This window comes from Macaca nemestrina, chromosome 15, assembly GCF_043159975.1.
Source record: "Macaca nemestrina isolate mMacNem1 chromosome 15, mMacNem.hap1, whole genome shotgun sequence".
Lineage (NCBI taxonomy): Eukaryota > Metazoa > Chordata > Mammalia > Primates > Cercopithecidae > Macaca > Macaca nemestrina.
Genome location: NC_092139.1, coordinates 85,820,732 through 85,938,117, shown reverse-complemented (window position 1 = coordinate 85,938,117; position 117,386 = coordinate 85,820,732). Strand labels below are relative to the sequence as shown.

Sequence of the window (117,386 nt, the reverse complement as noted above, 5' to 3'; positions counted from 1 at the left end):
CATGAAAATTAAAGGCATTCAATTTCACATCAAAAGACACTATTGGCCAAGCATGGTGGTTCACTCCTGTAGTCCCAGCACTTTTGGAGGCCGAGGTGGAAGGATCACTTGAGCCCAGGAGTTCAAGACCAGCCTAGGCAACATAGTAAAACCCTGCCTCCATTCTTTCTAGAAAAATTTTTTTTAAAAACCACACTATCAGGCCAGGCACTGTGGATCATGTCTGTAATCCCAGCATTTCGGGAGGCTGACACAAGAGGATTGCTGGAGGCCAGGAGTTCAAGACCAGTTTGGACAACATAGCAAGACCCCATCTCTACAAGTTTTTTTTTTAAAAAGGTAGCTGAGCATGGTGGTGCCTGTCTGTAGTCCTAGCTACTCAGGAGGCTGAGGTAGGAGAATTGCTTGAGCCCAGGAGTTTGAGGTTACAGTGAGCTATGATTGCACTACTGCACTCTAGCCTGGGTGACAGAGCAAGACCCTATCTCTTTAAAAAAAAAAAAAAAAAAAGACACAACGACAGAATAAAAAGGCAATCCACAGAATGGGAGAAAATATTTGCAAATCATATATCTGACAAGAGATTAATAGAACTATAGAGAACTCCTAAAACTCAATGAGAAAAAAAGTTCAAAAATGGGCAAGGGGCCGGGCACTGTGGCTTAAGCCTGTAATCCCAGCACTTTGGGAGGCTGAGGCAGGCGCATCACCTGAGGATAGGAGTTCAAGACCAGCCTGGCCAACATGGTGAAACCACGTCTCTACTAAAAATATAAAAATTAGCCAGGTGTGGTGGCATGCACCTGTAATCCCAGCTACCTGGGAGACTGAGGCTAAATTGTTTGAATCGGGAGGCGGAGGTTGCAGTGAGCCAAGATTACGCCACTGCACTCCAGCCAGGGTAACAGAGTGAGACTGTTACAAAAAAAAAAAAAAAGGCAAGGACTTGAATAGACATACCAATGGCCAAAAAGCACATAAAAAGATGCTCAGCATCACTGACCATTAGGGAAATACAAGTCAAAACCACAGTGAGATACCACCTCACACCCATTAGGATGGCTACTATTAAAAAAAAAAAAAAGTGTGGTAAGGATGTAGAAAAATCGGAACCTTGGCTGGGTGCGGTAGCTCACATATGTAATCTCAGCACTTCGGGAGGCCAAGGCGGGCGGATCACCTGAGGTGAGGAGTTCGAGATCAGCCTGGTCAACATGGCGAAACCCCATCTTTACTAAAAATGCAAAAAAAAAAAAATTAGCTGGGCACGGTAGCACACGCCTGTAGTCCCAGCTTGGCAGGCTGAGGCAGGAGAATCGCTTGAACCCAGGAGATGGTGATTGCAGTGAGCCAAGATCATGCCACTGCACTCCAGCCTGGGCGACAGTCAGACTCCGACTCCAAAAAAAAAAAAAGAAAAGTTGGAATCCTTGTGCATTACTGGGAAAATATAATGTTACAGCAGCCATGGAAAGCAGTATGGTACTTCCTAAAAAAATTAAAAATTGAGTCCTCATATGATCCAGCAGTTCCACTTCTGGGTGTACATCTAAAAACAAGCACAATCTTGAAGAGATATTTGTACTCCCGTGTTCATAGCAGCATTATTCACAATAGTAAAACATGACGGTAACCCAAGCGTCCATCAAAAGATGGATAAGGAAAATGTGGCATACATATAATGGAACATTAATTCAGCCATGAAAAAAACATTTGATACATGCTATAACATGGATGAACCTTGAGGATTATGCTCAGTGAAATCAGCCAGTTACAAAAAGACAAACACTATGATTCCAATTCTGTGAGGTACTTAAGAATAGTTAAAATCACAGAAAAAGGGCCGGGCGCAGTGGCTCAAGCCTGTAATCCCAGCACTTTGGGAGGCCGAGACGGGCAGATCACGAGGTCAGGAGATCGACACCATCCTGGCTAACATGGTGAAACCCCGTCTCTACTAAAAAATACAAAAAACTAGCCCGGCGAGGTGGGCGAGGTGGCGGGTGCCTGTAGTCCCAGCTACTCGGGAGGCTGAGGCAGGAGAATGGCGTGAACCCGGGAGGCGGAGCTTGCAGTGAGCCGAGATCTGGCCACTGCACTCCAGCCTGGGCGACAGAGCGAGACTCCGTCTCAAAAAAAAAAAAAAAAAAAAAAATCACAGAAAAGGTAGAATGGTGGTTGCCAGGGGTTGGGGGAGGAGGGGAACAGGGAATTACAGTTTAATGGGTAGAGTTCAGTTTTGCAATGAAGAGTTCTGGAGATGGACGGATGGTGGTGATGTTGTCCGATGGTATGAATGTCCTCAATACCACTGAGCCATACAGTTAGAAATGATGAAGGTAGTAAAGTTTATGTGTGTCTTACCACAATTTTTTTTTTTTTTTTTGAATGGGAGTTTCGCTTTTCTTGCCCAGGCTGGAGTGCAGTGGTGCGATCTCGGCTACTACAACCTCCACCTCCCGGATTCAAGCGATTCTCCTTCCTCAGCCTCCCGAGTAGCTAGGATTACAGGCATGTGCCACCACACCTGGCTAATTTTGTATTTTTAGTAGAGATGGGGTTTCACCATGTTGATCAGGCTGGGCTCGAACTCCTGACGTCAGATGATCCACCCGCCTAGGCCTCCCAAAGTGCTAGGATTATAGGCATGAGCCACGGTGCCTGGCCACCACAATTTTTAAAAAAGGGAAAAAAGTGAACCACACGCAGGAAGACAACCTAACTTCTTATTCCAATGAAATGTTTCCCTGGTTTACCTGCAGTAAGGTGGTTAAAAAAAAAATCCTTTCTGAGGTTGTGATCCAAGCCACTGGGGAAAATGGCTCTATTCATACACTGGGCCTGTACTGTGACAGGCTGAATTGTGTCCCCTACAGTTCCTATGTTGAAGTCCTACCCATACGACCCTCCCACTCCCCCCAACCCCATACCTCAGAATGTGACTGTATTTGGAGGTATTTGGACGTAGCATTGTTAAGGAGATAATTAAGTTATAATGAGGTCATTAGGTGGGCCCTATTCCAGTATAACTAGTGTCTATAAAAAATTAGGACACAGACTGTGGGACAACCATGTGAGGGAAAAGGTGGCCATCTGCAAGCTAAGGAGAAAGGCTCAGAAAACAAGCCTGCTGGTACCTTGATCTTAGGAGTTCTAGCCCCCAGAATTGTGAGAAAATAAATTTCTGTTGTTTAAGCCACCCAGTCTATGGTACTTTGTAATGGCAGCCTGAGCAGACTAATACATTCACCATTCTAGACTACGCACTTGAGATAGAGTCCGCTGCCCCTGCCAGGCCTCACATCCTCGAGGACCACGGCATCTTTATTGACTAGTATGTCCCTGGCCTGCTCCACACTCTTCTACCTCCCCCTAACCCCAGCTGAACACACAAAGGTGTGTTTCTTTCCCATCAGGAAGGCCCTGCTTCTCTGCTCACCTTTCCAGCTGGCAACTTCCTTTCCCACCACTCCTCTGTTACTTTGACTCCTGTTGGTGGTATTTTCACTATACCCTCGGGATTTTTTACATTTTTTTTTTCCCCATTTGAGGGCAGCGGTTGAGGTCTGTCATCTTCTTCCCATTACCTGGTGAAGGGCAGCCTCTGTCACCCCCATCCATCTCAGGTGAATTAACTTTTTTTTTTTTTTTTTTTGAGACGGAGTCTCACTCTGTCCCCCAGGCTGGGGTGCAGTTGCATGATCTCGGCTCACTGCAAGCTCCACCTCCCAGGTTCACACCATTCTCCTGCCTCAGCCTCCCGAGTAGCCGGGACTACAGGCGCGTGCCACCATGCCCGGCTAATTTTTTTGTATTTTCAGTAGAGATGGGGTTTCACTCTGTTAGTCAGGATGGTCTCAATCTCCTGACCTCGTGTTGTGATCCACCCGCCTTGGCCTCCCAAAGTGCTGGGATTACAGGCGTGAGTCACTGAGCCCAGCCTGGTGAATTAATTTTAATTCTGGCTGGGTGTGGTGGCTGACACCTATAATCCCAGGGCTTTGGGAGGCCAAGGGAGGCAGATCACTTGAGGTCAGGAGTTCGAGACCAGCCTGGCCAACATGGCAAAATTCTGTCTCCTAAAAATACAAAAATTAGCCACCCGTGGTGGCGCACGCTTGTAATCTCAGATATTCGGGAGGCTGATGCAGTAGAATCGCTTGAACCAGAGAGACAGAGTTTGTAGTGAGCCGAGATTGTGTCACTGCACTTCAGTCTGGGCAACAGAGTGAGATTGTCTCAAAAAAAAAAAATTAAAAATTAAAAAAAAAATTCTAACACAAGACAAAGGAGCATTTTGATTCAACCAGTATTTATTAACAGCATGCCTGATTCTGCGAAAAGCAGACTTGAACCCTGGTCATTCCTACTCTCAGGGGCAGCACATTAAGGATAGCAGCCTGCAAGTCTATTTCTTAAACTCCACTTGTGTGTACACCTTGGTGACGTCACTGTACTTGCCTTCAGGGGGCTGGTAGTTAGGGATCGGTGGTGTGTAACATGGCCCTTCCCTCTCAAAGGGGAACAGGTTGGGATCCCGCTTGATGGCCTCAGCATGGAGCTTCGGGGACTCGAGTCGCAGTTCCTCAAGAGCTTTCTGCTGGGCTTCTAGCATGGCCCTGATGGTGTCCCTCTCCATCTTATGCTCTTGCTGCTTGTACAAGGACCACTTCTTCAGAAGCAGAGCTCTCCTCTCAGTCTCCTCAAAGGTGAGCTCCACCTGAGGCCGCTGTCTGCAAAGAAGCTAAGGGTTACCAACCTCACTGGCATGGAAGTCTGTGACTGCAACTGACGCAAGTATTCCCATTGCCAGACACAGACAGGACTTAGGAGATAAAACAAGTTTGGGACAAATTAAGAAATGGAATATTGAATGTGGCTGCAGCTGCAACTGATGCTGGGAACCAAGGTCATTTGCTTTCTGTCAGAAGAACAGATGGTCTGAGGAGACTGGTAGGACTTCCTCTGCCCAGGCAAATACTCCCTTGGATGAGAGGTGACTTTAACACCCGCCCCTTTATAGATGGTGCACACTGCTTACAAAATGGCAGCAGGAACTGTTAACCCTGCACACAGTAGAATCCCAGCAAATACCAACTAAAGGTATCTGCATGATAAAACAAGAGACCAAGTGTTTTCTACTGTTAGGATGAGGCGAGGGCTTCAGACTCCAGGCCCAAAGGATCAGAAACAGCCAAGACTCCTCATGCATGACAGCAAAAACATGAACTCCAGAGCAGTGCTTAAGCATCTGGATTATTAGATATCTTAAGTTCTTTCCCACCCAGAGCCATTCGAGAGTACCACCCAAGGATGCTTTCTCCTGCTCCCAAAAGAAGCAAGGACTCATTAGGGCCAAGTCAGCTCAAGCCTACTGACCAATTACTATCACAGGTGTGAACTACAGACACCACTACCTGAAGTTGATAGAACTCCTTTGTGCTGAGGACTTCATCCCTAGAGAAGGATCCTTACCTTGCTTTATCCAAGAACTTTAGAGGGGTAATAAAATCTTCAATAGGAATTAGCTCTTGACTAGCCTTTTCCAGTTTTCGGATCCTTCTTTTCAAGCGCTCCTTTGCTGCTTGGTCTTTTTTAGGATCTACCTTCTTCTTCTTTCGAAGAGGTTCTGATCTAATAGATAAAGCAAATATTAAACATTTTCCTCTTCAGTCTCATGAACCTACGGAGAGACAAAATGGTAAGTACCCCAAATTGACCTCTCCACTGGGGGAAGAAGCTGTGCATAACTGACTCGTGAGCTCAGTGTGGTGAGGAGGTACTCCACCCCAGAGTACTTGTGAGAACTGTGTGGGTGCCATCAATTACAAGAAACAGTACAAAAGCAGCTGGGCGTAGTGGCTCACGCCTGTAATCCCAGCACTTTGGGAGGCAAAGGTGGGCAGACTGCCCAATGTCAGGAGTTCGAGACCAGCCTAGCCAACATGGCGAAACCCTGTCCCTACTAAAAATACAAAAATGAGCCAGGTGTGGTGGTGCGCACCTATAATCCTAGCTTCTCAGGAAGCTGAGGCAGGAGAATCACTTGAGCCTGGGAGGCAGAGGTTGCAGTGGGACAAGATTGTGCCACTGCACTCCAGCTTGGGTAACAGAGCGAGACTCTGTCTCAAAAAAAAAAGTACAAAAGCAACAAGGGGCATCAGAGTATAAAATCAGGGGAAGTGTTCCTCTTTACTGCTGGGATTCAGGTGTGCCTTGGGATTACATTCAAAAGTGAAAATACCAAACTGTTGGATTAGGAGCTCATTACTATTAAAATTGATTTGTGGGCCAGGTGTGGGCTGGCCTGTAATCCCAGCACTTTGGGAGGCTGAGGTGGGTGGATCACCTGAGGTCAGGAGTTCGAGACCAGCCTGACCAACATGGTAAAACCCCATCTCTACTAGAAATACAAAAATTAGCCGGGCGTGGTGATTGGCACCTGTAATCCCAGCTAGTTGGGAGGCTGAGGCAGGAGAATGGCATGAACCCAGGAGGCGGAGGTTACAGTGATCCAAGGTCACACCACTGCACTCTAGCCTGGGTGACACAGTGAGACTCCATCTCAAAAAAAAAAAAAAAAAAGGAAGAATCAAATCCTTTACCATCAAGATTGACTGAATCAAGATTGACTAGAAAGAGTCAAGAGTGCCAGATGGAAATACCTTTAATACTTGCATCTTCCCCACACTCTCCAGGGCCTCAGAATGGGCAGGGAAGAGGAAGGCTCATGGAGAAAGAGAAACTTAAGCTGTGTCCTTTAAAACACACAAGAATCCCTTCCAGGAGAATACTTATTTAAACTGCTTAAATTTTAAAAATTACAAACAGCAACCTATGGTATGGAAAATATTGGAAAGACAGAACTGAGAAACTTTGTAGGCTGTTAATTTTGCAAACCACACATCCAGCAGTCTAGCTTTGTTCTCTACACATCGAATGACACCTATACCCCCAGAAGTCAGGACTGCGGTTGAGTTTTACCTCATGGGAATGAGTTCCCAGAAAGACAACAATGATGCTCGCTGGTGAGTATTTCTAATCTGCCTCTGCCAAGTTCCCAGAAGCCTGAAAGACACAAGAGTATGTATAAATACTGATTCTCGAGACCAGGCGCGGTGGCAAACGTCTGTAATCCCGGCACTTTGGGAGGCCGAGGCGGGTGGATGGCGAGGTCAGGAGTTCAAGACCAGCCTGGCCAACATGGTGAAACCCCGTCTCTACCAAAAATACAAAAATCAGCCGGGCGTGGTGGCGGGCGCCTGTAATCCCAGCTACTCGGGAGGCCGGGGCAGAACTGCTTGAACCTGGGAGGCAGAGGTTGCAGTGAGCCGAAATCGCGCCACTGCACTCCAGCCTAGGCGACAGTGAGAAACTCTTGTCTCAAATATCTCATTCTCTCCCACTTCACAGGAAAATAAAAAATTACAATGCTCCCGAACCCGGGGCACTTGTAACTACTTGATGTGACAGCAAGGTCAACGTGAGAGATTTTTCAAAATCTTTCGTTCACACCACAGAGGACTTGGGCAGGACCCCTGCTCGCCAGGGTGCTCAGATTTTCATGCATAAGAGTCATGATCAGATATGGCTCATCCCTGAGATATTCGTGGACTGGGAAGCGAGCAGGGAGCACAGGCGAGTCCCGGCGGACAGGCGCAAAGACCCCGCAGGCGCCCTGGGCACTCCGCTACCCGGTCGACGTCCACACTCACCCGCTCGTCGGGCGCAGGGTTAGCGAGACACCTCGCAGCACGTAGGCCGTCATGGCTACCCTCGCCGCTTCCGGGCGTGCGCCCCTCCGCAGTCCGACCCGCGGTGCCCCCTGCTGAGGTCCGGCAGACCAGCCGCCCAGCGCTCAGGCGTTCCGGCAGCAGGGGCTGGGACGCGCTTGTCCCCGCCCCCGACGCAGCCCCGCCTCGGGCGTCCGCTGCGCACACAAGAGCGCCTAGCGTTTCACGCGGCTGAGGGTCCTCCCTTCCGTCCCCGCCCTGGGCTGCGAGTGCGCCTCTGCAGCGGGCCCTGTCCCGCCAGCCAGGCCCTAGCCGGTTGGTCGGTCTGCGCCCTCGCGCGGGTCTCGACCCTGCAGTGCAACCGGAGCGGCCGAGGGGCGTCCCTCTGCTCCTCCGAGTCCAAATGTTCACGTCTAGGCAAACGGCCCCAATCTTCCAATAAACACGTCCGCCCCAGCCTCCCCGACCAGGGTTGGCTCGTTCCCCTCATTCGTTCGAGTCCGAAGCCAGGGTCACATTCCGGCGCCGGCGCGGAGGCTGGCGCTCGCAAGATGCCCAATAGCGCGTGTTGATGAATGACGGAAGCTAGTTAATAAGTCGGACTCAGACTGGCGAGGCAGAGCTGGTGACGGGCGGTCCACGCCACCTGGGCCCCGCCTGCCTCTGCGACCGGCCCGGGTTGCAACTCCAGGCCCCGCTCGCTGTCCGCCGTCCAGGCGAACCGCCCCTTCTGGGGCGCCCGCGCCCGGGCCCGACCCGAAGCCCCTGCCAGCCGAGGAGCCGGGGCGGCCCAGTCCGCGTGGGGAGCGGTTTCCCGCCGGGGCGATTTGGCAGGTGCGCGCCGTGACTTCCGGCGTTGCCCGGGAGCCGCCTGAGGAGGAGCGGCGCAGGGGATGCGGCTGTGGTGGCGGCGGCGGCGGCCGAGCGCGGGGGGCGGCTGTGGCGGCGGAGGGGGGCGCGGGCCGGCGATGGCGCGGCGGCCCTGAGGGCGCGGGGCGGGCGGCGGCCGGAGGGCGGGCGGCGCGGGAGGAAGCGGCGGCGGTGGCTCCATGGCCCGGGCGCGCTGAGGGATCCGGCTCTCGCCTCAGCCCGGCGGCGGCGGCGGCCGAACAATGAAGCTCCTGAAGCCGACCTGGGTCAACCACAATGGTGAGTGCGCGCAGGGGTCCCGGGAGGCCGAGCCCGCAGTCGGGTCGGGGTCTGTTGTCGAGTCGGGGCGCGCGCAAGTCCTGCCTGCCTCGCCCCTGACGCCCGGTACCCGGTGCCCAAGCCAAGAAGCCGGCGGGAGCGGACTTTGCCCTCAGCGCGGGGAGGCCGGTGAGCCCCAGCACGTGCTCCGGGTTGACCGCAGCGAAGGCCATCTTCGCCCCTGGCCCTTGCTCTGAGTCTTCCGCTGCCCACCTGTGGTCCCTGGAGGGGCCCCGGCCTGGCTCCCAGGAGCGGGCCTTGGTGCCGGCCAGTGCCTTCCACTGGTCTGCATCGCCCGGGAAGTACTCAGACAGTCCTGAAGGTGAAACCGGGACGAAATCCCCCTTGTGGCCTTTCAATGGCAGGGTGAAGATCTGAAATCTGCAAGAGGGACTGTTACTGCCCCTCTGGATCTGGTGACAGTGCCCCCAGTTGGGGAATTGTGGTCCCTGAATAGGAGGGCTTGGGGGCCCAGGGTCCCCGCCGAAGGATCCACGATTAATGCTGAGCTGGGACGTCAGGGTGAACTAGGGTTGGGCACAGGTGTGTTCTAGGAGAGGGGCTTCCTTAGCTCTGTGGCGGTGGCCTCTAAGCACACCCTTGGGGAACAGACTCATCCGCCCCGTATCTTGACCCTGATACAGAGAGGCTAGTGGTAATCAGTTTCGTCATAGTTCTGCCTTGTTGGCAGAATTGCTGCAAGAGTTGGTGTTTGCTACCCAGGGAGATGAAAAAAAGCGCACCCCCTCCCCCACCCCACTCTGCTGACAGCACTGTAGCACAGAAATCAACCCAGGGAGACTCCTGCAGCCCAGGGCCTGATTCTGGCCTGTCTCTGACTCTTGACAGGCAAGAGTCACCCTGATCAGGTCACCCTGATGCTGTCTTGTTCCTCATTTCTACTTTGCAATGCGACTAGAGGGTGCTACCGTTTTCTTTAAGAGCGAGAAGAATAGATACTTTAACATGTGGCTTTTTCGTTTTGAATTTGGTCCCAGAATGCTCTCTACTACCACAACTAAACTGAACTGATAATGTCTGTGTTCTCCTGCTACCTCTCTCCCTTTCCATCTTATGTGATGTCTTTCCCATTTTTCAGGGACTAGGTGAGGTCACGTGTTTCTTTTGAAACGGTTCATCCTGAGTTACCCCGGTAGATGTGCTGTATCACTGTCTGTGTGTTTTGCCTTGCATGGAAGGTGTTGGGGGGTACTTTCCATATGCCCCCAGGGTAGGGACTGCCTCAATCCCTTCTGTATGCCCTGCTGCATTGAGCAACCTCTTCCACATGATGGGTATGTGATAAATATTGGCTGAAACAGGTCAGAAAGGTGAGGTTTTCATAATTTATCAAGATGAAGTTAGGTTTACAGTGCATGAAAGCAGAAGTCTTGAGTTTCAGTTTCATTTCTCCTCTTGATCTCCAAGAGCGTTTCCTGATGTGTACTGTGCAGATCTTTCCCTGGAGAACTGGACAAATGTTGTAATTATGAATTATGATGCTTGTGATTAGGAAAGGAAAAATGTTATTATGAACTAGTTTACTGTGTGAAGCTCTGATGGAATTTTTATGTTAAAATGCTTTACCTAAATCAGTTTGTGTGAATAGCCTACCCTTCTCCAGCCTCTCCTCTACTGTCAGGTAACTTGTTCCTTTTTGATAAGCTCCTTTGTAGGCCAAAAGTTTTATTCTGTGTAAACATAAGTAAGTCAACATGCTTAAGTGATGAACTAGGTACAAATGAATAAGAGACTACACTCAGATCAGCAGCCAAGTGCATCAGCCTGGCGGAGCAAGCACAACAGTGGCCCTTGTTGCTGAGGGCCTCTCTACAGCCCTAGAACAGAGCATGATAATATCTGTTCTAACCACTTCACAGTATGCTCGTGATACTCAGTTGGGAGCGTAGATACAAAAACGCTCCCCAAACTGTAAAGTGCTTTAGAAATCTGAGATAATAAGTAATAATAAAAAGAGGTTGGGCATGGTGGCTCACACCTGTAATCCCAGCACTTTGGGAAGCTGAGGTGGGCGGATCAAGAGGTCAAGAGATTGAGACCACCCTGGCCAATATGGTGAAACCCCATCTCTACTAAAAATACGAAAATTAGCTGAGTGTGGTGGCGCGCACCTGTAGTCCCAGCTACTCGGGAGGCTGAGGCAGAAGAATTGCTTGAACCCGAGAGGTAGAGATTGCAGTAAGCTGAGATTGCGCCACTGCACTGCAGCCTGGCAGAGCGAGACTCCATCTCAAAGGAAAAAAAAAGATATGACGACTCTGGCAGGATGGGATTTAATTTCTTTTAAACTTGTTCTTTGTCAAATTTCCTTTCTTTTAAAATTTCACGGAATGTTCAGAAGGACTGTCAGAGGTAAATTACCACTGCCCTGGAAGAAATGATGCTGGTCTGAATCACTGCTGAGCAGGCCTTTAAAGACTATAGGAGTATTGGTGGCTGCTGGGAGCAGGGGCTGCTCAGCCAATAGCCTAAGGGGTGGGTAGTGGCCAATAAAATTGTGCTTGCTTTTGGAAAGCACATCATTGCACTTTCTGGCTTCCTCGTACTGTATTCATGTCTCCTATCTCATGAAGCATGAAAATAACTTTTTTTTTTTTTTAATAGAAATGGGATCTTGCACTGTTGCCCAGACTCAAATGCCTGGGCTCAAGGGATCTTCCTGTCTCAGCATCCTGAGTAGCTGGGACTACAGGCGTGAGCCACTGCACCCAGCATGAACATAGTTTTTCTGTTTTTCGAGAGTCTGAAGGGGGAAGTAGCAGAGAGCTCAACATTTTTCTCTGGTGTGGCAGAGAATCCATTCAAAGTAGAGAGGGCAGCTATGACAGGGAAAGAAGTATTTGTTGAAGTGTAGGTGTGCTATGGTCTTCATTTTCTTGGCTGATAATAGAGAAACCTCTAAGGGAGGGTTTCCCAACTTCAGCAGGTTAACGTTTTGGGCCATAAGATTGTGTGATTGTCATCTGTGTTATGGAATGTTTCTAGTATCCTTGGCCTCTACCCACCAGGTGCCAGTAGCACTTCACAACCACCACCTAGTTGTATCAACCAAAAATATCTCCAGTCATTGCCAATGTCCATTGGTAGCCAAAATCACCCCCAGTTGAGAAGCACTTGTCTAAGGTTATCAATAAGTTTATCTTGAAGTTGTCACATTGCAGTGAAATGAGCCTTGAATGTAGAATCAGACTGGGTTCAAAACTGCATCATTTACTAGCTGTAAATTTTTGGACTTATAACTCTACTTCTGGGCCTTGGTAAAATAAAACTGACCTCTTCCATTTTATCCTGTGACCAAATATAAAAGATTGTTAAATTGAGATATATAATAATAGCTATCATTTATATAGGAGTTATGTGTGTCAGGTGTTGTTCATACATACACATTTTACTTTGTGTTCTTGGATATAGTATTCTCTATATATTTTATTTTAGAATTGACCAAAATAAGCCTCATTTCTAAGTTAGATTAAGGTCAGAAAGTGAAAACAACTAGGTTTCTGGTTTTAAAGCTTGTAGAAATATGGAGTTTGTATGTTTAGAAAATCTCACTGAGATTCATGACTCTTCCCAACTCTGGGCCTTTGCTCCTGAGTTTTTTCTGGAATTCATGCTTGGGCAGACAGCTCTCATGCTCAGCTCTTTGGTGAAGCCCACTCTAACCAAGAGGGCCAGGACTGAAAGAACTCTTGTCCACCTTTGACCTCTGGTTCACACTTTGATGGCAGTGTTATGAAAAGGGATTTGGGAAATTTTCAAGAACAGGATAATTTCCCAGTAATCACATGACCTTATGGTGTGTGTTTTCTCCTGTCCTGCGACTGGATTATTTTTACCCCTACCTTGTGTCATTCTGAAAAGGATTTGAAGCTGTCCTACTGAGACCTCAGCATGAAAATTAAATAATTCAGCTTGAAGGGAAAATGTAGGCAGAATCGTATAATGATAAAGTCAGGAGTGGGTGGGTAAGATCCAGCCTGCTGCTGGAGGGCACTGCAGACCTATGTCTGATAATTGTCAGGGAAAGGATCCTAATGGTGAGGTTATATGATTGCAGTGGTTGAGAGATAAACTTGGCAGTTGCTCTAAATCAGTGATTCTACAAGGCAATGTCTAGAGACATTTGTGGTTGTCACAACAGGGTTGGGCAGGGTAAGTGTTGCTGGCATCAAGTGGGTAGAGGAGAAATCTACTGTTAAACATCCTATAGCATGCAGGACAGCCCACACATGGAGAACTGTCTAGCCCCAAATATCAATAGTGCTAAGGGTGAGAAACCCTGCTCTGAATAAGTTATTTGCCTTTTGGTGTATTTGTCTTATAGTTACGACTAGACTGTAAGTTTCTTGAGGACAAGAATTTTGTCTTCTGTTTTTGGAATCAGATATCCTGCTCTGGAGTCTCTGTGCCCTGCTGCTTACTAGATATGTGACGAAAAGTTTTTCCATCTCTTTTCCTAATCTGTTCATGAAGTCAATAATTCTTGCCCCACCTGCTCCATATGATAGCTCAGAAAATGCAGATTCTCTCAGCAATTTCTCTCCTGACCTTTGCCTGAAGACAGTAGGCTGATTTAGGAAAATAACCAGAGTACATCTGAAGAGTCAGAAGAAAACTGGGTGAGATTTTGCTGTGGATTTTTCACTAATTTATGCAACAAACATTGAACCTAGAAGGTAAGAGTTCTGGGGGGTCCAGGGGTAAATAAGGCTCTCTCTGAATGGAAAGCTGTGTGGAAGATAGATGAGAGATTGACATACAAACCATATTCTAGAATGCAGGGCAGGGGAAACAGGAGCTAGAGGAATAAGCATGATAGCCCAAGGAGGAAGGGCACTTCTCCAGCAGAGTCGGGTTTGTGGATGTGTCCTTGGACTGAACCCTGACGTGACTAGAATTGTGATGGCAGAGAAGGTGCTACAGCACATGAGACCATCAGGAGAAAAGGCCCAGAGGGTGAAAGCATTTAGGAAAAGACATAGAACATGTTAGGAGGGAGGCTAAACAGGGCAAGAGGGAGAATGGGGCTGGGAGGCAGAGCCTTGCCAGCAGCTTGAACTTCCTTCTTGGGGTTAGGGGAGGAGAGCATTGAGGCTTCTGAGGAAGCTGGATAAAACACCCAACCTGTGTCTTAGGAAGGCCCTGAAGGAGTTAGGAGTTTCCAGCCTTGGTGAGATGCTCAGGGAGACAGGGAGGTCACAGGTGATGGAGGTGAGAAATAGAGAGGCACTAAAGACAGGGTAAAGGTAGAATTAATGGGACTTGGCCATATAGGCAGGTGACTGTAGATTTGGGCCACTCTGAGTTTACTTATTTATTTATTTTATTTATTTATTTTAAGACAGTCTAGCTCTGTCACCCAGGCTGGAGTGCAGTGGCATGATCTCGGCTCACTGCAACTTCCGCCTCCCGGTTCGAGTGTTTCTCCTATCTCAGCCTCCCAAGTAGCTGGGATTACAGGCACATGCCACCACGCCTGGCTAATTTTTGTATTTTTAGTATTTGGTATTTAGTATTTTTGTATTTTTAATACATATTTTTGCCATGTTGGTCTGGCAGGTCTCGAACTCCTGACCTCAGGTGATCCACCTGCCTTGGCCTCCCGAAGTACTAGTATTACAGGTATGAGCCACCGCGCCCAGCCACTCTCTGAATTTTTTTCTTTAATACGCTGGAGAAAGAGTATGGATGAAGGCTAGGAAATGGGATTTTCTTAAACATTTGTTTTACTCTAAGAAGTGGTTGAAAAGCTATTTTCATTTCATGAGCAGAATCATAGTTACACAGCTGGGAGGGACTTCTGGGGAGGTTCTGGCCTTGACCACTGAAGCCAAGTAGGAGACCTGCTGCCACTGTGCTGATCTTGGGTCCTACTGGTGACCAGGAAGAGGATGCTCTGTGTCTGGCTTGACCCCTCCCTTTCCCCAGAGGTTGCCAGCATGTTCTGTTCATCCGGGGTGTTTGCCTAGGGACTGCAGAGGTATCTAGCACATGAACCAGAGGTATGGAATGGGCCCTGGGGACCAAAAATTTATGCAAAGTACATTTTATCATCCTGCCAGAGTCAGCAACAACACCTGGAAGTGAGTGGGATTGTGAACAGTGTGCATATTGTCAAACAGCACAAAAGGAGAGTTGCAAATATTGTAGGATTGCCTGCCTTGTTCCTTGTTAGCAGAACCCCAATTTTTTTGGTCTGCCTTCTGCAGGCCAAGCTGCTGATAGCCCTAAGCTGGTGTGTGGGTAAGTACTAAAGATTTGTTGAGGAACAGCTATGTAATGCCATTTCGGCCCTTGAGACTGGGAGGGGACGTCTGCTGGAACCTCCTAGGTAATTAGATAAGAGGAGATGCTTGAAAGACCAGTCTCTTCTGCTGGACTTTACTAGGTCTGTGTGTAAAAGCCAGCTTTTGACCGTGAGGATGGGGCCAACACTGATTACAGGAGAGGAAGACAGAGGGACATGTCTCTTTAAGTTGCTAAATTAATGCACCCTGAAGCTGACCTATCTCAGGACTTGTTATATATGATAGAGAATTACCCTTGAAATTCTCTATGACTTGCAGCAGTACAGTTTGCAGATGGAAACAGGCTGAGTGAGATGAGGTGACCCCCCACCCCCAAGATTCCTCTAGAAGTGATGGAGATGTGTTGAGAGTCACACTTAGACTCCAACCCCAGCCCAGACTTACTCTTTCTAATTTGCTAAGCACTGGCCTCTGTGCTGAGACTGGCCACTCTGTCCTGGAGAACTTCAAGCCCATTTCCTCCTCAGAAGGACAGCTTTCAGAAACCATGTGGTACAACATGGGACCAGGAGTCTGGTCCCTGGAGCTTGTCCTCTGACTGCTTCTGTAGCCATTCTGAGTGCCTTGGGGCTTCTAACCTGGTAGGTTTCTCCTGAAGTGTGCCTGGTGAGCCTTCTCTGGCATTTGGTTTTCAAGAGTTCTCTGGTTGTGGGGTATCGAGAATGTTTTCAGTGAGAAGCCCAAGGGAGAGGTCTGTGCCCCAGCCTTGGACTTTGGGTCTTCCCCATTGGCCTGATTGGTCCAACTAGGTCATGTGCCCTCTCTTGCATCAGTCATCGTTGCCTACTGGCTTACATAAGGGACACAGTGGATATCTGAATAAAAATGGAGTTGTATTAGATACCTCCCCAGGGGAACATACGCTCCTGGAAAACAGACTTTGTCTTTGCTCACGCCCTTTTCCCAGGGCCAGGAATGGTACTTGGTACACACCATAGTAGTCACTCAGTAAATGTTGAAGGAGTGCTGAGTGCTGGAAGTTGGTGATGGAAAGTGACTAATGGATGGGCAGCTAACAGTGTCTGTTGTCCTTGGCTGGTAGAGTTGATGTGCTGCACATAAACTTCTTGTTCATCCTGGCTGGCTCTTTCTGGTGGAATCTGCTGGCAATTCCAATGATGAGGGGAAACACTCTGCCCAAGCCTTACCCAAGGAGTTCATTTACATGATTCTGTCTTCTGGAGCTTTCCATTTTAGGAAAGGAAGTGGATGAAACAGATAGCAAATGGTTTTAAAACACTCCTGGCAAAAAGAAAACCCATTTAGATTAACATTTGTTGCACCTCAAAGCATTATCTGCCTCGATGCATTAAAAAACCTAGGGTAGGCCAATTCCCTGGGAGGCTACCCTGGCAAAAACCGTTGTGGTGACGACCAGACAGAAGGGACAGGTCCAGGGATAGACCTACATTGGAGCGAACTCCAGGTCTGCTTCATTCTCTAACAGAAGGTCTCACATAGAAAAGACACTTGATAAATTCACTACTGTTTTAAGAACTGAAAATGTATGTGCATGTGTGCGTGTGTGTGTGTGTGTGTGCACGCGCGTGTGTGTGTGTGTGTGTGTTTTCAGCTCTTAAAACAGCAGTGAACCAAGCAACATGCCAGGCTCTTGAGGAGCAGCCTGTTATGCATCCTGGCCAGTGAGACTGAGATGGGATCTGCTGGGGGTTTCCTGTGTAAGTGGAAAAGAGATGTGGGAGGGGAGCTTCCTGGTAAGACACAGCGGAATCACAAACAAGATCCTGTGAATTGGAGAAACAGCAGACTTAGAGATGAGGAATGATGAGGCAGAGGCCGGGGATAGACAGGTTTAAATGGGATGCTTTGGCAAAGCCTGAGTGAAAAGGTAGCATTTGAGCAAGGACCTTGTTGCACGAGTCAAATTCTGAGCTGGAGATTTTTGCATGCAGGATTATTGGAGAGGGCTCTTGGAATCCACACCAATGAAGGAGGGAGGGAAGCAGGACCAGACAGAGGGAGAAGGCAAGCTGTGATGTAAGCACAGAGAAAGCCACAGCCAGCCCTGCTGGGAGTTCTGGCGCTGGGGAAGCCCTTTAGAGTTGTCCTGGATTGGGGTGGGGGACCCAGGCCCTTTACTCCTGTGTCCACAGCCTGGATATAGGCTGTTTTGGGAAGGATACCTGACCTTGCCAAAGGAGTTCTTCCACTGAGGGCAGGTCTGACCTGGAGAAAGACTATGCAGGGAGCTGTTGGGGCTGCCAACACTCCACAGATAGCTGTGGGAATGTGCTTTAGTTCCTGGAGGGTAGGGACCTGGGCATGATACCACAGCATTCACTGCAGGCCTGATGGAGATGAGGAAGGTGCCATCTGAGGGAAGACCATTCCAGGCAGAAAGAAAAGCTGGAACTTACCTGGAGGGTTTGAGCAGTAGCATGGATGTCATTGTGGTTGGAGCAAGGCAACAGCTGTGAGAGAGGAGGCCAGAGAGAGAATACCAGACTGACTGGGAGAGCCTAGTAGGCTACTAGAAGGCCTTGATTCTCCCTGCAAGGGGAGTAGAGGATGACTGTGATCTGACGTGGGTTTTAGAGATCTTTCTGACTGCTACATGGAGACTAGATTCGTTGTGGGGGACCGGGGGAGAGAGGAGCCAGGAGACCAGTTATAACGCTAACTACTGGTAGTAATCCAAGCAAGAGATGGTCTGGATCAGGATGGTGATGGCTGTGATGGAGAGAAATGGTTGGAGCTGGTGGAGGAGACTGTGTGTGTGTGTATGTGTATGTAATACATTACATGTATATATGTGTTTATATTTATATGTGTGTTTTATATATATTATATATAATGTATATAACATGTTATATATTTTATATGTATTTTTATGTATATATATAAAAAACACATTCTTTTCAGGTATAATTTACATAATAAAATGTCCAGACCTTAAATGTATAATGTGTTGAATTTTGACAAATTAATGTACTTTGTAACCTGTTCCCTGATAAAGATAAGGAACATTTGCATCTCTCCAGAAAGTCTGAGTTATGGGTATGTTGGGAAGGTAGTGTCAAATATGGGGTATGAGATAAAAGAGAACAGGCCAGGCACGGTGGCTCACACCTGTAATCCCAGCACTTTGAGAGGCTGAGGCAGGCAGATCACTTGAGGTCAGGAGTTCGAGACCAGCCTGGCCAACATGGCAAAAACCCGTCTCTACTGAAAATACAAAAATTAGCCAGGTGTGGTGGTGTGTACCTGTAGTCCCAGCAACTCGGGAGGCTGAGGCAGGAGAATTGCTTGAAACCCAGAGCCGGAGGCTGCAGTGAGCCGAGGTCACATCACTGCACTCCAGCCTGGGTGACGGAGCAAGACTCCATCTCATACACACACGCACACATACACAAAAGAGATAAGAGAGAACAGAAGGATGAGTTCCAGTCTAAGGGCAGAGTTGCTGCCTACTGAGCTCAGTAAGACTGTGAAAGAAGTTAGGAAAAATTAGAAAATGCACAAAGGAAAACACATTGTTAAAACTTTTAATGTGGTCTTTCAGACCATTTGGAAAAAAACAACTGGGTGATTTTGTGATTTTAGAAGACACATTATACAACTGTCTGAATTTTTTTAAGACTTTAGCCAAATCCCCATCAGTCACCGTAGCAAATCCAGTGTCTTTGGTGTATAGCCTCCCTTACAGACCTTGCATTGTACAGATAACTGGCATAGCTAAAATGTTACTGTGCTTTTTTTTTTTTTTAATTGAGACGGAGTTTTGCTCTTGTTGCCCAGGCTGGAGTGCAATGGTGCGACCTCAGCTCACTGCAATCTCTGCCTCCAGGGTTTGAACAATTCTCCTGCCTCAGCCTTCCGATTAGCTGGGATTACAGGCACGAGCCACCACGCCCAACTAATTTTTTGTATTTTTAGTAGAAATGGGGTTTCACCATGTTGGCCAGGCTGGTCTTGAACTCCTGACCTCAGGTAATCCACCTGCCTTGGCCTCCCAAAGTGCTGGGATTACAGGCGTGAGCCACTGCGCCCAGCCTGCTGTGCATTTTTCACTTAAGTAGTAGTGTAGGTTTGTTGTCTTCTTAATTGTGGTTGTTGTTGAGCTGGCAGATTTTTTCCCCTGTGGAAATGTAGCTTTTAATTTTCTAGTGGAAGTAGGTGGAAGGGACTAGATTTATAGGAGTACATTTTGCAGATAACTTTTTGTTGTTAAATTTAAGGGATATAAGTGCAGTTTTGTTACATGGATATGTTGCTTAGTGGTGAAGTCTGGGCTTTTAGTGCAACCATGATATACATTGTACCCTTGCAGATAACTTTTTTTTAAGAGACAAGGTCTTTGTCACTCAGGATGGAGTGCAGTGGCATGACCTTAGTTCATGGCAGCCTTGAGCTCCTGGGCTCGAGTAGTCCTCCTGTGCAGATAGTTTTTAGGGAATACCTCTGTTCCGCAAAATGAGAGGGGAAAGAAGTATAAAGAAACAGAAATGCCTTTTACCAAAACTTTTTTTTTTCTTTTCTTTTTTTGTTTTTTTTGAGACAGTTTCTTTTTGTTGCTCAGGCTGGAGTGCAGTGACGTGATCACGGCTCACTGCAGCCTCAACCTCCTGGGCTCAATAGATCCTCCCGCCTCAACCTCCTGAGTAGCTGGGACTACAGGCTTGCACCACCACTCCTGGGTAATTTTTGTGTTTTGTTTTGAATTTGTTTGTTTTGTTTTGAATAGATGGGGTTCACCATCTCTACAAATTCTCTTGAATTCCTCAGAGCAAGTGATCTGCCTGCCTTGGCCTCCCAAAGTGCTGGGATTACAGGAGTGAGCCACTGTGCCCAGTCTCAAAACTTTGTTGATCATATGTTGGCAGATGCTTCAGGAGAAGTGATTAAGGTCTCCTACATGATATACCTGTGACATTTTTCCACTTTAGTTTGTGGTGTGTGTGCGCGCGCGCGCGCGCACGCACACACACACACACACACACACAATGGTTGTATGGTGCAACAGCTTCCTTCCTGTGCTGTTTTCAGTCTCTTAGGCATCTGACACCTATGAGATATCATTGTGTTGTGCTTACTAAAGAAGATAGGGATAGTTTTTGTGGTCGAAAGTGGTAGAGATAACAGCAGCAGATGACTCTGTGAACCAGCCAAGGGTGTGCTTCCCACCTGCAGGCAGTTGGTGAAATCTGAGTCCCTACAGCAGGAGATCAGGAGCCTGCCTTCCAAAGATTGTTACACAGGTGATACTGAAGGTGTGTTTGAATGCAGTGCTTCTGTCATGAGCTTTCTCTAGCCATTCAACAGCAACAAGTATTTATTGTTGTGCCTGTTATGTGCCAAGCCACAGCTCTGGGTCCTGAAGATGAATTAGTGAATAAAACAGACAAAACAGCCGATCTATTTCCTGGAGTTTACATTCTAGTGGGCAGAGTAGACAGATACAATAAAGGAAATTAGTATGTAAGAAATTCCCGAGGAAACAAGTAGATCAGGACTAAGGGGATTTGTTGTGCCGTGTTGGGGAAGTAATCCTTTAAATCAGAGTTGTTAGGGTAGACCTCAGTGTGAGGGTGACATTGAGCAAAGACCTGAAGGAGGCAAGGAAGAGTCAGTACAAGGCCCAAGATAGGAGTGCACCTGGTACAGTCCAAGAAAAGAGTAGGACCAGTGATGGTGGGGGTTAGTAGGAGATGAGGTCAGAAAAGTTGTGGGGATGGGGTGGCTATTGTGCAAGGATTGTTGGCCTCTCCTCTCAAGGTCTGGCCTTAACTGTGTTGGGGCAGACAGTGGGTAGAGAAGGTTTGGTGGAAAGATCAGACCGTTATAAGAGAAGATCAGGGTGAGGTGTCTAGAAGGCAGTCAGCCATAGGAGTTACTTGCATATAGGTCACATTAGTGTGTTTCGCTGATGAGTTTCTCCAGAGGGATTGCTGCTTATAGAGTGTGCATATTGTCACCTGCACGTGAAAAGAATCATTTTTATTATGACCTAACCTCTGGTGTTTGGATATTTATACTGCCTTATATGTTAGTACACATGTATATATCGTTTTTTTAAAAACAGGCCTTGTGTGTGTGTGTGTTTATTTCTTATCGAGATGATTATAGATTCACACCCAATTGTATGAAATACTGAGAAGGCACTTCTGGCCTTTGCCCGGTTTCTCCCAATGGTAACATTTTGCAAAACTGTAGTTGACATTGACATATGCTACCTATTTTTTAAAATTTATTTCCCCAGTTTTATTTGTACTTATTTGTACATGTGTATGTTTAATTCTATACAATTTTGTCACCTGTGCAGGTTCATGTATCTACCACTGCAGTCGAGGTGCTGAACAGTTCCAACAATTTTTATATTTTTTTTATTTTTTTGAGACGGAGTCTCGCTCTGTTGCCCAGGCTGGAGTGCAGTGGCGTGATCTTGGCTCACTGCAAGCTCTGCCTCCTGGGTTCATGCCATTCTCCTGCCTTAGCCTCCTGAGTAGCTGGGGCTACAGGTGCCTGCCACCACCATGCCCGGCTAATTTTTTTACGTATTTTTAGTAGAGACAGGGTTTCACCATGTTAGCCAGGATGGTGTTGATCTCCTGACCTCATGATCCGCCTGCCTCAGCCTCCCAAAGTGTTGGGATTACAGGCGTGAGCCACTGCACCCCGCCTACAATTTTTATAATTACACCCACCTCCCTCCTACACTCCTCCATTTTATTTATTTTTATTTTGGTTTTGTTTGGTTTTTATTAGCATTTTAAAAATTGTGGTCAAATACACACAATATAAAATTTACTATCTTGATCATTTTTAAGTATGTAATTCAGTACTGTCACAATTCACATTATTGTGCAACCAATCTCCGGAACATTTTCATCTTGCAAACCTTTATACTAGTTAAGCAACAACTCCCTGTTTTCCCCTCAACTCAGACCCTGGCAACCACCATTCTACTATGTGTTTCTATGAATTTGACTATTTGTAGATAGCTCATATAAGTGGAATCCTACAATATTTGTCTTTTTTCACTTACCATAGTGTCTTTGAGGTTCATCCACATTGTAGTGTGCATCAGAACTACTTTCCTTTTTAAGGCTAAATAATATTCCATTGTATGGATATACCACATTTTGTTCATCCGTTCATTGGTCAAGGGACACTTGGGTTGCTTCCACTTCTTTACTGTAGTGAATAGTGCTGCTATGAACATGGGTGTACAAATAGCTCTTCAAGACCCTTCTTTCTTTTGGTTATATACCCAGAAGTATAATTGCCAGATCACATGGTAATTGTATTTTTAACAAGGGTTATAATTTCTGTACACCCTCACCAACACTTCTTTCCTGAGGTTTTTTGTTAGTAACCATCTTTTTTTTTTTTTTTTTTTGAGACAGAGTCTCACTGTGTCGCCAGGCTGGAGTGCAGTGGTGGGATCTTGGCTCACTGCAACCTCCACCTCCCAGGTTCAAATGATTCTCCTGCCTCAGCCTCCTGAGTAGCTGGGACTACAGGCACACGCCACCGTGCCCAGCTAATTTTTTATTTTTAGTAGAGATGGGCTTTCACCATGTTGGCCAGGATGGTCTTGATCTCTTGACCTCTTGATCCGCCCACCTTAGCCTCCCAAAAGTGCTGAAATTACAAGCATGAGCCACTGCACCCAGCCATCAGTAGCCATCTTAATGGATGTGAGGTGATACGTAATTGGGGTTTTGACTTGCATTTTTCTACTGATTAGTGATGTTGACATCTTTTCATGTGCTTGTTGGTCATTTGTATATCTTTTTTTTTTTTTTTTTTTTTTTTTTTTGAGACGGAGTCTCGCTGTGTCGCCCAGGCTGGAGTGCAGTGGCCGGATCTCAGCTCACTGCAAGCTCTGCCTCCCGGGTTTTTACGCCATTCTCCTGCCTCAGCCTCCCGAGTAGCCAGGACTACAGGCGCCCGCCACCTCGCCCGGCTAGTTTTTTGTATTTTTTAGTAGAGACGGGGTTTCACCGTGTTAGCCAGGATGGTCTCGAACTCCTGACCTTGTGATCCGCCCGTCTCGGCCTCCCAAAGTGCTGGGATTACAGGCTTGAGCCACCGCGCCCGGCTGTATATCTTTTTTTTTTTTTTTTTCTCAAGATGGAGTCTCACACTGTCGCCCAGGCTGGAGTGCATTGGCACGATCTCAGCTCACTGCAACCTCTGCGCCCTGGGTTCAAGCGATTCTCCTGCTTCAGCCTCCAGAGTAGCTGGGACTACAGGCACCCACCACCATGCTCGGCAAATTTTTGTAGTTTTAGAAGAGACAGGGTTTCACCATGTTGGCCAGGCTGGTCTTGAATTCCTTACCTCAGGTGGTCCACCCGCCTCAGCCGATCCACCCGCCTCAGCCTCCCAAAGTTCTGGGATTACGGATGTGAGCCCTCGCACCCTGCCTCATTTATGTATTTTCTTTGGAGAAATGCCTGTTGAAGTTATTTGCCCAATTTTGAGTCATGTTGTTGAGAAGTTTTAGTTGTTGTTGAGTTTTAGGATTTCTCTATATATTCTGGACATTAATCCCTTATCAGATATGTAATTTGCAGATATTTCTCCGATTCTATGGGTTGCCTTTTTATTGTGTTGATATTTTCCTTTGATGCACAAAAGTTTTAAATTTTGATAAAGTTCAGTTTATTTTTCTTTTATTGCCTGTGCCTTTGGTCTCATATCTAAGAAATTATTGCCAAATCCATGGTCAGATGCAGTGGTGCACGCCTGTAATCCTAGCACTTTGGGACGTCAAGGTAGCAGATCGCTTGAGCTCAGGAGTTTGAGACCAGTCTGGGCAACATGGTGAAACCCCATCTCTACAAGAAATACAAAAATTAGCCAGGCATGGTGGTGCACTCAGTCCCCAACTACTCAGGGGACTGAGGTGGGAGGATTGCTTGAGCCTGGGAGGTCGAGGCTGCAGTAAGCCAAGATCATACCATTGCACTCCAGCCTGGGTGACAGAATGAGGTGCTGTCTCAAAAAAAAAAAGAAAGAAAGAAAAAAGAAAAAAATATTACTGCCAAATCCAATCTTGTGAAGCTTTTCCCCTGTGTTTCCTTCTAAGATATATATGCAGGTCTTTGATCCATTTTGGGTTAATTGTATATGGTACGAGATAGGGATCCAACTTCATTCTTTTGCATGTGCAGTTTTCACAGTACCATTTGTGAAGGAGACTGTTCTTTCCCCATTGAATGGTCTTGGCCCCTTGTCAAAATCATTTGACCATATACAGAAGGGCTTATTTCTGGGCTCTGTATTCTGTTTTTCTGGGTGTCTGTCTATGCCTGTACTTCACTGTTCTGATTACTGTAGCTTTGTAGTAAGTTTTGAAAGAAGGAATGTGAGATCCCCAACTTTGTACTTTTTGAAGATTCTTTTGACTGTTCAGGGTCCCTTAAGATTACATGTGAATTTTGGGATGGATTTTTTTTTTTTATTTCTGCAGAAAGTACCATTGGGATTTTCACAGGCATTGCATTAAACCTACAAATCACTTTTAGGAGTTTTGACTTTTTTTTTTTTTTTTTTTTTTTTTGAGACGGAGTTTCACTCGTTGCCCAGGCTGGAGTGCAATGGCACAAACTCAGCTCACTGCAACCTCTGCCTCCCAGGTTCAGGCAGTTCTCCTGCTTCAGCCTCCCAAGTCACTGGGATTACAAGCATGTGCCACCATGCCCGGCTAATTTTTGTATTTTTAGTAGAGATAGGGTTTCTCCATGTTGGTCAGGCTGGTCTCGAACTCCCGCCCTCATGTGATCCGCCCACCTCAGCCTCCCAAAGTGCTGGGATTACAGGCATGAGCCACTGCTCCCAGCCTAACATCTTAAAGTTATTAAATCTTCTAGTCCATGAGTACATACATACTGTTTTTTCACTTATTTGTGTCTTTGATTTCCTTCAGCAATGTTTTATAGTTTCAGTATACAAGTCTTTCGCCTCCTTGGCTAAGTTTATTCCTACAAATTTTATTCATTTTGATTCTGTTGTAAATTGAATTGTTTTCTTAATTTCCCTTTCAGATTGCTCATTGTTGGTGTATAGAAATGCAGATGACTTTTGTTTGTTGATTTTTTTATCTGCAACTTAGCTGAATTCATTTATTAGCACTAATAGTTTTTCTGCGGAATCTTTAGAGTTTTCTACATTTAAGATTATGTTGTTTGCGGCTGGGCGGGGTGGCTCAAGCCTGTAATTCCGGCACTTTTTAGCTAGGCATGGTGGCACACACCTATAGTCCCAGCTACTTGGGAGGCTGAGGCAGGAGAATCGCTTGAACTTGGGAGGCAGAGGTTGCAGTGAGCTAAGATTGTGCCGCTGCACTCCAGCCTGGGTGACAGAGTGAGAATTTGTCTCAAAATAAATGAATAAGTAAGTAAGTTTGTGTTGTTTGCACCCACCTTATATATTTTTTGTTTTGTTTTGTTTTTTTGAGACAGAGTCTTACTCTGTCACCCAGGCTGGAGTTCAGTGGTGCGCCATGTTGGCCAGGCTGTTCTCAAACTCCTGACCTCAAGTGATCTACCTGCCTCAGCCTCCCAAGTGCTGGAATTACAGGCGTGAACCACCGTGACCAGACCCACCTTATATTTTAGTATTGTTTTGTAACTGTTTCATTTAATAAATGTTTCAAACATTTTCTTATTTTTAATTCTATATTTGTCAACATTGGTTAAAACCAAGTTCTGCTGGGCGGTACAGGAAAAGTGTTCCCAGGAGCAACGTTCACTGGGCAAAGGCCTCAACTTTCCCAAGCTTCATTCCAAAAGGACGTATGCACATGTGTTCCAGTCAGCTCTACCCAGTGAACTATCAGAGCATAAAAGCCCAGAGACTTTCTGGAGCCAAGCCAAAGGTCTGCTGAGAGGGAAGGGCCAGCGCTCTCCATTGTGCCCTCTTTGCTTTGCCTCTGGCCACCTCTCTCTGCTCAGAGTTTAAGTTCCCATGTTTAGTCCTCTTCTAGGAATCTTTCCCCTGGTGTGAAGGAGGGTACGATTCTACCCAAGCATGCCCTGTCATAATCCCAGCTTCCTTAATGTATTCTTCCCTGCCAGATGGGAAGCATTCGTGCTGCTCTTGTCAAATCAGCAAACCCCCAGACAGTAGACAGTGACTGACTATATTGGCTCTGTATTAGGTGTGCAGGGACAACATTCTGATCTGGGGTTGATCTAAGGATAGGTGATTGCTTGGTGTCTCCAGAGTCTAGGGTGTGTTAATTTGTCTTTTCTTTCTGTCTCTATTACAAAGAAAGTCCAGACACTGGAGGTAGTTGGGAACTCATCTTTGTCGTCATCATGCTGTGCCGCAGGAAGAGTTTTCTAACTAGCTCGGCCAGAAGGTCCCTTTCCTCAGCTCCACCTCAAAGACCCCTTTAGAAGAGGTTCATTCCTGGCCGGGCGCGGTGGCTCACGCCTGTAATCCCAGCACTTTGAGAGGCCGAGGCGGCTGGATCATGAAGTCGGGAGATCGAGACCATCCTGGCTAACACGGTGAAACCCCGTCTCTACTAAAAATACAAAAATTAGCCGGGCCTGGTGGCAGGCACGTGTAGTCCCAGGTACTCAGGAGGCTGAGGCAGGAGAATGGTGTGAACCCGGGAGGCGGAGTTTGCAGTGAGCCAAGATCATGCCACTGCACTCTAGACTGGGTGACAGAGTGAAACTCTGCCTCGAAAAAAAATAAAAAAAAAAAGAAGAGGTTCATTCCCAATGATGGAATGTGAGTGACTGCTTTCCTTGGGACGGAAAGGTCTAGTGCTGTAAGGAGGTGGGGAGCCAGCACTGCGCTGGTGTCTGTGTAGGTCCCCTACCATATTTCATCTCATTTACTGCACAACGCTAAGAAAGGAAACATGGTGCCAACAAACCAGGCACACCTTCCACCAAGGTGTGTCCTCATCGTGTGAAATGGATGCATCTTAGAAGTAACGTGACACAGCATCTTAATCTGTCTCACAAGGTGCTTGTAATGGTGAATGTGTCCTCCACATTTTTGCAGATTAAGAAATGGGTGTGGCCAGGCGTGGTGGCTCACGCCTGTAATCCCAGCACTTTGGGAGGCCGAGGCAGGTGGCTCACCTGAGGTCAGGAGTTCAAAACCAGCCTGACCAACAACTACTAAAAATACAAAAATACAAAATACAAAAATTAGCCAGACGTGGTGGCGTGCGACTGTAGTCCTAGCTACTCGGGAGGCTGAGGCAGGAGAATTGCTTGAACCTGGGAGGCAGAGGTTGCGGTGAGCCAAGATCGCACCACTGCACTCCAGCCTAGGCAACAGAGCGAGACTCCATCTCAAAATAATAAAATAAAATAAAAAATAAAATCTCAAGGCTTTGCAGCTGGGTAAGTGGCAGGGCTGAAGATTCAGCCCATGATGTTTAATGCCAAAACCAAAACCTGTTGCCAGCCTCCATCCCTGCCTTCCCCTGGAGCCTGGAGGCCCCCACCCCCATTTTCCACACTGCTATTGTGGAGCCTGAATGTGAATATGACCTTGGAATTACCCTGCCTTAAAAGTACCATTAGAGAAATGTCTGAGCTCCTTACTGATGCTTGCTGAGCCCTGGCCATCTCTGTCTCCTCTTCTTTCTCATACCCTACCTGCACTCTGCTCTGCAGCAGCACATCAGCCTATTTCTTGATTCCATGCTGTGCATCCCCTCAGCCTGAAATCCCTCTCCCTCACCCGATCTTCTGGCTAACTCTTACTCAACCTTTGGGACCCAATTCAGTTATTATATTTACAGGAAGCCCGAGGCTGAATGAGTCAGGTGGCTTTCTACTTGTGAAGTGTCCATCAGCGGACATCTTACTAGGGGAGTTTGTATGATTATATATCTTTACTTTCTCATTGCTTAGCTTAATGCCTGGCACATAGTAGAAATCTGCAAACAGAGACTGAGTGAGAAAACATGCAGTCGATGCTGTGAGTGGGCATGATCTAAAGCGCACAGGCTCTAATTGGTACCTGTGCAGCTGAGCCTGGCTCAGCCTGTGTGTGCTCTTGGGTAGTCGGGGGAACTGTGACTTGCAGGTAAGGGTTTCTGATGTGCTTCTTGAGGGGACTCATATCATACAATGTCTCACAGACATGGAACTGAAAAGCACTCCAAGGGGAGGGGAATGTTCCGCCCTGATTGCCTGTCAAGACCAAGGCTGTCAGCTAGAATATTTTTTGTTAAAATGACAAATGCCCAGCTAAAGTTGGCTTAAGCAGAAAAGCAAATGAATTGGCATTTTGGGTTATCTCTTATATGACAAACCCCTAAATTTGCTGGCTTAAAACAATAACAGTTTTATTATTTGCTCATAGTTCTGCAGCTTGTCAGGACTCAGCAGGTCCAGCTCATCTTGGCTCTATGGAATCTGCTGGGATGGCTCGAATAGCTTGGGGATAGAACACCTCACCAGGCCTGTGTCTGTGGCCTTGATTCTCACTTGTCCGGGCTCTTTGATGCTCTACATGTGGCCAGTTTGGGCCTCTTCAAAACATAGTGGTCTCAGGGTACTTGGACTTCGCACATGGCAACTAGATTTCTCCAGAGAGCCAAAGTTGAACTGCTAGACTCTTTAGGCCTATACCTGGAACTGGAGCAACATTGCTTCTGTCATTTCCCTTTGGTTAAAACGGGTCCCAGGTGTTTCAGATAAGGGATACTCCACCTGTACTACATAATGACCAGTAAGAAGGAAAGTGTATTTTCTCTCAAGTTCATGCTTGATTTGACTGCACGGCTACGGCTCTCCACAGCAGGGTGCTGCCTGGGTCCCATGCTGGGCAGTGCCTTTTGGGCATCAGCATTTAATTTTCAACACTTGCATGGGAGCCCTGGCAGGACTTCACAGTTCTCAGGCAGCCACTGCCTGCCCACACACCCCTGACCCCAGTAGTTGCTGAGTGATTCTAGGGCTGGTGACTCTGGTACTGTATCCACATTGCCGCCTCTTGGGTGACAGAGACAGAACATGTTCAATTCCACACACCCCTGACCCCAGTACTTGCTAAGTGATTCTAGGGCTGGTGACTCTGGTACTGTATCCACATTGCCGCCTCTTGGGTGACAGAGACAGAACATGTTCAATTAAGAGACTCTTGGCAGCAGCCCATCTATATCAGCAATTGCTGATGCTTAGTTCATTGTCATGTATCTCCTTTGCCACCGAACAAATATTGCTGCGCTACCATGCACTGGGTACTACACCAGAGGGAGAAGATGTGATGAACTCAACAGCAACTGACATACTACTTGTAGCTCTTGTACCTTTGTCCTAGAAGCAGGGAGCTGGACAAATGCCCACCAGGCGTGAGTCCCTTCTATGGTCTGCTGGGTTTCAAGCTCCTACAGTGCTTTTGCCAGTCTGATCCACCCACCCAGCCAGCCAGCTAGCTTCATGGGATCCTAGTGCAAGCCTCAGAACTAATAGCCACAGTCCTTTCTCCTGGAGGAATTGAACAGCTAATTTAACATAGAATACAAACTGTGAAGGAAGTTCAGCCAGAGGAGATGCTGAGATGGCAGACTGTATGTGAACTTCACAGCACAAACAAAAGAGGGCTGTTTGGAAGCAGAAGTATGACAAGTGAAGAAATGCTCCTTGGTTGCAGCCAGCCCTGGTCCTGCTCAGCTGTCAGCCAGAAAAGACAAATAGTGCTCCTTCTGTCCAGGCTGCCAGTCAAGTGCAGATCTGCACAATAGGGAGATGTCTGGAGTTATAGCTGTGTGCCCTTTTCACTAAGTACCTGTGACTCAGAACTTTAATCATGAACAGCTCATAGCCTTTACAAACACACATCCCTGCAAGATGGCAGACAAATGCCCAGGCATCCTGTGGGCTCAGCCATTCTCAGTGATGGAATGCTTCCTCCCACTGTTGGACTTTCAGCAGTCTAATGTTTGGAGAATCTTCTAGCAGTTTAGACTTTAACTGAATCTGTTGAGTTTGATACTCTTCAATGAATAAAAGCCAATTTAGATATTGTATTTTTTTTTTCTTTGTTTCCAGGCAAGCCGATTTTTTCAGTTGATATTCACCCTGACGGGACCAAGTTCGCTACTGGAGGACAAGGTATGTTTATGGAATAATGAAAGGGAAAACTTAGCAGTCCTGGCACCTTGCTCTTCTCCTGCTGTCCATTTAACTGTAGAGGGAATACTTGCTATTTTTCAGTACAGATGCAATGCTGTTTAAAATGTATAGTTATAATGTGTTATCTAAATGGATAAAATCAAAATCCTTTTATGGCTTTAGTGTGCTCTCTGTAAATATTTTGGCAGCAGGTTTATCATTCTAATTTCTGTTTATTGGGTTAATATTAAAATAAGTTTGTATCCCCAAGCTTGTTGAGCATCGAGAGTGGCAGGTGGTGCAGTGGGCAAAGCCCAGCCCCAGAGGCAAGGGCTCTGTCAGTATTTTTCTTATCTGAAAAAAGGGAATGAGAGTGGTTTAAGCTTCTAAAGCAATCATGTAGTTATTAGGCCCATTTTCTCGTCAAAGGAATTCAGCTAGGTTAAGGAGAAAGTACACTGTGGGCAAGTAAGAAAGCCCACACCATTTGAAACTGTTATTGGTAGTATTGCCCTTCTGCTGCAGCCAGCATCTTTTGCAATGTTACATGGTTCTATTTGGAAAGACAGAGCTGTTCTTCATGCTAGGACACCAAGGTGTATATATAGTGACAGAATGTAGCATTCCACAGAGCCCAGCCCCCTGTCGTCTTCACCCCAGAACAGGGCCTCCCTCCAACCAGGCCTCCCCAGGCAGCACTTAGAGAGTGACTTTATGAGCTTTAGGTCCTCGGGCCAGGTGCTGCAGGGTGGGTTTCCAGCAGATGGTTCCACCCAGAGTCAAGGAGCTGGAAGGGAGTGTAGGGAAGCTGTGGGCAGGGAAGCCTTTCTCTCCTTCCATGCTGTGGACTGTACCCAAGAGGAGGTGCAGCACATGAGAGAGAACACATGGACTTAGCTGGAGGAATTAGAGGGTTTGCACCTGTACCCAGAAGACACACATTTTACCACGTTGGTCCAGCAGAAATGTTTGGAATTATTTTTACATATTGGCCAAGGGGCAGTTTCAAACATGCTTTATGGTAATTTTGGCATGTTCATTGGATTTGGCCCCATTATAATAGGAAATTAAGTGAGGGGCTAAACTTTGTTAGATATCAGTGATGGAAAGCTTAGAAATCATTACTAAGGCCGGGCATGGTGGCTCACACCTGTAATTTCAGCACTTTGGGAGGCCTAGGCAGGCAAATCATGTGAGGTCAGGAGTTCAAATCAGCTTGGCCAACATGGTGAAACCCCATCTCTACTAAAAATACAAAAATTAGCTGGGTGTCATGGTGTTCGCCTGTAATCCCAGCTACTCAGGAAGCTGAGGTAGGAGAATCACTTGAACCTGGGAGGCGGAGGTTGCAGTGAGCCGAGATCATGGCACTGCACTCCAGCCTGGGAGACAGAGCGAGACTCCATCTCAAAAAAAAAGAAAGAAAAGAAATCATTACTAAAAGGCATGGGTATATTTTTCAGCCAAGCAATACATCACCTCATGCACAGGAGCCCTAAATCCCCTCTTTTGGTTGGTCTCTCATCTGTAGGTAACTGCAAAGGGTAGATAACAAGATAATGAGCCCTTTTTCCTGTGTTCAGGGTGCATTTGGGTCTCAAAACAGTCAGCTCTGAAACAGCCTAAATTCCAGGCAGCCCCTGGAAGGCGAGCCCCACTGTGTGGGGCTGTGGTGTGCTTTTCTTTTTCCTTTTGGGGTGTACATAGAACGGAAAAGGTCTTGTGACATTGACTTTCCCTTCTCCTCATTTCACAGATGAGGAGTCAAGGAGTCAGAGTCTAGGTGCTGGGGGGGCATGAAGACCTTCTAGGGAACCCTGGTGGATCCGTGTTAGAGGCTAGACCAGAGCTCAGTTCCCTCCTGATTGCTAAAGTTCTTTTTGTAAAGTCAGGTTGACTTCTGCTGACTGCTAAGTCCTCTCTGTTTGGTCCCCATGAGTACTTATCATCTTTTCTGTAACTTAAATTAGTAATTTAAATTCAGTCTCCTTAGATCTAGTTAATTATTATTTATGGAAGCTAAGTGAGGACTTCTCATTTAATTGGACATTAAATATTAATATCAAATTTCTACTCCTTGCACATTCAGTAATTTCTGCTCCTTCATTCCAGGGCAGGATTCTGGGAAGGTTGTGATCTGGAATATGTCTCCAGTCCTCCAGGAGGATGACGAGAAGGATGAAAATATTCCCAAGATGCTTTGCCAGATGGACAATCACTTAGGTATTACAGAGTGGCCCTTTGCAGGCTTTGCGTGTTGGCAGAGTGCCCAAGGTTAGCACATGTGTTTGTAATTAGAAAGATAAGGCCCCGTGCGGCGGTAACTCCCCTCGGCCTGCTGTCTGAAGGCACAGATGTTGGCTGCACACCTGGGTGAGTTATTCGGCAGAAGACTCGGCCCGCCCACAGAACCATCTTTGGACAGTCTGCAGGTACCTCTGGTGATTTCCTGCTCATGAGTCGTTACTGCCTGATTCCATGGGGCTTTGGGGCCAGCGACCTGGACACAATAGGGTTCTAGGGAAGGGTGCGCAAGAGACAGTTTACCAAAACATCTCAGGTTGGCACTGTGTCACTCCGAGGCTCTCTGCCAGGACCCTTTTGGCCATCAGACAGTGTCATGGTTTCCTTTCCTGCTGTAGTGCCTTAGTTTCCCACCCCTGAGATGCTTAATGAACAGTCACTGACCTTTGGACATCAGCTCCTTCCTTTGCTCTGTGTGTTCTTGTCCTCTCAACATGCCTCTCAGCATCTTCAGACTTGGAGCATAAGTTACTCACAGGCCATGTGCGGGCTAAAACTTTGATAGCCATCTTTCAGGTCTCCCAAAGGCCAAGTTGTGAGTACTCTTGGAGGCTGTGGCCCATCAGAGGCCTGGGGGAATTTCTGCTGATCTTAGTTTATAAGCGCAGAGTCAATCAATCTGCAGTGCTGGCGAGTTTGGAAAATCCGAATGTGAAAGGGCTGGCTCTGACAGATGAGATGAAGTCAGAGTTTTATACCCTAACAGACTGCTCACCTGAAAATTCTAGAAAAAGCATCTGACCCTTTTTTAGCACATACTCTCTTTTTGAGAATAATCTCTACTCAGAAATACATCTCATCAATAGATGGCCCTTTTGAAATAATGAGATTTGGTTATCATTTTTTTATTTTCTTGGAAAGAAGCCTTCTATTGACTATATCATTCAGCACTAACGATTCTCAGAGAATGTATATTTTTCACCCTCCAGACTGTTCTGGTAATTTGTTTTTATAGCACAAGTAGGTTAGTACTTAAACTGAATTGTTTTTCTGGGGCTGTCACACAGTAGATGCCTTAAATAGATTAGATAGATTAGATTTTATAAACCCTTTACATCTTGCCAAACTCTACATGAAGCAAATGGGCATGACTATTGGATTTTCATCACCCTATTTTTTTTTTTTCTTCCCAGCATGTGTGAACTGTGTGCGGTGGTCAAACAGTGGGATGTATTTAGCTTCTGGGGGAGATGACAAACTGATTATGGTGTGGAAGCGGGCTACGTAAGCATCATTTTCCTTTCTTCACATTTTATTTTTAGAAGCTGCTTTGCTGGTCTTTATCAAAGTCACCTTTCCCCACCTTGTCACTGAAGTTCCCATAGCCCTGACCTCATAAGTAATAGGAAGTGCATGTAGGTCAGGAGCAGGTGGATCTTGACGAGGGATTCAGGAGACCTAGTCAACTGCCCCCTCACGGGACTGCAGGCTCTCACCTGAAAAGGAAAGGCTGATCTCTTCTAGTGCTGATGTGGGTGGAGCTTCATTGCTTTCGTTTTTTTTCAAATGAAATTTCACATGGAAGCCCAGTATACAAAATGGTTAAAAGTCGGGATGTTCTGGTTCTTGCCCAGGATCTGGGGCAGGGAATCCAGAGTCCAACCTCTTTGCCATTTCTTTATTCTCTGTTGGTCCCCACCTGGGGCAGCCTCTGCTCTACTCTCAAAAGAAGCTAACCATCACCTGGAAAACTATTGCTCCCAGGTCTCTGGGCCAGTCAGGCTGGGGAACCAGACCCTGCACCACTGCTCATCAAGAGTGGCCCTGTGGCTGTGGCTTCAAGAGCAGAGGCAGAGGCTGTCTCTTTAGCCTACTTGGCTGTCTCAGCACACTCTCTTTCTGTGGATTTGTGATGAGCTCTACAAGAGCAAAAGGTTGTTATCAAAGGCTCTGAGCATTGGTGTGTCAGCACTGCCTCCACCAGGCCCCAGGTGACTGATGCACCTCTGGCTCCTCTGGTGGGGGCTAGTACCTGTAGATCACATGGTTTCTCTGCCTCAGATGTCAAAGCCATTTGATTCATTGTGAGACGCTTAAAAATAAAATACTGTTGATTTTGCTTCTTTAAATAGCCAACATAAATAACATTTAGTATACAATTTAGAAAACTAAAAATACAAAAGAAAAAATATCCCTCATCACGCCACCTAAAGAAAGCTACAGTTAATATTTTGACATTTTGGGATGTCCTCCTGACCCATTTTCCATGCATAGATGCTATCCATGTCATGTGTTTTTTTTTCCTTTACATAAGTGATATCATATTGTATGTGATGTCCTGTGGCCTGCTTCTTTCTCTTATTGTGAACATTTTTCCATGCAAGATTTGTAATGGCTGTGTAGTATTTCATCAAGTGCATAGATCATAATTCACCTAATCAGCCCCTTTTATTCAGCAACCCAGTGCTTTCCAGTTCTTGTTTGTTTTTGCTTTGTTCTGTCTGCCCTGATAAGCTGGCTGCAGGGAGCATTTCTGGGCAGTGCCCAGAGCACTCCATGAGTGCCTTTTTGGCCCTTTTCTCACACAGGTACATCGGCCCCAGCACCGTGTTCGGCTCCAGTGGTAAGCTTGCCAATGTGGAGCAGTGGCGGTGTGTCTCCATCCTCCGGAGTCATTCAGGCGGTGAGTGGGACTGCCTGTTGGGGTGGGCGGGCCCCTGACACCTGGCTCAGATCAGCAGCACCACCATGTCCCCTGTGGGACTGTTTGGTCCTTAAAGCAGCCCTATGTCTGGGCTGTCCCTCCCCATCACAGTCAGTCACACCCTGCCTATCCCTTACGATCTGTGCAGTCACCGGCTCCACTACCTGTCTCCAGCTGCATTCAGTCTCCCCACTCTTGCCCTCATGGGGTATATGTTTATATCTTTAATGTAGAACTTCCCACGTTCTGCTGTTTGTCCTGCTGAACAGAATCAGTACCTTCATCAGCGGATCACTAAGTCCGTAAGCACACTTTGTTTATTCCCCAGAAATCAGCTCACAGATGCCCATTGAAAAGATCTCAACTTGAACTTGAGTATGTTTGCAGTGGTTTAAATAAACTTGGTATGGAAAAAAGCACATTTTATGAATTTAGACTGAGGGGGAAAGGTACCCATGCACGGTATACTCAGGTGTCAAGGATACCAGGTTGAGTGCAATTTAGACTTGACTCAGGAGACTGAGTCCATTTGGTCCAGGAATGGACCAAAGGGTTTTCCAGGCAGGGTGGTACAGCATAAGTGAGAAAGTCTTGGTGTGAATGGGGATTTGGAGGCATTTCACCATGGGTGGATCTTTATAGACAAGGCAGGGAGCAGCACAAAGTGAGGCTGGTCAGGTATGCCAGGGTTGGATCATGGAAAGCTTGTGCTCCCTGTTACTGAGGGAATCCCTTATCATGGAAGAGATAGGGAGCCACTAAAAGCTTTGAAGCATAACAGAGAGGTAATTGTGACAGCTCAGTGAAGTGGAGGTTCTTCCAGTGGTTCAGATGGACACTGTCAGGGCCTGAGCTAGGCCTGTGATAATTGAGGTAGAGAAGAGGAGATCGATTTGGGAATACTTAGGACTGGGCACAGAGAGGTATGAGATAGATTCCTGACTGGATGCCTAGATAGTCAGAGGTATGACCTCTGCTGAGACCTTAAGGGCAACAGGCTTATGGGGATGGATACCAGTTCAGAATGGGCTTGCCCCTGGCTTGAGGGGTAGGGGAAGAAATGTCAAGAAACCTTGGAATTGAGCCTGGAGATCTGGGCGAGGACAGGGCAGGAGTGAGAGGTGTGCGAGGTGGCATCACCTGTAATCCATTGGCAGTGTATGCTTAGCGGATTCTCTGTAGACAGTTTAAAGGAGAACAAACCCATCTTGGTGGCAGCCATAGATTGAGTCCACGTTTGTGAAAGTTGAAACGGTAGTGTTGTATTATTGTTTGATAATGAAATTGTGTAATTTGCCCTTATTTGTGTCACAGTACTAACAGTGAAGTCTAGTTGAACTTTTCTGGAACTTGGTGCACATGTCTATAAGGGTGCCCAAGCATGGGGTAGGCCTCAAGTGAGAACTACAAGGCCCTAGCCAGAGCCTTGCATTCTCTGTCTTACCCCACCCCCCAGTGGGGCTCCTTTACCAGACAGGTAGGGTTGACACTCATTACTCACTGGTCCTGGTAGCAGGTGTGGGCAGAACCATTCAAGAAGAAAAATCAATGACAAGCAGAAGTAAATGAATAAGAAAGAACTGGATCTTTTAAAAGCAAAGTGTGAGAAATATATACTTGGTATATTTAATTGGGGGTTGGGAAGAAAAAGCCTAGACAAAATTAGAGGTTAAAGATCTAGAAAAACATTTAACCCAGACAGAAAAAAATCATCAAACAGTACAATATAATGTTTGTACTATTAAGCTAAAAAAATACTAAAAAATCGTTTTCTAGGATTACCATAGGATTAGGAAAAACTGAACAGAATAATAACCAATGAAGAAATGGAAGGCTGTCTTCAGAAATGCTTCTTAGTCCTAAATTATTTGTAGATGCATTGTTTTGAGCTTTTAAGAAAAATTATACAGGCCGGGCACGGTGGCTCAAGCCTGTAATCCCAGCACTTTGGGAGGCCGAGACGGGCGGATCACGAGGTCAGGAGATCGAGACCATCCTGGCTAATACGGTGAAACCCCGTCTCTACTAAAAATACAAAAAACTGGCCGGGCGAGGTGGCGGGCGCCTGTGGTCCCAGCTACTCTTGAGGCTGAGGCAGGAGAATGGCGGGAACCCGGGAGGCGGAGCTTGCAGTGAGCTGAGGTCCGGCCACTGCACTCCAGCCCGGGCGACAGAGCGAGGCTCCGTCTCAAAAAAAAAAAAAAAAAAAAAAAGAAAAATTATACAGAACAATAGCAATATTTATAATTGAAAAGGAGATATAAGCCAGGATTATTATATCTGGAAAATACAAGAAAACCTAAGAACAATAATGTAACAAAAGCATAGAATAATATGAATAAAGATAGAAAAATCAGAAGTGATACTCGTAAATATAACATTTGAAAACAGTAATTTATTTATTTATTTATTTGAGACAGAATCCTGCTCTATTGCCCAGGCTGTAGTGCAGTGGTGTGATCTCAGCTCACTGAAACCTCCACCTCCGGGGTTCCAGCGATTCTCCTGCCTCAGCCTCCTGAGTAGCTGGGACTACAGCCGCATGCCACCACACCCGGCCAATTTTTTTTGTATTTTTAGTAGAGACAGGGTTTCACCATGTTAGTCAGGATGGTCTTGATCCCCTGACCTCATGATCTGCCTGTCCCGGCCTCCCACAGTGCTGGGATTACAGCTGTGAGCCGCTGCGCCCGGCCAGAAAACAGTAATTTATTATGATTAAATGTGACATAATATAAGTGTAGTACAAGATAATCTATTAATGTAACTTTACATACTAGGAAGTTAGATAGGAAAAGCTACAGTCATCTTAGGTATTTTAAAAGGAACCTTAGACAATTCAATATCAGTTCCTGTTAAAAATGCTTTTTTAAAAATGCCGGCCGGGCGCGGTGGCTCAAGCCTGTAATCCCAGCACTTTGGGAGGCCGAGACGGGCGGATCACGAGGTCAGGAGATCGAGACCATCCTGGCTAACACAATGAAACCCCGTCTCTACTAAAAATACAAAAAAATTAGCCGGGCGAGGTGGCGGGCGCCTGTAGTCCCAGCTACTCGGGAGGCTGAGGCAGGAGAATGGCGTAAACCCGGGAGGCGGAGCTTGCAGTGAGCCGAGATAGCGCCACTGCACTCCAGCCTGGGCGACAGAGCGAGACTCCGTCTCAAAAAAAAAAAAAAAAAAAAAAATGCCTATAGAAAGATATTTCTTTTCTTTTTTTGTTTTTGAGATTGTGTCTCACTATGTCACCCAGGCAGAATGCAGTGGTGCAATTACGGCTCACTGCAGCCTTGAACTCCTGGGCTTGGGTGATCCTCTTGCCTCAGCCTCCCGAGTAGCTAGGACTACAGATATGCATCACCATACCTGGCTAATTTTTTTTATTTTTTGTAGAGATGGGTTTCACTATGTTGCCCAGGCTGGTCTTGAGCTCTTGGGCTCAAGAGATCCTCCCACCTGCACCTTCCAAAGTGCTGGGATTACAGACGCAAGCCATCACACCTGGCCTAAAGCTGTTTCCTTAACATGGTAGAGTCCTTAGTCTTTTTCAAACCCGTGGCAAATATTACAGTTCACAGTTAAGCCTGGTTGTGGTTTATATCAAGAAAAGACAGTGATGGGTGTTGTCATTTAATTTCTTGCTCTGGAATTTCTGCAACACAGTTAAACAGAAACTGGAAAATAAGACAAAAAGGAAATGAAGGTGACATTATTTCACATTAAGAAAAACCATAGGATAATAAAGCTCCTGGAACAAATAAAGCACTGAAAAATACTTAGAACTAATGAGTCTTTATATTGGCCTCAGAACAATTTTAAATTATTTATCTTTTGCTACTAATAGCCAATTAGAATAACTCATAATAAAAAGAGAATTATACATAGTGGGATCAAAAGTTATAAATATCCAGGAATAAGTAATCTTACCAAGAAATGAATTAGATTTCTACAACTTAAATCACAAACGTTTTAAGATATAAACATTGAGAGACAGAAAACGGCTTCATAAATTCAAAAGCTAAATGAAATACATTTTTCCCCAAATTAATATTTACTTGTCCATATACCAAACATTTATTGAATGTATGCCATGTTCCAGGCACTGTTCTTCTCTCAAGGAGTTTTGTTCTTGTAAAAGAGACTGACGAGTGAGTAGTATAGGAGATTTGAAGATTAGCCCAGAGGGCAGAGTCCTGTAAGGAGCTGGAAGATGAGTGCTCAGTGAGGAGATGACATTTGAGGGAACACTGGACGGCGATGAGGGGACAGCCAGTGTGAAGGCCCTGGAGCATGGACATGTGCTTAGTGTGCCCAGTGAACCCCTGGGAGCTGGGCTGCGGAGGAGGGTGCGAGAGGGAGTGTGCCTTCGAGACCATGGTGAAGGCTCTTCTCTGAGCAAGAATAGGAAGGCTCAGCAGGGATCTGGGCAGAGGAGTTGAGACCTTTGGCAGCAGTGTGGATTCTACCATGCGGGGCTCAGGGCTGCACTGGGAAGACCAGTAAAGGAGCCGCTCCGAAAAACTAGGGAGAGACATGGTGGTTTGGACTTGGGGCATAACACGGAGGTGGTGAGAAGTGGTCAGAGGCGGATTTCCTGGTGCATTGAATATGGGATATGAGATAAGCAGAGGAGTCAGGATGGCTTCCCAGACTATGGTCCAGACAGAGGAAAGGATGCAGTGAATGTAACCTGAAGCAGGAAGTCTGCAGGTGGGACAGAAATGTTTGTTAAGGGAAGTGTTTTGGAGTTTGGTTTTGGACATGGTAAGTTTGCCAGTGTAAGGGGACATACTGTGTAGACATTTGGAAATATGAATCTTGGAAATATGAGGTTCTGGGTATGAGCAGAGTCCAAGGATGAGCCTAGGGATTGGAGAGCTGAAACCGGCAAAAGAAGCTAGGAGAGGCCAGTTAAGACAGTGAAAAGAAGCCAAGCATGGTGGTTCATGCCTGTAATCCCAGCACTTTAGGAAGCCGAGGCATGAGTGTCACTTGAGGCCAGTAGCTCAGCAGCCTGGGTGTCATAGTGAGACCCTGTCTCAACAACAGTAACAAAAGAGGCAGCGAAGAGAGTGTTTGAAGGAGAGGGGAACGGGCAGCATACTGCTTATTGCTGAGGGGCAAAGTGAAGACCAAGGATGGACTGCTAGGCTTGACAGCATGGAGGCTGCTGGGGGCCTAGGCAAGTGCAATATTCATGTGGTGTCATTGGGCCAGAGGTGTCATTGGAGGATATTCAAAAAACACTAGGGGAGGAGCTGAGCTTTGTCAGGTGTGTGGGAAGATGGAGGAGAAGAAAAGGGGGAGTGGTGGTGGGCTGTCAGCTGGAGGAGCGAGGTAAGGACCAGGTGGGTGGCAGGTGGTGAGAGGACAGCAGCATCAGTAGATCGGAGTTCCTGGTGGTGTGAAAGTGCTGTTGGAGCTGAGGGTGAGCTAGGAGCACGGGGCTGATGGCTGGCCTGTGGGAAGGTTGGAATTGAGACGGATTGCAGTGATTTGTCATGGAAGGCCTCTAGATATGACCATGGGGTGAAAGTAGTAGAAACCAAGGTCATCAGAAGGGAAGGAGGAATTTAAGGAACCAAGAGCCTGGGGTGTTAGAAGAATCATCCTCCTGGTCACTAAGAATGATGGTGAGAACAGTGGCCAGAAATGTAAATCCACAGGTGAGGGGAGGGGTCTCCTGTGTGTGTAGATGCACAACAAAAAGGAGGTGCTATATAGTCTGAAGACAGAAACTCCAAACTGGGAGTTTAGGAGAAAATTATGTCATGTGTGTGGATTTACTCAGCAGTGATTGTAAAGGACATCTGGAAGGATAAGAATGTTATGGATAAAAACATTCAAAGTTCCAGTGATAGAAACATCATGGGTTTGAGGGTAAACTCACAACACTGAAGGAGGCTACAGTGTACCTAAGAATTTGGTGTGATGTGAAAGGAGGCATCACTTATCAAAATGGATTCTTCCTCACATGGGGTGTAGTAACTATTAAACAGTGAGGAGAAATTAATTTCGATCCTCACCGAATACAGCACATACCAAAATAAATCCAGATATTAAAGAGAGAAACATTCTAAATAACTACACAAGGAAAAAATAGAATTGAATATTTACCAGACCTCTAGCAGAGAGAGTATTTTTCAAGGTTAACAAGGCAATAGAAGAAATCACAAAGGAGAATAACAGATTTTACTCCATAAAACTCCTACAGTATAAAAAGGTAAAGAGGTGAAATTTGCAGTTAATAGCTGCATTATATGTGTCTGTGGAGATTGCTAAGAAAATCCCTTCTCTTTTCTGGACTCCCACCTGACCACATATTCTCTGTTCTAGGATGTGGGCACTCCCCTGCTGTCCTGGTGTTTGCATGTCTGCCCCTTCAGGACTCTCAGTTCCTAGAGAAAGTTGTTGTTTTCTTCATTTTTGTAGGCACTGTGTTTATGTTGTTAGACCCACTGCCCAAAACACTTCCCAGTAAATAGCCACAATAAGTCAGCAAATCAGTCCAAAAAGACATTAGGTATGAGACAAATGCTTTCACTAATAATCTAATTCAAAATTTAAAATATAAAAATGTACTTAATAAATAAGTCGGAAGGGGAAAAAGTCATCATCCTCAATGCTAATTAAGGGAGTTTTGGAGCAAACAGTCTGCATATAGAAATATAAAACCACAGGGATCTTGGAAAAGCAGTCTGCAGTTTTATGAGAATCCAGACCTGTGAGGATGCTCAGATATTCTGCCCAGGATTCGCACTCTGGGGTATGCATCTCAGAGAAATAATCCAGAGTGTGGAGAGTGACACATACACACGGGCCCAAAAAACTGGAATCCAGTTAACCTTCAGTGTTATATTAGGTCAATTAATAGTAGTGAATGCTCTCAACCACATAGAATGCAGGGCAAAAAAGGAAAGAAGCTGTGAAGATCACATAGGCATTTAGACTACAAAATGTGAACCACAGCATGTGAGACAATGTGAAAAAAAAAAACCTGTTAAACTGTCACTAGATTTTTTTTAAACTAGAAAAAATACAATAGATACTTGGAATATTTTTGTTTAAACCTCTTGTACAAAGAAAGCACTTGATAGCTGTTACCTTGCTGCTATGTTTGTTTCTTCAACTCACCAATCATTCTTCTGTATACCTAGCACTGCACCAGGCGCTGAGGTTAGAGAAATAACTAAGACTGCGCCCTTCACCCCTGATGGCAGGATAGGCAAGGTTGGCACCATCGTCACAGCGGACCCTCATCGATGCCTTGGTGTGTGCCTGGCATGGTGTTGCAGCAGTTTATCACATTTAATCCTTACAATGACCCTATGAAGATAGGTTTTGGGGTTTTTTGTTTCATTGGTTTTTTTGTTTGTTTTTTGAGACAGGGTCTTACTCTGTTGCCCAGCCTGGAGTGCAATGGCGCAATCATGGCTCACTGCAGCCTTGACCTCCCTGGGCTCAAGTGATCCTCCCACCTCAACCTCCTGTGTAGCTGGGGATACAGGCATGTGCTACCATGCCCAGCCAATTTTTTGTAGAGATGCGGTTTTGCCGTGTTGCCTAGGCTGGTATTGTACTTCTGGGCTCAAGTGATCTGCCCACTTCAGCCTCCCAAAATACTGAAATTACAGGCGTGAGCCACTGCACCTGGTCTAGATTTTGTTTTTTGATCTGCACTTGACAAATGATAAAATAGAGTCACAAAGAAGTGAATGTGATTAATTCTGTTTGGAGGCTCCGTAGCGAATCAGGGTCTGGGAGATGAGACCCAGTCCATGAACCAGACAAGGGCCTCAAGATGACTTGTGTTCAGTTGTCAGCAGCCCTGGAGTTCTGACTGTGCCAGGCATTCTGCCATGTGCTTTACCCACCGTGTCTCATGCTCAGAAGGCTTTTGGAGGAAGGCCCTGTTATGATTGGGGAATCTAGTCAGCAGGGCTGAGGAGCATGCTCCAGGCCACAGACCCACGAAGTAGCAGGCTCTCATGCATGGGTGTGGTGCCATACGGTGCCCAAGCTCTGAACCATACCCTCAGTTGCTTCGTCTGTAAAAGGAGTGAGGCACTGGGGTCGGTTAGATGCTTTAAATTTATGACCAATTGAAAAATTTTGGGGGGAGTTTTTTCAGGTTGGTTAAAAAATACCAGAGTTGTTATGAGGTCCCAGGTCCCAGGGGCACTGGCCAAGCTAATAGACAAGGGCATTGCTGGGTAAAAGATCTCACCAGAACCCTCTGTCTTCTTTCAGATGTGATGGATGTAGCATGGTCTCCCCATGACGCCTGGCTAGCCTCGTGCAGCGTGGATAACACTGTCGTCATCTGGAATGCTGTAAAGTTCCCAGGTCTGGGGCCTCCTCTGACTGGTTAACAGCGAGCAGTACTTCTTGTCGGTTTCTGGAGCAAGGGTTGGGCTGTCTCCATAGTCTTGGTGGCAACAGATGTATGACAGTGGCCTAGGATTTATGTGTCTTGTCAGTTTTTCTTTATCAGTAACATTTGCTTAAGCTTTAAAAAGAGATTAATGCTTAAGAAAAATAGTAACTGAGTGCTAGCATGGCATGCCACAGATCATGAGGGTAGTGGATGGGCAGCTGTTGTTGGGGACCTTGGTGCTCCCAAACCTGCTATGTGCACCCCCACCACTGGGCTCTGGGCTCAGCTCAGTCACCATCTCCTCCGTGAAACCCTTGAGCAGATATGGGCTAACACAAACCCAGTTTTGCAAAAGATTGATTTTTCTAAAGTCACAACAGATGGCATAACCTGGCACAGTTATAACTAGTAAAATTCTTCTCATATTTCAGCTCTGTGTTTGAAGTATGCTTTCCTCATGGATCCAGGTCATTTTAACTCTTTGAAAGCCACCAGCATGTATGGAAACACTCGGTCTGGCTATGGAGAGGGCAACTTTAGAGACTGGAGTAGCATTTGGATTACAGATCTATATGGGGTACCATCGTACACACCTTTGTCTTTTTTTTTTTTTTTTTTTTTTTTTTTTTTTTTTTTTTGAGACGGAGTCTCACTCTGTAGCCCAGGCTGGAGTGCAGTGGCCGGATCTCAGCTCACTGCAAGCTCCGCCTCCCGGGTTCACGCCATTCTCCGGCCTCAGCCTCCCAAGTAGCTGGGACTACAGGCGCCTGCCACCTCGCCCGGCTAGTTTTTTGTATTTCTTAGTAGAGACGGGGTTTCACCGTGTTAGCCAGGATGGTCTCGATCTCCTGACCTCGTGATCCGCCCGTCTCGGCCTCCCAAAGTGCTGGGATTACAGGCTTGAGCCACCGCGCCCGGCCACACCTTTGTCTTTAGCCATAACTTACAAAAGACTGAGCCACTGTGTGGCCCTTTGAGCTGGTAGGCCTCCTTCTTATCAGGGAGCTACCAGGGAGGCTAACGTCAGAAGTGCTGGTGTCACAGCCCAGGAAGGGCAGCCATAGGCAGGGCCACTAGATACAGATAAGACCTGGATCAGAACTGGCCCCTTGGTGCCTGCCTCCTTGATGCAGTCATTTCTTTAATTGGCTTTTGCCTTGGTGGAGATCAAATAAGGAGGCCCTTCTGCTTCTGCCTGGTGTGGGGGCTGGCCAGGGCAGACTGCTGAGTCCGCTCTCTTGCGTATCCATCCTATAGCCCATGGATTGAGGTCACATTTTCCCCAGATGACACCTCTCCACATTCCTTTTTTCTTCACAGAAATTCTAGCTACTCTGAGAGGTCATTCTGGCTTGGTCAAAGGGTTGACATGGGACCCTGTTGGTAAATACATAGCCTCTCAAGCTGATGACCGCAGCCTAAAGGTGTGGAGGACGCTGGACTGGCAGTTGGAGACCAGCATCACCAAGCCTTTTGATGAGGTAAGTGGGGACAGCTCAGGGAGCTGAGCCCCAGCAACTGCCCCAGCCCCTTCCTGACTTCTGTGTGCAGAGAGGTAGCTGGCCATGGGCCAGGCCACCTGGGGAATGCATCGAGTCTGGGAGCCTGAGCGGATTCACCAAGGCTCTCTGGGGTGGGACTCTGGCCCTAAGAGTCAGATAATACAAAATCCTTCATTTCTGAGATGCTGTTTAATTTCCAACTTTGAAATGAAAGGGATTTATAGTTTTGTTGTTTTTTGTTTGTTTTGTTTTGGTGACGGAGTTTCGTTCTTGTTGCCCAGGCTAGAGTGCAGTGGCATGATCTTGGCTCACTGCAACCTCCGCCTCCCAAGTTCAAGCAATTCTCCTGCCTCAGCCTCCTGAGTAGCTGGTATTACAGGCACCCACCACCACACCCAGCTAATTTTTGTATTTTTAATAGAGACGGGGTTTCACCATGTTGGCCAGGCTGGTCTCGAACTCCTGACCTCAGGTGATCTACCTGTCTCAGCTTCCCAAAGTGCTGAGATTACAGGCATGAGCCACTGCACCCGGCCCAGATTTATAGGTTTAAAGTTGAAGTGAACCTTAGAGATGTCTCCACATCATTCTGTCACCCAGCTCACTCCCACAGACATGGATAAAACTGCTGCTTATAGTGTGGAATTTACTCTGAGCCTCCCGCAGTGCAGCTTGTTGGGGGCCAGGGCAGGATGGAGGAGACTCTTGTTCCATCCCCTGTGCTTGTTGATATGCACCCTGCAGTTCAGGGGCCTTTTTTCCTGGCTAGAGTTAGCAGTACATTTTGCACATTTGGAAGTCAGACTGCAGTAGCTTCTCTAGTATTTTACTCTTCCTTTATTTGAGTTCTGATTTCAAATGGAATGAAAGCTCAAGATCACCATTGTTCATTACACATTTATTAAGTGTCTGTTGTATAGAAGGCAGTAACTGGGCACAGGAAGATAAAAGTGGATTGAGATGGAGTCTCTCCTCTTGAAGCTTAAAGCCGCTTAGGAAAGACAGGCATTCCCATTAGTTGCATGATGATGGAGTGGTCCACAGTGCAGAAACAACCCAGGAGAGGTGAGTGCATCAGGGAAGACTTCACAGAGCGAGGGACACATGCGTGAAGGTTTGCAGGAAGAGCAGGCATTTGCCCACTGGTCAGGATGACTGCAAAAGTAAGGTGATAGTCATATGTTCACTTCTCCCCACACAACACCACCTCCTGGGCTAGATATATGACTACTGGTTTTTACCTTACTTAGTCTTGCCCTGAAGAGCTTTTGCTCCTTCTGGAGTTCCTCAGGGCTCTGACTGCCAGGCATTGGGGTCCCATGAGGTGGACTCCTAGGGACGGCTTTAGGAGTGTCATGAGTACCAGCAGGAGCTGGTAGTACTCTTCAGCCTCCACTGGGTGGGCCCATCATTCCGGGTAGGGGGTGGATCTATGGCCTAGGTTGGGAGCTGAAGTGGGTGATTTCACTACACTCAGGTCCTGGTTTGTCCTGTCCTGCTCTAGAGCTGTAAGATCATGATCTTAACCCTTAAGTGTTTAGAACTGCCCTGGGCCCACCTTGAGCTTCAGGGAGCTGGCTCTGGACCCATGTCATCTCATTTTGCAGGAGGAATAATGTAAAGGGATGTTCTGCCTCAGTCCCCAGTCCAGGTTGGGGGAACAGTGCCTTTCTACTGTTCCTTTTACAGTTTATAAGGATGTTACAAACCTCTTGTCCCTTGCAGGTGTCCTCACCACCCTTTGGGTGAGGCAACAGGCTCAAGAGAGTAGGTGGTGCCTTATGGTCATCAGCTACATTACAGACACAGGCTTCTGCCAGGCTCCTGGGTTAAAAAGAGCTTTTTCCCCACCAGAGTATATCTTGAGGATGCTGTGCAGATGCCATGCTGTGGGTTAACAGGTGCTACACAGAAGAATTGGGTCAGTGGCCAGAGAGATTTGGCCCACACAGAGGCTATGGTTCAAACAGGTAGCCTTCCTGCAGATCTCCTCAGGGCCTACACTTCTGTACTGTATTTCTTTGTTCAGCTCCTCTGGGGAAGTGTAGGATGCTGCAGTTTCCAAATTCATTTCACAGAGCCCTTTTTGGTTGGGCCATCTGGAGACACAGAAACTGTCAGTGTAGCCAGAAGCTTGGGGTGCATGCTCCACCATCACACATTTATAAATTGAAGTTTAACTTTATCCTTGAGGCCAGAGTTTTGGTCACAACGGTGACCATGAGCTCCTTTCAAGTGCAGATGCTTCTTTCAGTGTGGAGGAACGACCCATGTGTTGCGGCTCAGCTGGTCACCTGATGGGCATTACCTAGTGTCTGCCCATGCCATGAACAACTCAGGCCCCACTGCCCAGATCATCGAACGGGAGGGATGGAAGACCAACATGGACTTTGTTGGGCACCGGAAAGCTGTGACTGTCGTGGTGAGTGCCCAGGGAACTGAAGGAAGATGGGCTCCAAGATTCAGCAAATATTAATTCTTGGTTTATTTTGAATAGTTATACTTAAATATTTAAAAACTAATTTTACAAAATAGAGTATGTACTTGGTTGATTTATTGGCAAACTTTACATGGTGAACATCACCAAAGTCAGTCTTGGGTTAGGAACATTGTAGCTCCACATCAGCCTTTTACACACTCAGGTATGCTCAGGAGTGCCCAAGCACAGTGCCCCCCTCACCTGGCTCCAGTGATTACAGGTAGGATTCTGGTGCACCCACCAAGCACTGCACTTGTCCCCACACCTGGCAGCATCAACCACAGGTGCAAGGCCATGCCATAGATCACTGAGTTGGAAGCTGCTGTCAGTCCTTAGGCGTGAGAGTTGTCTGGCCACTCGTCTTATGCTTCTCTATGACTTTAATTAAATAGTGTCCTGAGAGAGCCCAAGGCAAGCCATTAAGTAGTTGCAAATAATCTGTGAGAACCAGGATTTTCTCAACACTGGGCAGCCAATAAAATAAACAGATTGATGGGCTAAGGTTGATATAAACTTAAGGATCATCTAAGACCCTGATGAAAATGGACTCATTTTTGCCTGTGTTTGAATAGATAATAAGTATCCGCCGGATGCGGTGGCTCACGCCTGTAATCTCAGCACTTTGCGGGGGCTGAGATGGGCAGATCACGAGGTCAGGAGTTCGAGACCAGCCTGACCAACATGGTGAAACCCCATCTCTACTAAAAATATAAAAATTAGCCGGGCATGGTGTCGTGCGCCTGTAATCCCAGCTACTCAGGAGGCCGAGGCAAGAGAATCACTTGAACCCAGCAGGCGGAAGTTGCAGTGAGCCAAGATTGTGCCACCGCACTCCAGCCTGGGCAGTAGAGCAAGACTCCATCTCAAAAAAAAAAAGATAATAAGTATCTATATATTGTACCTTAAAACACAAATTTTGTATAAATAAAATATTACATATTAAATTTTTTTGTTTTGGAGTCCATGTAGGGTTTTGTTTGAACCAGAGCTTTGTTGTTAAAGTCTTTGGAAATCACTGCTTCATGGTTAGTGCTCTACATGATTCTCCCATGCAGTCCTCACAACCACTTCATTAGTGGCTCTGGGAGATCACGCCACCTGCCTATGGCTCACAGAGCTCCCAAGGCCCTGCAGCCTCATTGGTGTTGGAAACAGTAAGCCCAGGGACATGCCTCTGAGTTCCATATTCTCCAGTCTCTGTGCACCCCGACCATTCCTGCCTACCCTCTGGAATTAAAACATCTCTAGGCTACCTGACATCAGACTTTCAAGAACCCTCCTTCCTCTGCCCTCAGTTGTCCTAGGTTGAGGATTCCCAGAGCGCCCATCCGCTTTATATCCAGGAAGGTGGCTGGGAGCTCAGTGAGTGCTTTCATCCTTTCCAAAAAGAAAGACAAGTTACTCTGGGGGTAGCTCCCTGGGCTAAGCAGCCAACCAGGCACCTTTGTGTGATATTGCCATGGCCACTGGCCCAGGGAGATCACAAATGACTCTCTGACTGAGCAGATCTCTGCTAGACGGTTATGACTGAACAACACATGCAGTGAGGCAAGAAGAAATTCAGGAATTCAGAGGTTCACACCCCTCCTGCCCATCCCCTTGGCCTCCCTTAGGAAATAGGGAGTGAGAAGGTCTTTGTTTCTGAAGCCCCCTTGCAGGCTCAGCTTTTCTGCAGGTCCTAGGGCTGGCCCTGCCAGGCCAGAGGGAATTGAGAAGGCTAGTTTCAATAGCTACCCATCCCCTCTACTTGGCATGCTTCAGAAATGGAGAGTTTGGTAGCGCTAGTTTCAAATCTGCACATTTCCCAGCTTACTCATTTGTTGCCTCTGCACATACTTTCTGACCTCCCTAAGCCTCCTTTCCATCATCAGCCAGATGCCTCATAGGTGGTCAGGAAGATGAAATGCATGCTCAGTGCCTGGACTCAGAGAATGTCTGTGGGAGACTCCTTTCAGCGGGCTGGGACTTGGGCACAGGGGACATGCCTCAAGCTTGATTAATTATTTTTAACATTTGTTATTTGGCTTTAGAAATTCAACCCAAAAATCTTCAAAAAGAAGCAGAAGAATGGGAGTTCTGCCAAGCCCAGCTGCCCGTACTGCTGCTGCGCTGTTGGCAGCAAGGACCGCTCGCTTTCTGTCTGGGTGAGCCTGCTACCCTGAGCTTTTGTTGCAGGACGGGAGGTGTAGGTTGGCAAAGTAGCGAGTGGAGGAAAGAGAGACCTGCTTTGGGTGATGCTCAGAGTGTACTTCTACTCTGCACCCGGGGTCAGCCCCTCCTTGGAAGCTCACAGGCTCTCCTGCTCTCCCAGAAGGAAGTGCTGAAGACTGGGTCTGTGCCCAGCCAGGAGAGGCCACCTTGACCCCCAGCTAGACCAACTCTCGTGTCCTGGCTCGGGCAGCACCCTCAGTGGTCAATGCCATGAGCAGCATCTTGGGCTTGCTTCCCAAAATCTTTATATGGCCGGGCACGGTGGTGCACACCTGTAATCCCAGTACTTTGGGAGGCCGAGGCAGGCGGATCGCGAGGTCGGGAGATCAAGACCATCCGGGCTAACATGGTGAAAATACAAAAAATTAGCCAGGCTTGGTGGCGGGCGCCTGTAGTCCCAGCTACTCAAGAGGCTGAGGCAGGAGAATGGCCTGAACCTGGGAGGCGGAGCTTGCAGTGAGCCGAGACCACGCCACTGCACTCCAGCCTGGGCGACAGAGCGAGACTCCATCTCAAAAAAAAAAAAAAGAAAAAAGAAAAATCTTTATATAAAGTGTATTCACCTGAAAGGTACAGCTTGGTGAGTTGTCATACATGTTTACACACCAGTGTCATCACTCCCTAGAGCACTCCTTTTTGTCCCTTTGTCCCTCCCCAGTCAAGACCTTCCTCACCACCAAAGCAACCACTCTAATGGCCTCTGTTATATTGATGAGTTTTGCCTGCCCTTGAACTTCATATAAATGCAATTGTGTGGTGCTTGCTTCTTTGTGTCTTCATTTCTTTTGCTTGGCACAGTGTTTTTGAGATTCGTGTATGTTGCTGCACTTAACAATATTTTATTCCTCATAATTTCGGTGTAGCATTCCACTGTATGAATACACTACAATTTGTTTATACAGTCTCCTGTTGATGGACATTAAGGTTGTTCCAGTTCTGAGATATTATGACTAAAGCTGATATGAACATTCTTGTATAAGTCTTTATGTGGACATATGTTTTCATTTATTTGTGAGTACATACCTATGAGTAGAATGCTAAAATTAAAGAAAAAAAAAAAAAAAGATAGTACCAGGTGTCAGCAAGGACATGATAAGCTGGAACTGATACAGATGTTGCTGACAGGTGTTTACGCTGGCATGAGCACTTGGGAAAACTGTTTGGCAGTTTCTACCACAGCTGGGCATATGACCTGGAGCACTTCCACTCCTAGGCATATAACCAAGACAGATAAATGCTTATGTCAACAGAAAAAGACACACAGAAAGCTGACGCCTCCATTTGTTAGTCCATTTCACCCCGGGTGATGCTGTGATGGGTAAGGTTATGAGCTTGGTGCTCCTCACTGCATCCCCTGAGAGGAGGCGATGTCTTCAGCTTCTTTTTTTTTTTTGAGACGGAGTCTCCCTCTATTGCCCAGCAGGCTGGAGTGCAGTGGCACGATCTTGGCTTCTTGGCTCACTGCAGCCTCTGCCTCCTGGGTTCAAGCGATTCTCCTGCCTCAGCCTCCTGAATAGCTGGGATTACAGGCCACCACACCCGGTTAGTTTTTTTGTAATTTTAGTAAAAATGGGGTTTCACCATGTTGTCCAGGCTGGTCACAAACTCCTGACCTCAGGTGATCCACCTGCCTCGGCCTCCCAAAGTGCTGGGCTTACAGGTGTGAGCCACCACACCCAGCCCGATGTGTCTTCAGTTTCATTGTTCCTCTCACCTTCCTAACTCAGTGCCCTCCACAGAGTAGGTTCTCAGCAGATATGTTCAATGGTAGTTGGCGAGTGAGAACCCAAGAGTAAGAACTGTGGCCATTTCTAAGTGAGAGCTCTTGAAGGGTTAAGTTTCTCACTGCCAGTGACTGGTGTGCTGTGACCTGACTGTGTGGTGAGAGACACCTCTACATGCAGTGCAGGGAGCAGTCTTGCTGCTGAGCATCAAGGTGCCAATATATTTAAAGTTTGATAAAGCAAAGTGCATACACATTAAATTTTTTTTTTTCGTTTTGTAAAAATGTGTCCCTATAAGCAGAGCAAGTTTGAAGTGTTCTGGGTTTGAAGGTTATCCTCTGGCTGCATTTATTAGTTTGTTGTAGAGAAATCTATTACTGTGTGCGTTGTGATTTTTTTTCTTTTTTTAGGCCCAGTATTCACTTAACACCCATTCTGGAACCTGAACCACAGTACCACAGAGAGCCGTTCAGGGGACCTTCCCTGTTTCCTCCCAGCCAGAGGCCCTGTTTGTGGTGCTGCAACCAAAACATCACTGACTGTGATGCCCATATTTCTTAGAATGCTCAGGTCAGGCAGTCACACAGCCTGCAGATTTCTGAGGGGTCTGTAGGCACATTTATGGGAGGAGGGACAAGGCAGCTTTTTCTGGAAGTGGAATTAAGGTGGAGGCAAGATTCTTAATGTGGGTTCCAGATAGTTCAGACTTCAGCCCCCTCTCCAGCACTAGGGTAGACACAGCTTCTCTTTCCCCACACAGCAGTCTCAGGCTGCATTGGGACGCTCAGCCCCACAGCCTCCCAGAAGCTACAGCAGCACCTGTGGGAGCCCACCATCCTGTGAGGAAGTGTGTTTCTTCCCAGCCCATCATCCTGCAGCTCAGGGCTAGCCAGCAGGGTAGCCAGGCACTTGTGCACAAGAGGAAGAGCCTACCATAGCCGTTGGAATGTGGAGTCAGCATGTATGCCAGCAAATGAGTGACTCAATAGAGAATATGCACACAGTGCATGCTATGCAGTCATCCAAAAGAGACTTTTACAAGATATTTAATGACATACTTATTGTGTGTTAAATGAAAAAGCAGACACAACCATGAAGAATAAAATAAATTTGAATAAAATAAATTCTTTGAAGAATAAAATAAATATTTGCACAAAATAGAAGAAAATAATTCATCAAAGTATTAATAGTCAGTAACTGGGCCTAGATTAAGGGCCCAGGTGTGTATTTCTGTACTACCTGCACATAGTGTAGAATGAGCCTTGGATAAATGTGTACCAGAGTCCCTTGGGCCCAGGGAAAATGTGTTGTGTTCTCTCTCAGGGTGCTTCATCCCCTGTCTAGGCTTTGCTATCCTGTCTCCTGCTCCATAGACTCTCTCAGAGGTCCACTCTGGGGCTATCCCTCTGCTCCGACCATAGTCCTTCAGAAACCCGCTCCCACTCTGCCTTCTCCATTGCTCGTTGTCTGTGTATAAAGCTATTTCCTCTGTCAGACCACAGCAAGCCCTGGAGGCAGGGTCCACTCTAGGTAGCATGCACATTTTTGGCAGGCTTTGGTACCCACAGTTTGAGATCTCTGCAGCTGTAGTTTGAATAGAGTTGAAGATGCCTTAAATATCAGCAGCCGCTCTGACCAAAGCTTCTAGGTTGGTTATGTTAACTGAGCTGAATACAGAAGGGAATTTTAGTAATTTCATTAACCTTGGCTGTGTCTTTCCTTCCAGCTCACATGTCTAAAACGGCCGCTGGTGGTCATCCATGAACTGTTTGACAAATCCATCATGGATATTTCCTGGTAAGGTGGATTCTACTTACAAGAATAGGTTAAGAAAGGAGAAGCCACACATTGGAACGTGAGGCCTCCTGGATGTGACTAGGGTCAGGTGGCCAGCGACCCCTCCCCAGGTGTCATAGTGGCCCAGACCAAGAGTGCTGTTTGCACATGTTTTGGAAACTGGCAGCAGTGTACCTGCTGCTGTGAGAATGTCCTGCCTGTGCAGGATTTGCTACTGGAAAATGCCTTTTCAGGATTTGTCTAAGACGAGGAGAATGACGTGATCCTAGTGGGTTCTACTTTACTCCGTCATTGCATGAACCAAAGTCAGAAGCACACTTTCTGCTTCTCAGTGACCTGATTTATATGTATACTTTGTCAAGTTTTTTTTTAAATTTTAATAGTTTCAAAAGTAAGATAAGTGAAATTGAAAATTCTTACAGAACATATGGTAAGGGATACTTTGTACACCTGCTTAGAGCTAAAGAACACCAGGGCCCTTTGGGACACAATTGTTGCCCCCCGCCCCCCCACCCTCAGGCCACAGAAGGGAACCAGGAGTTTCCAGCATCTCCCTAGAACACTGCCCACCATCCTCACAGGCCAGCTACTATGGCATATGTGTCTGCCTGGGGCTCTTGCTACCAGGCTGCTGATGGCCATGTCTTTCAGGACTCTGAATGGGCTGGGCATCTTGGTGTGCTCTATGGATGGCTCTGTGGCATTCCTCGACTTCTCCCAGGATGAGCTTGGTGATCCCCTGAGCGAGGAGGAGAAGGTAGGCTGACGGCCCTTGTGCTGCTGGGTGCTCTGTGACCATAGCCACAATAGCTCTGAGAGACCCCTTTGACTACACCCTCTTCTTGTGGGATTCACAGACACGTCATTTCTTAACATGTAATGGGATATTTGTCTTTTATATCTTGTAATCCTTCTTTACAAAATAGATCAATTAAAAAACGAGTTCCCATTTCAGAAATAAGTCCTGGAGTTAAGAGTAGAACTATTTTAGGCATCTCTTCTTGAGCTGATAATAGGCCATCCACTGGGAGGTTTTTGTTCTGGGAAAGAGCTGAAGTGACTCCTCAGGGGCCCCTGCTCATGTCATTTTCCCCTTCATGGTAGTAATATTGGTCATTTCTTAGAACGTATTGTCTGCCAGGCTCTGGGAATGTGTTTTGCATATATGATTTCATTTAAATTGCACAAAACCCTTCAAGGCAGGGCTCATACATTTCGTGGATATGGAAACTAAGCCTCAGAAAATAGCATGGCTCTTTGCCCAGACTGTGTGTGACCCTTAGGTCAGAAGAGGGAACCAGGCCTGCTGCCTCTGGGCCAGGCCACCTCCCCTCTGTGCTCTGCCGGGGTGATGGGGTCTCTGTGTCCTTCTTCCAGGCTTTGAGAGAAACCCTGCTTCACCTACCATAGGCTTAGAAACCTGCCTCTGCTTGGTAGGATGTGTGTATGTGTCTGAAGGGAGCTCTGTGAAAGCCCAGAGCAGGCTGGCAGCTCTCTCATATGACCTTATTTGCTGGTGGAAGCTTCCTCTTAACGTACAGTGTGACCTCCCCACTAAAATGTGAACCCCTTTGGGGGAGAGGTCTGCCTTAGTGACTGCACATAGAATGGGTCCTGCCACCCCATCATTTTTCCATGAAGGAATGAGTATCTCAGTGGCCTCAGGTCCTCCTCCAATCTTGTCACTGTCATCAGGTACCTGGGGATCACTATGCACTCCTTTGGAGTCACTCTGGGAGCCTAATAACCCATCTGCTTATCATTTCCCAAGTCACAGGCTAGGACTCCATGTTGGAGGAACACCAGGGAAACTCTGGCCAAACCCTGAATTCTGCCTCGAGATTCCAGGGGATAGACTCAGGAGAGAAGGGCAGGAGCCAAGATGGCAAGAGAAGGAGGTTCCTGGCCACATCCAAGCCCTGCAGGAGCGAGTCCCGAGGCACCTCTCTTGGAATGCTGCCTCTTAACCCATACTCTGGTGTAAAGCAGATGTCCTGTTAACCACAGTCCCTGTTCTTGGGCAGAATCCCACGTTGGACATTTGCACATCCCATGGAAGTCTGCTCCTCATGCACTTTCATGTACAGCCGTTACTACAGTGTGCTGGGGACACCATCTTTGCTCTCATGAGGCTTCTGTCTAGCTTGTTAGGGGACAAGACTACAAGGGCCTAGGAGGAAGGGAGTATGATGACATACTAGGAGGGGTGGGAGTAAAGGAGGCTCCCCATCTCTGCTGTGCCAGGCCTTCCCATACTCTTAGAGACACTGTAAGCAGGCCAATGGGGACTTCCAACCACAGGGCTGATGGCTGCAAATGAGCTGTGAAAGTAGACTCTTGTTCTAGGATCTGATTCCCAAATGCATTTGGGTCCTTAAGAGCCTTAAGTTAGCACCTTGAGTATCTTCCTTTCCATTGAAGCACTGTGGATTGTTATTTGTTCTGCACCAGACTGTGGGGCAGTGTTGTCTTGTTGGCTGTCTCATTTACTGTCATCCCAGCTACGGATACAAGGGAGGCCATAAACATCGAGGGAGAGCATGAGACATCAACAGAGCTGTCGAATGAGGGACAGGCAGAATAGGGTGGGAGGCGATGGGGAGTTGGCCTTGGGTCCCTTCTCTGCTCAGAGCTAGGAGAGCCCTGCTGTGGTTTGCCTGCTGGTGGGCAGCACTGGCCACACTGATGCTCACTCTGGCATGTTTTGCCTCTCTTGCTTCCCCAGAGCCGCATTCACCAGTCCACCTATGGCAAGAGCCTGGCCATCATGACCGAGGCCCAGCTCTCCACAGCCGTCATTGAGAACCCTGAGATGCTCAAGTACCAACGGAGGCAGCAGCAGCAGCAGCTGGACCAGAAGAGTGCCGCAACCAGGGAGATGGGCTCAGCCACCTCAGTCGCAGGTGTCGTCAATGGGGAGAGTCTTGAAGATATCAGGAAGGTGAGAGCCCTGCCTGATGGCACTAAAGACATGGACATATGCCCAGGGACAGGGTGAAGGGCAGACACCAGTGGTGGGAAGGAAGGGATTTGTTTAGTTTGGCACGGGATCCATGGGTTAGCCAGCCTTGGGCCTGTTGGCCCCTTGCCAACTGCTGCATGGGCCCTGGATCCCCTTTATCAAAGACCTTATCCCCAGGAGCCCAGAGGAGGTCATCTCTTGTAAGAACTTACGAACTTTATCCTGCTGGCCTTTCTAGGAAATCCTAGATGCTAACAACAGTGGATTTCGGTCCCTGCCCTTAGGAGACTTCTGTGGGTTCCCCTTCTTCATCTGGAAGCCATGTTTGATGAGAAGGGGTTAGAAATGGGGCAGGAAAAGGGTAGGGAATGTTATTGCTTGGGGAGTTAAATCCATCTCCAGGAGCCTATGTAGGCTGACAAACCTCCTCCAGGCAATTCAGATATAAAGAATGAGAGAAAACCCCTAGTTACGAGCTTTCTGTGGAAGGAAGGATTCTATTTTGAAAGTCAGTTTGAAAATCCCTACCTCAGGCCAGGCATGGCAGCTCACGCCTGTAATCCCAGCACTTTGGGAGGCTGAGGCGGGCAGATCGCTTGAGGTCAGGAGTTCCAGACCAGCCTGGCCAACATGATGAAACCCTGTCTGTACTTAAAAGAAAAAAAAACAAAAATTAGCCAGGTGTGGTGGTGAATGCCTGTAATCCCAGCTACATGGGAGGCTGAACAGGAGACTTGCTTAAACCCAGGAGGTGGAGGTTGCAGTATGCCGAGACTGCACCACTGCACTCCAGCCTGGGCAACTGGGTGAGATTCTGTCTCAAAAAAAAAAAAAAAAAAAAAAAAAAAAAAAAGGAAAGAAAATCCCTAGCTCAGTGACAGACATGTGGTTCATGGGTGCAGGGCTCAGTCCTTTAGCCCTTTCCATGGCTGTTGTGTGGGGCGGCTAGTGTGGCATGCACCCACTGCTTGTTCTTTGCTTAGGTGTCTTGTTTAGTTGTACCAGAAGGGCTTAGAAGGAGAATTTAGAATACATTTCCTTAGAAGCCTTATTATTTTTAAACCTACCATGTTGAGGTATAATTGACATATAAAAAGTTATACATACTTAATGTGTACAAATTAATGATAAGCCAGACACAGAATGACAAATACTGCATGATACCTCTTTTTTTTTGTTTTGAGATGGAGTGTCGCTGTCACCAGGCTGGAGTGCAGTGGTGCAATCTTGGCTCACTGCAACCTCCAGCTCCCTGGTTCAAGCGATTCTCCTGCCTCAGCCTCCCAAGTAGCTGGGATTACAGGCACACACCACCACGCCCAGCTAATTTTTGTATTTTTAGTAGAGATGGGGTTTCACCATGTTGGCCAGGATGGTCTGATCTCCTGACCTCGTGATCCGCCCACCTTGGCCTCCACAAAGTGCTGGGATTACAGGCATGAGCCACCGCGCCTGGCCTGCATGATACCTCTTATATGAGGAATCTAAAATAGTCAAACTCACAGAGGCAAAGAATAGAATGGTGAATACTGGGGTCAGAGGAAAATGAGAGTTATTAGCCAAAGGGTATAAGGTTTAAGTTATAGAAGATGAATAAGTCCTAGAGATCTCCCCTACAGCAGAGTGCCTACAGTTCACAATATGATATTGCATACTTAAAACTTTGCTAAGCGGGTAGATCTTATGCTCAGTGTTCTTATCACCAGGAAAAAAATAGACTTTATTTTTTAATATTTGGAAATAGTTGGCAGAAACTTTTGCATTCATTTATGTAACTCTGCTTTGCTAGAATCTTCTGAAGAAACAAGTTGAGACTCGGACGGCAGATGGTCGGAGACGAATCACGCCTCTCTGCATAGCACAGCTGGACACTGGGTACTGGTTCATTCCCCTTTCATGATCTTATCTGGTGAGATCTTCCTGTCTTCTTTCAGCGGTTAACACTTTCACGGTGAGGATCTTCATAGGCCCTTCACAACCTGACTGGTAGAACGTGGAAGCAAGGAAGTCGAGCTCAGCTTCCCAGAGTCTCAAAGCCCATACTCCTCCTGGAGCCCTTGTGCGCACCTGAATCATGTGGTGGGTGGTAGTGCTAAGGCAGCCAGCACATCTGCTGCACTTCACTGTTGCCAGGGCACCAGAGGACGCACAAGGAAGGCAGTCAGTCAGGTTGATTTTTTTTTTCTTTTTTTTCTTTCATAAAGTTATTTTTATGATTATGAAAGGTATATTTACACATGGTTAAATTTAGAAAATAGTAAAAGCCCAAAGAAGATAAAAACATTATCCATAATCAGATACAGTCACTGTTAACATTTTGATATCTGTATTTCCAGTCTTTTTTACCCCACTTGTTACTGTTTCTTGCCCATTCATCCATTTTAATAACTAGTACTCTGAGGCGTTTACTGTCTGATTATCCAGGTTCCCGTCCTAGGATTTGCTTAGCCAGTTCACTGTGGACTTGTATTGTGTCCAGTTTCTCATGATTATAAATGAGTCTTTGAGCTCACCTGTGATTCTCTCAGGATAACTTCTAGAAGTGGAATTACTGGGCAGAGGGTAGGGCTCTGAAACACATTTTCCTGTTGGGGACAGAGATGGGGAAGAGACTCATTCACCACTTGCTGTTGTCCCAGTGTATATAGTGAGGATTGTTTTTGAATTGATTATTCTTCCCAAAATGATGTGTGTTGATTCAAAAAAAAAGAAAGAAAAATGATAAGGCCCTATGTAAAAGAAATAGACCCCCACTGTCAAGGCAGTTCACTCTGGGTTTATTCTCATTCCACCTATCTGCTCAGGGCATTTGTAAGCCCTTCATAGAGACCACACACTTTAGGCCTCTGCGTTTTGCAGTTGTCCATCCACAAGCTATTCCACATCTTCCTTGGTGTCTGAAGAAACCTTCTCTTGTACAGTGTACAGATCCAGTCTCCTCATGTTAGATGTGCAGGCTCTGAGGTCCCCGTGAGTAGAGCCAGAACCAGGTCTGCTGACTCCCCACAGAGCACTCATTTTCTTTTGACTAAGTCTTTTTCCTATTGTGACCCTATAGGTGATAATGCCCCTACCTACCTTTTACTAGGACCAAGTGAGACCCAATGTGTGGTTGAGCTCTGAGCACACTGGGCCTGTGGGATGGGGAGGTGGTGGTGTTGATGGTGGCACTTTGTTCTGTGGATCCTTCCAGGCCTTACCTGGTGAGAAGGGGTAGGTCTGGTCTGGGGCCAACTTTCGACATAGGGTGCATATTTCTGGCACCAGGACCTGATTCCTTTGGTATTAAAAGCTTTTTGCCCTCCCAATTCCCACGTTCTAATAAACAAGTAGCAACAGAATAGGTCCTTATTAGCTTAGCTAATCAAGAAAAAAGAAAAAGCATAAATATGCAAAGTAGGTATAAGTAAGAAATAATAGCAGACAAATCAAAAAGATGAGAGACTTCTTTGCTGAACTCTGTGCAAATAAATTTGCACAGAAAATGGATAGTTTTTGAAGAAAATAAAATTACTAAAAGTGAAAAATTATTGTGGAAGAAATAGAGGACAAAGTTAACCCCACCAAAGCCACCAGACTAAGATGGCTTCACAGGGAAACTTTAGGAACTTTTCAGGAACAGGTAACTCAGGTAACCGTTAACACCATTTTAAATATTCTAGTGCATGGAGAAGAAATGTGCAAATTTTTATTTTGAAATGAACATAATATTTATATCAAAATCTTACAAGGATAAAACATAATAAATTCAAGATCACTCTCATTTCTGAACGTCAATGCAAAATCTAAGTGAAATAGTAACAAACAGAACCTTACTGCTTGTTAAAGGCTAATATACCATGACCAAGTGAGGTTTGTTTTAGGAAAGTAAGGAGGTTCAAATTTTAGGTAACTATTTAGTTCTACATATCAGTAGATCAAAAGAAAAAAAATTATATGATCTCTTTCATTGATGCTTAAGAGGCATTTTGGTAAAATTCAACATAATTTTTAAAACTCAGTTAAATGGGAGTAGGTGGATGCTTCCTTAACTCGATAAATTATCTTATTTCAAATTAAGTTCAAAAACTGAACAAATGCCTACTCTTGCAACTATAATTTAACATTGTTCTATAGGTCCTAGCCCATGTAGTTAGTCAAAGGAAAGAACAAATTGGAAAGGATAATTATTTAAGGATGATACGGTTTATAACAGAATCAACTGGAAAAGCTGCCATAGGCAATGAAAGAAGATAGTCAGGTGGCTGGATACAATCAACATGAAGTCAGGTAGCACCAACTATCCTCAGAGCGCATAAAGAAATAAGTCACATTCACAAATAAAATAACTAGGATGCAACCAGAGATGTAGACCTTAATGAAGAAAAAATTTAAAACCCTACGGAGAGGCTTCAAAGAAAACTTAAAGAAATAACTAGAAATTCATACCATTGATTAGCTAGGATGGCATCATAAAGATGTCAGCTCTCCTGTAGCCTATAAATTTAACCAGTACAAATAACCATAGGAATTTTTGGAATCAGACAAGGTAACTATAAAGTTATGCGGAAAACTCGGCTGGGCACAGTGGCTGACACCTATAATCCCAGCACTTTGGGAGGCCAAGGCAGGCAGATACCTGAGGTCAGGAGTTTGAGACCAGCCTGGCCAACATGGTGAAACCCCGTCTCTACTAAAAATATAAAAATAAGCTGGGAGTGGTGGCGCGCCTGCAGTCCCAGCTACTCAGAGGCTGAGGCAGGAGAATTGCTTGAACCTGGGAGGTTGCAGTGAGCCAAGATCGTGCCACTACACTCCAGCCTGGGTGACAGAGTAAGACTTTGTATCAAATAAATAAATAAATAAAATAAAGTTATGTGGAAAAATAAATAGAAATGGCTGAAATATTTCTGAAAAAGAAGATTAATCAGGGAAGACTAGCCCCACCAGAAATTAAAACTTAAAGGCTGTCATACTGAAAACAGTGAGATACTGACACATGAATACATAGAGCAGTGGAATATGATAGAATATCAGAAAATAGGCCCGAGTATTTATGGGAATTTTAAAGGTACCTTTTCACATCAGTGATAAAACATTAGCTAATTCAGTAAATGGAAGACAGGACTACATGCCCCCGCCCCACTGCTAGAAACAATGTTGGGTCCCAACCTCACAATTTATTACATACATTCTAAACAGCTTAGAGTTTGTTTAACTTTTTGTTGTTTAAAATATTTTTGTTTAAACTTTTAGAAGATTCCCTGGAAGAGTATTTTTTATAATATCAGAGGTCAAAAAATTATTTTCTGTAAGTGACAATTTAGAGTACACAAAAATTTAAAAATTTTAGTGCATTTAAAAGATAGACTGGCTGGGCGTGGTGACTCACACCTATAATCCTAGCACTTTGGGAGGCCGAGGCAGGCAGATACGAGGTCGAGAGATGGAGACCATCCTGGCCAACATGGTGAAACCCCGTCTCTACTAAAAAATACAAAAACTAGCTGGGCGTGGTGGTGCACCCCTGTAGTCCCAGCTACTTGGGAGGCTGAGGCAGGAGAGTCGCTTGAACCTGGGAGGCAGAGGTTGCAGTGAGCCAAGATTGCGCCACTGCACTCCAGCCTGGTGACAGAGCAAGACTCCATCTCAAAAAATAAAAAATAAAAGTAAAAAGGCCATAAATAGTTGAAGCACAATATCCCAGGGAAAATATTTCCTACCATATAAGGAATGTTTTTTAATATGTAAATAGCTTTTACAAATCAGTAATAAAGACCAATAACAAAAAAGTAGACAAAGCATATGAACATGCAGTTCACAAAAAGAAGGAAGTCAAGTATTTCTGTCTTTTTTTTTTTTTTAATTGAGGTGAAGTCTCACTCTTGCCCAGGCTAGAGTCCAGTGGTGTGATCTCAACTCACTGCAGCCTCTGCCTCCCAGATTCAAGAGATTCTCCTGCCTCAGCCTCCCAAGTATCTGGGATTACAGGTGCCCACCACCATGCCCGGCTAATTTTTGTATTTTTAGTGGAGACAGGGGTTTCACCATGTTGGCCAGGCTGGTCTCGAACTCTTGACCTCAAGTGATCCACCTGCCTCGGCCTGCCAAAGCGCTGGGATCACAGGCATGAGCCACTGCGTCTGGCCGGAAATCAAGTATTTCTATTTTGAAAAAATGTCGGCTGGGCATGGTGGCTCGTTCTTGTAATCCCAGCACTTTGGGAGGCCAAGACAGACGGATCACAAGGTCAGGAGATTGAGACCATTCTGCCTAACACGGTGAACCCCCGTCTCTACTAAAAATACAAAAAATTAGCCGGGCATAGTGGCGGGCTACTTGGGAGGCTGAGGCGGGAGAATGGCATGAACCCTTGAGGCGGAACGTGCAGTGAGCCGAGATCGCACCACTGCATTCCAGCCTGGGTGACGAGTGAGACTCCATCTCAAAAAAAAAAGAAAAAGAAAAAATGTCAACATCACTCATATGAAAATTAAAGTAAGATACCATTTTTCTTCTGTCAGATTGTTAAGTGTCAAGAAATTTGATAAAAGTGTTACTAAGCACCTATGTGGAGAAATAGGTGCTCTCATACATGGCTTATAATTTAAACCTCTGAGGAGGGCACTTTAGAAATATTTATTCCAAATCATCAGTGAACATTTCATTTGCTGCTACAATTCCACTTCTAAGAATTTATCCCATGTATTATGTGAATCTTAGGTGTAATGACAATTGTTAGAATTTCATAATTCTTTGAGCAGCTAATGTGTGTTCTAAGAGTGTCCTACACCAACTACTTTAGTCCTGACAGCAACCCCATGGGGAGAGTCCTGACACTTTGTATTTTGCAGACATGACTGGAGGCACAAGAGTAGTTGGAGCAAGTCACAAGCTTGCAAATAGCAGAGGAGTCAGACCTGGCTGTCCCAGAATCCTCAGTTTTGACACTGCAATACCTTGCGTCCTGGTGTAGCAGCATCTGTTATAGAAAAAGCTGGAGACAGTCTTGTGGTCCCTCAGTAGAGGCTGGGTTAGGTATATTATGGCACACCCACCTAGTGGCATGCCCCCTGGCCCTTCATGAAAGGGAGGCCCTTTCTGTATTGCTGCATTTCATTCCTCCTAAGACGTGTTTGCACAGTTTAACACCTCTGAGATTTGGGTGTGTTGTACAATCAATGGCATCTGACAATTAGTAGCATTGTTTTCTTTCTTAGTAGTACATATAGAACCTGTAAATCCTAGATTCAATTAAATATATAGTATATTAAGTGGCTTTAATTTTCTTTTTACTTTTCTGTAACTTTGCAGATTTTCTGTCATGAAAACCTACTGCCTTTGGACCTAGAAAAAAGTTATTTGAATGTATAAAGTACTGGATGTGGCACCTGACTTTCAAGGCTGACTTTTGTTCTTACTTGATGACAGGGACTTCTCCACGGCATTCTTTAACAGCATCCCCCTCTCGGGCTCCTTGGCGGGCACCATGCTCTCTTCTCACAGCAGTCCACAGCTACTGCCACTGGACTCCAGTACCCCTAACTCCTTCGGCGCCTCGAAGCCTTGCACAGAGCCTGTGGTGGCTGCCAGTGCCAGACCTGCAGGCGATTCTGTCAATAAAGACAGGTTAGTGGGTGCCAAGGCTTGTTCCTGTCGCTGGGGAAAGTTCAGGTTTGCACATGGTTTTGAGGACAGAGAATTTTATTCTGTTTGCACTTTGTGGCCCCTCCAGTGAAAAAAGAAAGAAAAAAATGCTTGATTTGAAATGGGGACTTCTCAGAGGGGAGGACTTGTTCAGTGAGTCTCTGATGCACAGGACCATGAGGATTTCACAGAGAGTGTATCAAGGCTGACCAAGGGTCAGGCTGCTAAGGGTGGGAGCTATCAGTGAAATGCTACATGCTGCAGAGTCAGCCCCACCTGGCAGCTCTACACTGGAGGTCCTTCACATTTCTGGGGCCTCAGCCTCCACTTCAGTCTGCTGAGCACATCACAGAGCATCCATCCTAGGCAGGGTGCTCCTGTGGAAAGGCATAGACTCCCCTCGTACTCTCAGAATTATATTCACTCACAGAGCCTGTGTCTTCATCCATCTTTACTTGGAAACCAAATTAGAAATCAGAACCAGACAAGCACAAATGAAAGCCAGGAGTGAATGTTTGCTCAGCACCTGCTCTAGGTTACATACCCTGCTAGGCCTCAGGCATCGCAGGGGCTTAATTGGTGGGTCCTCATCCTCAGGGAGTGTGTAGGCTGGTAGGGGAGAGGCAGCCACAGGGTTGCAGGTGGCCCCTCAGGTCCCCTGGGTAGAAATGGCTAGCCATCCAAAGAGGGGCTGGTATCTCAGGGTCAGGGAGGTGCCTCAGAGGGTACCCTCCACAGGGCTCATACAGGCCTACCAGGGGAGGAGGCCTGGGTATTAGGGGCAGCAGCCCCCCAATCCCCTCAGGAAGGCCAAGAAGAGGGAGAAGGCCAAGGTGTCTGTGCTGGATCAGGTAGTCTAGGCTTTTCCCCAGAATGGAGACATAGAAGGCTTTGAGACCTCCATTTTAGGAGAGTGACTCTATTAGGTGGTGGTGCCCCAAATTGGCCACTCCCTGGCACATACAGCTGATACCATCAGAGCGATTCTCTATTGGTGGAATGGAGTCTTGTGTTACTGCAGCCCCCTGCTTCTGGGATACAGCTGATACCGTTAGAGCAATTCTCCATTGGTGGAATGGAGTCTTGTGTTACTGCAGGCTCCTACTTCTGTGTGCTAGCACCATGGCTGTGGAGGCATGCCCAAACATTAGGTCACTGTCCTGGGGGGATCCTGAGAGGGTAGGAAGAAAAGACTGAGCAGCAAGACCAGTGAGGAAGCAAAGCATGCCAGGAAGAAGGGGGCCTGGGAAGGATAGACCATGCCAGATCTGAGAACTGCTTCGGGGATGGCCCATTCTAGGGGCCACAGGTCATGGAGGAGAAAAATGGGGCTGTCCAGGCAGGTGGGAGTGGAAGTTCGCCTGGGTGTGCTCAGGAGGAGGCACAGTAGCCATGGTCCCAAAGCATGTTATGTGGGCTTGGACATGAAGGATGGACCGGGCAGGCTTCTGCCTGGTCTCTCCTTTCTCTGTGGAATAGAAGACAAAAGCTGTGCGATGAGCACTTGGAGCATAATGCCAAGAATGTGACACTGTCACAGGGAGATATGGGAGGGGCCACCCAGGATGGAGGATGCCTGACTAAGGGTAAAGGCCAGGAGCAGACCATGGCTTCAGCACCCCAGGTGCAGGCTTATCTCATGAGACTCATTGTTGAAGTGGGAAAGGTGAGCGGTTGGAGTGGTTTGGGGTAGAGGTGCTGTATTTAAGTTTTGGAGATAGGGTAGTATGACTAGAGAAAAGGGCTGTAAGAACCATGTTCTAGGCCTCATGTTTCACGCAAAAGCTCTCAGAACAGTGCAAAGGGGGGAAATGTGTATGCATTTGCTCACAACCTTCTCGGTGTCCATAATTTTAACACATTAAAATTTTAAAGAAATGGGAGTAGTAGATTGTATCTTGAAATTTTTTGTGTTTATGGAAGTTTGATGTTTGTGCCTTTTTTAGTAGGCTCCAAATAATGCAAATACTAGACCTCCAGATCCTTTCAGGATTGTGCTTGACATGCCTCCCCTCTTCTTCACCCCAGTATGAATGCTACCTCTACTCCTGCTGCATTGTCACCTTCTGTGTTAACGACCCCGTCCAAGATTGAACCCATGAAAGCATTTGATTCCCGGTTCACAGAGCGGTCCAAAGCCACGCCAGGTGCTCCTGCCCTGACCAGCGTGACTCCAACAGCCGCGGAAAGGTAGGTGATAGCTGCAGGACCCTGAAGGACCAGGGAGGGTGCAGGCATGGGTCAGCAGCACAGTGGCAGTGTTTCCACCAAGCAACATGCCTTCCTGTTGGGGAAAAGACTCTAGCCGCTCAATACATGGGAGCAAGACTGCAGAGCCCTTAGTGAGCCACCAGGAGAAAGAGGTGGCTCCTTCAAGTGGGAGGGTGGCTGGAAGGAGCTGTGGGGAGGACACAGCAAAAGAACCACATGGGCAAAGGCACAAGGATTGGTCAGTGCAGAGGCTGGACTGAGAATAATGGTGTTTGGATGGAGCCCAGAGTTTGCCCAGAAGAGAGTGTGAGATTAGTTGGAGAGGTGAAGGCTCTGATATTGATACATCATGGAAGTGATGGCCTTCCACTCAGAAACTGACCAGAGGTAGACAGCTACAATAAAAATGATGTAGGTAAGGTCTTTATCAGATTGGCTTCTGAGCTTTTGTGGACACTATGCTGCTTGTCCATTCTCTGGGTCTCCCCTCAAACACAGCTGTGACATCATGCAGGCTGTAGTTCTTTATTTCTTGGAGTTTTGCGGTAGTGCATCCTCCTGAGGTGGCCAGAGCTAATGTCTGCAGCCTCTGCCACTGGCCCTGAAGTTCTCTGCCTCTTGAGAGGGCCCCTTCCTCCAAGCCTGACTCGACAAAGAGCTAAGTTCACATCCCAATGAGTCAGAGCCTAGGAGAGAAGAGGCAGCTGTGGGCTGGGCTTTGGTGGCTTAAGAGCTGTCCCTTAAGAGTTGCACCCCACTGCGAGGTTTATAGGGCTCAGCAGCCCTGGGCAGACACAACCTAGCCTGTGCCACCATCAGCCAAGTACAAGGACACTAGTCAGAAACTTGTAGTAGCCACACAGCCAGCAGGTGCCCAATAAAAGGAGCATTTGCATGTGACCTGTCCTTGCAGTAGATGGTGATTTGGAGCTAAAGCCACAGCATGCTATCTCTGGGGCTTTGCTTATGAAAAGTTCTGTCCAAAACTGCATGTCTGGACAGGATTTATTCTCCTTGGGAAACAGTTCCTGGAAGCTAGCATGGGAGGACCCTTTCTGCAAGTTTGATGCTATATCTGTAAACTTGGTGTGGAATCTTCTGGTCTACTCTGTAATCTCATCATGCTTGTTTCATAATTAACTCAGTGCAGGCCACATGCGGTAGCTCATGCCTGTAAACCCAATGCTTTGGGAGGCCAAGACAGGAGGATCGCTTGAGGCCAGGAGTTTCAGACCAGCCTGGGCAACATAGTGAGACCCCCATCTCTACCAGAAAAATTATCCAGGTGTCATGGCACATGCCTATAGTCCTAGCTACTCTGTTCACTGCAACCTCTGCCTCCCAGGTTCAATTGATTCCCCTGCCTCAGCCTCCCAAGTAGCTGGGATTATAGGCGCCCGCCACCACACCCGGCTAATTTTTGGTATTTTTAGTAGAGACGGGGTTTCACCATGTTGGCCACGCTGGTCTTGAACTCCTGACCTCAGGTGATCCACCCGCCCAGCGTCCCAAAGTGCTGGGATTACAGGCGTGAGCCACCGCGCCTGGCCTCCCTGCTTCTAAATACTTTGAAATGCTGGATTAAATGCAACCCTTGTCCCTAAAATGAATGACTGGTTCACAAGAAAGGGCAGTCCCCAGAGCCTAAAATCTAAGAGTGAACAAAAAAGAGCAGCGGGCAGAACTGCACCATGGGTGCATGGCTAGGGGTCTTGACTGAGGACCTTGAGTTTTAATGACCACATCGACTTGAGACAAAGCCTGGGGTCTAAGCCATGTAGGAGCTGGAATTAAGTCACCAGCATAAAGTCAAGCTGCTTAAAAAAGTACTGAGGCAGACACTGGGAAAACCCAACTGACAGCACAAGAACTAGCAGAGAAGTTGGAATGTCGCAGCCTGTTTTTGGGTTGGGAGAACCCTTGAGACTGTGTAACCACAGGCCTGCTGTCTTGTGGATTCAGGGCCAGTTTAACACTACCTGTGTTGTCTAGAAATCACCAAGCCGAGAAATGAACACAAAGGAGATCCTGGTCTAACTGACATCCAGAGGCCCTTGGCAGAAATGCATATCCACCCTGCAGTGACATTCCCTGGGCCAGGGTGTACAGCGTTACCACTGATAAAGCACTGCTTAGATGATCATAAAATCCAAAGTCACAAGAAGAAACAGCGTGTCATGCGCAAATGTCAGGAGACATACTTACTGGGAGACTTAGGTTTCTATAAACCTGTGATCATAGAATTGTCAGATGGTACTATAAAATATGCTTAAGTCTTGAAAGACATGAAAACTAAAACAAAACGTGAGGAAAGATTAATACTCTATTCTATAAACAAAAATTAACTCAAAAGGGAACAAAGAACTAAATGTGAGAGCAAAAACTATAAAACTCTTAGAAGAAATAGATAGAAATCTTTGTGACCTTGGATTAGGCAGCTGTTTCTTAAATATGACACCTAATGCACAAACGACTAAAGGAAAGAACCGATAAATTGGACTTCATCAAAATTTAAAACTTTTGGCTGGACACAATGGCTCATGCTTATAATCCTAGCAATTTCAGAGCCCAGGACAGAAGGCCCAGTAATTCAAGACCAGCCTGGGCAACATGGCAAGACCTCATCTATACAAAACCATTTTAAAAATTAAAAGCTTGGCCAGGCATGGTGGCTCACGCCTGTAATCCTAGCACTTTGGGAGACCAAGGTGTGTGGATCACCTGAGGTCAGGAGTTCAAGACCAGTCTGGCCAACATGGTGAAACCCCATCTCTACCAAAAATACAAAAATTAGCCAGGCATGGTGGCAGGGGCCTGTAATCCCAGCTACTCAGTAGGTCGAGACAAGAGAATTGCTTAAACTCAGGGGACAAAGGTTGCAGTGAGCAGAGATCACGCCACTTCACTCCAGCCTGGGCAAAAGAGCAAAACTCCCATCTCTCAAAAAAAAAAAAAAAAAAAAAAGCAAAGCTTTTGTGCTTCCAAAGGCACTATTAGAATGGAAAGACAACCTACAGAATGGGAGAAAATATTTGCAAATCACATCTAATTAAAGTTCAGAATTTAAATTATATAAAGAACTTTTACAGTTCAACAATAAAAAGACTAATAACACAGTTTTAAAATGAGCAGAAGATCTGAATATAAACTTCTGCAGAGAATATATACAAAGCACAGGCACATAAAAAGACAATCAACATCATTAGCCATCAGGGAAATACAAAGCAAAACTCCAGTGAAATACTTCATACCCATTTGGAGGTCTGTAATTAAAAGATCAGATGGTCAGATAATAAGAAGTGTTGGTCCTATAAACCTGTGATCATAGAATTGTCAGATGGCGCTATAAAATATGCTTAAGTCTTGAAGGACATGAAAGCTAAAACAAAATGTGAGGAAAGATTAATATTCTATTCTGTAAACAAAAATTAACTCAAAAGGGAACCCTCATATACATGCTGGTAGGAATGTAAAGTCTTTTAGCACCTTTGGAAAACAGTCTGGAAGTTCCTTAAATGGTGAAATACAGAGTTATCATCCGACCTAGCAGTTCCCACACCTAGATACATACCTAAGAGAATTGAAAACATATATCCATGCAATAACTCATAGATGAATGTTCACATCCGTACATAATAACCAAAAAGGGGAAACAGCCCAAAGGTCCATCAGCTGATGAATAGATAAACAAAATATGGTCTACCCATACAACAGAATATTATTCAGCCATAAATAGGAAGGGGGTGCTTACATGTGCTACAATAACGATAAACCTTAAAGACATGCTAAGAGAAAGAAGCCAGTCACAAAGGATCATAGGTTGTATGATTTCATTGATATGAAATGTCCAGAATGGAAAATCCATAAAGAAATTAGAGTAACGGTGGTTGCCAGGGTCTGGGGGAGGGAGGATAAGGAGTGATTACCAATGGGTACAGAGTTTATTTTCGGAATTATGAAAATGCTCTGGCATTAGACAGTCTTGATGGTTGCATAACCTTATGAATATACTAAAAGCTGATGATTCTATACTTTAAAGTGGCAAAGTTTATGATATATGTATTTATCTCAATAAAAATTAATAATACACCATCAAAAAAGACCAGATTTGGAAATGAACCAAAAAAATTACTTTTAGAAAAGAAAAGTAATAATCATTGCAGTTTAAAAGTCAACAAGCATTTCAGAGAGCAGATCAGAGCCAGATGAAAAGAACATTCAGTCTACAAAATTGGCCAGAGTGCAACAGAGGTGAGGAGGTGGAGCTGAAAACAGAGCAATGGAGAGGAGTCCCCCCAAGAGGATGTGCTGCAGGGCAGTTGCCAATAGGGAATTAAGAGGCTTCCCAGAAGGTGAAGAAACCTCAGATTTTGAAATGGAGCAAGTTCTGAACAAAATAAATAAAACGAATTCCCCACCTGAGAGAAACTACAGTGTGCCACAGACAGAAAGTCCTGCTTACTGAGGAAGACACTCATGTTTGCTTTGCGGCTTTCTGTGGCCCTTATCTCTCATGTAGTGCATACCCTGAATGAGAAGCCAGGAGGACAGCCCTTGGATTGGCTTCTGGAGACAAAATCTTGACTGTACATCTTGAGTCCTGGTGCTACAAGGGTTGGTCCCTCAGCAGCTGTGTCCACAGGGTCTCACAAGACTGTCCAGCCATAAATACAGCTCTAGCAAGATCTATATAATAAGGGGCTGCCATCACATTTGTCATCCTCAGCTTCTCACTTGAAAGTGGCAGTGAGTGAGCATTCACTTCGAGCTGAGCTTCCTGCTTTCCTGACAGAATGAGTATAGTGAGCTTCTAGGAGCCTGGTGCTGAGTTCTCAGGTTGGGTTAGATTCTTATATGAGGAAAATGAAATAAAACAAGTCCCAGTATCTTTAACAAAGGCCTTACAGAAAATGCAGATACTTTCTTGATGTGGCTGTTTTCTTGTATTGATTCTCAGTGAAAACCAGGAGGAGCCCTTTAAAACACCCATCAGTGGAGGCCTGGTGCAGTGGCTCATGCCTGTAATCAATCCTAGCATTCTGGGAGGCCGAGGCGGGTGGATCACTTGAGTCCAGGAGTTTGAGACCAGCTTGGTCATCATGGCGAAACCCCACCTCTGCTGAAAATACAAAAATTAGCTGGGCGTGGTGGTGCGTGCCTGTAGTCCCAGCTACTCGGGAGGCTGAGACAGAATTCCTTGAACACAGGAGGCAGAGGTTGCAGTGAGCAGAAATCACTCCACTGCAGCCTGGGCAACAGAGTGAGAGCCTGTCTCAAAACAAGAACAAAAACAAAACAGGCCAGGCACCGTGGCTCACGCCTGTAATTTGGGAGGCCGAGGTGGGCAGATCACCTGAGCTCAGTAGTTGGAGACCAGCCTGGTCAACATGGTGAAACCCCGTCTCTACTATAAAAATACAAAAATTAGCGGAGTGTGGTGGCGAGAGGCTGAGGCAGAGGAATCGCTTGAACCCAGGAGGCAGAGATTGCAGTGAGCTGAGATTGTGCCATTGCACTTCAGCCTGAGCGAGACTTGTCTCAAAAAACAAAAACAAAATGAAACAAAAAACACCCATCAGTGGAGATTTTCTTTGTTTTTTTTTTTTTTTTTTTTGCGACAGAGTCTTGCTCTGTCACCCAGGCTGGAGTGCAGTGGCGCGGTCTCTGCTCACTGTAACCTCTGTCTCCCAGGCTCAAGCAGTTCTGCCTCAGCCTCCCTAGTAGCTGGAATTACAGGCATGTGCCATGATGCCCAGCTAATTTTTGTATTTTTAGTACAGACGGAATTTCACCATGTTGGCCAGGCTGGTCTTGAACTCCTAACCTCAAGTGATGCGCCCACCTTGGCCTCCCAGTGTTGGGATTACAGGTGTGAGCCACTGCACCTGACCTTCAGTGGAGATTTTCTTTGAGGCACAGTATCATGCAGTGGTTAGGGGTGGTGCACAAAGTAATACACCTTGCAGGTTAGGCCCAGGTCCCCACTTCCTCAGAGAGGGAGCAGGGATGATCTTGAGACACATGGTGTTTCTGAGTCCTTCTCCTCTCAGGCAGAATGGACCTCCCAGGAAAACCCTCCTCATAGGATGTATCCCTTAACCTTAGGCCTGTAAAGCCGTATCTTGGTCCTTGTCTCATGGTGAGCAGCACATGTCAGCTCCTGCTATTGTTCCTTCATTGTGCGTCACAGTAGTTGGGCAGTGAGACCCCTGCAACCTGACTGGCACTTCCTAGCCAAGAGCCTCAGGTGGGTTGGGAGCCAAATGCTAGCCTCCCAGGTACAGGTTAGCAACCCTGGGTGAAACTGTGGGTCTTCTGCTCCACCCTCCCCTAAGGCCAGGTGTCAGGCAGAAGCACTAGGGAACATAGGGACCTGAGGTAAGTGACTACAGGGCAAGTAGTCCTGAACAGACAGAACCTAGGATGGAGCCCATTTGTAAGCGGGGCAGCCCTGGCCAGCTGTGCTCTTGCTTCACAGATGCCTAGACCCACTGGGCAGATGCTGTAGATCGATTTACCTGGCGCTCCCAGGGATACTGTAACAACTGGTACAAGCCCACATGCAGGCTGGGGAGGTGCAGTTCCCAGTGGGCCACTGGCCCCAGGGTCCCTGAATGGGGCATCTGTCAGAGGCAGGAGGTGGGGAGACTCCTAAGGGCTCTCACGGGTCCCAACCAGAGAGGGTGGAGCAGCTGGAGCTCGGCAACGCCAAGCAAGTGAATGTTATGGGCCAGTGCTGCGGTGAGCTCAGGAAGCCACCGCACACCTTGGAAACTTAGGTGATAGTAGGACGTTGCCGTGACATTCTTGTTGTATTTTACAAAATGATAGTTACATGAAAGTCTGACTTTTTTCCATGTTTCACAATAGGATTCTTCCATTTTAATACATGAAACCCTTTCAGATCAGTCTGAACCAGGAAAATTCATGTTAGAAAAAATTCGAACAAGCTAATATTCTATTTCCATATTCAGAACATCTGAGAGAAAGCATTTTTGACTGTTCCAAAAGCTTATTTAACAAAAAATTTAATATGAAAATGTACATGACCTGATTTTTACAACAGAGTAAAACAAGTTCTTTGGAGAGGCAAATGCCTGACATTTAAAAAAAAATAATTTAAAAAGGATTTTGAGAAGCACTGACTCAGGGCTTCCAGAATATTAAACTACACCCACAGGTGGATGCTTTGCCCCGTTGTAGGACATTAGAAGAAAAGGGAACAGGCTCTTCAGTTTCACAGAGCAGTGTCATGGGCCTCTTGTCTTCCCAGTTTTTCACATGGATACAAATGAAAAGAATCCAGGATTCTACACGCTAGTATGTGTGTGTACCTGCCCACATTTCTGTGGCCTGGGGTGACCAGCAGGGAGAACAGCTGAAGACAGTGCAATCCAGGATTCTACACGCTGGTGTGTGTGTACCTGCCCACATTTCTGTGCCCCGGAGTGACTAGCAGGGAGAACAGCTGGAGACAGTGCCCAGAGGAAGGGCTAACAGCCAGAGGCTGGTTAGCAGTGGGAAGGCAGGCAGGGATGAGGGCTCTTGGATGCTAGACAGGAGCATGACTCATGGTGAACTCCTTGAGGAAATAAGATCAGTGATAGCACCTGTGATCCAGGGAGTCTGTCACATTTAGAGATGTTTAACACAGCATTATGAGAAACATTTACCCACTTCTTCAAAAGAGAGGTGTTGAGGAAGTAAGCTATTCATTATGTTGCCTCTCTTTAATATTTATAAGTAAAGGTGCCCCTCTGTATCCATGGGTTCCACATCTGTGGATTCAACCAACTATGGATCAAAAATATTTGGGAAAAAAAAATCCACAGAGTTCCATAAAGCAAAAACTGAATTTGCTACAAGCCAAGTACTACTATGAATCCATGCAAATAAAGTTATTTGTAGGCATTTTACTATGTATATGTGATCTAGAGATTATTTAAAATATATAGGAGGTTGGCCGGGCTCAGTGGCTTACGCCTGTAATCCCAGCACTTTGGGAAGCCAAGGCAGGCAGATCACCTGAGGTCAGGAATTCGAGACCAGCCCGGCCAACATGGCAAAACTTCGTCTCTAGTAAAAATACAAAAATTAGCGGGATGTGGTGGTGCGTGCCTGTAATCTCACTACTTGGGAGGCTGAGGCAGGAGAATCACTTGAACCTGGGAGGCAGAGGTTGCAGTGATCCAAGATCATACCTCTGCATTCCAGCCTGAGCAACAGAGTGAGACTCCGTCTCAAAAACAAACAAACAAACAAACAAACAAAAAAAAGTTACGTAAGTACATAGGAAGCTGTGCCTACATTATATGCAAATACTAAATGATTTTATATAAGGGACTTGAGCATCCTTGGATTTTGATACTCCTGGGGGTCCTTGAATCAAAGTATGATTAGGATATAAATAAATACAATCAGAAATGAAAAGGGGCATTAGTACCAACCGTACAAAAAGGATTTCGATGGCATGATATTTCAATGTATGCCAATAAAGGCCAGGTGCAGTGGCTCACACCTGTAATCCCAGCACTTTGGGAGGCCGAGGCAGGTGGTTTACCTGAGGTCAGGAGTTCGAGACCAGCCTGGCCAACATGGTGAAATCCCATCTCTATTAAAATTACAAAAAATTAGCCAGTTGTCATGGTGCACGCCTGTAGTCCTAGCTACTCGGGGAGGCTGAGGCATGAGAATTCCTTGAGCCCAGGAGGTGGAGGTTGCAGTGAGCTGAGATTACGCCACTGTACTCCAGCCTGAGCAACAGAATGAGAACCTGTCTCAATATTTAAAAAAAAGACAGTGCAATCCAGGATTCTACACGCTGGTGTGTGTGTACCTGCCCACATTTCTGTGCCCCGGAGTGACTAGCAGGGAGAACAGCTGGAGACAGTGCCCAGAGGAAGGGCTAACAGCCAGAGGCTGGTTAGCAGTGGGAAGGCAGGCAGGGATGAGGGCTCTTGGATGCTAGACAGGAGCATGACTCATGGTGAACTCCTTGAAATAAATAAATCCACCTCCCGGTTTCACGCCATTCTCCTGCCTCAGCCTCCCGAGTAGCTGGGACTACAGGTGCCCGCCACCACGTCCGGCTAATTTTTTACATTTTCAGTAGAGACGGGGTTTCACCATGTTATCCAGGATTGTCTCAATCTCCTGACCTCGTGATCTGCCCGCCTCGGCCTCCCAAAATGTTGGGATTACAGGCGTGAGCCACCGCGCCCGACCCACAAAATGTTTTTTTTTTAATTATTATTTAATTTATTTAAGAGATAGTGTCTTGCTATGTTGCCCAGGCTGGAGTGCAGTGTTATTCACAGGCATAGTACCACTACTTATCAACACAAGAGTTTTGACCTGCTGTTTGCAGTCTGGGCAGTTCACCTCTCCTTAGGCAACCTGGTGGTCTCTTGCTCTCAGAAGGTCACTATACTGATGCTAAACTTAGTGTGGACACCCAATTGACATAGCACACTATAGCTCAGAACTTCTGGACTTAAACAATCCTCCTGCCTCAGCCTCCAGGTAGCTGGGACTACAGGCAAAAATGTACCTCTTAAGTAATGAAAGTTGAAAGATGAAAATGCCCCTTGTTCATGGGCTGCAGAATGTGTGTTGTGTTAGTCGGTATGAAAACAACATTTATCTCTGTCAGAGCTCTTGGTTGACCAAGTGCATTGCCAGTGAGCAGGAATCTTTTGAAAGGAATCTTTTTTTCTGAGCAGTAGGTGTCAACATTGGGCTTAAAATATTCAGTAAACCATGCTCTAAACAGATGTGCTGTCATCTAGGCTTTCTTGTTGCATTTATAGATTTAGCATAATTCTTAAGGGCCCTAGGATTTTTGGAATAGTTAATGAGTATTGGCTTCCACTTAAAATCACCAGCTGCATTCATCCCTAATAAGATAATGAGCCTGTCTTCTGAAACTTTGAAGCCAGGCATTGACTTCCCTTCTCTAGCTAGGAAAGTCCCAGATGACATCTTCCAATAGAAGGCTGTTTTACCTACACTGACAATCTGTTGTTTAGTGTTACCACCTTCATCCATGATCTTAGCTAGATGTTCTAATACCTTGCTGCAACTTGTACATTAGCACTTGCTGCTTCACCTTGCCATTTCTTTCCTTAAACCTCATGAGCCAACCTCTGCTAGCTTAGGCTGTGGCTTAAGGGAGTGTTATGGCTGGTTTGATCTTCTATCCAGAGTACTAAAACGTTCTCCATATTAGCAATAAGGCTGTTTTGCTTTCTTTTCAAACATGTGTTCAATGGAGTAGCACTTTTAACTTCCTTTAAGAACTTTTCCATTGCATTCACACCGTGGCTAACTGGTGCAAAAGGCATAGCTTTTGGCCTGTCTCAGCTTTCAATGTGCCTTCCTCTTTAAGCTTAATCATTTTTAGCTTTTGGTTTAACACTTACTTAGAGGCCATTGTAGGGTTATAGACTGGCCTAATTTCAATATTGTTGTGTCTCAGATAATAGGGAGGCCTGGGGAGAGGAAGGGAGACAGGGGAACAACCAGTTGGTGGAGCAATCAGAACATAAATGCCATTTATTGATTAAGTTCACCATCTTACATGGATGTGGTTCACAGTGCCCCAAAACAATTACAAAACTAACATGAAAGATCACTAATGGCAGATAACCAAAACCGATACAGTAAGAATGAAAATGTTTGAAATATTGTGAGAATTGTCAAAATGTGACACAGAGACATGAAATGAGCACCGGCTGTTGGGGAAATGGCACCAATAGACTTGCTTGATGCAGGGTTGCCACAAACCTTCAACTTGTAAAAAAAAAAACGTAGTCTCTGTGAAGCACAATGAAGTAAAGCACAGTAACACGAGGTGTGCTTCTGTACTTATTCAGAATTGTTCTCCTTCATCTTTATCACTGTGTAATGTCCCTCTTTATCCTTGATAACTTTACTGGCTCTGATGCCTGCTTTGCTTATGTTATGTAACTACACCAGCTTTTTTTGATTAGTGTTATGGCGTGTCTTTCTCCAGTCCCTGCTTTTTTTTTTTTTTTAAATAGACTTTATTTGTTAGAGCAGTTTATGTTCACAGCTAAATTGAACAGGAAATACAAAGAGTTCCCATATGCCCCCCACCCAACACACCCATAGCATCCCCCACTGTCAGCATCCCCCACCAGAATGGGGCACATCATCACCCAAAGTCCATAGTTTACATTTGGGTCTACTCTCGATGTTGTACATTGTATGGGTTTAACCAATGTATAATGACATATATGTATCATTATCATATCTTACAGAATAGTTTTTTGGTTTCTTTTGAGACAGAGTCTCGCTCTATTGCCCAGGCTGGAGTGTGGTGGCACAGTCACATCTTGGCTCATTGCAACCTCCGCCTCCCAGGTTCAAGCGATTATCCTACCTCAGCCTCCCGAGTAGCTGGGATTACATGCGTGCGCCACCACACCTGGCTAATTTTTGTATTTTTAGTAGAGATGGGGTCTCACCATGTTGGCCAGGCCAGTCTCGAACTCCTGACCTCAAGTGATCTGCCCAACTTGGCCTCCCAAAGTGCAGGGATTACAGGCAAGAGCCACCAAACCCAGTCAGATTAGTTTCAATGCCTTAAAAATCCTGTGCTTCATATAGATACTCCTTCTCCCCAACCCCTGGAAACCACTGATCTTTTTATTGTCTCCATAGTTTTGCCTGTTCCAGGTTGTCATATAGTTAGAATCACCCCTTTTCTTGTATTTATTTATTTACTTATTTTTTACTCTTAGAGATGGGGTCTCATTATTTTGCCCAGGCTGCTCTCAAGCCCCTGGACTCAAGCGATCCTCCTGCCTCAGCCTACCAAGTAGCTAGGACTATAGGCATGAGCCACTGTGTACATCTGCTATTAATCTGTCTTTGTCTTTTGTAGTTAAAATTAAATTTTAAAAAACATAAACCCATTTGTTTTTTCTTTTTTTCTTTTTTTTTTTTGAGACGGAGTCTTACTTTGTCGCCAGGCTGGAGTGCAATGGTATGATCTTGGCTCACTGCAACCTCTGCCTCCTGGGTTCAAGCGATTCCCCTGCCTCAGCCTCCCGAGTAGCTGGGACTATAGGTGCACACCACCACACCTGGCTAATATTTTGTATTTTAGTAGAGACGGGGTTTCACTGTGTTGGCCAGGACGGTCTCAATCTCCTGACCTCAGGTGATTCACCCGCCTCGGCCTCCCAAAGTGCTGGGATTACAGGCATGAACCATGGCGCTCGGCCACATAAACCCATTTCTTAAAAACATTTTGCTTTTTTATCCATTTTGTCAGTCTTTGTATTTAATTGGTATATTCAGAGCTTTCACATTTAAAGTTGTTTGATATAGTTGTATTAATATCTGCCATGTTTTAGCATTTATTCTTTTTTTTTTTTTTCTTTTCCTCTGAGATGGAGTCTCACTGTTGTCCAGGCTGGAGTGCAATGGCACACCATCTCAGCTCACTGCAACCTCTGCCTTCCGGGTTCAAGTGATTCTTCTGCCTCAGCCTCCCCAGTAGCTGGGATTACGAGTACCTGCCACCATGCCCAGCTAATTTTTGTATTTTTTAGTAGAGATGGGGTTTCGCCATGTTGGCCAGTCTGGTTTTGAACTCCTGACCTCAGGTGATCCACCCACCTCAGCCTCCCAAAGTACTGGGATTACAGGCGTGAGCCACATGCCTGGCCTTATTCTTTTTTTTAATCTTCACTTCTTTTTATCTTCTTTTTCTGCCTTCTCTGGTTTTAACTGAGTATTTTATATGACTCAGTTTTCTCAGCCAGGCACGGTGGCTCACGCCCGCAATCCCAGCACTTGGGGAGGCCGAGGCAGGTAAATCACCTGAGGTCAGGAGTTTGAGACCAGCCTGGCCAACATGGTAAAACCCCTTCTCTACTAATAATATAAAAATTAACCAGGCGTGGTGGCACACACCTGTAATCCCAGCTACTTGGGAGGCTGAGGCAGGAGAATTACTTGATCCTGGTAGGCGGATGTTGCAGTGAGCCAAGATCACGCCATTGCATTCCATCCAGGGTGACGAGTGAAAATCCATCTCCAAAAAAATAATAATAAAATAAAAATAAAGTTTCTCTTCTCTCAGCATTATTAATTATGCTTTAAAATAATTTTTTAGTGATTGCTCTAGAGTTTACCATAAACATTTATAACCTAATTCTACTTTCAAAATAATATTATACCACTTCATGGGTAGTAGAAAAAGTTCCCCTCTCTTTCCTTCCTTGCCCTATGACATTGGTACCACTTATTTCACTCATTCATAAACTATAGTCGTTCAAGACATGGTGGCTGTTATTTCTTTGAACAGAAAGTTGTCTCTTAGATCAGTTGGGAATAGGAAATATAAAATATTCTATTTTATGTTCGTTTTTTTTTTCTCTAACACTCTTCCTTTCTTCATGCAGATGTGAGTTTCTGGCCTGCATCATTTATCTTCTCTCTGAAAGACTTTTAACATTTCTTGCAAGGCAGGTCTTCTGGCAACAGATTCCGGTGTCTCTTTGTTTATTTTTGTCTGACAAAGTCATTATTTCTCCTTTATTTTTGAGGCATAATTTCACTGGACACAGAATTCTAGGTTGGCAAGAGGTTTGTTTAAGCACTTTAAATATTTCACTTCATTCTTTCTTGCATGAATGGTTTCTGAAGGGAAGTGTGATGTAATGTTTTTGTGCAGGTTAAAAGAGCAGAACCTTGTGAAAGAGCTGAGGCCCCGAGACCTCCTGGAGAGCAGCAGTGACAGCGATGAGAAAGTCCCTTTGGCTAAGCCTTCCTCACTGTCCAAGCGAAAACTTGAGCTTGAGGTAGAGACAGTAGAGAAGAAGAAGAAAGGGCGGCCTCGGAAGGACTCTCGTCTCATGCCTGTGTCTCTGTCTGTCCAGGTGAGGCCAGTGGGTCCATTCTGCCTTCTTTAGCCCACCTTTCTGCACTTAGAGCTTGAAGGCCTTGTGTGCATAGTAAGCCTCAGCTGGGTGGGGCACCTTGGGAACCAGCTAACTTAGACATGCAGCCCCTGGAATGTCGCATGGAGGCCACACTCTCCCTCAGACCTGCCCTTGACTCACCCAGGGCCCTTGAGCAGGTTCCCTGGCATCAACTGGCTTGTCTGTAAGGTGAGGATTCTTGTAGCATTCCCCTCTGCTTCCTCCCTCCCAGGGTGGAAATGCCCTGGTCGTAGGCCCAGCCTCACTTCTGGGTGACTTGCCTTTACCAAATGCTATCCTGTAGTGTTAAAGCAAGGCTCAGGAATGTTTCTGGCTCTTCCAGTCTCCAGCTGCCCTAACCGCAGAGAAGGAGGCCATGTGTCTCTCTGCACCAGCACTTGCACTGAAGCTGCCAATTCCAGGCCCCCAGAGAGCATTCACCCTCCAGGTAAGTTCTGGGACCCTGCCAGTTCTCCGTCAGGCACACCCAGAGATTCTCTGTCCCCTACCACATACAAACCCAATCTTGTCACTTCCTTGGAGATTGGTTTCCAGTGGCTCTCCATCACCTTCTAGGGGAAGTCACAGCAGATCGGGGTACGCACCAACTCTTAGCAAAATTGCCAGCCTCCACTCTCACCCACCCATGGCCTCCGTCTGGCTTTGCCCTTGGGGTCCCAGCTGCTGGGGCTGCCGTTACCACCACATGTTCTGATGCTCTTCAGGAATCCTCTCCTGACTGCAAGCCACCTCCATTTCCACACACAGCCGTGGGCAGCCTCAGGCTTGGTGTCTGTGGGACTGTGTAGTCATGGTCTATCTCCCAGCCATCCTGCTAGCTTTGTCTTCTCAGTGTCCGGCGCAGTCATCATCAGAGTTGTTTGAGCTCTTGGAATGGAAGCTTGTAAGCATGTGGTTATCCAAAACACAATTCTGGAGTAAATAATCCTTTATACCCAGAGCCCTCCTGGTCACTTGGCCCAGCACAGTATCTAGGCCTCTCCTGCCGTGGTGCCGTCACACACACTGCTGCCTGTCTGCATACCCTTGTACCTCAGCTCAGGTGCCTATCCTCGAGCAGCCTTCTGGGACCCTGTGTGCGGGTCACTTTCCACTGGCTGCACACTGCTCTGAGCCCAGGCTGGTCCTCACAGGGCACCAGAGAGCAGGCGTCAGCCCTTGCTACCATAGGTCCTTCTGGGCCACAGTGCAGAGGAATGAAGCGGGGAAGCCAAAAGGTAGGGACCCACAGGGTTTGTTCTTATTGCTGGTGTGAATGGAGGCAGGGGCCCTCCCATGGTCAGCAGCGCTCAGATGTGCTCTTGCACTCAGAGGTGTTCTGACGCAGGTTCCCTCCTGGGTGCCCTGCTTCTCAGCACAGAACTCTCCCAAACTCCTCCAGCCCTTCCCCTAGGCATCTTCCCCTCCAAGCACTGCTTGGGACTGTCGTTTCTGGGTCTGTGAAGGGGGCAGTCGTCCCTCGGCCCAGCTCACCCACTTGAGTGGCCGCACAAGCACAGACTGGTGGTTCTGCCTATTTTTCCGTAGGGAAAATCTATTGTTCAGCTCTCCACACACGCATGCGGCTGAGCCCATTTGGTGCCAGACACTGAACTAGGTGCTTCTCATACATGCTGTGCCATAAACACCCCTGCCAGTTTAGTCTCATTTGAGCAGACCAAGTCTCACCACCACAGGAACTGGAGAGCCCCTTTGGGGGTTTTCTAGACATTCCCTCCACGCACTGACATGGTCTCTAATCTTGCCAAACACTGCCATCTTTGAAGATTCTTCAAGTAGGAGGCTAGAAACCCAAGTCTCAGTCCTAGCTCAGTCCTTTGCAGTGTGCTTTTGGACACGTTACTCCCTTGTGAGATGAAGTGGCAGGGTTGGGTGACTTTGGGGTCTTTAACCCTGGCACTGCTTCTCTTCTCTGGCTGTTCAACTACACAGATGACAGGGTAGAAACCAGCTCCCAGCATTCTCACTGCCCTGGGGGCCACATGTGTGGCCCTCTGGGCCTCCCGCTCAGCCCCTTTGCCCCGCCTGTCCTCCACCTCCTCTGTTGGCCAGCCAGTCTGCCTCTATATCCTGCTGCTGCCTTGGGGCCCCAGGCTATAGAGCCTTGGAGCATGTTACCTGGGCTGCGGCCCTTGTCTGAGCAGGCCCGTTTGTTTACTTCATCCAGGTCAGCTCCGATCCCTCCATGTACATTGAGGTGGAGAATGAAGTGACAGTGGTGGGGGGCGTGAAGCTGAGCCGCCTGAAGTGCAACCGGGAAGGGAAGGAGTGGGAGACGGTACTCACCAGCCGGATCCTCACTGCTGCGGGCAGCTGGTAAGGGCGGGCAGGTCCTTAGCCGGCCCAGGTGACACAGGCACACATGCCATCATTCTGGGCCTGGGTCTGTCTAGGGGACGTGCATGACCCTGGGAGCGCCAGCTCCCACAGAGGCTCACACCAGGCTTCACTCTAGGCCAGGCATATGTGCTCGCCATCTCAGTCCCTGCAGCACCCAGCAAGGTCAGCGTCAGTATGCCTGTGTTATAGATGGGGAAACTGAGCCCCTGAGGATTACCCAGGCCAGGCTTTGAACCTGATGGCCTGATTCCCTCGTCCAGCCAGATCCCCAAAGTCTCGAGTTCCACGCTAAGGTGTGCCTGGCTCACTTTGACCTGAGCTGGTTCCTTTTTTGGATCCTAGATTTCCATCCAAGTTGGTCAGGATGAATTTCTGACTGTCCCTGAAGTCCCCATCCCAGCCCATTCCAGATTCTGCACTGTGAGGGGCACCTTGATTCAGTGATTAGTCACCCAGTATCTTCCCCTAGGTTCCTGGAACTGTACGTGATCCCTGTCCCTGCCTGTGTTCAATATGGAAGGGGAACCAGTGTTTCTCCTCAGTTTCCTGCCTGATATAGCGTCCCAGTTAGGACCATGTGGGAGACACTCAGAAGAGGTTTATAGACATGACCACTTAGATACAGTCATCGTAATTACACCCTTAATCATCTGCCATGAGGTCCCATGTAAATGCTTTTACTTGTGTCAAAGCATGTGGCCTTAGGTCTTAGACCACAATTCTTGTGGTCCCTGAGTGAGTTTGTGTTGTTAGGCCTAGGGGACCCCACTGTTTGTTCTGTTCCTCCCTCGAATTCCCCCTCTGGATGAGCCAGCTAAACTCCCGGTCCCAGGCACCTGTGTGTCAGATACTGCCACAGGCTCCCACTCTCTGTCCCTCCCCCCAAGGCAGGTGGCTTCCCCAGCTGAGGGCTAAGGGGTGTCAGCACAGCCTCTCCCACAGTGACATAGCAGCTGTGGGGCAAGCCTGCTGGACCACCTGGGACCTCCCCTTCTGCTCAGTCCTGCCCAGTTCAGGCCCAGCCTGCAGACCTGCTCCCCATTGTTACAGCCCAGAAATGATGACTTTCTTTGCGGTGGACTGACTTGAGGCAGGCTCTGACCACCAGAGATGGGCAGATAGAATTCAGTCACAGTACCAGCCTGGCCAGCGTAGTGAAACCCCATCTCTACCAAAAATACAAAAATTAGCCAGGCGTGGTAGCGTGTGCCTATAATCCCAGCTGCTCGGGAGGCTGAGGTAGGAGAATCGCTTGAACTGGGGAGGTGGAGGTTATAGTGAGCCAAGATCACGCCACTACACTCCAGCCTGGGTGACAGACTGAGACTCTGTCTCAGAAGAAATAAGAATTCAGTCACAGCACTTCGGAGAGCTCCCTGCTGCCCCTGCTGCTTAGAGTGTTCTCTGATTCATACTCTCCAAGTAAACATTTGTAAACAAAAGCATCTCACTTGCCTCTCCCTTTTTGGAGCCAGTAGCAACAGTGTCTCATTAGGAAAGCGGTTGGCAGAGCTCCTTTCTTAACTGACCTCCTTGAGCCTGCTGGGGTAACTGGCTTAGCAGGATAGAATTGACACAAAGTGGGGCTCTGGGTGGCTACTGTGGCCAGGATCTCACTATACTGGTTGCACATCTGCTACTGCTGACTGAGGTCTAAGCTCCAGCCTCACCCTGGGCCTGTGGCTGGGCCTTAGGGGGCTCTCTCTGGGAAGGCAGCAGCCTGCTTGTGCAGGGCCCTTCCAGGGGCCTGGTGGTCACTCAGAGGAGAAGCTGGACAGTGTCCAGACTGTTCTGTAAGGCACTCCTTGTTTGAGAGCGACATGCATCTCCCACGCCAGCCAGACAGCCTCTTGGACACAGGGGTGCATGCTGTCATCCCTACACTTCTCTTAGCCTGCCTTGTTAGAGACCTTCTCAGGACTGGTCTGACTAGTTGCAGCCAGGAGACTGTCCTGCGGGTACTATGTGGCCTTATCCGATAAGCAAGGCATGTTTCCTGGGTGATCATCAGAGGCATTGCTCTCCAAAGCCCCCACACCCTTTGGTCAGCATCAGCGTGAGCTTAGGAAAGCACGGGCAGCCTGTGAAAAGAGGACAGAAACCTCTTTCATCCAAGATCTCAGGGAGGCTCCACCAGCCCCACCCTAACCCAATCCACCTTACCCTCTGACTGTACCTGCTCAGGGGAGGCTCTTGTTGGCCCCAGGCAGAGGAAAGGCCCACACATCCAGGGCTACTGTCTTGGCTGCAGCACCCAGCCCCCATGACACCTGCCCCCACTCTGTCTTCTCAGTGACGTGGTGTGTGTCGCCTGTGAAAAAAGGATGCTGTCAGTGTTCTCCACCTGTGGTCGCCGTCTCCTCTCTCCCATCCTCCTGCCGTCCCCGATCTCTACTTTGCATTGCACAGGCTCCTACGTCATGGCGCTTACTGCTGCGGCCACACTGTCTGTCTGGTGAGAGGCAGGCGCAGGGTGGGGTGGGCTCCAGCTAGGGCAGGACAGGGCTGTGCAGGCCCCACCTCAATGCAGGGGCAGGGAAGGCAGTGGACAAGGCTGGCCATCAGGCCCCAGAGGAGGCCCTGAGCAGTTAGTGATATTGCTTGTGTTGGGTGCCCTGGCTAGGCTGAGGGCTGAGGGATGTTGTGCAATGGGGATGGAGGCAGCTTGCCTGCTCGATTATCTCCTTACTGGAGCAGCTCATGCAACCAGTTGCATTACCAGGGTTCTATGTGGGGTTCATCATAAGTGGAGTCTTAGCTGGCAGAGTGTGGCCATGTTCCTGATGTGGCTGCTGTGGCCCAGCTTCCCCCAAAGTGGTATGGGCGCTGAGGGTTCCCTGTGGCTCTGTTGCCTGGGCTGTGTGCTGCATCCTTATGCAGAGGGAGTGTAGTGGCACATGGAGAGCAGAAGCCACTCGTAGCCCAGAGTCCCTCTCACTAGGAGCAGCCAGGGTTAGGGGCGCATGCAGTAGGGACCAGGGTGTCTGAGCGGCTGAGGCACACTCTGATGTGTTTACTTGGTTGGTGAGTAAACTGTTCCCTGTCTCCCTCCTAGGGATGTTCACAGACAGGTGGTTGTGGTGAAAGAAGAGTCTCTACACTCCATTCTGGCAGGTAATGCAGGCAACAGGCTGCCCCTACTCCCCTGGGGGCCCAAGTTCATGTCTGATGCTGCAGAAGGGCCCCGCTCAGAGAGCCAGGCTCTGGCCTCAGCACAGAGCTCTCAGTGAGGCAGGAGGTGCGGTTACGCTGCAGGAGACACACACTTTTTGGGGACATGTTTGAATGGGTCCCCAAGAGGTGACAAGAGCCTGGTGTGTGGCAAGGAGAATGGCTTGCCCTCCCTATTTGCCAAGGCAGTGTTGACGCATTTGCTGCTGGGACTGTGGGAGCCTAGAGTTTAGATTTCTCCTTTGATGTGTTTGCAAACACTTGCTGATCAGAACACACCCAGAACTCATTTCCGTGCTGTCCCCAGGAAGTGATATGACGGTATCACAGATCTTGCTGACGCAGCATGGAATCCCAGTAATGAACCTGTCTGATGGGAAGGCGTACTGCTTTAATCCGTCACTTTCTACATGGTAAGCAAGCTGACCCCCAGCACTGTTCCCTGGATGAGTGTCTGTCTGCTCTAGACAGCAGAGCAAAGGGTCGTGGCCTACAGGGCTGCCTAGCCCTGCTTTTCCTGAGAGTCAGGCCCTGGAGTGAAGGCTGCTTTGACTATCTGTGCATGCTTCCCTGTCCCAGCAGGACACTGCAGCCTGTGGCCTCTACCCTCAGAGCCTATGTGCAGGAGCACTGTCCTCCTGCATTATTTTCAGGAGCCACTTTTTGAAAAAGCCCCAAAATTGTTGTAGTTTTTGCTGTGGCCCCCTTAGCCACCATGAGCATAGGTGAGTTGGCTTTACAGGAGCCTTACCAGGACTAGTCAATTTCTGTGAGCTTAGTAAGTACTTCAGACTTCCTCAGTGAATTAGTAAGGATGCTCATCCACTTACCTAGGCATAATGGTCTGTACTCTTCCTCTGTCCACTCAGGAATTTGGAGCCCTTTTCTGTACTTGCAAAATAATTTATACACAGAGCTCTTAACCCAGACACATGAAATATGTACGTTGTGTTCCAGCCACTCCAAGTTTTTTTCTTCTGTCTATACCTTTGGTCCTTAAGAACCAAAGCTTGCTACCTCCTAGCCCGTTTTCTGTTAAGAACTGCCATGCAGAAGTCTACATTCACACTGAGACTTCTTTCTTGAATTTGGGGAAAAAAAAAATGCTGGGTGCGATGGCTCACACCTGTAATCCCAGCACTGTGGGAGGCTGAGAGGATTGCTTGACCCCAGGAGTTTGAGACCAGCTTGGGCAACATAGTAAGACCCTGTCTCTACCAAAAAAAAAAAAAAAATCAAATAAGCCTGGTGCAGTGGCAGACATCTGTAGTCCCAGCTGCTTGGGAAGCTGAAGCACAAGATCCCTTGAGCCCAGGAGGTCAAGGCTGCAGTGAGCCATAATCACACTACTGCACTCCAGCCTGGACAACAGAGTGAAACCCTGTCTCAAAGGAAAAAAAAACCTCCACTGCCTGCTCCCCCAAATTGCAAAATGTTGTCTATTATATGTGATTGCTGTAATAATGGAAATAAGCTGATTATTTAAGAAGAGAAATATTGACTCTCTATAGGCATCTTTGTATTTTGGACACATTTACAAAGACATCCAGCTGTTCTAAAAGTGTGTGAAGAGTCTTTTCTTCACAAGGATGAAAAGGGTCCAGAGTAGGTGGAAGGACTGCCAATCTGGGATAGCTGTAGAAATAAAGGCAGGTAGAGGCCTGGCATTACTCCCCAGCTACAGGACCCAGGCCATATGGGCCCCTGGGCAGACCATGGCAGTATTTGAGCCGAGCATCAGAGCACACTGCACTCAGAGGCCTGCAGTCATCAGGAACCAACATATGGAGCTGAAGTGTTCCCAGCAAGGGCCCTATCCACAGCCTTCGCCTCATTCATTTTTCCTCGGGAACAATGATCTATCAGACCCATTACCATGAAACCTGTCAGTGATAGGCGCCTGTGCGGAAGTGCAGGGGCGCTCAGCCTCTGCTGGCTTTGTGTCGATAGGGGCTGCTTCTCTGTGGCCTCCTTGCCAGGCTCCTCTGGTAGATCTCTTGGTTTTCCTGAGCTCTGCTCCTGCCTTTGCCTCCCCAGGAACCTGGTTTCTGACAAGCAGGACTCACTGGCTCAGTGTGCAGACTTTAGGAGCAGCCTGCCATCCCAGGACGCCATGCTGTGCTCAGGACCATTAGCCATAATCCAGGGCCGCACCTCCAAGTACGTGACCCCAGTGCCATGGCCTCTGTCCTTAGTCCTGCCCTGGGGAAGTGACTGGGTCAGTGCGCACACAGTCCCTACCCAGGCCTTGTATCCACCTGCCCTTCCCCTGTGCCCCAGGTGCTGGTCAGCACAGGCAGGCTGGGCAGGACAGACTAGGGGTGCTGAGGGTAGTGGTCCTGCATCAGGTAATATCTTGGGGTTGGGGGCAGCAGTCACTGGCCCTGTCACTTCAGGGGCCCAGATGGCAGGTGCTGGGTGAGATACCCCAAGGGTGCCAGGAGGCACATGGCTGGGATGTGGGGATGGGCAGACAACAGATCTGGCATCTGCCAACAGACTAGCTAGTGGACGGGAGGCCTTGGCAGCCCTGGTGCCTGCCTCCTGCCAGCTCCTTGCCTGTTGCACATGGGGGTAGTTCCTGACTCTGTAGTGCCTGCTGCCTCATCATGGAAACTCTCCTGGTCTCTGCAGCTCGGGAAGGCAGGCTGCCCGGCTCTTCTCCGTGCCTCATGTGGTGCAGCAAGAGACCACCCTGGCCTACCTAGAGAACCAGGTGGCAGCAGCACTCACCCTGCAGTCCAGCCACGAGTACCGCCATTGGCTCCTCCTCTACGCACGGTACCTCGTAAACGAAGGTGAGGCTCTTGGCAGCCCTAAGCAGCTTTCTTCTTCTGCCCCTCCATCCTCCCAGGCCTGGCTTAGTCCCTGTGAAATCAGGGAAAAGGTGTGATGGCCCAGATCCCAGCCTGCTGCTCTCCCATCAACAAGGTGGGCCCAGCAGCCTCTACCTCCCAGCCTGAGCTGCAATTAAGGCAGCTCAGCAGGCACCCAGCCCCTTAATAGGCTCTGAGGCTCTGAATAGAGTGGCCCTGAGGGTGTTCCCACAGAGGAGCAGCAGGACAGGCCACAGGAGGGTGGAATAGATGCCTGGGTGGAAAGACATGGCCTAAAGGAGTAGATTCTGTGTTCTGGCTCCTGCCCTGCACCACACCTTGGCAGTGCTGCTCATCAGTGAGGGTATCTTGTAGCAGTGGTTCTCTTCCTCCTCCCAGCCCCTCCTGCCCTGGACAGGCTTGCCTGATGTCCTGCACTTACTGAGGCCCTCCATTCCTGGTGCTTCCTGCCAGAGCTCTCACTCTGCTGCCTCCCCTGCAGAAAGCCAGGTATGCTGGAAGAGGTGGCTGCACTGTCCTCACAGTGACTCCAACAGCCTTACCAGCTTTTCCTCCCACTTGAGTGTAGCCTTCAGGGTGCGGCCTCATGAAGAGCTCATGGGCAGGCCCTCCCAGAGCTCTTCCTGTGCTGCGTCCTGGCCTTTTTGCTTTATTTTTGTCATCACCCTCCCCATTTTGATTATAATTTAGAAAAAAAATCAAGTACAGAAAAGACAGAGAAAATCATAATCAGACCTTCACGAATGTAATTCCCAGAATTAATATGTCATATGTGCCTTTGGCTGTGTAAATATGAGTGTGTATGTGTGTGTGTACATACACTTGTAAATGACAGCAAATATTACTGATCAGCTTGAAGCCTCCCCTCCCTCCCTGCAGACCACAATGATGAATTTGATGTTTACTCTTCCCACCAGGTCTATGTGGTTGCCATAATGTGTGGTCCCCAGCTTTTCTGAATACTCAGCCTTCCCAGGCCCTCATACCTCTCCTGTGGTGCTCTAGTCACATCTTCCCTGGGAGCCCCTCCTCTTACTCCACTCTGGTTTGCTTCATCCTAGGTGTTGATTGGGACTTGCTCTGATGCCCTACATCAAGTCCCTACCTCCTGTCGGCCCCACCACCCATCTTGGGATCACTTCTGCTGCTTGCTTCTCTTTCTCCATCCTCCACATGCCTGTTCCAGTGTCCATACACCAGTTACCCATCTTCCATTCTGTCCCTTGTTTCCTTGGCTGTAAAAGGAGGAATCTAGTGTAAAAGTGGACCCCATTCACTTCCAAAATTCCTCAGATTCCAGTTTCGCCTCTCTTACTCCACCCTTTTCTTTGGACAATTTAATCCATTCGCTATTGCTTTAGCTGCCCCAAGTGCTGACAAACCCCGACACTCTACCTCCAGCCTTTCTAGCAACCCTACTGGGTGATGCCCATAACCCTTGAGTTAATGGGCCTATGCCCCCTCCACTCAGTTGCCCCTCCTCAGTCATACCTTTGCCATCTCTTACCTCTTGCGAGCTGGCCTCCCCACCTTCCTGACCTCCTCTTAACACCAGTTGCCAGCCCATATTCTCAAAGACAGATCTTACCAGCCCACAATTTCCCATATTTTCCCATCACCTTAAGGAGTTTATCACAGAATTGGCCACATCTCGTTTTTCCTCTGGGCGCAACACACAGAGAAGTTACAGATGTCGTCAGGGGAGTGAGCAAATGAGTGAAAATCTGTGAAGGGTCTCAGTGCCCCACACTGAGAGACGTGCAGGGGTATCTTGCCCGTAGTAGGCAATAAAATACGCATGTGTTTATTCTGATTTGATAGACACAACAACATAGCATATTCTTGATTTTTATTTCTTTTTGTAATGTGTTCCTATTTCTGTTTTGTTTTTTTGTTTGTTTGTTTGTTTTTCTATAATTAGGGTTTGAATACCGACTTCGAGAAATATGCAAGGACTTACTGGGTCCGGTTCACTACTCCACTGGAAGCCAGTGGGAGTCAACAGTAGTGGTAGGTGCTTCTTTCATTGTTGCTGCAAGAATTCTTTCTTGAAACATGAAGGTGGAGATTTTTTAAATAAGCCAAAGGGCTTTGAATTGTGTCCCATTAGACTTCTCCAGCACCCAGCCTCAGGTCCCAGCATCAGTGAGAGGGTGACATGCCTGCCCTCCAGAACCTGGCAGGAGGTGGGCCCTGGACATCAGGAGCCACAGAGTGCTTTTCCACATGCGTATGCTGAGGGAGGCTGCCTGCACGGGCTCTGGGCTTGGTTGTGAAGACAAAAGACGGAAGGTACTTCCCTGCCTTCATGGAGCTCAGTCTGGTAGGGATGCACACATAAGCAGGGAGGCAGTTAGGTCAACAAAATATTTTCAGACTAGATTCAGACTAAGAAGGAAATAAGCAGGGTCTTCAGATGAGAGTGCCTGGGAAGGAGTGACCAGGGAAGGCCTCGCGAGAGGACACTGCAGATGAAACCCAAGGAGAAGAGTGAGACGGCCATATAGAGACCTGGAGAAAGTGTTTCCTAGTAGAAGTGAGAGTAAAAGTAAAGAGTGTTTGATTTGTTTGAAGCCACTGTGGCTGGCACATAGAAGGCAAAAGGAGAGGGTGGTATGAGATGAGGCAGGAGGTGGACCACAGAGACCTTTCGAGGAGCTAGCGTTTTCTTCTTGGCAGAGTTGGCGCAGAGGTGTCATGAACTAAAATAGAAAAGCAATCAGGGAGTATCTTCTGTAACAGTCCCAGGAAGAGATGAAGGTGACTTGGATCAGTGTGGTGGCCATGGAGAGGGGAAAGGAGACAGGTTCAAGATGTATTTTGGAGGCAGAACCAATAAGATTTGATGGGTGGTTGAATGTGGAAGGAAAGAGCGTAATGAACATGTGGCACCTCCAGGTGTAGCTGGAAAAAATGGATGCCGGAACCATTGATTAAATCAGGAAAGGAACAGATTGGTGGGGGGTGGGAGAAGGTATGGATCTAAGAGTTAGCTCACAGTTTCATTCAATCATTGACAATCACTGATGGGGCACCTCCCCTGGCCAGGCGTGGTATAGGCATGGGGCAGGCAGCAGTGAATAAGGCAGACTGAGTCCCTGCATTCGTGGATCTGCTTTCTTATGGAGAGAGACAGACTAAGCAAATGAGAACAGGTATCTGTAGTGTCTTGAGTAGTGATGGATGCCATGGAAAAAAAGTTAAAAGGGCAGGGAGATACAGAATACTGGCAGGATGCTGTTTCATGTTGGGCAATTAAGAAAGGCCAAACTAAGCTTGCAGCGAGCCAAGATCGCACCACTGCACTCCAGCCTGGGCGACAGAGCGAGACTCCGTCTCAAAAAAAAAAAAAGAAAAGGCCAAACTAACAGTTAAGCAGAGACCAGAAAAGGTGAGGGATGAAGCCATGCATATATTTGGGAGAACATCCAGGCAGAAGGAAAGTGCAAAGGCCTGAGGTGGAAGAGTTTAGAATTTAAAAGGAACAGCCCAACGGGATGGTAATGGAAGGGGGAAAGGAGTTGACATCAAAAAGGCTGGAGGGTCAACCCTCACAGGCCTTGGTGTGTACAAGAGGCCTAATTTTTTATTCCATTTTTAAATTTGACTGTGGTGTACCTTAATTGACTACGTACTTTGAATCCTAGGTTCAAAGTCAAATCCCCTTAGGTCCCTGAAGGCATTGTTCCATAGACTTTGCATCCAGTTTTATTGCTAAAAAATCTATTGTAAATCTAATTTCCATTGCTTTGTAAGTACTTTGGGATTCTATCTTGGTGTTTTGAAGATTCAAAAAGCTCATTCATTCTGTGGAAATAGAGATAGAGACCAGTGATTTTCTTCGTTTTTCCTATTTGATTATTTCTTCCCTTTCATTTTTCCTATCGTCTGAGAGATGTAATATCCTCTCTTTTTAAAATCAGCTGTATCGCTGGGCGCAGTGGCTCATGCCTGTAATCCCAGCACTTTGGGAGACCAAGATAGATCACCTGAGGTCAGGAGTTCAAGACCTGCCTGGCCAACATGCTGAAGTCCTGTCCCTACTAAAAATATAAAAATTAGCTGGGTGTGGTGGCACATGACTGTAATCCCAGCTATTGGGGAGGCAGAGGCAGGAGAATAGCTTGAACCCGGGAGGAGGAGGCTGCAGTGAGCCAAGATTGTGCTACTGCAATCCATCCTGGGAGACAGAGCAAGACTCCGTCTCAGGAAAAGGAAAAGTTAAAAAAAAGTAAAATCGGCTGTATCAGGCCAGGCGTGGTGGCTCATGCCTATAATCCCAGCACTTTGGGAGGCTGAGGTGGGTGGATCACCTGAGGTCAGGAGTTTGAGACCAACGCAGCCAACATGGTGAAACCCTGACTCTACTAAAAAACAAAAATTAGCTGGGCTTGGTGACATGCACCTGTAATCCCAGCTACTCAGGAGGCTGAGGCAGGAGAATTGCTTGAACCCAGGAGGCAGAGCCAAGATCACTCCAGCCTGGGCGACAACAGTGAAACTCCATCTCAAAAAAAAAAAAAAAAAAAAAAAAGGCTAGGCGTAGTGGTTCACGCCTATAATTCCAGCACTTTGGGAGGCCAAGGTGGATCAGATCATGAGGTCAGGAGTTTGAGACCAGCCTGGCCAACATAGTGAAACCCCATCTCTACTAAAAATACAAAAAATTAGCCAGGCATGGTGGCGGGCACCTGTAATCCTAGCTACTCGGGAGGCTGAGGCAGGAGAATCACTTGAACCCAGGAGGTGGAGGTTGCAGTGAGATCACGCCATTGCACACCAGCCCAGGCGACAGTGTGAGACTTTGTCTCAAAAAAAAAAAAAAAAAAATCAGCTATATCATTTTTTATGCTTTCAGTTCTTCGCCAGATTTTTAATTTAGTCTTTTATCTACTTTAGCATAATAATCTTAGTTATTTTAAAGCTTTATGTCTGATAATTCTAGTATCGGGAGCCTTCACAGATCTATTTCTGTTGCCTATAAATATTTCTGCTGCTTCTCATTCAGATTGTCTTATCTCCTTATGTACCTGGTTATTTTTTACTGTCTGGTGGACATAGTATTTGAAAAATTTATTGTAGAAATAGTTTGAGGCCTAAGATGATGTTATCTTCTTCTACAGAACACTTCTGTTTGCTTCTGCCGACTTCCTGGCAGTAGCACTGTAGGGACGCCATGATCCTGTTCAGGGACTGAAGTTTTGTAGACTGCCTGGAACTCAAAGCTGGGTGCTAGCTGGTATAGATGCTGGTTTACTTCCAGTTGACACTTATTCTAGGTTGCATACCTTTGGAATACCAGGACAAAGGAGGGGTAAGTTAACAGGGCCCTAGCCCCTGCTTTGGTCCCCCTAGGCCCTCAAGTTATTGTTTGTTTTTCCAAGACAGAGTCTCGCTCTGTCGCCCAGGCTGGAGTGCAGTGGCACAATCTCAGCTCACTGTAACCTCCGCCTCCTAGGTTCAAGCGATTCTCCTGCCTCAGCCTCCCAAGTAGCTGGGATTACAGGCACATGCCACTACGCCTAACTAACTTTTATTTTTTTAGTAGAGGCGGGGTTTCACCATGTTGGCCAGGCTGGTCTCAAACTCCTGACCTCAGGTGATCTACCCACCTCAGCCTCCCAAAGTGCTGGGATTACAGACATGAGCCACCGCGCCCAACCCAGACCCTCAAGTTTGGTAGAAGTTCTGCCTAGCCTCTTCCTCATGGACAAATATTTCCAAAGCAAAGACATCGCTCTTTGGATTTCTGTCTTCCCCACACCATGGCTCAGTTATTTATCACTAACGCATTAGCTCTCAGAAGTTTGCTTCTATTTGTCCACCTTTTTTTCTTTGTTGTCAGTGAGGAAGCCTGTTCTGAATTGCATGGTCTGTTAATAGAAGGAAAGCTTTGTGATATCTTCTCAGATATCAGCTGCAGATGCTAACATTTTCTGAAATAACTTGTTCCCTGAATTATCTGCCTTTTCTGGGTTCAATCTTTGATTTGTTCATTGTGGTCTTTCCTTTAGGACATTTTACCCTATCTGGAAATCCTTGGTTATCAGGTTGTAGTTACAAGTGAAGGACCCAGATTGGTAGTACACTCAGGTTTCTTTTTCAAGAGTACAGCTGTTTACTTAGCACATCTCACCTTCAGGACAGGCCGATGAGCCATCTACTAGAGTGGGAGGCAGGCAGACACCTGCCCAACGAGTCCCCATCATGGGCAGGTTGTGGCGCTTCATTCTGTCAGCCTTAGCCCAAGATGCCAGCCAAAGCTCACCATAGTAGTTCTCTTTCTTAGCCTGAAAGTAAGCACTCTGGGTCATGGTGGTACAGACAGAAGGAGCCACAAACAGGCTACCATTTGATGGCCATGATTTCTTCTTCTCCCCTCCTTCCTGCTGATTGTTCTTACCAACTCCAAACAGGACACTTCACTGAGGCTCTGCCTAAGAGAATCTGTGGTTCCCCTCCCAGAGTCACCTGTCAGTATGTACCACCTGCTTTCCACCCTCTGTAAAGGTCTCCTAGCCCTTCCCTCATGGTTACAAGGTGGCTTCCATGTCCAAGATCAGGGAAGGAGAGAGAACAGGAGAAATCTGGCAACAGCAACATTCACCCTGTCATCGGAAAAGAAATGCTCTCCCAGAAACTAGTCTGTGCCACTCAGGCAACGATTAAATCACTTGGGCACCCACCCCTACTGCAAGAGAGGCTGGGAAAATGAGCAGCTTTTCTGCCTCTGTACAAAGAATATGTAGGAGAAGAGAATTTAGAGCAGACATAGACATAGCCAATCCCAGTGTCTTCTGCCATATCCTCTCCTGATCTCAACACTATTCTGAATTTGTTCCTTTTTTTCTTTTGTTTACTGTCTTTTCATCTAGATATTGGGGCAGAGGAGATGAGTGAGCATGAGCCTTCTGTGCTCTTGTTGGGTTTATTTATCAACCCTTTTTTTTTTTTTTAGACGGAGTCTCTCTGTCACCCAGGCTAGAGTGTGGAGTGTAGTGGCGTGATCTTGGCTCACTGCAGCCTCTGCCTCCTGGGTTCAAGCGATTTTCCTCCCGAGTAGCTGGGATTTCAGGCACGCACCACCCATGCCCAGCTAATTTTTCTATTTTTAGTAGAGACGGGATTTCGCAATGTTGGCCAGGCTGGTCTTGAACTCCTGACCTCAGGTGATTCGCCCACCTCAGCCTCCCAAAGTGCTGGAATTACAGGGGCGAGCCACTGCGCCCGGCCTGATTTATCAACACTCTTATGGTGAGAATTGGTCATTCAAGTGGAGCTGATCCTTCAGATAACTGGGAAAATATAGCTGTGGTTGGAGGATGGACTTCCAACCAGCCATGCTGACTCAGCAGCCCTCCCAAGGCGGCTTCTTAGGAGAGCATCATTTCATATGTTTAAGAGCTGCTTGTGTTTCCTTTTTTTTGAACTATCTGTTGAAATACTTGTTGCCATTTGTTTTTCTCATTGGTTTGTAGGAACTCTTTATATATTATAGGAGGTCTTTATATACTCTGATTTGAGCTGCCAGTGTACCACAGGGATGCCAAAGGTTCAGATTTCTTTCAACTTCAAGGATCGTTTGCATGGTTCAGTGTGCATGGAAGGAAAATGGGAAGCAGAAGGTTGGGGCACTAAGCAACCACCTTTCAGGTTCCTGGGCTCTGTTCTGGCTCCAGCCTCCCCAGCCAGGCTCTGCTCTTAGGAAGCCTTCCTTTGGTGTGGTCTTCAGTGTAAGACAGGGATCCCCAACCCCTGGGCCACAGACCAGTCAGCAGCAACATTAATGAGCACAAACCCTATTGTGAACTGCACATACGAGAGATCTAGATTGTGCTCTCCTTATGAGACTCTAATGCCTGATGATCTGAGGTGGAACAGTTTTATCCTGAAACCATCTTCCCCTACCCCGCTGGTCCATGAAAAAATTGTCTTCCACAAGACCAGTCCTGGGTGCTGAAAAGGTTAGGGACTGCTGCTGTAAGACCTGTGGCAGTGACCAGAGAGGTGGTGATTAAGTTGTGTGTTGCAGGCCGTATGAAGAGCTATACATCGCATCCTGAAACAGTGGAGAAAACCATCCTTTACTGAGAGCCGAAGGGTGGGGAAATATCAATAATACTTGGTCGCTCTTTATACTGACTTCAGGCCAGAGGGCAAGTCCTCTTGCAGCTCTTGCAGCTTCTTCCTAGTACCACAGGCAGGCAGAATGTTTTGCTTTGTTTATAGTAGTTTTTCGCTGAATCTTTAGGGTTTTCCATATATAAGATAATGTCTCTGAACAGAGATAATTTTACTACTTTTTTCCCAATTTAGTTGCCTTTTATTTCTTTTTCTTGCCTAATTGATCTGTCTAGGACTTTTAATACTATGTTAAATATTAGTGCTGGAAGCAGGCATCCTTCTCTTGTTCCTGATGTTAGAGGAAAAGCTTTCAGTCTTTTACCATTAAGTACGATGTTAGCTGTGGGCTTTTTATTTATGGTCTTTATTATGTTGAGGTAGTTTTCTTCCATTCCTAGTTTGTTGAGTGCTTTTACCAAGAAAAAGTGTTGAATTTTCTCAGATGCTTTTTCTGTAGTAAGATGATCATATCATTTTAAAATTTTCTTTAATTTCATTAATGTGATATATTACAATGATTGTTTTTCATATATTAAACCATTCTTGCATTCAAGGAATAAATCCCACTTAGTCATGGTTTGTAATTCTTTTAATGTGCTTTTGAATTCTCTTTGCTAGCATTTTGTTGAAGATTTTTGCATCACTGTTTACAAAGGATATTGGTCTAATAGTTTTCTTGTAGTATCTTTGTCTGGCTTTGTCAGGGTAATGCTGTCCTCATAGAACGAAATAGGAAATGTTCCTACCTATTTGAGTTTTTGGAAGGAGGATTGGTGTTAATTCTTTAAATGTTTGGTAGAATACATCAGAGAAGCTATATGATTCTAGGCTTTTCTTTATGAGAGGGTTTGGATTATTGATTCAGTTTTCTTGCTCGTTAGAGATCTGTTCAGATTTTTAATTTCTTTATGAGCCAGTCTTGGTAAGTTGCCTCCATTTTATATAGGTTATCAGATTTATTGTCATATAGTTGTTCATGCTGTTCTCTTATTTATAATCTTTTTTATTTTTGTGGCATTGGTTGTAATGTCCCCGTTTTCATTTTTGATTTTCATTATTTGGATCTTGTCTCTCTTAAAAGTTTGTCAATTTTGTTCATCTTTTCAAAGAATCAACTGTTGGTTTCATTGATTATTATTTTTCTATTTATCTTGTTTATTTCTGCATTATCTTTATTATTTTTTTCTGCTGGCTTTGGATATAGTTCTTTTTCTAGTTCCTTAAGGTGTAATGTTAGATTATTGATTTGAGATCAGCTTTCACTGCATACTGTTTTAGTATGTTGTATTTTCATTTTCATTTGTCTCACTTTGTTTAATAGTGTGTTTTTTCAGCCAGGCGTGGTGGCTCACACCTGTAATCCCAGCCCTTTGGGAAGCTGAGGTGGGAAGATCAGTTGAAGTCAGGAGTTCGAGACCAGCCTGAGCAACATAGCAAGACTGTCTCTCTCTCTCTTTTTTTTTTTTTCCCTCACTGTGGCCTCAACCTTCTGGCTCAAGCAATCCTCCTGCCTCTGCCTCCTGAGTAGCTGGGACTACGGGCGTGCACCACCACACCCAGCTAATTTTTGTATCTTTTATACAGATGGGAACAATATGTTTTCCAGCTTCCACGATGTTGTAGATTTTTGGAGACAGAGTCTGACTCTGCCATCCAGGGTGGAGTACATTGGCGTAATCTCGGCTCACTTCAACCTCCACCTCCCAGGCTCAAGCAGTTTTCCCACATCAGCCTCCTGAGTAGCTGGGACCACAGATGTGTGCCACCATGCCTGGCTAATTTTTTTTTTTTTTTTTTTTTTTTTTTTTTTTTTTTTTTGGTAGAGGTGGGATTTTGCTGTGTTGCCCAGGCTGGTCTCGAACACCTGAGCCCAAGCAATCCACCTACCTCGGCCTCCCAAAGTGCTGGGATTATAGGTGTGAGCCACTGCACTTGGCCTCTTTTCTTTCCTTTAAATATGTCTTCCCACTGACTATACTGATAATCTTATTGAATATCCTATTTACATGAGTTGCTTTTCTTTTCTTTTTTTTTTTTTTTTGACATTTTAGTGCACCCATCACCTGAGCAGTGTACACTGTACCCATGTGTAGTCTTTTATCCCTCACCCCCTCCACCCTTCCCTTTGAGTCCCCAAAGTCCATTACATCATTGTTATGCCTTTGCATCCTCATAGGTTAGCTCCTACTTATAAGTGAGAACATATAATGTTTGATTTTCCATTCTTGAGTTACTTCACTTAGAATAATGGTCTCCAACTCCATCTAGGTTGCTGTGAATGCCATTATTTCATTCCTTTTTAAGGCTGAGGAGTATTCCATGGTGTATATATACCACATTTTCTTTGTCCACTCATTGGTTGATGGGCATTTAGACTGGTTCCGTATTTTTGCAATTGCAAATGGTGCTGCTATAAACGTGTGTACAAGTGTATTGTTCACATAATGACTTCTTTTCCGCTGGGTAGATACACAGTAATGGGATTGCTGGATCAAATGGTAGTTCTACTTTTAGTTCTTTAAGGAATCTCTGGCCAGGTGCAGTAACTCATGCCTGTAATCCCAGCACTTTGGGAGGCCAAGGCAGGAAGATCACCTAAGGTCAGGAGTTCGAGACCAGCCCAGCCAACATGATGAAACCCTGTCTCTACTAAAAATATAAAAAATTAGCCAGCCATGGAGGCACGTGCCTGTAGTCCCAGCTACTCCAGAGGCTGAAGCAGGAGAATCACTTGAACCCAGGAGGCAGAGGTTCCAGTGAGCCAAGATCGTGCCACTGCATTCCAGCCTGGGTGACAGAGTGAGAATCTGTCTCCAGAAAGAGTCCCCATGCTGTTTTCCATAGTGGTTGTACTAGTTTACATTCCCATCAGCAGTGTAAAAGCGTTCCCTTTTCACCACCTCCATGCTAATATCTATTATTTTTTTATTTTTTAATTATGGCCATTCTTGCAGGAGTAAGATGGTATGTCATTGTGGTTTTGATTTGCATTTCCCTGATAATTAGTGATGTTGAGCATATTTTTCATGTGTTTATTGGCCATTTGTATATCTTCTTTTGAGAATTGTCTATTCATGTTCTTTGCCCACTTTTGAATGGGGTTATTTGTTTTTTTCTTGATGATTTGTTTGAGTTCCTTGTAGATTCCAGATATTAGTCCTTTGTCAGATGCATAGTTTGCAAAATTTTCTCCCACTCTGTGGGTTGTCTGTTTACTCTGCTGATTATTTCTTTTTCTGTGCAGAAGCTTTTAAGTTTAATTAGGTCCCATCTATTTATCTTTGTTTTTGTAGCATTTGCATTTGGGTTCGTAGTCATAAACTATTTGCCTAAGCCAATGTATAGAAGAGTTTTTCCGATGTTATCTTCTAGAATTGTTGTGATTTCAGATCATAGATTTAAGTCTTCGATCCATCTTGAGTTGATATTTGTATAAGGTGAGAGATGAGGATCCAGCTTCATTCTTCTATAGATGTGGCTTGCCAGTTATCCCAGCACCATTTCTTGAATGGGGTGTTTGTTCTGCACTCTGTATTTTTGTTTGTTTTGTTGCAGATCTGTTGGCTGTAAGTATTTGGCTTTATTTCTGGGTTCTCTATTCTGTTCCATTGGTCTATGTGCCTATTTTTATACCAGTACCATGCTGTTTTGGTGGTAACAATATCCTTGTAGTATAGTTTGATGTCGGGTAAATATGATGCCTCCAGCTTATCTTGCTTTGGCTATTTGGGCTCTTTTTTGTTCCATATGATTTTTTTTTTTTTTTTTGAGACGGAGTCCCACTCTGTCACCCAGGTTGGAGTGCAGTGGCACAATCTTGGCTCATTGCAAACTCTGCCTCCAAGGCTCAAGTGATCCTGCACCTCAACCTCCTGAGTAGCTGGGACTACAGCACGTGCCAGCACACCCAGCTAATTTTTGTAAGTTTTGTAAAGACAGGGTTTCACAATGTTACCCTGGTCTCGACCTCCTGGGCTCAAGTGATCTGCCCACCTTAGCCTCCCAAAGTGCTGGGATTACAGACGTGAGCCACCACGCCCTGCTGTGGTTTCATGTGAATTTTAGGGTTTTTCTTCTAGTTCTGTGAAGAATAATCATGGTAGTTTGATGGGAATTGCATTGAATCTGTAGATTGCTCTTAGCAGTATGGTCATTTTTTATTCTACCCATCATGAGCATTGGATATGTTTCCATTTGTTTGTGTTGTCTGTGATTTCTTTCAGCAATCAATTTTTCAGTTTTTCTTGTAGAGATCTTTCACATCCTTGGTTAGGTATATTCTTAAGTATTTTATTTTATTTTATTTGCAGCTATTGTAACAAGGGGTTCTTGATTTGATTCTCAGCTTGGTTGTTGTTGGTATACAGCAATGCTACTGATTTGTGTACATTGATTTTGTACCCTGAAACCTTGCTGAATTCATTTATTAGATCTAGGAGCTTTTTGGATGAGTGTTTAGGGTTTTCTATGTATACGATCATATCATTGGCAAACAGCGATATTTTGACTTCCCCTTTACATATTTGGATGCCCTTTATTTCTTTCTCTTGTCTGTTTGCCCTGGCTAGGACTTCCAGTACAATGTTGAATGGCAGTGGGGACAATGGGCATCCTTGTCTGTTTGAGTTCTCACTTTTATCTTTTCCCCGTTCAGTGTAAAGTTGGCTCTGGGTTTGTCATAGATGACTTTTATTATCTTGAGGTATTTCCGTTCTATGACGGTTTTGCTGAGGGTTTTAATCAAAGGCATGCTAGATTTTGTCAGATGCTTTTTCTGCATCTATTGAGATGATTGTATGATTTTTATTTTTAATTCTGTTTATGTGATGTATCTCATTTATTAACTTGAGTACGTTAAGTCTTCCCTGCATCCCTGGTATGAAACCCACTTGATCATGGTGTATTATCCTTTTGATACACCATTGGATTCGATTAGCTAGTATTTTGTTGAGGATTTTTGCATCTATGTTCACCAGGGATATTGGTCTGTAGATTTCATTTTTGTTATGTCCTTTCCTGGTTTTGGTATTAGGGTGATACTGGCTTCATAGAGTGATTTAGGGAGATTCCTTCTTTCTCTATCTTTTGTAATAGCTTCAGTAAGATTGGTACCAATTCTTTGAATGTTCAATATAACTCAGCTGTGAATCCATCTGGTCCTGGACTTTTTTTGTTGTTGGCAATTTTTAAATTACTGTTTCAGCCTTGCTACTTGTTATTGGTCTATTCAAAGTTTCTATTTTTTCCTAATTGAATCTAGGAGGGTTATATATTTCCAGGAATTTATCCATTTCCTCTAGATTTTCTAGTTTGTGTGCATAAAGGTGTTCATAGTAGTCTTGAATGATCTTTTCTATTTCTGTGGTATCAGTTGTAATATCTTCCGTTTTGTTTCTAATTTAGCTTAATTGGATCTTTTTTTTTTTTTTTTTTTTTGAGACAGAGTCTTGCTGTGTTGCCGAGGCTGGAGTGCAATGGTGCATCTCAGCTCACTACAACCTCTGCCTCCCAGGTTCAAGCAATTCTCAGGCATCAGCCTCCCAAGTAGCTGGGACTACAGGCATGCGTCACCACACCCAGCTAATTTTTTTGTATTTTTAGTAGAGACGGGGTTTCGGCATGTTGGCCAGGCTGGTCTTGAACTCCTGACCTCAAGTGATCCTCCTGCCTTGGCCTCCAAAATTGCTGGGATTACAGACATGAACCATCGTGCTTGGCCTCTTTCAGACTTTTTGATGTACGCGTTTAATGCTATGAACTTTCCTCTTAGCACCACTTTTGCTGTGTCCCAGAGGTTTTGATAAGCTGTGTCATTATTATCATTCAGTTCATAAAACTTTTTAATTTCCATCTTGATTTCATTGTTTATCCAAAGATCATTCAGGAGCAGATTATTTAATTTCCATGTATTTGTGTAGTTTTGAGGGTCCCTTCTGGAGTTAATTTCCAATTTTATTTTACTGTTGTCTGAGAGGGTACTTGATATAATTTCGATTTTCTTAAGTTTATTGAGACTTGTTTTGTGGCCTATCATACGGTTTTTCTTGGAGAATGTTCCATGTGCTGATGAAAAGAATGTATATTCTGCAGTTGTTGGGGAGAATGTTCTGTATATATCTGTTAAGTCCATTTGTTCTAAGGTATAGTTTAAGTCCATTGTTTCTTTGTTGACTTTCTGTCTTGATAACATGTCTAGTGCTGTCAGTGGAGTGTTGAAGTCTCCCACTGTTATTGTGTTGTTGTGTATCTCATTTCTTATGTTGAGTACTAATTGTTTTATAAATTTGGGAGCCCCCATGTTAGGTGCATATATATTTAGGATTGTGATATTTTCCTGTTGGACTGATCCTTTTATCATTATGTAATGTCCCTTTTTGTCTTTTTCAACTATTGTTGCTTTAAAGTCTGTTTTGTCTTATATAAGAATAGCTATTTCTGCTCGCTTTTGGTTTGTATTTGCATGGAATATCTTTTTTCACCCCTTTACCCTCAGTTCACGTGAGTCCATATGTGTTAGTAGATACTTGGTTGGTGGATTTGTATGCATCCTGCCATTCTGTATCTTTTAAGTGGAGCACTTAGGCTATTTACATTCAACGTTAGTATCGAGATGTGAGGTAGTTTTATTTACCATGCTTGTTTTTACCTGAATACCTTGTTTTTTTGTTTTTTCATTTTGTTATTGTTTTATAGGCCCTGTGAGGTTTGTGCTTTAAGGAAGTTCTATTTTGGTGTATTTCAAGGTTTTGTTTCAAGATTTAGAACTCCTTTTAGCATTTCTTGTACTACTGGCTTGGTAGTGGCAAATTCTCTCAGCATTTGTTTGTCTGAAAAAGACTTTATGCCTTCTTCATTTATGACCCTTAATTTTGCTGGACACTAAATTCTTGGCTGACAGTTATTTTGTTTGAGAAAGCTAAAAATAGGAACCCAAACCCTTCTGGCTTGTAGGGTATCTGCTGAGAAATCTGCTGTTAATCTGATAGGTATTCTGGCCGGGCGCAGTGGCTCATTCCTGTAATCCCAACACTTAGGCCAAGGTGGGTGGATCATTTTAAGGTCAGAAGTTCAAGACCAGCCTGGCCAACACAGTGAAACCCCACCTCTAATAAAAATACAAAAATTATCCAGGCCTGGTGCCAGGCAGCTGTAGTCCCAGCTACTCGGGAGGCTGAGGCAGGAGAATTGCATGAACCCAGGAGGCAGAGATTGCAGTGAGCCAAGACTGCACCACTGTACTCCAGCCTGGAGGACAAAGCAAGACTCTGTCTCAAAAAAAAAATCTGATAGGCTTTTGTGTATAGGTTACCTGATGCTTTTGCCTTACAGCTCTTAAGAATCTTTCCTTTGTCTTGACTTTAGATAACCTGATGACTGCTGGGTGATGATCTTTTTGTGATAAATTTCCCAGGTGTTCTTTGAGCTTCTTGTATTTGGATGTCTAGCAAGGTCAGGGAAGCTTTCCTCAACTATCCCCCAAATATGTTTTTCAACCTTTTAGATTTCTCTTCTTAGGAATACCACTTATTTTTATTCTTAGGTTTGACCATTTAACATCCCAAATTTCTTGGAGGCTTTGTTCATTTTTTTAAAAAATTATTTTTTCTTTGTCTTTGTCTCATTCAAAGTCTTGTCTTTGAATTCTGAAGTTCTCTCTTCTGCTTCTTCGATTTTATTGTTGAAACTTTCCAGTACATTTTGTATTTCTCAAGTGTGTCTTTCATTTCCAGAAGTTTCGATTTTTGATTTTTTGATTTTTTTCTTTATGATGTCGATTTCTCTGGAGCATTTTTCATCCATATCCTATATATTTTTAAAAATTTCTTTAAGTTGATTTTCACCTTTGGTATCTCCTTGAGTAGCTTAATAATCAGCCTTCTGAATTCTTTGGCAATTCAGAGATCATGCCATTGCACTCCAGCCTGGGCAATAGAGCGAGACCCTGTCTCAAAAAAAACGAAAAAGAAGAAACCAAAAAATTCTACCTTTTTAGGCCAAATAATGAAAATCTACTTTGTAATTGGTCTTCTTGGTTTGGATCCATTGCTGGGGAGCTAGCGTGGTCTTTTGGAGGTATTATAGAACCTTGTTTATTACCAGAATTACTTTTCTGATTACTTCTCATTTGGGTAGAACACTTCAGTGGAAAAATCTGGAACTCAGAGGCTGCTGTTCAGATTATTTTGTCCCACAGGGTAATCCCTTGATTTGGTTACTTCCAGACTGTGGTGATTATTATTGCCCTTCTGGGTCTAACCACCCAGTGGGGCTACCTGGCTCTGGGCTGATGCTGGGGAACATTTGCAAGGAATCTGGTGATGTGATCCATCTTTAGGTCTCCCAGCTGTAGATAACCAGCACCTGCTGTAGTGGAGGTGCCAGGGGAATGGCATAGACTCTGTGAGAGTCCTTGTTTGTAGATATGTTTAATGTGCCGGCTTTCTCAAATGCTGGTTGTGCTACCAGTGAAGTTATCACGTGGACACACTCGGGACCGCTGGTTAGCAAGGATGTTGCAGGCAGTGGAATTAGCTGTTGTTTTTGTCCTTCCTTGGAGTAGGGTTGTTCTGTTATGACTTGCTGTAATGTCCTGAGTTGGTTGGCCTCCAGCCAGTAGGTGGCACTTTTGAGAGAGCACCAGAGTTTTTCACCTGTCTTGTGGAATTTATAGCAGCCTGCCACTTCTTTCAAAGGATCTGTGATTTCTTTCGGTTTTCCTGGTTTGCAGTGATTCCTGAGTTCTCTACTCAAATTATTGACCAGATGAGATCACCTAGGGTTCAAGGTCCTCTTCCAAGCTCAGTCGTTATTGGAATAGCAGAATTCATTTCCTTGTTAGCTTTCCACCGGCCTCCTCCATCTTCTTGAAGCCAGCAATTGTGCATGTAGTTCTTCACAAACTTCAAATTCCTCTCATGAGTCACTTTTCTCTCGCCACTTTCAAGATTGTCTCTTTTGAGAATAATAAAGTATCTAAGAATAAATCTAACAAAGGATATGCATAGCCTATATGCTAAGAATTATAAACGTTTACTTAAAGTCATTAAAGAAAACCTGGACAAATGATGAGAAAGTGCAGTACAGTAAAGATGCCAACCATTTCTAAATAGACCTGCTGACTCAATGCATCCCTAATCAAATGCCAGCTAGAGGTTTCAGTGACACTTGACAAGCTAATTCTACAATTTATACGTAGGTGTAGAAAGCCAAGAATAGTTAAGACATTCACTCTGCTACCAGATATTTGGGTTTATTATGAAGCAGGGATAATTTAGACACTTTGCTATATGAGCGAGAAGACAAAACAGATACAGTGGGGAAAATTGGGGGGAGCTATTCAATAATAAATGGAGTTTGGCAAACTGGTTATTTATATGTAACTGAGAAGTAGATCTTCAGTTCATTAAAATATACCTCCAAAGGGTTAAGAATTAAATGTCAAAAGTGTTCATCTAAATGTCAAAATGTAAAAAAGTTCTGGTTGGGCACGGTGGCTCACGCCTGTAATCCCAGAACTTTGGGAGGCCGAGGTGGACCGATCACTTGAGGCCAGGAGTTCAAGACCAGTCTGGCCGATATGGCGAAACCCCATCTCTACTAGAAATACAAAAATTAGCTGGGTATGGTGGCACATAGCTGTAATCCCAGCTACTTAGGAGGCTAAGACACGAGAATTGCTTGAACCTGAGAGGCAGAGGTTGCAGTGAGCCAAGATCATGCCACTGCACTCCAGCCTGGGCAACAGAGCACGAGACCCTGTCTTAAGAAAAAAAAAAAAAAGAAGTCAAAGAGTTCTGCCTTTTTAAGCCAAATAATGAAAATGTAGTTTGTAATTATAACATATGTAGAAGTGAAGTGGCATGACAGCAGACAGCAGTATCACAGAGGCCAGGAGTGGGGATATGAAAGTATACCATTAAAAGATTTTTACACATTATGCAAAGTGATATCATAATAGTTGAAGAGAGACTACGATAAGTAAAGCCATGTACCGTATGTTATATACTGTATGTTATATGCCCTAGAGCAACCACCAAAAAAAACCAAAACATAAAACTCATGCACATACACATGCAAATCCCAAAACAGTGAAAAGAACTATAGCTAAAAAGCTAACAAATGGACAAAATGGAATGATAGAAAAATAATAAATTCATTCAAAAGAAGGCAGAAAAACAGATACATAGGATGGTAGATTTAAACCCTAATATATCAATAATCATTAAATATAAGTCTAAATTAAAAAGCATAGATTATCAGATCAGATTTAAAAACAACCAGCTGTACATTGCTTATAAGAAACCCAGCTTACATGTAATAATATAATAGCTTAAAAGTAAAAGGACTGCCAGGTGCGGTGGTTCATGCCTTAATTCCAGCACTTTGGGAGGCCAATGCAGGTGGATCATTTAGAGAAAATGGAGTCCTGTCCTGGCTAATTTTTGTATTTTTAGTAGAGATGAGGTTTCGCCATTTTGGCCAGACTGGTCTCGAACTCCTGACCTCAAGTGATCCATCCGCCTCGGCCTCCCAAAGTGCTGGGATTACAGGCATGAGCCACCGTGCCTGGCCTAATTTTTGTATTTTTAGTAGAGATGGGGTTTCACCATGTTGGCTACGCTGGTTTCAAACTCCTGGCCTCAAGTGATCTGCCCGCCTTGGCCTCCCAAAGTGCTGAGATTACAGGCATGAGCCGTCGTGCCCGGCAGACATAAGACTTTAAAATAAATGTCTTAAAAAATGCTCAAGGAGAATACAGACAACTAAACAAAATCAGGAAAACTATATATAAAGAAAATGAGGCCGAGCGCAGTGGCTCAAGCCTGTAATCCCAGCACTTTGGGAGGCTGAGACAGGCGGATCACGAGGTCAGGAGATCGAGACCATCCTGGCTAACACAGTGAAACCCCGTCTCTACTCAAAAGAATACAAAAAACTAGCCGGGCAAGGTGGCGGGCGCCTCTAGTCCCAGCTACTCAGGAGGCTGAGGCAGAAGAATGGCCTGAACCAGGGAGGCAGAGCTTGCAGTGAGCCCAGATCGCGCCACTGCACTCCAGCCTGGGCGACAGAGCAAGACTCCGTCTCAAAAAAAAAAAAAAAGAAAAGAAAAAAGAAAATGAGGGCCGGGCACGGTGGCTCATGCCTGTAATCCCAGCACTTTGGGAGGCCAAGGCGGGCAGATCACAAGGTCATGAGATCAAGACCATCCTGGCTAACACAGTGAAACCCTGTCTCTATTAAAAATACAAAAAAAATTAGCTGGGCTTTGTGGCTGGCGCCTGTAGTCCCAGCTACTCGGGAGGCTGAGGCAGGAGAATGGTGTGAACCCGGGAGGCGGAGCTTACAGTGAGCCAAGATCACGCCACTGCACTCCAGCCTGGGCAACAGAGCGAGGCTCCATCTCAAGGAAAAAAAAAAAAAAAAAGAAAATGAGAGTATCAACAAGGAGATAGAAATTCCAAAAAAAGGCCGGGCGCGGTGGCTCAAGCCTGTAATCCCAGCACTTTGGGAGGCCGAGACGGGCGGATCACGAGGTCAGGAGATCGAGACCATCCTGGCTAACACGGTGAAACCCCGTCTCTACTAAAAAATACAAAAAATTAGCCGGGCGAGGTGGCGGGCGCCTGTAGTCCCAGCTACTCGGGAGGCTGAGGCAGGAGAATGGCGTGAACCCAGGAGGCGGAGGTTGCAGTGAGCTGAGATCCGGCCACTGCACTCCAGCCTGGGCGACAGAATGAGACTCCGTCTCAAAAAAAAAAAAAAAAAAAAAAAAAAGAAATTCCAAAAAAAGAGCTAAACAGAAATCTGGAGTTTAAAAATACAATAACTGAATTGAAAAGTTCACTACAAGGGTTCAACAGCAGACTCCAGCAGGCAAAAGGGAGAATCAGCAAACTTAAAAATAGGTCATTTGAAACTGTCAAGTATGAGGTGCAAAAAGAAAATAGAATGAATAAAAGCAAACAGAGTCTAAGAAACTTATCAGACACCATCCAAGTATACCCATGTAGCCATAATGGGAGTTCTGGAAGTGTAAGAGAGAGAGAGTATTTGAAGAAATACTGGCTGAAATTTTCCAAATTTGAGGAAAGATGTGGATCTACTAATACAAGAGCCTCAGTGAACTCTAAGTAGGAAAATCCCAAAGGAACCTGCACTGAGACACATTATAGTCAAACTGTGAGAAAGACAAAGAGAAAATCTCATCCTTGGAAGTTTCTTAGATGTCAGTTTTAAAATAGTATTCCTGATGTTTTCTTTGTGGTAATAATTAACTCTTCCTTTCTATTTCTTTGTGAGCTAGTTTTGATACATTATATTTTTCTAGGAATCTCTCCATTTTCTCTAAATGTTCAAATTTCTTAGCATAAAGTTGATAGTAATCATAACTTTTTCTTTCTTCTATATCTGTAGGTATGTCTCTTCTTTATTTCTAATATTATTTCTTTAAGCTTTCTCTCTCTTTCTAGATTAATCCTGCCGGACGTTTCTCTATTAGTCTTTTCAAGAAATGACTTTTGCCAGGCACAGTGGCTCATGCCTTTAATCCCAGCACTTTGGGAGAACAAGGCAGGAGGATCACTTGAGCTCAGGAGTTTGAGACCAGCCTGGCCAACATGGTGAAACCCCGCTCTACTAAAAATATAAAAATTAGCCAGACATGGTGGCACACACGTATAGTCCCAGCTACTCGAGTAGCTGAGGCAGGAGGATCACTTGAGCCTGGGGGGTTGAGGCTGCAGTGAGCTACAATTGCATCACTACACTCCAGCCTGGGCAACAGAGCTAGACCCTGTCTCAAAAAAAATAAAATAAAATTGTTTTTATAAATCTTCTCTATTAAATCTTTGTTTTCTATTTATTTATTTCAATGTTTATTATCTCCTTTTTTAAAAAATGGGGTTTTTTTCGTGTTGTTTTTTTCTTTAGTCTTTTTTTTTTTTTTCCTTTCCCCTGATGGCTTTAGGTTGGAGTCTTGGTTTGTCATTCTTTCATGTTCTGTAATACAGTATAAGCTGTTGTTTCTAAATGCCTCTAAAGTGCCCACTTTTGCTGAGTCTCGCCACTTTTGGAGTATTTTGTGTTTTTTTTTTTTAACCATTCTCTTGTCATTTTTAATTTCACTTAATTTGAATTCCCCTTTGACTTGTGAGTTTTACTCAATTATTTCAGTCAGAAAACATGATGTATTTTAGGAGTTTGCGAACTTTTCTGTAAAGGACCAGATAGTAAACATTTCAGGCTTTGCAAAACCATACAATTTCTGGTCTGACTACAGCACTCTGGTGTCAGAGCCTCCCTGTTGGAGCGTGGGCTGCTTCTCCATCAAAGTTGGTTGTCAGCAGCAGCCATTCTCCTGCTTATCCCATCTCTAACAACTTCTGTGTTACTCAAACCTCCTATTTACACTTGTTCTTTACTGTCACTTCTAGTCTTGTTGCAAGTGTATCTGTCACTGTTAATTCAAGATCTTAGGCCTTCTCTTCCAGTGTTAAAGTTGTCTGACTGGTAGTTTTCCCTTTGGAGCAGCCGTACTGCTCAGGAGTCTGCTCTTTTGGTCTGTGCAGCAGAGACCCCAACTGGCAATGCTTGTTTCAGACTGTGGTGTGCCAATATGCCCTGACGTGGAGGATGTTTGGGCAACTAAACATAGTTTCGTCAGCATCCAAACATCCTCCACATCAGAGGATACTGGTACCTCATTTGTTTTACTGGAAAACTAAAGCCAGTCAGTGCCCCCCAGGCATGTCCTTGCCCTGGGGCTTGACCCCAAACCCCTGGCAAACATCAGCATGAGGGAACAGCCCCTCCTGAATGGCCAGCCACCTGACCCTAAGCCTTGATGTTCTACTCTCATCCTGCCCTGGATGGTCAGGGCCCTGCTCAGTCACTGTAAGGTCAGCAGTGACTGTGCCCACAGATGGAGGAGCACTGGTCTCATCCTCCTTTATCCCCACGCTGTGTTGCTCCCACTCCACCTGCCACTTCATCCTGCACATTTGCCCCACAGCTCTCTCACAGTTTCTCACCTGCAGAGGAGTTGTTCTTTCCTTCTCCCGTGAGCAGACACAAGGTTCTCTGCCAGGCCAGGAAAGTCCCCACAATCTAGGTCTCCTCACTGACACTTGCACTCAGCTGTCACTCTGTCCACAGGGTCTGCGGAAGAGGGAGCTGCTGAAGGAGCTGCTGCCAGTCATCGGGCAGAACCTCCGATTCCAGCGCCTCTTCACCGAGTGTCAGGAACAGCTCGACATCCTGAGGGACAAGTAGCCTGCCCCGGCCTGCCCTGGCTGCAGCAAGGGCAGGGCCACACTCTCGCCGCTGATGACACGCAGGGCCACCTCTCACCTGACCAGGCTGTAGGGGGAGGAGACACTGGCAGGAGATGTGCTGTCCTGCACCAGCGCCAGCCCAGCTCCCTGGGCAGATGTGCCCTGTGTCCTGGGCCTGGCATTGCCTCAGGAGGGGGAAGCTTGTCCCTCCCTCCTAGCCCCGCGTGCGGAGCTAGGGCTGGAGCTCTGCCCAGGTGCCCTGGGGCCAGCAAGGCACTCCCAGGCCTGCCGTCTCCAGCACGGCCCCAAGGTGGACACTAACCCCTGCTGCTGCAGGTGCCGTGCTGCTTCAGCGGTGACGATTGAGCCATTTGTGAGAGAGAATCTGGAAACATTAGGTATTATGCAGTCAGCAGACTGACCTGAGACCTATGTAAAAGGAAAGCTGTTCCAACACACGGACTATTTTTGTACTAGAATTTGCTAACTTGTAATATGGAATTTCCTCTGGCCGATAATCAGGATTTCCCTATAAGTCACTTGGACATTGGTCACTTGTAGGAAATTTAAACTCTAATTATGACAGCTACACTGAAAAATAATTGTACTGAAATTAACTTGTCTATCTTCATTTGGTTTTAATTTTTAAATGTTTGTAAAAAGAGACTGTTTTGGGGGAATGGGGCAAAGGGGTGGGCGATTTCTTTTGTAAGTGTAAAATAAATGAACACGCATTGAATACCAAACCCTCCTGATTTCTCTTGCCTTTTCCTTCTAACTTTCATCCTCCCTGCACTGTGCATCTCTCTCCTGAAGTAGATGGTGACAGAACATGAGAGCCAGAAGGGATCCTTTGTGTCATCTCATTCCCCCCTGTCATGGTTAATACTGAGTGTCAACTTGATTGGATTGAAGGATGCAGTATTGATCCTGGATGTGTCTGTGAGGGTGTTGCCGAAGGAGATTAACATTTGAGTCAGTGGGCTGGGGAAGGCAGACCCACCCTTAATCAAGTGGGCACCGTCTAATCAGCTGCCAACGAATATAAAGCAGGCAGAAAACCATGAAGAGATGAGACTGGCTTAGCCTCCCAGCCTACATCTTTATCCCATGCTGGATGCTTCCTGCCCTTGAACATTGGACTCCCAAGTTCTTCAATTTTGGGACTCGAACTGGCTCTCCTTGCTCCTCAGCTTACAGACAGCCTACTGTGGGACCTTGTGATTGTGTAAGTTAATACTTAATAAACTTACATATATATTATATATATCTCCTATTAGTTCTGTCCCTGTAGAGAACCCTAATATATCCCCCATGCAGAAATTCATTTCACAGTGTAGAGTGGTCACTTCTGTGGTCACACAGCACCACAGGTTACCTTGCACATGTCATCTCCCAAGCAAGGCATCATGGTTCATGGTTCTGGTCTTGCTGTGTCCCAGGTTCAGATCATACTGTGCACCAAGGGTTGCAGCTGTTTGGACAATTTCATGAAAGGAAATCAGTATTTACAGTCTTGGACATATTGGAGAATTATCAGGAAAGTTAGAATTTTATTAGAAAGTGATCCAAATGATCTACAGGAGAAGAGATAGAATCACAGAATCTTTAAGCACAGTGAGGACTGAGTACCACCCACTCCTGGGTCCTGATCTTTATCACCACCACCTAGTGTGTGGGTCTGAGTCTGGGGAAGGAGCCTTGGACTTGGAATCAGAGGCCTGGGTAACTGACCACTGATCTCTGGCCTAGCAGCCATTCTACTCCATGTCTCACTCGGATGTCAAGTGACTGGATGAGACCCAGGCACGTGTGCATGCCAAATAAAGCCAGCATAGTGTGTGTGTGTGTGTGTGTGTATACATAAAAAGCCAGGCTGCACGCAGGACTTTTCCTTAAGGAATGAAGAGCCAGAGACTTGCTGTGCAGGTCAGGCAGCTCCCCTAGCAACTATGCAGCAAGACACTGAGAGCTTTGTGGAGCTCCAGGAAGCAATATATGCCAACAGGCCTGTCTGGGCCTCAGTTTTTTAGCTGTCAAATAGAGATTGAGACTAAAAAAATCTGCACTGGGGTTGGGCACAGTGGCTCACACCTCTAATCTCACGAGGTCAGGAATTCGAGCCAGCCTGGCCAATATGGTGAAACCTCCGTCTCTACTAAAAATACAAAAATTAGCCAGACGTGATGGCACACACATGTAATCCCAGCTACTCGGGAGGCTGAGGCAGGAGAATTGCTTGAACCTGGGAGGCAGAGGTTGCAGTGAGCCGAGATCGCGCCACCGCACTCCAGCCTGGGCAACAGAGCAAGACTCCGTTCCAAAAAAAAAAAAAGAAAATCTGCATCGTTATGAGGACAAATTGGGATTGTGTGGGCAAAGTCTTAGCACGTTTCCTCCCTTGAAGGAAATGGCAGTCGTGAGTGACTCTACCACCACTGGAGATGATGAAGAGATAAGCAGAAAAACATCAAGGCCTTCAACTTACAGACAAGATGGAGTAACAGGGACCAGGTTGACCCTTCTACCTGAAACAACCAAAGGAGCCAGTCAAAATACATGCAATGGTGGTTTCAAGACACTGAATACCATGCTGGGCACAGTAGCATGTGCTTGGAGACCCAGCTACGTGGGAGGCTGAGGTGGGAGGACCACTTGAGGCCAGGAGTTCAAGGCTGCAATTAGCTATGATCACGCCACTGCATTCCAGCCTGGGCAACACAGGAAGACCCCATCTTGAAGAAAAAAAAGAAAAAGGAAAAAACAGAAAAAGACATCCCAGGTAGTACGCTTGGGCAATCGTGGGGCTCGCCTTGTTTGTATCCCATCTTGGCAGGGATTACTGTCCTTTGTTTTCTGATATCCAGAGAGAATTTCTGGACCACAGCAAGAGAAGGCAGAACTGAGGTAGAGCCCAGTGGACTACTTGAGCTGAGGAAATGGAGCTGAGAGTCCAAGGAGACTAAGGCAGCACTGCTTCAGATCCACCTAACAAAAAATAAAAGCAAGACCTAAAGTGATCACACTGTTTCCAAGTGACTTAATTACTTTGCAAAGCAAAGTTTGACATGATGTATAAGAATACAAAAATACCTAGGCAAAGAATTTATCACTACAGCTGGGCACAGTGGCTCACACTTGTATTCCCAGCACTTTGGAAGGCCAAGGTGGGTGGATCGCTTGAGGTCGAAGTTTGAGACCAGGCTGACCAACATAGTAAAACCCCCTCTCTACTAAAATACAAAATTAGCCAGGTGCGGTGGCGCATGCCTGTAATCCCAGATACTTGGGAGGCTGAGGTAGGAGAATCACTTGAACCCGGGAGGTGGAGGTTGCAGTGAGCCAAGATTGCACCACTGCACTCCAGCCTGGGCAACAAGAGTGAAACTCTGCCTCAAAAAAAAAAAAAAAAAAAAAAAAAAAAAAGCCAGTCATGGTGGCACACACCTGTAATTCCAGCTACTCAGGAGGCTGAGGCATGAGAATCACTTGAACCCAGGAGACAGGTTGTAGTGAGCCGAGATCCTGTCACTGCACTTCAGCCTGGGTGACAGTGCGAGATTGTCTCAAAAAAAGAAAAAATTATGACTAAGAACTCAAAAGCAAATACAACAAAAAAGTAGACAAATTAGACAAACCAAAAAGCTTCTGTACAGCAAAAGAACAGTACCAACACATATCTATCAGAATGGCTTACATTTTTTAAAAAGACAATAATGAGTATTAGTGAGGATGTGGAGCAACTGGAACTCACACGCATTGCTGGTAGGAAGAATAGTTACTTTGATAAACAGCGTGATTGTTCCTCATAGAATTAAACATATACTTGCTGTATAACCTAGGTACTCTATTCCTAGGTCTGTTGGTTTTTCTCAAGATAGAGTATGTTTTCCTCAGGAGAAGGATGGCTCAGGACAGGCACAATGGCTCACGCCTGTAATCCCAGCACTTTTAGGAGGCCAAGGCAGACAGATCACTTGAGACCAGGAGTTCGAGACCAGCCTGGCCAACATGGTGAAACCTTGCCTCTACTGAAAATACAAAAAAAGAAGAAAAAAAAGCCAAGCGTAGTGGCAGGTGCCTATAGTCCTAGCTACTTAGGAGGCTGAGGCAGGAGAATCGCTTGAACCTGGGAGGTGGAGGTTGCAGTGAGCTGAGATTGCACCACTGGACTCCAGCCTGGGTGACAGAGCAAGATTCCATCTCAGAAAAAAAAAAAAAAAAGATTATGGCTAGGCACAGTGGCTCACGCCTGTAATCTCAGCACTTTGGGAGGCCAAGACGGGCGGATTACTTGAAATCAGGAGTTGAGACCAGCCTGGCCAACATGGTGAAACCCTGTCTATACTAAAAATACAAAAAATTAGCCAGGCATGGTGGCGCACACCTGCAGTCCCAGCTACTTGGGGGGCTGAGGCAGGAGAATCACTTGAACCCGGGAGGCAGAGGTTGCAGTGCACCGAGACCATGCCATTGCATTCCAGCCTGGGCAACAGAGCAAGACTCTTTCTCAAAAAAAAAAAGGATGACTCATATTTTACTTAAAAAAAAAAAAAAAAAAAAAAACAGGCCGGGCGCGGTGGCTCAAGCCTGTAATCCCAGCACTTTGGGAGGCCGAGACGGGCAGATCACGAGGTCAGGAGATCGAGACCATCCTGGCTAACACGGTGAAACCCCGTCTCTACTAAAAAATACAAAAAACTAGCCGGGTGAGGTGGCGGGTGCCTGTAGTCCCAGCTACTCGGGAGGCTGAGGCAGGAGAATGGCGTGAACCGGGGAGGCGGAGCTTGCAGTGAGCTGAGATCCGGCCACTGCACTCCAGCTTGGGCGACAGAGCGAGACTCCGTCTCAAAAAAAAAAAAAAAAAAAAAAAAACAGCAGCCGGGCACGGTGGCTCACGCCTGTAATCCCAGCACTTTGGGAGGCCGAGACGGCCAGATCACAAGGTCAGGAGATGGAGACCATCCTGGCTAACACGGTGAAATCCCGTCTCTACTAAAAATACAAAAAATTAGCCAGGCACGGTGGAGGGTGCCTGTAGTCCCAGCTACTCGGGAGGCTGAGGCAGGAGAATGGCGTGAGCTCAGGAGGTGGAGGTTGCAGTGAGCCAAGATTGCCCCACTGCCCTCCACCCTGGGCAACAGAGCGAGACTCCATCTCAAAAAAAAAAATTTTATAATGTTAGGTTTTACATTGAATACTCTGATCCATTTTGAGTAAAGTTTTGTATGTTATGTGAAGAATTCAACGTCATTATTTTGCGTGTGGCAATCCAGATGTCCCAGCATCATTTGTTGAAAGACTATTTTTACCCCATTGAATGGTCTTGGCACCCTTGTTGAAAATCAGAAGACTACAGACACAATGGGTTGTTTCTGGACTCTCAGTTGTATTCTGTTGAAACATATGTCTATGGCACACTGTCTTGATTACTGTTACTTTATAGAAAGTTTTGAAATAACAAAGTGTGAGTCCTCCGATCTAATTGTTCTTTTCAAGGTTGTTTTTGCTATTCTGGGGCCTCTGAGTCTCCTTATAAATTTTAGGATCAATTTGTCAATTTCTTTTTTTTTTTTTTTTTTGAGACGGAGTCTCGCTCTGTCGCCCAGGCTGGAGTGCAGTGGCCGGATCTCAGCTCACTGCAACCTCCGCCTCCCGGGTTCACGCCATTCTCCTGCCTCAGCCTCCCGAGTAGCTGGGACTACAGGCACCCGCCACCTCGCCCAGCTAGTTTTTTGTATTTTTTAGTAGAGACGGGGTTTCACCGTGTTAGCCAGGATGGTCTCGATCTCCTGACCTCGTGATCCACCCGTCTCGGCCTCCCAAAGTTCTGGGATTACAGGCTTGAGCCACCGCGCCCGGCCAATTTGTCAATTTCTAGAAAGAAATCAACTGCAGTTCTAGGGGTTGTGATGATCTATAGATTAATCTGGGGAGATTGCTATCTTAACAATATCAGGTCTTCCAATCAATGAACATAAACAGCTATCCATTTAGTTAGATTTTCTTTCATTTCTTTCAACAATGTTTTGAAGTTTCCAGAATACAAGTTTTATGGTTCTTTTGTAAAATTCATTCCCAAGTATTTTATTCTTTTTGAGGCTATTGTAAATGGAGGTGTTTGGTTTTTTCAAAAGATGGAATCTTGCTATGTTGCCCAGGTTGGTCTTGAACTCCTGAACTCCAGCAATCCTCCTACTTCAGCCTCCCAAGTAGCTGGGACTGCAGGTCCACACATCACGCCTGGCTAAGGAAGTGTTTTTAAAATTTCACTTCCAGATTGTTCATTACAAGTGTATAAAAATATATTCGTTTTTGTATATTGATTTTGTATCCTGCAATCTTGCTGAACTCATTTATTAGTTCTAATAGTTTTTTCCTAGACTCTTTAGAATTTTCTTTATACAAGATCGTGTCATCTGTGAATAGGGACAGTATTACTTCTTTTCCTACCTGGATGCCTTTTTTTTCTTTTTTTTTTTTTTTTTTTTTTTTTTTTTTTTTTTTTTTTTTTGA

At 46.1% G+C, this 117,386-nt stretch overlaps 2 protein-coding genes across 7 annotated transcripts; one reads left to right on the top strand and one right to left on the bottom strand.

The window, feature by feature from the left end:
• Nucleotides 1-4,295: 4,295 nt before the first annotated feature.
• Nucleotides 4,296-8,483, bottom strand: LOC105480732 (mitochondrial ribosomal protein L40). Its single transcript, XM_011739866.3, has 4 exons — nucleotides 7,716-8,483; nucleotides 6,985-7,068; nucleotides 5,476-5,634; nucleotides 4,296-4,733 (listed from the first exon to the last, which is right to left on the bottom strand). Exons 1-4 carry the CDS (start codon nucleotides 7,766-7,768, stop codon nucleotides 4,409-4,411), a joined length of 621 nt encoding a protein of 206 aa, XP_011738168.2. The 5' UTR covers nucleotides 7,769-8,483; the 3' UTR covers nucleotides 4,296-4,408.
• A 104-nt stretch (nucleotides 8,484-8,587) lies between these two features.
• Nucleotides 8,588-112,038, top strand: LOC105480733 (histone cell cycle regulator). 6 transcript variants are annotated; one of them, XM_011739870.2, is made up of 25 exons: nucleotides 8,588-8,882; nucleotides 30,253-30,315; nucleotides 32,428-32,538; nucleotides 33,753-33,843; nucleotides 35,148-35,242; nucleotides 43,511-43,606; nucleotides 44,958-45,118; nucleotides 47,394-47,561; nucleotides 49,649-49,762; nucleotides 53,280-53,350; nucleotides 54,002-54,107; nucleotides 56,076-56,291; nucleotides 58,102-58,187; nucleotides 63,723-63,920; nucleotides 65,967-66,128; nucleotides 79,858-80,062; nucleotides 80,448-80,552; nucleotides 82,293-82,441; nucleotides 84,759-84,920; nucleotides 85,521-85,579; nucleotides 85,944-86,049; nucleotides 87,674-87,796; nucleotides 88,271-88,434; nucleotides 90,395-90,483; nucleotides 110,752-111,936. In XM_011739870.2, the coding sequence occupies exons 1-25, from the start codon at nucleotides 8,846-8,848 to the stop codon at nucleotides 110,866-110,868; spliced, it is 3,054 nt and encodes a 1,017-aa protein (XP_011738172.1). In that variant the 5' UTR covers nucleotides 8,588-8,845; the 3' UTR covers nucleotides 110,869-111,936. The 6 variants fall into 6 exon arrangements, with proteins under 6 accessions (XP_011738172.1, XP_011738170.1, XP_011738171.1 ...); XM_011739868.3 differs by lacking the exon at nucleotides 90,395-90,483 and having other exon boundaries at nucleotides 8,724-8,882; nucleotides 110,752-111,603; XM_011739869.3 differs by lacking the exons at nucleotides 8,588-8,882; nucleotides 90,395-90,483 and adding an exon at nucleotides 12,467-13,618 and having other exon boundaries at nucleotides 110,752-112,038.
• The last annotated feature ends 5,348 nt before the right edge of the window (nucleotides 112,039-117,386 follow it).

Coding starts and splice junctions, on each gene's coding strand:
- LOC105480732 (XM_011739866.3), bottom strand. CDS start 7,768: ATGACGGCCTACGTGCTGCGAGGTGTCTCGCTAACCCTGCGCCCGACG. Junction 7,069..7,715: donor ACCCTGCGCCCGACGAGCGG/GTGAGTGTGGAC, acceptor TGTGTCTTTCAG/GCTTCTGGGAACTTGGCAGA. Junction 4,734..5,475: donor AAGTTCTTGGATAAAGCAAG/GTAAGGATCCTT, acceptor GCTTCTTTGCAG/ACAGCGGCCTCAGGTGGAGC.
- LOC105480733 (XM_011739868.3), top strand. CDS start 8,846: ATGAAGCTCCTGAAGCCGACCTGGGTCAACCACAATG. Junction 54,108..56,075: donor CCCTGAGCGAGGAGGAGAAG/GTAGGCTGACGG, acceptor TTGCTTCCCCAG/AGCCGCATTCACCAGTCCAC. Junction 85,580..85,943: donor TCTACACTCCATTCTGGCAG/GTAATGCAGGCA, acceptor TGCTGTCCCCAG/GAAGTGATATGACGGTATCA.